This window comes from Lycium barbarum, chromosome 4 (genome assembly GCF_019175385.1).
Source record: "Lycium barbarum isolate Lr01 chromosome 4, ASM1917538v2, whole genome shotgun sequence".
Taxonomy (NCBI): domain Eukaryota; kingdom Viridiplantae; phylum Streptophyta; class Magnoliopsida; order Solanales; family Solanaceae; genus Lycium; species Lycium barbarum.
This window is the reverse complement of record NC_083340.1, coordinates 73856104-74000282: the sequence shown is the minus strand read 5'-3', so window position 1 is coordinate 74000282 and position 144179 is coordinate 73856104. Positions and strand designations below refer to the sequence as shown.

The window sequence follows — 144179 nt, the reverse complement described above, 5'->3', positions numbered from 1 at the left end:
AAGCCACTTACATTAAGAGGTTTACCGGAAAGCTTTACAGTAGCTTTAAGAGATGGTAGGAACCGAGATTGGAAAAAATCCCTCATAAGGACAGCTCAAACCAGTTTGGCTTATGGCCCTGTATATTTTAATGCTTATCCTAATTTGCAGGTATCTTTGCAGGATGATAATTCTTTAGATGCTTTAACATTAAGTGTTAAATTACATAGTTATGATTATATGCCCAGTACTGAAGTAATATGTATTTGTTATAGAATATATTTTAAACCATTATATACTATGAATCCTATGTGTAAAATTATGGATTTCAAAAATGAAACTACAGTCAGACCTCTCTATAACGGCACCCGCATATAACAGTAACTCTCTATAACAGCCAAGTTTTTTCGGAATCGATTTTTTATGTTATATTTTACTTCTCTATAATAGCATTTCACCTATAACAGCAATAGCCAACTTTATAACAGTACGCTCTTTATAAAATTACCCCCCATATAACAGCTATCTTCTTTTTTTGGTAATATAATAATTGACCATCTTTATAAAAATAGAATATCCATGATTACTAATAATAAGTGTATAGATTTTGATCAAATATTTGATCGTTTAATACACTATCTATGACAAAAAAATATCATATGAATATATATATTTTCATTATGAAACGATTTTCCTTCGTTGTACAAAGTGTGATTAAGCTTGGAATTTGATAATTAAAAATGAAAATTAGATTTTATGCCTCTTTTTTGCCAATAACAGTGAAGTATTATTTAAATGTCAATGTTGTTATAGGTGTATAACAGCAATTCTCTATAACAGCTGAAAAATGTCGGACCCAACGACGCTGTTATAGAAAGGTTTGACTGTATTTTGATAGAAACTAATTTTGGCAAATCCAAAATTGTTACTCGAAGACCTATCAAATGGGATGAAATTGATTTTCCCAAAGAGTGGGTCATAGAGGGAGCAGCTCCTCTCAGAATAATATTAATACTGATATTTCGGAAATTGAGCAAACCCATGAGAGGAATATTAAATTAAGATTTTATGAACCTCCATCTATTTTAGATAAAGCAAAAAGTCATAGTATTAGCACCAGATCTAGACTAAGTAAATAAAATTCTTCATGTCATTCTTATATTTCACCAGTCGATTATATTGTCAAAACTCCATCTGAAGCTACTACTTCTCAAGTTAGAGAAACTGATGATAATAGAATCAGTAGTCTTAAAATTGAACAAGATAATATTGTTACGGTATTCAGGATACGGAATTAACCGCGTCTGATATGAATTTTGATGGTATTTAATGGATCAAGTCCAAAAAGTTGATTTTAGTCGGGGATCACCCGCAAGAGAAAAAATTAGTAATGACTTTTATATGCCTAGATGGGAACCATTTAGAAAATGGTTTTTTCAAAGTTTTAATAATGATGAAAAAATATTTTTCCAAGAAGACTTTTATAAGGATCTTCCAAAGTCAATAAAGTTATATCTTTTGTCCTTTGGTTTATGTCCAAATATGTAGGAGATTCTATATCTGTTTTAGAACGTGAATATAAATTGACTAATGGAGAGATTATTAATACTATATTTCCTCCACAACAATCTTTTCAAATTGGAAAGGATGACAAAATTCTTCATTTTGCAGCTTTTTCAAAATTATTTGAAAACGATACTTTATAATTTACTGCTATGCATATTAATAATATGCTGAACCAACAAAATTATACTAATATTTACATGAATATCTTGGGTGAACAAATTCTTTTACTACATGATAGAATTGACAAACTATTTTCTCATATAGAAAAATTACATGATTCTACCGTTAATAATGGAAAAAGCAGGAAGTTGTTGCTACTCCAAGTATACAGCCTCCACCTGAAATCAAAGATTTTAAATTAAAACCTTTTTCAGAATTAGAGCAAATGCTTGATGAGAAATTCAAAACTTTAAATATTAGTCCTTTAATAGCAGAGGATGATGATAATTTTCCTAATATGGATTACAAGGTCAAGGTTGCATCAGATATTAATAAAATAGATGAATATATACTGATAAACCTGCTCAAATGATGTACTACTATCCTAGGCCAACTCCTCAAGATGTTTTATTAGAAGAGCATGAGCATATTATTACCAACAGTTATAGTGGTAAAGAGATATATAAATGGAACATAGATGGTTATACTGAAAGACATATTTATTGTACCATACATAGAATGCTGATGTCTAATACGATAAGTAAGGTTAATAAAAATAATGAGTGAACTATCGCAGATATGATTATTGCTGGTTTTACTGGCCAATTAAAAGGTTTGTGGGATAATTATTTAACCCAGGAACAGCGTAATAATATCTTGAATGTTGTAAAACGGGAGAAAGTGGCTGACCGAGAATCAGTTATAGTTCCTAATGCTATATATTCATTGATTATTAATATTATAGAGCATTTTTCAGGAAGATGGTCGGATAATAATGAGACCATTAGGACCATGCTTCAGAATTTAAGATATATAACCCTTACCTCATTTAAGTGGTATAAGGATGTATTCCTTTGTCGGGTTATGGAATTACCTGAGTCCAATGACACTCATTGGAAATCCAAATTTATAGATGGATTACCCGCCCTTTTTGAGGAAAGAGTTAGAAAACCTCTTAGGAAAGGGGAAGCTAGTATCAATTATGATAATTATACTTATGTAAAGTTAATAGGAACATGTGTGCAGGAAGGTTTAGCCTTATGCAATGAAATCATTGAATCAGCAAATTAAGAGACATGGTCTAAATGAGAGACAACAATTAGGATAATTTTGTGGAAAATTTGGTATGGATATTCCACAAACCAAAGACCTCATAGGCGCAAGAAAAAGAAGAAAGATTTCCAAGTATGGAAAGAAAAACGCTTGCAAACGAAAGCAAGGCGGAAAAAAGAATTCAAGAAGAAAAAGGATTTTGTTAAATCTAAAAGCCTGTTATAAGTGTGGTAGAGTTGGTCATTTTTACAAGAATTGTAAAGTCAAGGAGAAAATTAAGAACCTTGATATTGACAATGACCTAAAAGAATCTTTATACAAGATTTTATTAAATTCAGAACCAGAAGATTCTGGTTTTGAGTCTGATAATTTGGAGGACTCTTCATCAAATGAAGATCCTAGAGTTCTTGAAAATGAGAGTTATACTTCCACCAGTTCAGATGAAGAATGTGCACCATGTCAAATGGGACAGCCATGTACTAGCAAGGCTAATAAGGAAGAGGATGAATTTTATAATCTCTTCTCCCAATTCCAAGATACCAATATCAATGTTTTAGACGGTAATAACCTTGTCGATTTATTAAAGATCATTAAAGATCCAGAGCTTATATCTCAAATCATTGATAAGGTGAATGAAGCACCCAAGAAGCTAGAAATTCAGACTGGTATTCAGATACAAGAATCACCAGGTCCATATACCATGTCAGAGTTAAAAAAACTTCTTTAACAACGGAGAAATATTATAACTGCTCTAGCCACAACCCAAGATTTGGAAAAAGAGATTGATAATCTCAAACAGGAGATTTCCACCCTTAAACAACATAATATGATTTTAGATGAGAGAATTTCTAGAATCAAGGATAAGGGGAAACAAGTTATGCAAATTCCAACAGATAAAATTATAGAAGATACATCTGTGGAAGGAAGTACCAGTAAAGAAGGAGAATTTCTGAAAACTCTGGAATTTATTACTTCCCAAAAGTTTTTTATAAATGTTACTCTTTTGATTAATTATAATTTCAAAAAAGAATTTACTGCTCTAGTTCATAGCGGAGCTGATTTAAATTGTATTCAAGAAGGATTAATTCCTTCAAAATATTTTCATAAAACTACCCATAGTCTTAGATCTTCTAATGGGCAGAAAATGAGAATTACTTTTAAATTACCCAAAGCTTATATCTACCAAGAAAAAGTTTGTATACCAGAAAGTTTTGTGCTGGTAAAAGATATTTCCAATCAAATAATTTTGGGAACCCCAGTTTTTCAAAAAATATTTCCTATCCAAAAATGGGATACTAAAGGTATTATAGGAACCTTTGAAGGAAAAGTTGTTGTAATTCAGTTTATAACTGAGCCATTTTCAAGGATTATAAATGAAATCAAAGATAGGTTGATGAATAAACATCAATAAGTCAATTTCTTAAAACAAGAAATTTATACTCTTAATATTGAAGAGATTTTGCAAAATCCTAAATTACAGCAAAAAATATATTTTCTAAAAAATTGATTTTCATTACAAATTTGAACTGATCATCCTAATGCTTTTTGGGATAGAAAAAAAACATATTGTTTCTCTTCCATATGAAGAATCTTTTTCTAAAAATAATATTCCTACAAAAACAAGACCATGTCAAATGAATTCTGATTATTTAGAATTATGTAAAAATGAGATTTCCTCTCTTTTACAAAGGGGTCTTATAAGATCTTCAAAATCTCCATGGTCATGCACAGCTTTTTATGTTAATAAACATGTTGAACAGGAACGTGGAATTCCTAGATTGGTTATTAATTACAAACCTCTTAATAAAGTTTTAAAATGGATTCAATATCCTATTCCTAATAAAAAGGATTTATTGGATCGTCTCCATAATGCTATTATATTTTCTAAATTTGATTTAAAATCGGGATATTGGAAAATTCAAATTGCCGAAGCAGATAAATATAAAACTGCTTTTAATGTCCCTATTGGGCAATTTGAATGGAATGTTATGCCATTTGGATTAAAAAATGCCCCTTCCGAAATTCAAAAAATTATGAATGATATTTTTATGCCTTATAGCAATTTTATTATTGTTTATATAGATGATATTTTAGTATTTTCAAATACTATAGAAATGCATTTTAAACATCTTGATATATTCAAGAAAATTATTATTCAAAATGGTCTGGTTATATCTAAACCAAAATTGTCTCTTTTTCAAACAAAAGTAAGATTTTTGGGTCATAACATTGAAAAAGGAAGAATTATTCCCATTAATAGAAGTATTGAATTTGCTTCTAAATTTCCTGATATTATTACTGATAAAACCCAGCTTCAAAGATTTCTTGGAAGCTTAAATTATAATTCACCATTTTATAAAGATTTGGCGAAAGATACATCTATTTTATATGATAGATTAAAAAATATTCCTAAACCATGGACTGATAGTCATACCAAAGCAGTTCGCAAAATTAAGGAAAAGGTTAATAACCTTCCTTGTCTCACTTTAGCCAATCCTAATTGGCAAAAGATCATTGAAACGGATGCCTCTAATATTGGGAATGGAGGGATTTTAAAATAATATTCTCCAGATGATAAACAGGAGTATTTGGTCCAATTTTATTCTGGTAAATGGAATAACAACCAGAAAAATTATGCTACTGTGGCTAGAGAAATTCTTGCCATAGTAAAATTTGTTCTTAAGTTTCAAGGAGATTTATATAATCAAAACTAATTGTCAAGCAGCTAAATTTATGTTTAATAAAGATTGTAAGCATGATGTTCTAAACAAATGTTTGCAAGATGGCAGGCATTATTAGCCCCATTTGATTTCGAAATTCATTATAAAAAAGGGTCAGATAATAGTCTCCCTGATTTTCTTACCAGAGAATATTTGAGTTCATAACTCTTATTCATCTTATTTGCAGGATGAGGCCGCAATTTAGCCCTAACTCTAATAGAGGAAGGGGAGGTAGAGGAACATCATCCAAAGGAACAGTCAGAGGCACTGTTCTAGCCCAAATGGGAAACAAAAAGCTAATAGCTGATAATATTGCAGGATCTTCCAGTAATAGCAGGAAGAAAATTACATATGAAGAATATTTGGCTTTTATAGAAGCCCAGCAGAAGAAGGATAATATGCCACCTTCATATTCTAGTGCCCTTACTGATGATGATCATGAGGACACCAATTCATATGAACAAAATGACAATAGAGAGTTAATAATTCTCATAGAAAATGAAGATCTCCAATGGTTTCAACTAATTTACTGTTGTTAGTAAGAGTTATAGAGATTTGATTAAGAAAAAGTAAGTAAGAAGAAAAGAAATCAAAAATTACAAATAAAATTTAAAAATAATTGTTTTTTAAAAATAATATAAAACGTTACATGAATGTTTCTTTTGGCTTTTTCTAGCTCCTACATGCTATAAAGAGAGTAAAACATTCTTTATATCATTTGACACCGTAGAAAATTTTATACTTGTATAGGAAATGTTAATAATTCTGGAAGGTATCAATAACAATCAATATTTTATAATAGTTTAAGTATTAAACCGATAACACGTGGATAATTTAGATTCTTTGTAGGTATTAACTCTTTCTTTTTTGAACATCAATAGTTGGGTGTGACAGAATAGTATCTAGTATAGTATTCCATTTCCAAAAATCTACCCTGACTATTACTACTTCTCCTTTCCCTCGCTACATAAACACTCGTTCTTTAGGCAGGTCTCTTTTAGACAGCACGAAAGGTGTATCTTATACCAATTTGCGAATTCAAACCCTTCCCATGCTCCTTACATAAATAATCCTTTTAAAAACATCACTCACTTCCTTCACTAACCATTCAGCCTTGTACTACTAACTCAATAATCCTGTGGTAATAAAATATTTGGAGAGAAACGTTCAAGTTCTAGGTGATGTAAGGAATGAATGAAAATAGACCATGGATCAAAATTATATAACGACATAAGTTGCACTGCCTCACTTCGACGGTTCATTCGACGGACCGTCTTTCCACTTGACGGTCCGTCCTGTTGCACCATCGTTGTGCAGCCTAATTCAGAGGCTAAGGTTGCTCGACGGTCCGTTGTTCGATTCGATTCGTTTAACTTCCAACTCTTATACTCTTTTCCCCATCATGTATAACAATTTACATAACAGTAAGACACTCTCGTAGGTCTCACATACAACCCCTTAGATGATTTTAAACACGAATCTTGCATTCCGTATCCTATCCCCTTTTTAGACATTTAAGCATCATCATCCTTATAACTGATACTCTTTTCCGTTTTTCGTAATTCCTGCTTTACTCCTTTTAACTCATAAATCATCGACATATTCATACTCAAAGGTCATGTTTAAAAACATACATAACCTTTCCACGTCTTACCTCAAGGGAAAGTTACAACTCCCATCTAATTATGTCAATGTCTCATTAATAAAACACTTCTAAGGTTACTGGCCACTCAAAATATAATACAATCTTTTACTATCGTTGTCACGACCGGACTAGGGGGCCATAACGGGTACCCGGAGCTTACTACCGAGCACCGCATATCACTCTAGCCTTCATACTCATCCCAAACAAACTAATCTCTCAAAGTAAACCTACTATGAAATGATCCCCAATATCTCCCAAATTATACATATAAATACGCATAGGCCCACAAGGTTACCAAAATGATATACAAAATATACATTGATAAGATCACATAGCACCTACTACCCACACATATGTATCTACGAGCCTCTACTAGAATATTGAGATCATAAGGACGGAACAGGACCCCGCCATGCCCCAAATGTGTACACAAAAGAATATACCAATGAGAGGCGACTCCGAAGTAGTGGAGTGCTCCTGTACAGCTACCGGTAAGGCTCCTAGGTGTCCGAGCCGTCTCCTTGTCTACCTGTGGGCATGAACACAGCGTCCGTAAAAGAAAGGACGTCAGTACGACAATATACTGAGTATGTAAGGCATATATGATAGCATAATAAGGAAGTACAAAAATCATGAGAAGAAAAGATAACTGTAACTGCATAAGAATAAAGGATAACTGTAACTGCATAAGAATAAAGGATAACTGTAACTGCATAAGAATAAAGGATAACTGTAACTGCTTGCCTCTTGAGGCGGAATCATGCATGCTCACTTTTACCTTTAAAACAAATCACACATACATACATAACAGTCTGAATCAATAACATCATTAGCCCGCGTCCGGGGTAACCATCTCACGCCGCCCACTAGTGGTGCTGTCATCATCCATATGCTGCCCACCTTAGCGGTGCTGTCCGACCATATAGGCACGGTGTAATCATCATCATATACTTAACCTGAAGCATGCATAAGAGCTCAAGTAAAAGCTGTAACTCTATCGGAGTGACGTAAGGTCGGTAACCTCAGATCATTTTATGGAATAATCATAATCGTCATGTTTCACCTTGAAGGAACTAGCATTATAAGGAGACACTACCAACAATGAATAATATCAAGGAATCATGTAAAAATCATGAACATTATAATAGCATCATATCATGAGCTTTAAAATCTCTAGACATAGATTCATCATTATCATTATCATATTCATAACACATCTGTTAGCTCTATCTCATGAGAAGCTCTTAGTAATCATGGACTTGTAATTTTTTTTTGGAATGTAAGGAAGTCATGGAAAGACAGAGGAAATCTTGTTATAGGAATCATGCCTTAGAAAAGAAGGGACTAGCCTTACATACCTTCACGTCTCCTCAACAACTAGTGTTCTCCTTCCAAGCTGACGATTCTACATTCAAAAGAATTCGTACGAAGATTAGATAACCGGAAACATACTTAGGCCTCAACTAAAACAACTAAGGGCTAACGAAAATTGGGCAGTGTTTCTTTCGTTCCAACAATCTTCTCTATATAATAAACAACTCCCAAACGTCAATAATAACACCCACGATATTAAAATCAATAAACTTCATCAAGTTAAACATTATTCAATTCCCAACATTCCCTTTCAAAGTCACCCATAATCATAATTGCAACACAACTTCATAATCATTCTCATATAACACTCCATTAACATCATTTGCATTATTCACAGCAAGATTACACTCATGGTATGTCAAGAACTATGACTCAAGTCAAGTTGCCATTCAAGAATTCCACTATTTCTATATTTGCACTTCATACGCTATTTTCTTCCATAATCCAAGTCTTTCAACTACTCAATATTCTTAGTAACATGAATTTAAATGTGAAACTCACCTTTGATCACATAGGAATGGTCTTTGGATGAAAATACTCCACTTGAGAAAAGCCCAACTTCACCACCCAAGAGGTATTTGGCTTCTATCAACCCTAGTGAACATTCTTTCACTTCATTTCCCTTGATTATTGGTGTTTAATCCTTGATTTCACTTGGATATGTACTAATATGATATGGGGAATGTTCTAGAGGTTTCAAGAGTTGAAAAGGAAGTGAAATATGAAAATTATGAACAAGGGTCGTCTATTTATAGCTGGGGCTGGAATATTCCAGAGAGGTGGTTCGACCAGCGGGTCGACGATCTGTCGACGTGTCGACGGTTCGACGAGCGGGTCGACGATCCGTCGATGTGTCGACGGTCCGTCGACATGCGCCTGCAGATTTCAGTTGCAAAAACATGTTGACGGTGCACAGTGACGGTCCGTTGACATATCGACGGCCCGTCGAAACTAACTGGTGTCTGTAGAATTGTCACGACCCAAACCGATGAGTCGTGACGAGTGTCTGACCTCTAGCGACAAAACACCCCTAAACACGTATCTGAAACATACTGAGCATCAAGGAACCATAAATGGCATAAACTGATCTCATAAAAGGGAAACATCAAGACTCTGTACAATCTGTATATACACATACATACTGAAGAACAGTGCAGGCCAGCTGGGCCGCTACTTATACTGTACACAAAAGAATGGGAGCCGACAAGGCTACATCATCTGACTAATACATACAACTATCTATAGACCTCTACTGGAATAAAAGCTATAGAAAGGACGGGTCAGGGCCCCGTCATACCCATGTGCATACACATCTTAAAAGGGTGGCATACCAAAACTGACAGCAGCCCCGGATCAAATGGAGCGCACTGACCACTGCTAGATCTAGAGGTCCTACTGAGCTGGACCACCTGCCCGTCTACCTGTACCTTCGGGTATGAACGCAGGCCCGCGAGGAACGGGGAGTCAGTACGGATAATGTACTGAGTATGTAAGGCATAAAAACAACATATATATATATACAAGAATCATGAATAAAATCTGAACTCATAAGCTGAAATGACTATCTGCATGTACTTGTATGAACTAGTATCTACTTGTATCTGCATAAATCTATGTAACTGACAATGCCACTGTGGGCGCATAATATGCATGCTCATGCCTATCAATGAAGGTCATACATCTATATATGTGTGCGTATATAACGCCTAATATATGTGCGAATATAACGCCTGTCTCTTTTCTCATATCATATCGTCCTCTCTGCGGCCATCATTATATACATTGCTGCGGTACTTGCAGCTTGATTCTCATATCATCATCATAGTGGTAATGCGTATATAACGCATGTATATTCTCTCATACTTCTCATATATCTAATATTCGCGTATATAACGCCTTCTGGTCAAGGGGTCAATGTACACAAATATATGTAATGAATGTAATGCATGAATAACTATATACTTAAAGCAAGACCCATGAACAGAAGGAACACTCATAAACTATGTACATGAGCATCAAAGACTGAAGGACTTCTAATGCTTCTAAGAATAAAGTAATATGGAAGCTCGCTTACTCGCTTGTTGACTCATATCATAGGATCATGCCAAAAGAAAGAAAGGATAGCCTTAACATACCTTGACGTATATCAAATCACCCAACCTCTACCTCTTGAACTTGTAAATCTACAATTAAGATAACATAGACCTTCATTAGACTATTTGCTTCACTTACTAACCTCCTTTAGGTGCATATAGAGCTTAACGATTTGTAGACAATATTTTCCTTGTAAGCTCGACAACTCTTCAACTTCACCATTGATCCAACATCAACAACAATAGCAAATATACCACTTATATATAAATATATACTCAAATTTATCCCCAATCATCTCTTAAAATAACCTCAAATCACTACCTTTCCCTTCATCAACTTACCACTCCCACAAATACCCTCTCTTTACTAAAAGTCACTAAAACACTTGATAATCAACTTAAATATAAGGGTAGAAATCATTTACATACCTTGAGGGATCTAACATCCCAAGAATCACTTCAACTCCAACTCCCTAAGCTTCACAACCTTGAAGAAACCCTATAAGCAACTTTCTTCTTCACAAGCTCTGGTTTTATGGAGCTCGGATCTTACCAAATCTCCACTATTATGATAGTAAATATTAGAACTGAAAACATTAGGGTTTCTCTGATTTGGAATGGAGGAAAATGGGAAATAAGGTCGTGAACCACATATTTATACTCGAAATTAAAAAGGCTACAGCGGTCCGGTTCGACGAGCGGGTCGACGACCCGGCGACTTGCTCTGTCGACCTGCGCCTGCAGAGGCAAGGCTGCGGAACCCTGTCGACGTCGCACAATGACGGTCCGTCGACGATGACTAGTGTCTGCAGATTTTCTCTGATTCAGTTCAGATCGCGCTGATTCGATTCGTTCAACTTCTAACTCTGTAAATTGCTAGGAATACTTACTGGTACCCTTGTACACGGGGTAAGACACTTTCTATCTCCAAAACTCAGACACGAATCTCAATTCTAAGGGCATATCCGACTAGGAAACCGCAGGTTCTACTACTACGAAAGCGAGGGGTGTAACATTATTCCCCCCTTAGGAACATTCGTCCTCGAATGTTCAAACAATCCTGATTTATAAAAAATTTGGCAGAGTTTCCCATATACTTATACCAAACCGTCCTGCACACAGCAACCCAAAATAATGCCACACAGGGGCACATATTACAACATACAATACCATAGCCTCACACGACCAATCACGATAACTGAAATGAGATAATACCTGGGGGAGATGGTGCCTCCGACTGCATCACCTGTACTGCTGGGAACAAATGCAGGCACTTAATCTTCATTGCCTCTTCCTATTCCCAAGTCACCTCCTCAACATTCTTATTCCTCCACAAGACTTTAACGGAGGATACATCCTTGGTCCGCAACCGACGGACCTGTCTGTCTAATATAGCCACTAGAACTTCTTCGTAGGATAACTGCTCGGTAACCTGGATATCATCCACTAGTACAACTCTTGAAGGATCTCCGATACATTTACGAAGCATAGATATATGAAATACTGGATGTACCGACTTTAACCCAGTAGGCAATTCTAGCTCATATGACACCGTGCCCACAGTACGAATGATCTTATATGGCCCAATATATCGAGGGCTCAACTTACCCTTCTTGCCAAACCTCATCACTCCTTTCATAAGCGAAACCTTCAGGAAAACCCAATCGCCTATCTCAAACTCCAATTTGCGTCATAGATTATCCGCATATGATTTTTGTCGACTCTGAGTTGTTAGTAATCTCTCTTTAATCACTTTCACCTTATCAACTGCTTGCTGAATTAAGTCTGGGCCTACTAAGTGATTCTCCCCGACATCAACCCATCCTATGGGCGACCTACATCTCCGCCCATATAAGACCTCATGCGGAGCCATCTGAATACTGGAATGATAACTGTTGTTATAGGCAAACTCAATAAGAGGAAAATGATCATCCCAGCTACCTTGGAAGTCAAGCACAAAAGCTCTAAGCATATCCTCAAGGGTCTGTATGGTACGCTCCGCCTGTCCATCTATCTGCGGGTGAAATGCAGTACTAAAACTCACCTGAGTCCCCAATCCCTACTGAAAAAAGACTTCCAGAATTTAGCTGTGAACTGTGCTCCCCTATCTAAAATAATGGTTGTAGGAACACCATGAAGTCGTACAATCTCCTTAAGATAAAGCTTCACGTAATCCTCAGCTGCATAAGTAGTTCTGACAGGCAGAAAATGAGCTGACATGGTAAGCCTATCAACTATGACCCATATCAAATCACACTTCCGTTGAGTATGGGGAAACCCTATAATAAAGTCCATATTAATCACCTCCCACTTCCATGTCGGAATCTCCATAGCCTGCAACAGACCTCCGGGCTTCTGGTGCTCTATTTTGACCTGCTGACAATTTGGACACTGAGCAACAAATTCTGCTATATCTCTCTTCATACCATCCCACCAATAAACATCTTTGAGATCATGGTACATCTTTGTTGAGCTTGGATGAATAGAATAGAGAGAGTAATGTGCCTCCCCCATAACCTACTGACGGAGCCCTGCAACATTAGGGACGCACAATCTACCTCGATATCGGAGTACTCCGTCTCCTGTAATCACAAAAGGTGTCTTTTCTTTCTGAGGTGTTGTATCTCGGTAATGAACTAAAACAGAATCCTCATACTGACGCTCCTTTATCTCTACTACCAAAGATGACACCGCTATGTCTTGAACAGTAAACCCTGCATCACCCGAATCGATCAATCGAACTTCGAGGCTATCTAATTGATGAACTTCACGGACTATTTCTCTTTTCTCTGGCGGCACATATGACAAGTTGCCCATGGATTTACGACTAAGGGCGTCGGCTACTACATTAGCTTTCCCAGGATGGTACAAAATATCCATATCATAATCCTTTAGCAACTCTAGCCATCGCCTTTGGCGTAAATTCAAATCATTCTGCTTAAAGATGTACTGGAGACTCTTATGATCAGTATAGATATCAACATGGACACCGTATAAGTAGTGCCTCCATATTTTCAAAGCATGAATCACTGCCGCTAACTAAAGATCATGGGTTGGATAATTCTTCTCGTGCTTCCTCAACTGCCTAGAAGCATAAGCGACAACCTTACCGTGTTGCATCAACACACAGACCAATCCAACACCTGAAGCATCACAATATACTACATAGCCATATGTTCTTTTGGAAGAGTCAAAACTGGTGCTGAAGTCAACTTATACTTCAGCGTCTGAAAACTCTGCTCACAAGTATCTGTCCATTGGAACTTAGCCGATTTCTGAGTGAATTTAGTCAATGGGGCTGAAAGAGAGAAAAATCCTTCTACGAACCTTCTATAATAACCTGCCAACCCCAAGAAACTGCGTATCTCCATTGGTGTCGTGGGCCTTGGCCAATTCTTCACAGCCTCAATCTTTAGGGCATCCACTCTAATGCCTTCTTCAGAAATAACGTGACCCAGAAAAGCCATAGAGTTCAACCAGAAATCACACTTAAAAAACTTGGCATACCACTCTCTACCTCGAAGAATTCCAAGCACCGTTCGTAGATGTTCCGTATGATCAGCCTTCGACGGCGAATAAACTAGAATATCATTTATAAACACAATCATGAACAAATCTAGGAAAGGTCTGAATACACGATTCATCGAGTCCATGAATACGGCTGGGGCATTAGTTAACCCGAATTACATAACACGAAACTCATAGTGGCCATATCTAGTCCAGAATGTCGTATTCGGAATGTCTTCCTCCTTCACCCTAACCTGGTGGTACCCCGATCTCAAGTCTATCTTCGAGAAGTATTTGGCGTCTTGCAACTGATTAACTAAATCATCGATCCTCGGGAGTGGATACTTATTCTTTGCAGTTACTTTATTCAATTTCCTATAATCAATACACACTCGCAAAGAGCCATCCTTCTTTCTTATGAATAACACCGACGCTCCCCACAGCGATGTACTAGGCCTAATAAAGCCCTTCTCTAGTACATCCTTCAACTGCTGCTTCAATTCTTTCAACTCCGCAGGTGCCATCCTATAAGGAAAGATAGATATTAGCTGAGTGTCTGGCAATAGGTCAATAGTGAAATCAATCTCCCCCTCTGGAGGAATGCTTGGAAGCTCATCTGGAAACACTTCTGGGAACTCATTAACCACAAGATCATACTGAAGAGTCGGCGACTCTGCTTGCACATCTTGAACTCGAACTAGGTGAAAAATATACCCTTTTCTGATCATCTTCTCAGCCTTAAGGTAGGAAACAAACCTACCCCTAGGCGAAGCAGCATTGCCCTTCCACTCTAGGACTGGCTCGCCTGAAAACTTGAATCGAATCATCTTTGCTTTACAATCAACATTAGCATAACAAAAGGCTAACCAGTCTATGCCCATAATAACATCAAAATCAATAATATCTAACTCAATCAGATCTGCTACGGTATGGCGGTCACAAACTATAACAATACAGCACCGGTACACTCGCCTAGCTATAACCGGATCACCAACTGGCGTAGACACCTCAAAAGGTTTAATCAACTCAGGCTCTATCCCAAACTTGCCGGCAACAAAGGGCGTAACATCTGATAAAGTGGAACCTGGATCACTCAGTGCATAAACATCATGGCAGGAAACTGATAATATACCTGTAACAACATCAGGAGACGTCACGCGGTGCTGAGGACCGCTCGAGCTGGATGCTCCACCCCTCCCTCTACCTCGCCCTGTTGGCGTCTGAAAAACTTGCCTTGAAGGGCGCACTACAGACGAAGAGCCAGCCACAGACCCTGTAAGCTGAACCATACCTGTACCAACCCCCATCGGGCACTCCCTCATCCTGTGGCTTAACTGCCCACAAGCATAGCAACCATCTGAGCCTAGCCGACACTGACCTGCATGTAACTTGCCACACTGGGTACACCGCGGAAAAAGGGGCCTCATCTGGCCAAAATCCGGTCTGTACTGAGAGCCTGATGCTCTAGAACTCTGGCCCACTCCGGAATAAGAAGGCCGATCAAACCTCGGACCTGAAAACCGTGGAGGTGCACTCCCTGCTGAATGGAATGGATACCAGAGATACTGCGGTCTCTATCCCCCCCTAGACTCACCCCCGATCTCCAAAGTCCTAGCCCTCTTACCATGGCCCCGGTCACGGTCACGATCTATCCTCCTGTGACACTTGCGCTCTTCCAAATTCTGTGCATATGCCTGTATAAATGAGATATCCATGCCTGGCTGTAATGCAGCAGTCGTACAAACATCTATCAAATGCGGCCCTAGACCAGCCACAAAACAATGAACCCTGTCCTCCGTCTCAGCTACTATGGCTGGAGCATATCTAGCCATAGAATCAAAATACACGCAAAACTCCTGGACACTCATACTGCCTACTCAATACGTAAGAACCTGTCTGCTCGGGCTCGCTTGACCTCAGGAGGTAAATAATGACGAATAAAAGCATCTGAGAACTTTCGCCAAACAGCTGGAGGGGCATTCTCTCCCCTAGATAACTCCCAAGTCTGATACCACTGTATCACAATATCCCGGAGTCTATATGACGCCAACTCCACCGACTCAACGTCATCCGCGTGCATAACCCTCAAGGTCCTCTGCATACCATCAATGAAATCCTGGGGGTCCATATTTTGCTTTACCACAGAAAACTCTGGAGGACCTAACCCAAGGAAGGTCTTAACCCTCGAAATACCAATCCTATCTGCCTGGTCAACACCGACTCCCTGTCACTGAGCTTGGGCGGCTACTAATCTAGTCAGTAACTAAATAGCATCCCTCACATCCTGGCCCCGTGCATCCGGCTGAGGAACTGGGGCAGGTGCTGGAGGCGGGGTATGCGATGTCTCAGATGGCCCCTCACTCTGAATCTCATCCTGGGCCCTCGTGTCCTGCCGAGTACAGCTAGTGGCCTCACCGGCCACTCTCTTACTCTTCTAGGCAGCTGTAGCTTTCTTGCGAGGCATCGCTGAAATCAGAACAATTCATCAGAAGCGAACGCTTAACACATAGCTCTATCGCAGAATCTAAGAGAGAAAGAATGACATTATCCTAAATGTCCTGTAGCCTCCAGTTTATAAGTGTGGTGCACAACACGCCCATAAACAAGACTCTACTAGACACGGTCTGTAGACAACCCTAGGAAGGAGCTGCTCTGATAACACTTCTGTCATGATCCAAACCTTTGAGTCTGACGAGTGTCTGACCTCTAGCGACCAAACACCCCTAAACACATATCTGAAACATACTGAACATCAAGGGCTCATAAATAGCATGAACTGATCTCATAAAAGGGAAACATCAAGACTCTACACAATCTGTATATACACATACATACTGAAGAACAGTGCAGGCCAGCTAGGCCTACATATACTGTACACAAAAAAATGGGAGCCGACAAGGCTACATCATCTGACTAATACATATAACTGTCTACAGACTTCTACTGGAATGAAAGCTGTAGAAAGGACGGGACAGGGCCCCGTCATACCCACGTGCATATGCATCTCAAAAGGGTGGCATACCAAAACTGACTGCAGCCCCGGATCAAATGGAGCGTACTGACCACTGCTAGATCTAGAGGTCCTACTGAGCTGGACCACATGTCCGTCTACCTGTACCTGCGGGCATGAACGTAGCCCCCCCCCCCCCCCCCCCGAGCAAAGGGGAGTCAGTACGGATAATGTACTGAGTATGTAAGGCATAAGAACAACATATATATATACAAGAATCATGAATAAGATCTGAACTCATAAGCTGAAATGACTATCTGCATGTACTTGTATGAATTAGTATCTGCCTGTATCTGCATAAATCTGTGTAACTGACAATGCCACTATGGGCGCATAATATGCATGCTCATGCATATCAATGAAGGTCATACATCTATATATGTGTGCATATATAACTCCTGATATATTTGCGTATATAACACCTGTCTCTTTTCTCATATCATATCGTCCTCTCTGCGGCCATCATTATATACATTGCTGCAGTACTTGCAGCCTGATTCTCATATCATCATCATAGTGGTAATGCGTATATATAACGCCTGTATCTTCTCTCATACTTCTCATATATCTAATATTCGCGTATATAACGCCTTCTAGTCAAGGGGTCAATGTACATAAATATATGTAATGAATGTAATGCATGAATAACTATATACTTAAAGCAAGACCCATGAACAGAAGGAACACTCATAAACTATGTACATGAACATCAAAGACTGAAGGACTTCTAATGCTTCTAATAATAGAGTAATATGGAAGCTCGCTTACTCGCTTGTTGACTCATATCATAGGATCATGCCAAAAGAAAGAAAGGATAGCCTTAACATACCTTGACGTATATCAAATCGCCCAAACTCTACCTCTTGAACTTGTAAATCTACAATTAAGATAACATAGACCTTCATTAGACTATTTGCTTCACTTACTAACCTCCTTTAGGTGCATATAGAGCTTAACGATTTGTAGACAATATTTTCCTTGTAAGCTCGACAACTCTTCAACTTCACAATTGATCCAACATCAACAACAATAGCAATGATACCACTTATATATAAATATATACTCAAATGTATCCCCAATCACCTCTTAAAATAACCTCAAATCACTACCTTGCCCTTCATCAACTTACCACTCCCACAAATACCCTCTCTTTACTAAAAGTCACTAAAACACTTGATAATCAACTTAAATATAAGGGTAGAAATCATTTACATACCTTGAGGGATCTAACATCCCAAGAATCACTTCAAATCCAACTCCCTAAGCTTCACAACCTTGAAGAAACCCTATAAGCAACTTTCTTCTTCACAAGCTTGGGTTTTACGGAGCTCGGATCTTACCAAATCTCCACTATTATGATAGTAAATATTAGAACTGAAAACATTAGGGTTTCTCTGATTTGGAATGGAGGAAAATGGGAAATAAGGTCGTGAACCACATATTTATACTCGAAATTAAAAATGCTTCAGCGGTCCGGTTCGACAAGCGGGTCGACGACCCGGCGACTTGCTCCGTCGACCTGCGCCTGCAGATGCAAGGCTGCGGAACCCTGTCGATGCCGCACAACGACGGTCCATCGACGATGACTGGTGTCTGCAGATTTTTTCTGATTCAGTTCAAATCGCGCCGATTTGATTCGTTCAACTTCTAACTCTGTAAATTGCCAGGAATACCTGCTAGTACCCTTGGACACTGGGTAAGACACTTCTATCTCCAAAACTCAGACACGAGTCTCAATTCCAAGGGTATACCCGACTAGAAAACCGTAGGTTCTACTACTACGAAAGTGAGGGGTGTTAACAAGAATTTCCTGAATCAGTTCAGATTACGCCAATTCGATTTGTTCAACTTCTAACCCCGTAAATTACCGAGAATACCTGCTGGTACATTTGTACACGGGGTAAGGCACTTTCTACCTTAACTTCTCCAACGAGCTTTCTTCTCTCACCTCAAATGTCATTGGAATCTTAATTAGAATCATTAAGTATCCCTTCTCACTTGTGGGGGCATCATATACACCTTAACTCGCATTAGTCTATTCACCGCACAACACCCGAAATTCTGAGGTGTAACAATGGTCCTGCTGAGAATCCTTTCAACTCCTCTTCTTTTTAAGTCCCATCGGTAATACTTCAAACGTTATCTTAACAAAATTGTATGTAATATATCGATACCACCCTCAAGAGTGTATAAACATTAATACAACACTAATTATACCTGGCGTCATCACTCATCCCCTCATACTGTACTATCTCCCCTTACTTGCAAGACATTTATATCTTACGGATTCCTCTCGACATCCTTCATTCATAATTCTGTAAACATAATCTCTTTATCGAACTATGTTTCCCCACACATACCTTTCTTGCTTTATTATACCATTGCCTTATTACCACAACATATCTTTTTCCACTATTCTATCAATATATTCAACAATTTAACCCTTCATCTGACCAAAGATTCCACTTAAGGCTCCTCTTTAACATTACTCCTTTACCTTTCCTAATATAATCGTCTGAGGCATCATGACTTACCGTTGTTACATAACATAAAATATTTCAATTCATACTTGCTTAATTTTAGCACTTTATCAAAGCGACAAATATACTTTCCATCATTAGTTGCTCTGGTCCTAGAATTCCGACGGATGTGAGCCTCTTCATTGCCCTACTCTAGAACCCTGATCTGGCACAAATTGCTCTAATATGGGCTGGGAAAATTCTTCTTCCATCTTCCTCTCTATCGGGCGTTCTCCGCCACCTGGAACTTTAACAACTGTACCAGCTATACTAACCTGTCGGGTCTGACCACCACCTTCATTTGAACCTTGCTCCGAAGATGCCGTCAAGTCTTGGGTACTAGGGTCCGCAGGCTGCAAACTCCTCGATTTCTCAAAAGGCCCTACACTCTCTGCTTGTCTACCATAATCTGAAGCTTCAGGTTCAACTCCCAGCATTGGCATTTCCCTTCCTTGTCCAACTATGGGTGAGGGTGAAACCGGCAACATCAGAGCTTTTTCTAGCTCCTCTGCTCTTATCAAAGTCGATGGTACCTGTAGCGCTGATTCATCTTGAATCTCCGAGGGGTCTGTTTCCATAGAAGATATGATCTCAGATGGGTCCGTCTTAATGGAAGGTACATCCTTACTTGGGTCCTCCTCTAAAGAGTAACTTAATCCTCTCCCTGTCATCATTACAATCCTCAAATCGCCCATAATCCTTTCTGAATAATTTGTCGTCAAACTGTAAAACAACAAAAGTCAGGGTTGAAGATTTACACCCTATGACTCCGCTCTACGACACGATATAGAATACAAAGAAAGGTAACCATCCAAAATACCCTGCAGCCTCCTGTTTATAAGTGTGGCGCGCTTCACACCCATAAACAAGACTCTTCTAGGACAGACCTGCTCTAATACCAAGTTTGTCACGCCCTAAATCCGGAGAGGCGTGACCGGCACTCGATGCCATACTAGGCCCGAGCGAACCTCTCTGGTTCTGTAGCTCTGAAGGGGTAAGCCTCAACTTAGGCCGACAGGGACTACCTACAAATAGACAATACCAACCTACCGGCAAGGCCACACTCTATATATATATAAAGACTGGCTATCTCGTATGAACGGGGCACACACACCCAAAACATATATATAACTGAACAAGCCGACGAGGCTGCTATGAACGTACACGACCAACAGTGTCAAAGTAAACATATACAAGGTCGGCAAGGCTACAATACTGACATACTATACACAGGACTCGTCTGCAAGCCTCTAAAGAGTAAACAACTGTATTATGGATGGGACAGAGTCCCGACCTACCCATCAAGTCTAAATATACAATAGGAAGACTCCAAATAAACCTACCAAATCCGGATAAAGGGAGCTTACCAATTAGTTGATATCTGGTCCCTCCTACTGGAGGTCTGTCAGTCTGTAAATCTGTACCTATATGCATCAATGCAGCGCCCCCGACAAAAAGGACGGCAGTACGAAATAATGTACCGAGTATGTAAGGCAATGGAATAACTTAAACCGAAACTGAACTGAAACATAATAATCTAGAGGACAAAGAATACCCTGAATATCTCTCTGATATGTCTTTTCTCATATGAAATTCAATACAATAATATCATACATCTCACTGACCAAGTGGCCAGGCAACTGTAAAATCTCACTGACCCGTCGGCCAAGCAAAATAAAAATGTCTCACTGACCAAGTGGCCAGGCTAAATAAAATGTCTCACTGACCCGTAGGCCAGGCATATCCGTCTCACTGACAAATTGGCCAGGCTAAAGAAAAATGTCTCACTGACCAAGTGGCCAGACTAAATAAAAATATATGTATATCATGCATGTGCTTAAAAATACTGATACTGTAACATGTCTCTTCTTCTCTATGAACTCAAAGACATAGGGAAGGGATATGGCCCCTTAGAAAGAATAACATAACACTCGGAAGCTATGCAATAATATGACAAGCTCTACTTTGACAAATCTCTAGTCACAAGGTTCATTACGCTCTTACCATAAATGGAATCATGCCAAGAAAAGAAGGAACAGCCTTAACATACCTCGTTGCTTACTTAACCAATCAATGTCTATCCTCCCGAGCTTGCAAATATACATTCAAGATGATTCACACTAAGGTTAAGTCGTTGAAACGCTTATAAGATCAAACTAAACTATTAGGTAAGCTAACGAAATTTGGGCATCACTTCCCCTATATCATCTACTTCCTCAAAATTCTAAAACAACTCCGAAACATCATTGACAACATTAACAATACCATAATCAGGAGATTACATTCAAACTAGACTCAAATCCATTCAAGACTTCCTTTCAAGTTCCATTCATAATCAACAACTACAACCCAGTACTTTTGATCTGTTCTCCACGACTCTTTTCACTTATAAGACTTGTTTAACCTTCAAATTATCTCAACATAAGTATTAGAGTGAAGAACATACCTTATTCTTGAAACACTCTAGGCACACACACAACTTACTCCAAATCTTATTCACCACCACTCCAACTAGAAGCAAGAACACACACTTCTATGAACTAGTTGCGGCTTTAGAGCTTGATCTTCTCTTAAAATAGTTTCGAAGGGTTTGGGGTGTTTGAGAGAGCTCACAGGGTTACTAGGGATCTGATTTTTTGAACATATGAGCCCCAAGTCGTGAACCTCTTATTTATAACCAAGAAACAAGTCTCCACCGCCTCAATTCGACGGCAGCATCAACGCCCGTCAACATGTCGACGGTTCGTCAATGTGCAACCGTCGTATTACAAGAGAAATCGTACAATTTTTTACAGGCTATATCTTTCACTGTACATCTCGAATTTGCGATCTGTCAGTTGCATTGGAAAGAAAACTCTCTGAACGTCAATTTCATAGGTTATGGATTCCATAACTCCTCATATTCTAGGAGATATTCCTCTCTCAAGTTGGACCCAAATTTCTATCCAAAATTCTTCCAAGTTTTTCCAAAATTTTAACAAACTTAATTTCTTCGATTCGCTTGATCTCGGAACTTTTATATATAACTAGTTATGTGCGGCCCGTGCTAAGCCCAGGCCCAAACTAAAGATATAAAGTAGATATTTTAATTAAAGAAATATAATTTATGTTAGTAATAATTAAAATTCATATAAGTATATTTTTTCAATATATAAAAGAAAAACTTTCATTTTACTCCTTTAATATTTTGACTTTCATTTTGATGAAATTATTTACTACAAATTAAATGCGGAGCCAGAATTTGACGTTTATGAGTTTTAATTGGATCCTAATTTTTAAAAGTTATTTAGTTCTTAAATTAATAATCTATACATATGAACTTTTAAGATAAATACAGAATTTGTGCAGAGGATGGGGCTGCTCCCCCTTAATCAGGAGACACGGGTTCGAGACTGGATATGAAAAATCTTTTAGAGGGAGTGCTTCCCCCGAATGGGCGCTACATAATACGAATTATCTGGATTAATCGTGCTCAAATGCAGATATCGGAAATCCCATAGAAAACCAAAAACATGAAAAATGAGGTAGGAGGTTCGACAACTTTTGCAAAGTAACCTTAAGAACAAAAAGTAAATTTGACTTTAAAAAATAAGATTAGGGCCCAGAAGTAATTAATTGAAAAGTTTGACATCTTATTGGAAAGTTTTGTGAGGACTACAAAAGTCCGTAGTGTCCCTTATATATAGTAGTAACTAGTCTCACGAAGCCTGTGTCATGTCCGGGCTCAACTCCAAATATAAAAAGTAATATTTTAATTAAAGAAACATAATTTATGTTGGTAATAATTAAACTTCAAATTAGTATATGTTCAATATATAAAAGCAAAACTTTCATTTCACTCCTTTAATATATTAACTTTCATTTTGATGAAATTATTTACTTCAAATTAAGTGCGGAGTCATAATTTGAAATATATGAGCTTTGAATCCTAATTTTTTAAGTTATTTAGTTCTAAATTAATAATTTATACATATGTAATGAACTTTTAAGACAAATACAAAATTTGAAGCAAAGTGCTACCGGATCCTATCAAATCGGTAGCTGACACTCTAATTCCGCCCTACTTCAAACTCATTTTGTGTTTAAAAGATTAACTTTAGTTAACCAAACAAGAGATTTTAAAGATAACCCGATCTTGACTGATAATATTGTCTTCATTTTCAACATTATATGGCATCATTTAATAATTTTTAAAACTATTTGAAAATCATTTTTGTACTAATCTTGGTAAACACATATGAGCTCATTAAAGTATAAATATAAAGTAAAAGAAATGCCTACATATGAGTAAAAGAATTTTCAGAAATTCTCAAATTTCATAATACAAATATAAAGTAAAAGAAATGCTTGCATGTAAAAATCTATAATAAGCAACAAATGAAAAAGAAGAAAACAAAGAGCAACAAGAAGCAAGAATATCTAGCGAAGAAATGACTATTTTTTAGGTTAATAAAAAAGATCAATAGAAGAAAGCAACAGGGAAAATAAAGTGCAGCAGATGGGATGTTCCTCCCTTAATCAGGGGTCTCGGGTTCAAGCCTGGGTATGAGAAAATCCTTGGTAGGTAGCGCTTCCCCCGATTGGGCCCTATGCGACGCGAATCTGGATTAGGCGAGCTCCAATGCGGGTACCGGATACCGGATAGAAAGTAGGCAAATAAGGCAGAATGTACGACAGCTTTTAAAAAGTAAACCATCAGAACAAAAAATAAATTTGACTTTAAAAAAGAAGATCAGGACCTAGAAGTAATTAATTGAAAAGTTTGATATTTTTTGGGAAAGTTTTGTGAGAACTACAAAAGCCCTTTTGTAGTCCATTATATATAATAGTAATATTAAGCCAGTATTGCTACTTCATTTTTTATAGTATATAGATGTAAAATAATTTAAAATATAACATATTTCCTACATAAAAAGATAAAAATACGCATTTCAATCAATTAACAACTTAATGTGCTTAGTTAGATATCACAAGTATTAAAATCGAGATTCACCAATAACTGGAGGACCAAAATTAATATTAACCCTTGAAGAAATATTAAGGAAATCCTTTTCACAATTCCTTATATTGCGAAAGCAGATTAACGAAATTTCATGTTGATTCCGCATAGTTCATACTTCTCCGTTTTAATTTAAGTGTGTTAGTTTGATTAGGCACGAAGTTTAAGAAATAAAGAGAAACTTATGAATCTTGTGGTTCTAAACAAAAAATGTGTATAATATACTAAAGTGTCATTTGAATCTTGTGGTTGCAAACTTACCATATAGAATGTTTGAATTGTCAATATAGAATACGCTAGGCCCGCGCGCTCTTTCATCTAGTTAGTATTAATTAATTAATAATAAGTATTAGGTACTACTAATTTATGAGTATTTAATTAATATTAATAGTTGTCACACTCCCAGCGAGGAGTATGACGGGCACCGACTCATAGGTCGGGAACCACCTGACTTAACGGTGACTTTGAACATTATATACTACAACTCTAAGAACACCTGCACGCAGAAAAGGCCCAACATAGAAATATCCGATAATCCAACACATATATACATATGCGAACCGACAATGTCGCTACAACATCCCGAGTATCATAAAGCCAGCAAGGCTAACGGGAAAGTATCACAGCCCAATAACAAGGCCAACATGACCATACACAATATTTACATACCCCATTATGTCTATCAGCCTCTAAGAGTGAATGTATGAACATATATTACACTAGTAAAAAAGTACCAAAGATAGCAAGTCCGGAGTAGTGGCACGTGCTGACACCGCTGAAGCTGGAAGTCCTACTGCGGTTGCTCTCCAATAACTCTGTCAGAGCCTGCAGCACGAAATGCAGCGTCCCATGCAATGGGACGTCAGTACGGGTAAAAGTACTAAGTATGTAAGGCTGGAGTCAATAACATAAGTGGGACGGAGATATAAAGAGAATAGAGGTAACCTATCATCTGAGAACGTACAATATATAATGCATGAGCTCAAAAATCATATGCAAGTAAGCATATATATATATATAAGTGTTAGTGCTGCGGAACGTGCAGCCCGATCCATATATGTTAATGCCGAGGAACGTACGGCCCGATCCATAACTATCATATGTTAGTGCCGAGGAACGTACGGCCCGATCCATAAATATAATATGTTAGTGCCGAGGAACGTACGACCCGATCCATAAATATAATATGTTAGTGCCGAGGAACATACGGCCCAATCCATAAATATAATATACATATACATGATGTAAATAGTATGCATGAAAGCTCATGTGAAAGCTACAACTTTATCGGAGTGACGTAAGGTCGGTAACCTCCGATTTATATTATGGAATTCATGTCGAGTCCAAGAAATAACATGACGATGATAAACATGATAATATATCAAGAATCAATCAGATAACTAAGACACTAAGATTTGAGCTACATGATATAGGAATGGAGTGATTTTATTATGGAACGTTCATATTCATGCTCTAGTTGGATTTGTGCCAACGAAAAAGAGAGAACGAATGCCTTACCTACCTTATTCGTCAAGCTACCTCTTAAGGGATCCTTTACTTCGGTTCCTGCCGTTCACCCGAACCTATATATAACGAGAAATACATATTTAATCATATTTTTTCATCAACTTATTCGTACTAGTTATCAAAGACTAATTTGGGTTACGAAAATTTGGGCAGCATCTCCCCTATATTATCTACTTCCTCCAAATACCAAAACAACTCCCAAACAATACCAACAATATAAACAACAATATCATCAAGATTCTACAAGATAAATATGTGCAATTCCATCCAAAACTTTCTTCAAACCTTAATCCACAAGCCAACAATACCAACACCACAATTTATAACTCTTATTCTCGTAATTATCCGTAAATCAATATTAATAAAGAGAGATTCATACCTTACCTTTACTAAAATAGGAAAATCTTCAATATTCACTTTGAAACCAAGCCAACTCCAGCGCAAGACAAAGCTGTAATCACGGCTATACGTTACCCGGACCTCGATTAATACTCTGCCACTCGAAATTATTCAAAAACCTCACTATTGTGTTGTATATGAGCTCTCATATGTTGCTGAGCTTTCTAGATTATTTTAGGCGATTATGATGGAGAAAAATGGGGTTTCTAACCCTTTTATAGTGGATTAGAGTCGGTTGGCACCGACTTTAAAATCCTTCTGCGCGTTCACGCTGCCCTTAGGCGCGTTCGCGTAGAGTTGTCCAGTGTTACTCTACGCGTTTGCGCCACCTTTTGGCGCGTTCGCGCAGGGTTAGGCCCTGCACTGGCAGTCCGTCTTAAAATGCTTATAATTCTCTATTCCGATGTCGGATCGACACACGGTCTGTTGCGTTGGAAACTAGACTTCCCGAACTTCAATTTAGGCTTTCACTACTAAAAACAATGGGAAAAACCGACGACGAAAACCGACGGACTGCGTCAGTTTTTTCAATGAAACCGACCCTTTACGATCCGTCGGTTTACATAGCCTCGCTTTTTGAAAACCGACGGACCACGTCGGTTACGTGGTCCGTCGGGTTTTATACAATAATTTTAAAAAAAAAAACCTGACGGACTGAGTCGGTTTTTTTAATTTCTGATTTATTTTGTTATATAAAAACAATATATATTTTATGGAAAAACCGACACAGTGCGTCGGTTTTTTCATAAAATTTCAGAATTATTTTCCAGAAAACCGACGGACTGAGTCGGTTTTCTGGAAAATTTCCTGCATTCAATTCCTGCATTTTCTGCAGCCACACCTGCACAAAAACCAGTACCAAAAGCAGCTCAAAACTAGCATTAAAATGCTCCAAATCAATTCTAAAAGAGCTACAACACATAAAATCACCCTAAGTAATAATAAAACACATCAAACACTATCTAAACACATCAAATACGATCTAAATAGACCTTCAAAGTTCAGAAATATTTAAATGTCCAACCAAAAGTACCATTAACTAGTTTTAACACAATCTCTTTGCTTCATAGTAACTCTTAGGTATGTCGAATTCCGGACTAACTAGTTCCCCTACAAGCTTAATCATTGAGTCCATAGCAGCTTCAGCAACAGTCCAATCTGATTTGATATTAATCATTCTAACTGCAACAGACAACTTAGAATGCTGACTCCCTACCTAAAGTGGACGACTAGCCTCTTCTAATTCTTGATAGAAACGCATTGCTTCTTCATTATGAGGTTCCTCAAAATTTTGCCCAGGTTCAAACCCAGACTGTACGCCAAAAGCATCATTAACAATATCATTAACTCTATCATATTGGACATGACTATATTCCTGCGACACACTACTTTCACCGACAACCATATTGTAAAATATACCATTGACCCCATCAGTCTCTCCATGATCAGTCCAAACATAATATTTCTGCTTAAACCCACGACTACATAAATGAACTCTAACCGCTTCCGGTTTCAAATACTTCATACACCGGCAATGAGAACAAGGACACCTAATTACTCCTTCATTTTGAAAAGGGTGAAGTGTCATTGAATGTGTGATAAACCCATCAACACCTTCAACAAATTCATCATGTACACCCACACGATTACTATTATTCATATTATACATCCACATACGATCCATCTACAAAAATATACACACAAATTATTGAGGTTATAGAAATATATTATAACTTAAGAATTCTAACTTAAAATATAACTTAAGAAAACACAATCCCAACCACTTCTAACTTTGAATTCTCAATAACAATTCTAACTTTAATAATTTATAAATTCTAACTTTAATATAATTTTGAAAAGCACAATCCCAACCAATTCTAACTTTGAATTCTCAATAACAATTCTAACTTTAATAACTTATGGATTCTAACTTTAATTCTAAAAATTGAAAAGTAAATCTAGTCAAATAAAGTCTACATTTTAGTTTTGAGGTTATAGAAATATTATAACTTAATAATTCTAACATAACTTAATAATTCTAACTTTGAAAAGCACAATTCAAACCAATTCTAAAAATTGAAAAGTAAATCTAGAGAAATAAAATCTACATTTAAGTATTGAGGTTATAGAAATACTATAACTTAACAATTCTAACTTTGAAAAGCACAATCTCAACCAATTCTAATTTGGAACGATCAATAACAATTCTAATAACTTATGGAATTCTAACAAAAAGCACAATCCAAAAAAAAAAACTAGTCAAATAATTAAAGAATACATTTTTGCACATATTTAACATCAATAATATTACAAAGAATGATAACTAAGCTAACACAAATACATTGACAAAGAACATGAAATATAGCACAATCTCAAGCCAAAAAAAAAAATGACAACTAAACTAGTCAAATAAAGTTTACATTTTTTTCACAAATTCAACATTCATAACATTGCAAATGATGTTTAACAAAGCTAAATAGATTAGCATTAGGCCTAAAATCTACAAATAAAACTAAAATGGAAAGAATTTTAAAAGCCCTAATTTAAGAGAAACTAATCTCAATTAATTAACTTCAAAACGGGTCTGGGGTCGGTGGGGACGGGCTGCGCAGGCGGCGGCGCTGGGCGGCGGGGAAATGGGCGGCGGGGCTGGGCGGAGGGGAGGGGGCGGCAGGTAGCTAGGGTTTGAGGGGAATGGGAGTTTAATTAGGAAGAGGAGAAGAAATGGGTATGAAAATCCGTCTGGAATGTTTTTAAAGAAAAACCGACCCTGTCCGTCGATTTTTCCCAGCCGTTTGACCAGAATTGACCCAAAAAAAATTTTAGCACAAATCGGAAACCGATCCTGTCCGTCAGTTTCCTAAAAAAAATTGTTTATTATTTTTTTGAATTGCATATTATTTAAAATATTTGTAAAATAAAACCGACGTCGTCCGTCGGTTTTATATTAATTATTTTTTTTTTTAACAAAATCGACGTGGGAAGTTGGTGTTTTTGGGCGGATATATATTTTCAAAATTCTGCCAAAAAAACCGACGTCATCCGTCGATTTTCTAATTAAAATAATTTAAAAAAATTAGAAATGTAAAAAATCAAGGCAGGGAGTCGGTTTTTTAAACCGACGCAGTGCGTCGGTTTTTTGTCCGTCGATTTTTGGTAGTTTTTTAGTAGTGTTTTGTTTCACTCCAAAACTCCTCATATACTAGAAGATATCCTTTTCTCAAGTAGGGCCAAAATTTCCTCTCAAACTTTCTCTAAGGTCCAATAAACTTAAATTCCTTGATTCACTTGCTCTCTAATCCTTCCGTAGCTTCTTATATGAACTTAAACCCTCATAAACATAAGATAAACGAATCTAATCTCATGTATCCTTGGAGATGGCAAGAATGTCCATACTTAAAACAGCCAACACCTACGAACTTCAATGTACAAAACTATAGGGTGTAACAATAGTATTATATTGACTAATATTGACATCATTTTTGAAAGGACAAACCGGTACCTTTCTCAAATAATAAAAATGGCATATAGGATTTATGGACCCCTAAAAAATGTCTAAAACCGTAACTTTCACGTCCCAAAACTCACCCTAGACGTGACCGGCATCCGACGTCATGAACAACATCGGAAGAAGCTAAAAGATGCAACAACAATATTTGAACCCGCTAGGTTCAATATTCGCCTCCAACAGTTTATAAAAAAATGTAACAAATCATGAATATATGAGTTAAATCAGCAGAAGTCTTTATAATTTAAATAATTCAACCGGTGATAGTGTGCCCGAAAGAGTTAAACAACAACTCTTCTTCTACCCATATTCGAATGTATACTAAGGAGCTTCTAAGAACAAGGAATAAATGTCTAACTCATCGGGACGTAGCCCGGAAACGAATATAAATGAATGGAATTGAATAAATAGGGTGTCCCACTAATGAATGTGTGGGCTCACCAAATCAGCAGCAACCGCAAGTCCTTCTTAAACGCCCGGAGTATCAAGAACCTGCTCTTCACCGTTACCTAACATACCATCAAAAACAACAATGGTACGCCTGAGTACATCGTACTCAGTGAGTGCCTCGGGGACAATAAGTAATATGAAAATAAGGTTCAATAATACATAAAGAAGTCAGTTCTGAAAACCGTATGAAGTCAGTGTAAAAATAGTTATTCAACTGGTGTATCTCAATAAGCATTATCAAAACCGATTAGGAAGTCTCTTGTCAATTACAACTTTCAACTATGTCTGTTAAAATTGATCAAGATTGTCAACAACAGTGCCATGAAAGAATAAGAATATCACACATGCCAATACAGGTCCAAGAATCATGCACATCGAAGGGGTGACCGTAGAGGTTCCCTTGTCACAGTGCACCACACCGAAATATGGAATTCTCGGTGGATATCCTTCCTCCCGAATAGCTAGGCATTAACGGCACTCCTGGTAGCGAACCCGGTAGTGGCCACTCTTCCTCCCGAATGAATAGGCAATTACCACACTATGATCCATAGTGACTGCCCTTCCTCCCGAGTAGCTAGGCATAAATATACCGGAATATGAAATCCTCGGTGACCACTCATCCTCCCGAATGGCTAGGAAAAATCACATCAACAGAGTTCATAGCATAAAAGCCGAATTACAATTCATCTCAAGGTAGTCACATCACCATTTACCATTAAGGTTCATTATGCCATATCATAAAGATAAATCATTTCAAAGAATGTCTTGAAAACATTTACACTTCTTTAACCAAGATTTCAATGTCATAATTTATCATGAAAACATTAATACCAATCCTTAGCCATCATTATTGATTATCTCTTATAGAGGAAAAACGTTTATAACTTATATATGTACGTAGAGCATGATACAAACTAGGTTTAATGTGGGCTTGTCCCCTCACGCACATTAACCATAATTAAAGCAAGAAATAGAGTTTTAATTCGTGAAAATTTCACCTTTTTACTCAATGAAGAGCCTCAAAAGAGACATACAAATCACAACCAAAGAGTTCATAAAAACCAATCGAAAGAGTATGTTCAAAAGAGACATACCTTAATTCCCGCTTAAGCGTACTTCCCACAATCCAACAACTATTCTACAATATTTTTAGATAGGAGAGGTTATAACTCTAACCTATTTCCACCATAAACCCTTCTTACCAATGAAAGCTAGGGTTTTCATGACTAGAACGTGTTCTTGAAAATTTCATGAATCAATCATGGATTCTAATCCCATAGGCTAACCTATACTAGTCTAAACCCTTTCAATAACATCATAAAAGTCAAGGATCATACCTCATTGAAGGAATACTAAAGTCTCCAAACGTCTCTGTCTTCTTCTCTTTCTTGGGTTTCAAGAATCTAGGGTTTTTGGAAGATGAACTAGTGTTAATTTGATGTCAGATTGATGTTGAAATGATGGAAATTGATCAAGAACATACCTTATATGTTTTGGGGATGTTTTAGGGTTGTTTCCTCTCAGGAAGTCGGCCAAACGAAGTGGGAATGAATATAACGAAGTTAGGCTTTTATAAAATTCGGGAAAAATCACTTCAGGCATAAAATGGCCTGGTGCGTCGCCTGGGGCGTCGCCCAGGGTGGTGCACACAGTGTATCCATTTCGACCGCGTCAAAATTTTGAGTTTCCTGGAAATTTGGCCTGGGGCACCGCCTAATTTTCGCACTGCACAAATGATGCTCAGTAAAATGGATATAACTCCTAGCATAGAGCTCTGTTAGAGCTGGGAAACCTACCTTTGGAAAGGTATTTCGAAGACCTACAACTTTTATTGAGGAAGTTTTCCCAAATTTCCAACATATTTTCACCAAACTGGCTTAGAAGTCAGACCTACTAAAATTTAAACGAGTTTGAGAACTCATACGAAATTCACTGTTTGGGTTGACTTCAAAACGACTTCTTATCACCCAAATTCATCCCGAAAGGATTAATATAGCTAAAATATCAACTTAATACTGGTTTTCATACATTCACACCTAGCTCGAATTTACGGGATGCTACAATAACCAAACCAAATAAAATAATAACCACCGGTTTGGTTATTGTCGGTTTGGTTCGATTTTTCGATTTATGATCAGCAGCCATGAGACTTATCAGTAAAACATTAAAAAGTTGAAAAAGGCATGTCTTTTTTTGGGTTCAAACGATAACATTTATTTATAGTTTAAGGTGAAACATACATCATAGAAACATTTTCACTATTAGTGATAGTGTAGCATTCAAGTTACCCAAAGTTGCAAAACTATTACAAATAGAGCTAAAAACTAACTTAGTAGTGGCTGCACCATTTTTTTCATTTTAATGCATATACCTGGAAATAAAGTAGAGCATAGGAGCTTTTAGTTGTTGTTACAAACATACATATTAATTAAACATAAAGACTACCTAAAATTAAAATGAAAATATATGAAATAAAAAAACTTCGTGTAATGATCCCAAACTTTGGGGTAGTACTTGAATTTTGCCCTCAATTCTCCCATTTTATTAAAAAAACTTTGTGAAATGATCTCAAACTTCAGATGTTTTGCTATCATTATCCCCAAGGCTAGGGTCTCGACTACAAGGAGTTGTTCTTTTCTGCATTTTAGGAGGATTGCCCACGAAAGAAGTATTAAGGCATTACCATGGGCTTGAGTTGCAACAAATGCTAATGTTACTGAATTATCTTCTATAGGAACCTCCAAATCTACAACATCTGTCCTTTTCATATGAAAAATATTAGAAGTTTAGGACCCATTCAGACAAGAAAAAAAAAAGGTATAAATTTGAAAAAGAAGAAGAAGAAACAACTTAAAATCAAATGGCTGACAAAGAAAGGCTAAAAATTTAAGTTAAAGACATTAGACTCTAACGTGAGCTTTTGTTAGTAGGTTTACACTTAACACTTGAAAGAGTTAAAAGACTTAAAGACATGGGCTTGAACATATTCTTAAAAATATGGGCCTTAAACAATCATGTCAAATAAGTAAACCAAAAATCAAATTAATGATTAAAAGGTATAAAATATTTATAATTATTTATAAAAAACTAATATTATACATATAACTAAATATAAAATTTAAGTATATAATTTATCGGTTTGGTTCGGTTATTTATTCGGTTATATTTTAATAGAAACATAACCAAACCAAATATTATCGGTTTTTAAAATTTAAAACCAAATCAAACTAAACCAAACCAAATATCAATTTTTTTATTCGGTTTGGTTAAATTCTCGGTTTAGTTTTGGTTTTAACCAAAATCGTGAACAGCCCTACTTACCATGTAGAATGTTTGAATTAATAATAGACAACTCGCTAGGCCTGCACGCTCTTTCATCTAGTTAGTATTAATTAATTAATAATAAGTATTAGGTACTACTCATTTTATGAGTATTTAATTAATATTAATAGTGTTATAAAATAAAGACTATAAAGTAAATACACCAGAGACAAGTATATAGAGAAAGACTGAATGTGTATTCCTTTCTATGTTTTCCAATACAAACAAGCTCCTCTATATATAGAAAAGGAAAAAAGCTTCTAAGACAAGCCATAGTTGAAAAAGGTTTCTAAGACAAGTCATAATGCTTCTAGGACAAGCCATAGTTGAAAAAGGCTTCTAAAACAAGCCATAAAAACTTAATGACCAAACTAACTTTGTGGCCAAGTAAAATGGACATACAATATAATATTTACAACACTCCCCCTTGGATGTCCATTAATAGACGATCTGCCTCATTAAAACGTTATTAGGAAAAAACCCTGTGGGAAAAAGTCCTAATGAAGGAAAAAGAGTACACATATCTAGTAATACGTTTTGAGAGTTGCCTCATTAAAAACCTTACCAAGAAAACCCAATGGGACAAAACTTGGTTAAGGAAAAAAGAGTACAACGCGTATTTCACTCCCCCTGACGAAGACCGAGATTCAGATGTCGGAGTCTTCGCATTCCAATCTTGAATATCATCTTCTCAAGAGTTGAAGTTGGCAAAGATTTGGTGAACAAATCTGCAGGATTGTCACTTGAACGAATTTGTTGCACATTAATATCACCATTCTTCTGGAGATCATGTGTGAAAAATAACTTTGGTGAAATGTGCTTCGTTCTATCTCCTTTTATGAAACCTCCTTTTAATTGAGCTATGCATGCAGGATTATCTTCATATAATACTGTGGGTATTTTGGTATCACACTTCAAGCCACATCTTTCTCTGATGAAACGTATCACTGATCTTAATCACACACATTCTCTACTTGCTTCATGAATAGCTCTTATCTCAGCATGATTCGAAGAAGTAGCAACAATGGACTGCTTTGTAGATCGCCATGACATAGCAGTACCTCCGCATGTAAACAAATAGCCTGTCTCAGATCGAGCTTTATGTAGATCAGATAAATAACATGCATCTGCATGATGAACAAGATCTGTACTGCTATTGTTAGCATAAAACAGACCCATATCAATAGTACCCTTTAGATATCGCAGTATATGCTTAATTTCGTTCCAATGTCTCCGTGTAGGAGAAGAGTTATATCTTGCTAGCAAATTAACAAAGAATGCTATATCACGTCTTGTAGCATTAGCAAGATACATAAGTGCTCCAATGACACTAAAATATGGTACTTCAGGACCAAGAAGCTCTTCATTTTTTCTTCGTGAAGTCGGAACGGATCTTTACTCACTTCAAGTGAGTGAACTATCATTGGGGTACTTAAAAGATGCGTATTGTCCATGTAAAACCGTTTTAAAACTTTTTCGGTATAGATAGATTGATGGATAAAGATCCTGTTTACTCAATGTTCAATATGCAGACCAAGACAAAGCTTTGTCTTTTCAAGATCTTCATTTCAAATTCTTTCTTTATATATTCGATTGCCTTTTGGAGCTCTTCTGGAGTTCCAATGAGATTTATGTCATCAGCATAAACAAAAAGTATAACAAACTCTGATTTTGTTTTCTTAATAAACACACATGGACAAATGGCATAATTTATATAACCTTCATTTACCAAGTACTCACTGAGGCGATTGTACCACATGTGCCCTGGTTCTTTTAGAGCATCTAATGATCTTTGTATTCTGATTGAATACATTTTCCGAGACTTTGAACTAATTGCTTCAGGCATTTTAAGTTCTCCAGGAATTTTCATATAAATTTCATCAAGTAAGCCACATAGGCTGTGATAGCATCCATCAGTATAAATAATGTGACATTTTCTGATGTTTGGACTGCTGGCCCAATAAACATTTTCTGATGTTTGGACTGCTGGCCCAATAAACATTATTTCTACATCAACATGCTTTAAGAGACGTAGAAATCAAATCCTCACAACCTTATACAATATTGTGCGCTATATTGTATCAAAATATTGTCGACAAGATATCATGTTGTATCGGTTCGCAATTCGACATAACTTATTAAGATCTCATCACTTCATTATTTTCAGGTACTTGAACCTCGCATAAGGTTTCATAAAGTGTTATCTCGTCGGCTCTTCAAGAGCACTTTGCCTCTTTATTATGATCATTTGCTCCTCCCTTTTTCAAGGATTATTATATTTGGAACCGATTGGTCTACCATGCTCCATGCATGTTGTAGACTCTGTCCTTCGGGGACATTAGGAGCATTGAGATGAAAGATGAAATAGTTGGATCAGCAAATGCTTCCAGCATTTTACTTGAATTATTTGAGGATCATACTGATGATAATTCACAACATATTTCTTATTTGCATATTCTCTCCCCGTATGTTAGAAAAACTAACACATATTCCCATTTTCTGTGGGAATTCCATCTATGTGCATTTATAATATATCCATTAATCATATAACGCACATCAAAAGCTACAAGATGGAAATATTTTGTTCCTAACCCAGAACCAATTATGAGGGGAGAATTTCACATAAACTATTGGTCTAAAGAATACAAGTGTCACTGTATGCAATATATTATATCTCAGACCAACATCCGAATCTTTGTTCTTATAAGCAATGGTTTAGCTATATAATGGAGGCATCCAACGCCAAACCAACTTAGATATAAACCAACTTATCAAGATGAATTGTCTTGATTACATATCTTGAAAATTGTGCTTCCAACTCAATTATTTTGAGCAATCAACTTTGTAAATGTCAAACTGTCAGTTGACAATAAACATACATGTGATCGTCTCGTAGATACATCTATTTAAGACATCACATGGTAGGTGAAGGGGCCCACATTCACCTTTTATATTTTTCAAAATTTAGGGGATTCAATCCTAACATTAGCTGGTGTAATCAACTTATCATGAGAACAAGCAACACAAACAAATTCTTGAAGAATCTTCTAGTTCTTCAATATATTTCGAATACTCAATTAGCACATCAGATTTAAATCAGGACAATCAAAATGGTCTTGTCAACTGATAAAATAATCTGTACCCGTAAACTTCAAGTTTACCACGACAAATGCTATTTATTTTAGTAAACTTCGGATTTACAATTGCATGAGATTTTATGTCAAAACTTCTGGTTTATTGTGACATGTGATCTCATCATGCTCGGGTAACGCTTTACACACGTGTTCCTACCCGTAATAAGTTGGAGATATTCAATCTTCAATCATTTGTAGTCTCAATATGATGACCATTTTTCTCGCTAGTAAACTTCAGGTTTACTATAATTTATTTTCCGATCGTAATAATTATGATCTAGGACTAATGGTACTATCATATATAAGCTCTTCGAGAGACATCAATTTGTTCACCAAAATCATATATTATTTGGACGCTGCTGGTGTCATGATACTTGTAGATATACAATTAGCTCTTCTGGAACCCCATCATCATTAGTTTCTAGTACCAAATATTTTCTAGATACTTCTGGTATCACAAAAGAAAATTTGGTTAAACACTACTGGTGTCATGAAAGAAAACAATAATCAAATGGAAATTTAAAGATAATTTTAAACTATAAATTATGAAAAGTAAACATTAAACTATAAACTTCAGTATTTCAAATATCTCCTTCAAGGAGATTAACCGTTATTATCAGAGTATTTTGTATCAAGTGGCAACCACGTAGTAATCACATCCTTCAGGACGGGATACATTAATGTTTATTTCCTTCAAAGAAATCAACAACAACTAACCATAATGTATCAATGTGGTTATAGTAGAAAGCATTTTACTCTGCTTCCTTTTGCCTTAGGATGATACTTTAATACGTTTCGACGTACGACAGGTACCTATTGCAATGCCTTAATTTCATACCACAAAAATAACATGTATATCCATTGTTATTTTATCTCTCCAAGAGAGGGGTCGTGGTATTTTTCATTTACTTGAAACTGATTATTCAAATGTGCTTGCAATACGACGTTACTCAATAACTCGTTATTTTGCTCAAGCACAAGAAGACATTGCTCTAGAATATTTCTCAGATATTTTACCAGTTCTATCTGCTTCAGGAGTAAAGTTTCAGAGTTTTACTACTTCAGCAGTAAAGTTAAAGTTTTACTACTTCAAGAATAAATTTCAACGTGCTACTACTTTGGGAGTAGAGTTCAATGTTCTACTACTTCAGGAGTACGGTCCAAAGTTTTGCTACTTCGGGAGCAAATTTCTAAATTCACAACTTCGGGAGTAAAGCATAAAATATTCAGAATATTGATATTTTAACAATCATTTGCACGTTCATATTTATAGGCTTTACTACATACTGTCACATTCACTTCTGGGAATGGATCTGTATTTGAAGCATTTATTAAAAGTTTTCATTATTCAGGAATAAAACATAATTATCTGAACGTGCCTTAAGCATATCAAATCGTGATAGCTTATAACCTCTTTTAAGATATTGCAACTTTAGGAACAAATTGAGGCATACATATTTAGTCTCAACAATAAGCCCATAAAAATAATCCCACTTCTGGTGGTTATAGACATAAATAAATTTAATCATAACGAGATTTAATAAATATTATCACGTCGAGTGTCTTGTAAACTCTCATTCTTAGTCATTTAAGGGATATAAAATTAACACCATAATCCCTTGTAACAATATTGTTCTTCAGGAACACTTTGAGGCATAAATGGTCTAGAACGAATTAGGTTCTCTCAGATCCGATGAATCCAACAAAGTGATATCATTAGTATAACAAGATTAAAAACAAGTGGAGTAATAATTTACTCACCTGGCTTTCGGAGCAATTGCTGCTAATATGAAGCACTGCAAGATCTACACTTCTTTGAAATATGAATTAGCACCAAAAGCTCATATGTCTAATGTTAAATATGATTTGATATATTCATCTAAATTAATAGCGAGTACGTTTTTTGAAGGATCACAAGTTCTTAGAAATAAAGAACATGGAGTGTACCCATATGTTAAATATTTGACCAAAATATGCATGCTTGCAAAATAAGCTAGCAACTGCAGCAACGAACTTACAGCAAAGGCAATATTATCAAGCACATATTTGAGGGTGCTAGGTATCCATACCTCACATGGGTAGTGTCGACTAGGGCCGCGACGAGCACCCGGCGCTACCCCACCTGGGCACCCCTTTAACATACTTTCACATAACGTCTAGGTGAGCCATAAATCAAATCATGCATTCTAGTCATCAATCATACTAGTCCCATTTGGGTGACAACATTTCCTATATAACATCATAGGCATCTATGCCACATCAAATGTACATGGGCCGACGTGGCCGACAAAATAATATACAAAACACGGGCCAACAAAGCCAGACACATCTAACCATATACACGTGACTACGAGCCTCTAAGAAGAGTATAACATATCACATGAGCGGGACAGGACCCCGCTATGCCCCATAATTATATACACAAAATAATAAGTACCCAAAAGCTATGGCTCCGAAGGAAATGGAGCTCTGCTATGTAATCTCTGAATAAGCAGCTATGGATCAAGTCTGTCTCCCTGTGCACCTGCGAGCATGACGCAGCATCCACAAACAAAAGAACGTCAGTACGAAGAATGTACTGAGTATGTAAAGCATGATCAACATCAATAAATAAGCATCATGAACAACATATGAAATAACATAGGTCATACTATCGTTAGAATTGACAACTAGCATAAATGGCTAAAGCTAGGGAAAGTCGGACAGCATCTCCTTTATTTATACAACATTCCTCCATATCGTAATTCAACTCCCAAACGTCAACAATACATTTACAATATCATAACAATAGCCTTTAGTCATTTACATTATCCATATTCTCAATTCACTTCCAATTTTCCATATTCAAGACCATAACACACGATTTCGTCCATTCACATACAATGCCTATTTCATGATCTTAACGTCATTTATAACCCATTCATGTCACAACACAACAACAATCATGATTCAATTCAAACTATTTCTCAAAATGTCACTATTTATCTTTCATGACCCATTTTGCTATACTCTTCTAAAATCCAAGCATTTCAACTTCCAAATACCTTAAACAACATATAAATACCATAAATCTTACCTTAGATGTTGTAGGAACAAGCCTAGTCGAAACACTCCACTTGAGCAAAAACCCTAGTTTTTCTCCATTTGGATTTCTTGACTTGAATGATCTTTAATGGGTTTGCTTACACTTGATTCACTTATTTTGTGTTGTTGATCACTGAAAACCCTTGAAAACTTGTGGAATATATGTAGAGAGATGTTTTAGAGAGAAGGGGTGTGATGTAGAAGTGAAATGAAATAAGTCTTGGTCCCCTTATTTAATGACTTAAAAATCTGAATTGAAGTGCACAGTGGTCGTAAACTTGGTTTACGGCCCGTATTCCAGTTTACGGACCGTCCTTCGTGGTCGTGTTTAACCATAACAGAATCAGAAACTCAGGCTGCAACATGGTGATTTACGACCATGGTTTACGGGCCGTAAATCACTTTACGGTCCGTATTCCAGGTCGTATTTAACCATTGATCATCTGGCAGAAAGTTGAAGTCTCAAATGCCAAAATACGACAGGCCAGTTTACGGACCGTATACCATTTTACGGTCCGTATTTCACTTTACGACCGACTGGACAGATTGCAAACCTGCAACTTTTCACATTTCTTGACTCTTCATTCTAATCATCCACATCCATTTGCCTACCTTGCTCATCTCATACCTTGCCTTATCTTAGCCAACTTTCTCGTCTTGCATCGGATGCCTTTTAAATCTCGCCTAAGGTCGTCGAACGTCATTTCTTACTCATGGAACGTCATACACTCGTACTCATCACTAGTTCATTCACTTTCGTACCAACGGAAGATTTTCCGAGGTGTAACAGGTAGTGATTTCTTTAAAAATGCACATACCTTATACCTCTGAGCCTTACAGTTAACAAAGACCAGAGCTTCTTCGCTAATATCATAACATCTTGTTGATAATCTTTCACTCGTGTAATTAATTGCACAACGAGCTAGATAGAAAATTAAACTCAAAATGGCAGAGTCTCGTGCTGATAACGTGTTATAAAATAAAGACTATAAAGAAAATACACCAGAGACAAGTATATAGAGAAAGACTGAATGTGTATTCCTTTCTATGTTTTCCAATACAAACAAGCTCCTCCATATATAGAAAAGGAAAAAGGCTTCTAAGACAAGCCATAAAAACTTAATGACCAAACTAACTTTGTGGCCATGTAAAATGGACACACAATATAATATTTACAACAAATAGTATTATATTGACTAATATTGACATCATTTTCGAAAGGCCAAACCGGTACCTTTCTCAAATTACTACTATTAAGAAGCACCGGTTGGTGCTCCTTTTTCGTCGTCCGTTGTGGACCCCCCCCCCCCCCCCCCCCAAAAAAAAAAAATTGGCCCCATATTAAACAGGCCCATAAAAAAATTGTAAAAAAAAATTATGGGCCCCATATATATTAAACAACAACTAATATTAAAAAGAATTGTGGGCCCATATTAAACATCATCCAGTATTAAAAAAAAAAGGAAAAAAGTGAAACCCACTACATCCAAACTCACGGGAAAAAGAAAGTGGACCCCATATTAACAAAATCAAGCAATATTAAAAAAAAGTGAATCCCATATTTAAAAAACAAACAATGTTAAAAAAAATGTGGGCCCCATAATAAACACCATGCGTATTCGTAGCAAACACTGATATAATAAAGTTTTAAATACGGAGCACAAACTACAATGTTATATTAATCGTGTTTTGAACATAGTATCCCATATTGACAAAATCAAGCAATATATATATATATAAAATGAATCCCATATTAAAAAAATAAACAATGTCAAAAAAAAAAAAGGGCAGACTTTGTATTCTTAGCAAACACTAATATAATAAAGTGTTAGATACGAAGCACAAATTACAATGTTATATCAATCGTGTTTTGAACATAGTATATATATATATAAAAAAATTGGCCCCATATTAAACAGGGCCAATAAAAAAAATTATGGGCCCCATATATATTAAACAACAACTAATATTAAAAACAAATTGTGGGCCCCATATTAAACACCATCCAGTATTATAAAAAAAAAGTGGAACCCACCACATCCAAACTCACCGGAAAAAAAAAGTGAACCCCATATTAACAAAATCAAGCAATATTAAAAACAAAAGTGAATCCCATATTAAAAAACAAACAAAGTTAAAATAAAAATTGTGGGCCCCATATTAAACACCGTGCGTATTCGTAGCAAACACTAATATAATAAAGTTTTAAATACGAAGCACAAACTACAATGTTATATTAATCGTGTTTTGAACATAGTATCCCATATTGACAAAATCAAGCAATATATAAAAACAAAAAAAAAAAGAATCCCATATTAAAAAAACAAACAATGTCAAAAAAAAAAGTGCAGACTTTGTATTCTTAGCAAACACTAATATAATAAAGTTTTAGATACGGAGCACAAATTACAATGTTATATCAATCGTGTTTTGAACATAGTATATATAAAAAAAAAAAATGGGCCCCATAATAAACAGGGCCATAAAAAAAATTGTAAAAAAAAAAATTGTGGGCCCTATATATATTAAACAACAACTAATATTAAAAAAAGAATTGTGGGCCCCATATTAAACACTATCCAGTATTAAAAAAAAAAAGTGGAACCCACCACATCTAAACTCACGGGAAAAAAAAAGTGAACCCCATATTAACAAAATCAAGCAATATTAAAAAAAAAAGTGAATCTCATATTAAAAAAACAAACAAAGTTAAAAAAAAATTGTGGGCCCCATATTAAACACCGTGCGTATTCGTAGCAAACACTAATATAATAAATTTTTAAATACGGAGCACAAACTACAATGTTAGATTAATCGTGTTTTGAACATAGTATCTCATATTGACAAAATCAAGCAATATATATAAAAAAACAATCCCATATTAAAAAAATAAACAATGTAAAAAAAAAGTGCAGACTTTGTATTCTTAGCAAACACTAATATAATAAAGTTTTAGATACGAAGCACAAATTACAATGTTATATCAATCGTGTTTTGAACATAGTATATATATATATATATATATTATATGCATAAAAATAGTACAAACTAATAATGTACAAAAGGATGGGCCCCATACTAAACAACACCAAGCAATATAAAAAATAAAAAATAAAAAAAGAAGTAACTATATAAAGCATGGGTTTAGACCCATGCTTCATCGTCCGTTGTCCCTTAAAAAAAAAGGGGGTGGGCCCCATACTAAATAACACCAAGCAATAAAAAAAAGAGGAAGAAAAAAAAGTGGAACTCGCCGCATCCAAACTCACGGGGAAAAAAAGTGCTTAGAAAATCAAACAATTAAATCAATAATGATGGATTCATTGCCAAATGCGTATCAACCTATTAGTGGGAGCAAATGAAATTATTGTACAGCATCATACTTAAAATACTTATATATTAAAATAAGATAGAATCTAATTACTTTTTTATTTTTTCCTTACTCTAATAAATGTGAAAAGAGATTAATAAAGTTTTAGATACAGACTACAAACTACAATGTTATATTAATCGTGTTTTAACATAGTATGTATATATATATATATAGCATAAAAATAGTGCAAATTAATAATGTAAAAAAAAAAGTGCACCCCATATTAAAAAATCAAACAATATTCATGCAATTTCTAAAGTATCTCATTAAGTTAATAATGATGGATTCATTGCCGCGTGCGTATCAATCCATTAGTGGGAGCAAATGAAATTACTTTTCTTCAAAAGGTTAAGTAGTCAAACCATACAATTTTCTTTCTTTTTTTATATTAGCCTGAGATCTAATGTAGATATTAAACTGTTGTATTTGTTATTCCGCCATGTCATTTATTTGTTATGTTTACTAAAATAAATATACTTAAAATATTTATATTTTAAAATAAGATAAAATTTAATTACTTTTTTATTTTTATTCTTACTCTAATAAATGTGAAAAGAAATTAATGTCGTAAAAAAAATATATCAAATGGAGATCAAATAATGAATAAGGTAAATTAGTCGAATTATAATTCTAATCGACGTTTTCTTAAAAAAACCATCCAAAAGACAACATGACAAGTAAAATGAGCTAAACCGAGAATATTTACCAAAAATTAAAAAATAGTATTTCTTCGTTTAAATAGAAAATCAATTTCTACTTTGTTTCGTTTTAAACATGTAAAATTAATTTAATAATTTGAATTAGAATTATCTAAATCAAAATTTGATAAAAAATAATAAGTATTTTACACTTTTAAATTAATCGAATTAAAATTGAAAGTATCAACTGATGCTTAAATATTGCTATTGTTTTATCTCAAAGAGAGGAAAATAGTTTCCTTTTAAATAAGTCTTCTCTTTTAAAAAGTATTAATAAATTTTCGTAACAAACACGAATAAAATAAAGTTCTAGATACGGAGCACAAACTACAATGTTATATTAATCGTATTTTGAACATAGTATATATATATATATATATATATTATCATTATCTAAACACAACTACATATACATAGATACACTATAATCCGAAGTGTTGGGCCCGTGAGCAGCACGGGCATAGGCCATCTAGTAATAATAAAAACGACATATAGGATTTATGGACCCCTAAATCTAATACATTTTTTTGCGCGGATTTCCCTTCTTTTGGGGTGGTCTTTAAATTTTGCCCTTCAAATTTGTGGTCTTTAAATTTTGCCCCTCATATTTGTGATCTTTAAATTTTGCCCTTTGCTTGGAAAGGTGGGCGAATACATGAAGTTCTAGGTTCGAATCCCCGCTCAGGCATAAAATAAAAAAATAATTTCGCAAGGCAGGACTGGGGGAGTATATGCCGGATCCAGCATACAATCTTTAAGGAAAAGCTAAAGTTATGCCGGATTCGGCATAACTAAAAGTCTGCCCCATAAGGTAGAATTTTTCCTAAAACATAGTTTAGTTATGCCTTATGGGGCAGAATTTTAGTTAAGGCATAACAAAATTATGCCCCATAAGGCAAGAACTTTTCTTAAGGCATAGACTTTGCCTTATAAGGCAAAGTTTAAGTTATGCCTTAAGGAAAAGTTCCGCCTTATGGGCATACTTTTAGTTATTTCTTTGGGGCACACTTTTTAGTTAAGGCATAACTAAAAGTTTACCTTGAAAAGTAAAAAAAAAAAAAATATATATATATATGCTTCAAGGCAAAGTCTGCCGGAGGGGGCAAACTTTTAGTTAAACACAACTAAAAGTCTGCCCCCTCCGGCAGACTTTTAGTTACAACAACAACAACCCAGTGAAATCCCACATCGTGGGGTCTGGAGAGGGTAGAGTGTACGCAGACCTTACTCCTACCAAGGTAGGACGGCTGTTTCCGAAAGACCCTCAGCTCAATAAAAGCATAAAAAGAAGTCAGATAAGGTTAAGAGAATCAAAGCGATATGAAATGAAATAATGCAAGCGACACAGATAACACATGATAATCAAAGCACAGGAAATAACAGATAATAGCAGAAATCTGAGCAGAAGAAATTATATTGCGCCTACTAATAAGAACGGAAAATGAGACTATCTACTAGCCTTCTACCCTAATTTGGGTCCTCCAAACCCTCCTATCTAAGATCATGTTCTCGGTAAGCTGTAGTTGCGTCATGTCGTGTCTAATTACCTCTCCCCAATACTTCTTCGGTCTACCCCTACCTCGTCTGAAACCATCCATGGCCAACCTATCACACCTCCGCACTGGGGCATCTGTGTCTCTCCTCTTCACATGCCAAAACCATCTCAATCTCGCTTCTCGCATCTTATCTTCCACCGAGGCCACCCCCACCTTATCCCGAATATGCTCATTCCTAATCTTGTCACTCCTAGTGTGGCCACACATCCATTTTAACATTCTCATCTCGGAAACTTTCATCTTTTGAACGTGAGAGATCTTAACCGGCCAACACTCCGCCCCATACAACATAGTCGGTCTAACCACCACTTTGTAGAACTTGCCCTTAAGTTTTGGTGGCACCTTCTTGTCACATAGCACTCCGGAAGCAAGCCTCCATTTCATCCACCCTGCCCCAATATGATGTGTGACATCATCGTCAATCTCCCCGCAGCTTTGCAGAATAGACCCAAGGTACTTGAAACTACTTTTCTTCTGGATGGCCTGGGTACCAAGTCTCACTTCTAAGCCAGCCTCCTGAGGTGCTTCACTGAAATTACACTCCAAGTACTCTGTCTTGGTCCTACTCAGCTTAAACCCTTTAGAATCCAGAGTATGTCTCCAACTCTCCAGCTTAGCATTAACTCCACTACGAGTCTCGTCGATCAGGACTATGTCGTCCGCGAACAACATACACTATGGCACCTCACCTTGAATTTTCCGTGTCAATTCATCCATCACCAAGGCAAATAAAAACGGACTAAGAGTTGATCCTTGATGCAACCCCATCACAACTGGAAAGTGCTCTGAGTCTCCTCCTACTGTCCTTACCCTGGTTTTGGCTCCCTCATACATGTCCTTGATCACCCTAATGTACGCCACAGGTACACTTTTAGCCTCCAAGCATTTCCATAGGATCTGTCTTGGAACTTTGTCATAAGCCTTTTCTAGGTCGATGAATACCATGTGTAAGTCCTTCTTCCTCTCCCTATACTGCTCCACCAACCTTCTCACAAGATGGATGACTTCTGTAGTTGAGCGTCCCGGCATGAATCCGAACTGGTTCTCTGAAATAGACACACCTCTCCTCACCCTCATCTCCACCACTCTTTCCCACACTTTCATAGTATGACTTAGCAGCATGATACCTCTATAGTTGTTGCAACTCTGGATATCTCCCTTATTCTTGTATAGAGGGATCATTACACTCACCCTCCATTCTTCGGGCATCAATGTCGTCTTAAAGATGACATTAAACAACCTAGTCATCCACTCCAAACCTGCCGGGCCCACGCTCTTCCAGAATTCCCCAGGAATCTCGTCAGGTCCGGTCGCTCTTCCCCTGCGCATCCTACGAACAACACCCTTAACCTCGTCAACCTTAATACTCCTGCAATACCCAAAATCGTGACGCCTTCCTGTATGTTCTAATTTTCCCAACACAATGTCTCTGTCCCCTTCTTCGTTCAAGAGTTTGCAGAAGTATGACTGCCATCTCCGTCTAATGAGAGTCTCCTCTACCAATACTTTGCCATGCTCGTCCTTGATGCACTTTACTTGATCCATATCACGTGCCTTCCTCTCCCTCGCCTTGGCTAGCCTGAACAATTTCTGGTCCCCTCCTTTCTCTTCTAGTTTAGCATACATGCGTTCAAAAGCTGCCGTTTTTACCGTCGAAACCGCCAACTTCGCCTCCTTCCTCGCCATCTTATAAAGTTCTGTATTCGTCCACTTCTCCACCTCATCCTTGCTTTCTATCAACTTCGCATACGCCACCTTCTTTGCTTCCAACTTCCCTTGAACTTCTCCATTCCACCACCAGTCCCCTCGATGCTGACCACGACTACCTGTCGAGACCCCCAACACTTCCCTTGCTACCACCCTAATGCAACTAGCCGTCTTATCCCACATATTGGTCGCATCCCCACTACTATCCCAGGCCCCCATATCCTTCAATTTCTCTCCCATCTCTAGGGCACTAATCGTGGTCACAACTAAAAGTCTGCCCCCTCCGGCACACTTCTAGTTAAGCACAACTAAAAGTCTACCCCCTCCGGCAGACTTCTAGTTAAACACAACTAAAAGTCTGCCGGAGGGGGCATAGCAAAATTTAAACTTTGCCTTATAAGGCAAACTTTTAGTTATGCCTTAAGGAAAACTTACGCCTTATGGGGGCATACTTTCAATTTTTTGCGCGGAGTGCCCTTCTTTTGGGCTGGTCTTTATATTTTGCCCCTCATTTATGTCTTCTTTAAATTTTGCCCTTGCCGCCTGTTTAATGAAAGTTTTTTGACAAAATTACCCTTACCCCATTAAAATCCTTTTTATTTCGTCATTTGCCCTTTTCTTTTCTTTTTTTGCTTCTTCTTTCCTCCTCTGTTTTGTGTTTGTCTCATCTGTTCTAAAACTTAGGTACGAATTTGAATCTTTTGCTTGTTTCAATATTTGTTTTTATGTTAAATTGTTATTTGTTGAATTAATATCCTTGTCTTCATCGTTTTTTTATATTTAATTGATCCTTTTTTATTTAAAATTATAGTGTTTTGTTATAGTGTCTGTATGATTTTTTGAAATTTAGTTTCATTCCCCATGTATATATTTTGGTTTTTTGAATGTCGTAATATGTTTTAGTTGATTTTGATATGCGTTTTGGTTTTCTCTTTGTTGAATCGTTGAAGTTTTGCCTGTGAACAGCTGTTTTATGTTGTTGCTGCTGTTTTTATTTAATAATCTGGTTTTTGTGAAGAATGTATTTGTTTGAGGCAACATATGTCGGGTCCGGCAGAGTTCTTGGTTTTGAAACTGAAGTTATGCCGGTTCTGGCATAAAGTTATGCTTGTTCCGGCATAATTTCATGAATTAAGTTAATTTATGTGTGCTTGGTTTTTTGGTGTTGTCTTGTTAATAATTTTGGTTTTTATGCAATCTTATGTGTTTTTGGTGTTTTGTTAATAATGTTTTGTTTTGGTTATGAAAAATGAAAGTTTGCCTCTCACGGCATACTTTGTAATTTTGTAAACTGAAGTTATGCCGGTTCCGGCATAAAGTTATGTTTGTTCCGGCATAACTTCATGAATTAAGTTAATTTATGTGTGCTTGGTTTTTTGGTGTTGTCTTGTTAATAATTTTGGTTTTTATGCAATCTTATGTGTTTTTGGTGTTGTTTTGTTAATAATGTTTTTGTTTTGCTTATGAAAATGAAAGTTGCCTCTAACAGCATACTTTATTCTTTTGTAAAGTGAACTTCTTCCTCCTCCGGCATACTTTTCTAGTTCTTAACACTTGCGTAATTTTTTGTTTTGCCATGAAAATAAAAGTTTGCCACTAACAGCATACTTTGTTCTTTTGTAACGTGAACTTCTGCCCCCTCCGGCAGACTTGTCTAATTCTTAACACTTGTGTACTTTTTTATTTTGCTTATGAAAATGAAAGTTGCCTCTAACAGCATACTTTGTTCTTTTGTAAAGTAAACTTCTGCCTCATCCGGCATACTTTTTTAGTTCTTAACACTTGTATACTTGATGTTTTGCTTATGAAAATGAAAGTTTGCCTCTAACAGCATAATTTGTTTTTTTGTAAAGTGAACTTCTGCATCATGTGAAGATATTGCGGTAGAAGTGTGTAGTTATTTTCTGGGCTTCCTCTTATGACATTATAAGCGTGTTGGAGGGAACGCCATGCTTTGTGGTAACCAATGTGCAAGCCATATCTGCTTCTCATTTCTTCAATGACAAATTTGGGTGTTATCTCTTGTAGTGTATGACGTACTAGGTCTGTAATGTATTCCGCTATGACTTTTGAAGTTGTATTCCTCATGTCAGAGGTGATGAAATTTATTGAACAACTATGTCTCTTTTCAAAGTTAACTACTTTGAAAAGTTCTGATCCTCTGAACCTTGAACTGTGGAAACGCCAAATGCAGGTTGGATCAACACATCTGATGTAATACCGTTGCGTGCATGACTTTTCTACCTTGTACTGTTGATGACGAGTAATTGCAATGTTATTCATGCACTTTTTCACGGTATCTTTCTCTTTGAATAAAATGCCAATTTCTATTTGATCAATCGATGCACTAGGTGTCAAAATTTGTGTATCATTTTGTATCCTCTTCCTTTTTAGTGTCTTTGTTTTGTTGCATGACTGTGTTTGTGTCTCTTCAACTGTCATGCTCGAAGTAAGTGATACAACATTCATTGAAGTTGGATGCTGAGAAAGGTCATTGTTTACAACTTGCTCAATGTTTGGTGGTTGCCATTGTAGCTGCTGAGGTGTCTGGTTAGGAGTTACTATCTCGCTCTGCTCAAGTGGAATCCCAAGGTTATGTCCAATAGGGCTGTGTTGTTTGTCATCCAATCCAACTTCAGACATGTCTTCTTCATAAGCAATGCAGAGTTGTCTGTCAATTTCCTCTATGGTTTGTCCTTCTGTCATTAGGATAGATTCATTATGATGTTCTTGTAATGGGTTGTCCTCCGCATCAGCTGAATCGAACTCTAATATGAAACGGGAATTCCTAAAGTTGTCATTGTTGTTGAGCAGGTACAAGCAAGAGTGAAGATCAATGTCGTTTGTTACACGCATCCCTTTGGATGTTTTCTCACTGGTGTCAAACCATATGTTGGCCTCTTTTTGCTGAGTATGTTGTGTATGCCCCGCAAATATCTGTTGAGTGAATTGTTGAAAATTTACACCATCATTGACAAGTATTAGCTTGGTTTCATGATTAACATAATTGTAGGCGGCGTCCCATTTGCCGTTGAAGGCTACGTAGATGCATCTTAGTGTCATTTTTTTTTTTGTTAAACTTCCTGCATAAAGAGAGATTCACTTGAGAAAAAACCAAAATGAAATGTATTTAAGTTGTTAGTTTTGAAAATTTAAGTTCTGCCCTTCCCAGCAGGCTTTGTATGTAAAGTCATGAAGTATGCCTGAAACGGCATACTCTACGATTTTGTAAACAGAAGTTCTGCCGCTACCAGCATTCTTTAAAAACGGAGTAACTGTTTCTGCAACAGTTATTCCAATGAAATTGCAACAGTTATTTTCATGAAACTGAAAAACCTCCTCTGTCTTTATCCAATTTAAATCAAATCCATGCAACAGATATTCCAATTGAAAATGGACTAATTTATACTTCTATATAAACCAACACAACTTTGAAGAAGGAAAAGAAAACACTTTACTTCTGAAAACCAGATATAATCACATACAAAATGAACCAAAATCAACATTATTGTACATGTTAATGGTGGCCACGGGCAAGCACATGAACATGCCCATCCTCATAACCAAATCCATCCTAATATTGCAAATTACTCATGAAATTGCTGATATCAAAAGAGATATAGATTTTCTGAGGGCTCTTTACGGTGCTCTAAGTAGAGAAAATGATGATCTGCGAAGAGAATTACGATTTGTAAGGCAGAGGTTATTCCAGCACACTGGCCAAGTTGACGATGGGGCAATTTGGAATGGGTACACGTGAAATTAGAACTGATGATGGTAGTTTGGTACTTATGAAGTTAGGATTTTATGTTTTGTATGTTTAAATGTATGTTAATGAAGTGTATGTTTCTTTAGGTTTGTAGAATTTTACTTTAATGGTTTCTAAAGAGAAGTATTGCCTTCTACGTCATACTTGTTCAGAAGTTTGTTCAGAACTTTGCCAGTAACGGCATACTCTACTACTTTGTAAATTGTACTTTTGCCTTCTCCGGCATACTTGTTATTAAATTGGTTCAGAACATTGCCGTTAACGGCATACTCTACTCCTGTAAATTGAACTTTTGCCTCCTCCGACATAAGCACTTTTTGTTTTGCTGATGATAATGCAGTAATTGTTTTTGGTTAAAAAAAATAAAAAAAATGAAAACCTCCTCTACCTTCATCCAATTTAAATCAAATGCCTGCAACAGTTATTCCAATTTAGAGGATTGACGCAACTAGACTAATTTATACTTCTACATAAACCATAACTTTTGCCTTCTCCGGCATACTTGTTATGAAATTGGTTCAAAACATTGCCGTTAACGGCATACTTTACTCTTTTGTAAATTGAACTTTTGCCTCCTCCGGCATAATCAATTTTTGTTTTGCTGATGATAATGCAGTAACTGTTTTTGGTTTAAAAATAAATAAATGAAAACCTCCTCTACCTTCATCCAATTTAAATCAAATGCCTGCAACAGTTATTCCAATTAGAGGATTGACGCAACTGGACTAATTTATACTTCTACATAAATCAGAACTTTTGCCTTCTCCGGCATACTTGTTATGAAATTGGTTCAAAACATTGCCGTTAACGGCATACTCTACTCTTTTGTAAATTGAACTTTTGCCTCCTCCGGCATACTTGTTCTAAATTTGCACACAGTTTACCTTAATTCAAGTTTAAATCGATAAGCATTGCCTGATTTAAATTGAATTTACTATAATTACAATTTCAAGTAAATAAGCATTGTATACTAATTTAATTAAGGTATAAAGTAATTAAAATCAGAACAAAGCATTAAATCCAATCGATTCTATTTTGCTGAATAATTTTATCATGCGTAATGTTCAATCTGAGCTGTATGTCATCTGTTTCTTAATAATCAGGTCGTAGAAGATGATCTTTTTCAAATATTAACAATCTAAACTCAATAAAATCGTTAAATTGAGTTGAATTAAGATTTTGTACCTTTTACTGACGTTGTAGCAGCAAAATCAATGGAGAAATCTGGCTTGAAACAACGATTTGAATAATTGAGAAAATCTGGTTTGGGAACGAAGTTGGGCTGAATTTGAGAATAACGATTTTTGTCGTGTTTTATATGTAACGGTTAGGGGTAGTAATGTCTTTTTACTATATTAGTTTTGCTCGGAAGGGCAATAATTAAAGACCACCATTTTGAGGGGCAAAATCTAAAGACCAGCCCAAAAGAGGGGGCATTCGCGCCAATTGCCCGCATACTTTTAGTTATGTTTTATGGAGCACACTTTTAGTCAAGACATTACTAAAAGTTTATCTTGAAAAGTTAAATATATATATATATATATATATATATATATATATATGCTTCAAGGCAAAGTCTGCCCCCTCCGGCATACTTTTAGTTAAACATGACTAAAAGTCTGCCGGAGGGGGCATAGCGAAATTTAAACTCTGCTTTGCAATTTTTTTTTAAATTTTTGACTGAACGGGGATTCGAATCCGGAACCTATGGGATTTAGCCGAAGGGCAAAAGTTAAAGACCACAAATATGAGGGGCAAAATTTAAATACCACCAAAAAAAAAAAAAAAAAAAAGGCCGAATTGCCTAATCTAATAATCCATGGTTGACTTGTAAAAAGCCCTAAAAACAAAAACGAGATAGAAGTAGAACTAATCCAAATACACTCATTCCCTAGTCTAGTGTTGATAAAAAGGAAAACCCTACTGGGTTTTGGTTGATCTCCTATTCTCTTCAATTCAGTTGCAATGGGAGCGAGTAGAAAGTTACAGGGCGAAATAGATCGAGTTTTGAAGAAAGTTCAAGAAGGCGTTGATGTCTTCGATAGCATTTGGAACAAGGCGAGTCCCTCTTCTTCTTTTCTTTGATACTTCCCACATTTGATTTGAAGATTACTCTTTAACTTTTCATTGATTGTTTATTCAGGTTTATGACACGGATAATGCCAACCAGAAGGAGAAATTTGAAGCCGATTTGAAAAAGGAAATAAAAAAGCTTCAGCGGTATAGAGACCAAATCAAAACATGGATTCAATCCAGCGAAATCAAAGATAAAAAGGTACAAACATTCACTTTCGTTCTGTTTTTCCTACTCGAAAGTAGTTAATTCAATTCTTTCTTGCTTGCTATTTAATTGTCCTTCACTATACTACCAATGCTGCGTATTCACCGGGTTATAAAGACCTACTTTATTACTCTCTCCGTCTTATATGAGGGTGTTTGTCTGGGACAATGTTTAAGAAATAAAGGAAGATTCTGGAAATTTGTGGTCCAAAATAAGCCATAGATATTGGTGTGGCTAGAAAGCATTTCATTAAGGGTAAAATGGGAAGTTTAAAATAAGTTTTACTAATTATAGAAATGTGTTATTCTGTTTGGGATGGACTAAAAAGTAAAGAGTGTTACATAAAATGGGACGGAGGGAGTTAATAGAATCGCGAGTCAGGGATTCATGTTTTCTCAATTTTCACATAGCATGACATTCGTAGTATTTTGGCTGGAAATGTTTGAATCACTGTCATGCATTAAAGACCAAATTTCTCCATGTGTAGTGTCAAGCATTTAACCCATCATCGATAAGAGTACTTTAGTAACAACGCACACAAGGATGTGGCCTAGAGGTCAATGAAATAGGCTGAGAACCTTGAGGTTTCATCTTCAAATCCAACGGAGACAAAAATATTAGGTGATTTTTTCCCATTTGTCCAAGCTTTGGTGGAAAGAGTTACCCAGTACTTGTGCTGGTAGAGTTAGCAGGTACCTTGTGAGATTAGTTGAGGTGCGCACAAGCTGACCCGTACACCACAGATATAGAAAAAAGATTACTTAGTAACAACCAGTTGGGGTTTGCAAGTATTTTGTCTAAAAGAACTCTGAATATCACAAATTCCTCAGTTTAAGTTGATTGACATCAGAATATTAGAATGATCCGGACTTAATTATTGTTCTAAGGAAAAAGAAAATACATGAACTACAAATGAAATTAAAAAATGTATAAAAATCTCCAGATAAGATTACAAAAGTCTAGGAGAACCAAGTTAAAGCTATTTGTTCAGCAAGTATAAACTACTTCAGAAACATAGATTGTTTCTCTTTTGATAATCATGGTGTTTGGGCCAGCTTGCGCGCACCTCGACTAACTCCAGCGGATACCTGCCACCTCCCACCAACAACAGGTACCAGATAATCCTGCCCACCAAGGCTATGACAGATGGGAAGAAAGCACCTAGTGTTTTTGTCTCTCCTGGGATTTGAACCTAAGACGTCATGGTTCTAAACCCACTTCATTGACCACTGGGCCACACCCTTGGGTGCAAAAACCACGACTTTTGTGATCATTCAATTTTGTTGGTCTTGATCTTAACTTAAAGAATAAGGTCTGACCTTTTGTGATAAGGTACTTGTCACGACCCAGCTAGGGGCCGCGACGGGTACCCGAGGCTAACCACCGAGCACCGCTCGTTCTATTTCTTATCATGCTCATTTAGCTCTTTTATCACATTTATACTCAAATTGTAGGAAATCATATTTCATATGGAAACATAAATACTTTTATATACATATGCCTCTCGGCCATCAAAATAATATATATACATAATACCCTCTCGTGAGACCATCTAACCCACACTGCGTATCTACGAGCCTCTACTGGAGTGCTGAACATGAAGACGGGACAAGACCCCGTCATGCCCGAAATACATATACATGAATATACACAAAAGAATAATCAAGCACCTCCAGAACAAAGGAGTGCTTTCAATCAGCTAGCAGCTACTACGGATCTGGGTCAAGCTCTCCTCCCTGTCTACCTGTGGGCATGAACACAACGTCCAAAGAAAACGGACGTCAGTACGAACATTGTACCGAGTATGAGAGGCATAAATAATGAAATAAGACAATGATACAAAGGCAATATCAATATGAAACATCTGTGTCTGACTGTCAAATATAAAAGAAATAATGCATGCTGTCTTACTCATACTCATCATCATGTCATGTATGCATAAATGTATAAGCTGCCCGTCCATATAGGTACGGTGTGATAATCATAACATTAGCCTGCGTCCAGGCCTCCCGCGTCCGGGGTACCATCTCATGCCGCCCATTAGTAGTGTCTGCCCATGGTGTATACGCTGCCCGCCTTAGCGGTGACTGCCCGGCCATATAGGCGCGGTGTTATATCATCATCATACATGCTCATCATAGTATGCTTATCATAATATACTTATCATAATATGTTTGTCATAGTACATGCATAGGGCTCTAGAACAATTACACTTTATCGGGGTGACGTAAGGTCGTGATCCCCCGATGTCATTATGGAACATTCTTTGACATTCTGCCTCACCTTGAAGGAACTAACGTATAAGGTGAGTGAGCAATAAATAACATCATCATCATTATAGGATCATCATATCATACATTTTAGAATCTTTATGCTTTAACTCGTCCCCATCATTATAGGGCTCATAACATGTCTCTTATCTTATATAGCTATTCATAGACATAGGCTTTTAGCTTCCTGGAATATAGGAACTCATGAAGGGGAAAGAGAGTCATGCTATAGGATTCATGCCATTAGAAAGAAAGGACTAGCCTCACATACCTTTCTCGTTTAATTAGTCTATCGTTCGCTTGTTCTCCTTCAATGCGTACGTTCTACCTTCAAAAGAGAATTCGCATTAACGTTAGTTAATCGACTATAAGAACGCGCTACTATTTCTAGGAAAAATTGAGCAGCATTTATACTACTTTCCCCACATTCTATATCAACTCTCAAACGTTCATAACAACATTCTCAATATGATAGACAACACTCATCATTCGTTTACAATATCCGTATTTCACAATTTGTCTTCAATTTCTCCATAATCATGGTCATGGTTCATTATTGCATTTTTCTCACATAGGATACTTTTTCCATGTTCTAAATGTCATTCATAACATTTTTATAATCACAAATTATCAATGACCATGGCTCAATTCAAACCTTTACTCAACATTGCTACTATTCACACTTTCATGACCCATTTCTTACATCCTTCTATAATCCAAGTGTTTCAACTCTTCCATACCCTAAATAACATGTAAATGCCATAAAACTTACCTTAGATGTTGTAGGAACAAGCCTTGAGTGGTATTACTCTTCTTGCACCAAAACCCTAGTTTGCTTCTCTTGAAATTTCTTAACTTGGATGAACTTTGATGAGTTTCATACACTTGATTCACTTGGATTCTTGATATTGATCTTTGATTTCCTTTGTTTTCTTGTAGATGAAGAGTGGAGAATATTCTAGAGGTTTCTAGAGAGAGGTATCGTGGAAATGAAATGAATTAATGAGCTTGGGTCTCCTTTTTAATGACTTAAAATCTGATCCGAAATGAACAGTAGTTGAAGTGTACAGTTGTCGTAAACCCAGTTTACGGTCCGTATTCCAGTTTACTGTCGTATTCTGTGGACGTATTAAAGCATAACAGAACCAGAAAGTCAGGCTGAGGACATGGTGGTTTACGACTCAGTTTACGCCCGTATTTCAGTTTACGGTCCGTATTTCAAGTCGTATTTAACCATTCAAGCATTTGACAGAAAATTGAAGTTTTGTAAGTTGAAATACGGCATGGTAGTTTACGGGCCGTATACCACTTTACGGTCCGTATTTCATTTTACGATCGACTGGACCAAAGTGCAAATCTGCAACTTTCACGTCTTCAAAATCTATAATTAGTCATTGTGAAGCATAACCTATCTCTTGTTCCCATTGCCTTTGAAATCTTACTTAGGGTCGTCAAACGTCATTCCCTTCTGATTAAAACATCGTATACTTGTATTCTTCGTTAGTCTATTCATTGTACGTTCACGGGGATATTTCCGAGGTGTAACAGTACTGTCCATGGGACATCGTGTGTGGGGAAAAGTTTGGACCATAGCCACTTCTTTATATTGTATCAACTATGCTAGAAATAATGACGATTCCGATCCACCATTCCACCTGTCAACCTTTAGTTTCTACCTTGGTCCTGTTAGACTTGAGGTGTTCATTTCTGTTTTATTATCATACTTGAGCGAGACGTGAGTTCCCTATGTTGGTGATAGAGATGGTTTTAGAGAGAGAGAGTGTCCTATGTGGTTGTTGATTATTTTGCAGACATTTGTTTAATCAAATTTCATTAGAGGCGGATCCAGGATTTAAATTTAATGGGTTCAGCTTTTAAGATTTTTAGCGTGGAGTTCATTACAATGTTAAATTTTTTGGTTCAGGTTTAATATTTGTTGAGATTTTAGTAGGTTCTTACATTTATATTTGTACCTGAATTTCATATTATTTTAAGACATTGCATGGACAATAAATCTACCTATTATGCTGCTTTTTAAGAAGGAGAGGGGAAGTGGTGCAGTTGTCTGGGTGGGAAGCAAGTGGCGAGAGGTGTCTGGTAGGGAGAATTGATGGAGAAAGGGAAAAGATAAGAAGAGAAAATGGTACCATCGAGAAAATGTTACCACCAAAGGGAATTAGGGATTTGTCTTGGGAGAAAGCAAGAAAGTGAAAATGTTCAGTCCTTGTCGCAACTAAAGCTTGGTATTTAAGTGGAGAAAGGTAGAGTGTTAGACGAGTTTCAAACCGTGCGGCACAGGCCCCCGTAGATTTTTCGGTTTTTAAAAAAAGTGAAAATGTTCTTTATAGGCAATTGAAATAGAACTATTACTAATTTGCTAAGACATATTGGTGTAGTTATTTTGTGAATGACTCTTAGTGAAGTTTTAGCTGGTGTTTATTTTTCAATTTGTACTTCGTCTTCTCCATATTAAGTGCCTTAGGTGATGAGCATGGTTCTTAAGATTCGAGTTAAAATATTGTATATGTATATGATGAAGATGTTTTTGTAATTGTGAACAAAGTTTTTTATGATATGAATTTTTACTGATACACTCTTTTACAGTATATAGTTATGCTTTTTTCTTTCTTTTTGTTGGTTAGTAATGTCTTATCAGCATTAGTTTGAAAAATGTAATGGCTTTCTGCCTGACAATAGAAGGTGGTTGACCACACTGGGTATGTTGTTGTTGTTTAAATAGGAGGTGGTTGAATTTTCTTAGTTCTGACTTTGAGGTTGTGGCTGCCTTTTTCGCATCAATGCAGTCATTTACCTTCTATGTGATCATATATACTACTTTTTGTTTTGTCATCAACAAAACCATGCAATTACATTTTACCTCTTCTGGTTTTGCTTATTGACATAGGTAAGTGCGTCATATGAGCAAGCGTTGATGGATGCTCGTAAGCTTATTGAGCGTGAAATGGAACGATTCAAAGTCTGTGAGAAAGAAACTAAGACCAAAGCATTTTCAAAAGAAGGCTTGGGCCAACAACCTAAGACGGTAGGCATTGATCTGCAACTTTGAGGTCCCACCAGTTTCTGGCTCTGGATGTTTTATTTTGGTTCGTGTTTTTTTCATTTCCACTTTCCATGCTAGAAGTTAATACGTACCATTTGAAAGAAATTCATAGAAAGTGACTAACTGTTTCAAGTATTTTCCACATTCCAAGTGTGCACATTTAAAAGCCCAATACTAATTTTTTCTTAGGGAAAGATCTTTAAAATGGTATTTCTTAGACAAAAGAATTAAGCATTAGAGAGGAAATTTAAGGACTAAAACTTCCACCTAACAAAGTTGCTTTTCAGAACTAGGATTGTACTACAACAGTTAATCAAATTTTGTATTATTCCAGTGTTATCAAAAGCAAAAAGCGCAAAAAAAACTCTAAGGTCAGCTGGGGCTTTAAGCGCGAAGCGCATATAAAGTGTGGGCTTTAATGAGGCTTTAATGAAAAAAAGCGCAATGGTGCAAAAATACAAATATATATATGTTTAGTCCAAGATTAATAATAATAAGCATGGATAACAAGTATATGGACAAAGAAATTGTAAAAATATTAAGATAAAGTGAAATATCAATCATCTAGTGTCACCTCCTCAAGAGAGGCTCATTGGCAAGGAAAAGTATGTCTTAGAGCCTTGATGGCGACACTGAAGCGCACATAAAGCGAGGCGAAGCGCTCAACATGTTTTGAGCCTCGCTTCAGGGCTTAAAGCGCGCCTTTGATAACACTGTATTATTCTTGACAACAGTTAATAAATTTTTCCATCAACCATCCGTAGATGCTTCGTTGAGTGCTGGCTATACATTAAAGAAATAGTGATGTCTTTTATCAGCCATTAATGAAGGCTTAGTGGATGGGAGGTCAAACTGATGCTTCTTTTGTTAATTTTAGTTCTAGCTTTTGCTTTATTCCATTATAATTTAGTCCCTGTATAGGTTCAGTGTCAACTTTGCATTTGATGATGTACCATTTTCGTTCTAAATGTATTAGTTCTGACTTTGTGTTTCATTTTGTTCTTCCAAATTTGTCAGGACCCAAAGGAGAAGGCTAAGTCAGAGACAAGAGATTGGTTGAATAATGTGGTATGAACTTGAGAATATACTTCCTTTACATCTTCAAATGAATTACTTTTTTCAAAGGTTTTATTGGTTCAAAAATTTCGGTTACATTTATCGTTGTGAGATATCTACACCTAGTTGGGTCTCTTTCCATCTGTTTATCTTCCAAAGGTAGAACAACTTCTCTTTCCATCTTCTTGTCTTCCAAGGGTAAAGACTCATAATTTAATTTTCAAGGAAGCAGTTTCTATTTAAGGATAGCACTCGGAGGGTACAATGGATGAGTAGTACAACCCCAACTATATGCATCTTTGCATAGTAGCTACATGTGAAAAGAATTGAGGAAATTAACCATTCTATCTACTTCCTGTATATTTTCATTTTATACTAAAAGGCTAACTGGCTAGAGAGTTAAATCATCTATGCTGTAAGCTACAAATAATTTTCCTTTTTGCCTTCTAAGTATCTCTGAGTTCTTCCACTCAGTCAACGATATAGCCGCTAGTATATAGTACCTCATCCACTATCTGTCTTCGTTTGATGAATGCCATCTGGTTCATATCCACTAGCTTGTCGATAACTTGTTTCAGCCTTTCTGCCAACATCTTTGCTATGATAATTTTGTAAATGCTCCCAATTAGATTAATTGGCCTTAAATCTTTCAACTCCTTTGCTACGTACTTATTGGCAACCAATGCAATATAAGTGGCAGTCATACATTTAGCAAAATATTCATTCTCGTGAAAGTGATTTAACACTTTCATTACATAGCCCTTGGTTATTGTCGTACAGGATGTAGATGCTTTTGTTAGACATGATTAGGGAATTGCACAATTTGTAACTTTACTTTTGCACTTGCTTAGTGCTGATCCTTATTCTAATAAAATCCTTATCACTCATAAAAGAGGTATCCCTTGATTATTGTCCAGCATTTTTGATAAAAAACCATTATCTGGACCTAGTGCCTCATCCCCCTGCATATCCCCTGTTTTTTTTTTTTTTTTTTGTCAAACTGGAAAATTTTATTCAACCAAACTGAGCTTTGTACACCAATTAGCTATTTGGACTTTAAGCTAATTCCTATCTACATTAGAACTATCTGCAGTGAACTAAAAAGAACGCTACGAACTATACAATTTAACTAGGAAAACTGTCGAACTGTTTTTTTTTTTTGAACAGTTAACATTTCTATTTTCTATTATGAACTAGAAATACACCAATAGTGTACTTCAGTAGTAATTACAAGTAGTAGTCACAAAAGCAAAACCTACCACCTATTCCTTCATAAGCTATCTAAAATCTTAGCTATGTCCTCTGCCTCCGGAGGGAGTTCATGAATACACCAAAAATAGAAAAACACTAGACAGTTCATTTTTTAACTTCTGGAAAGTGATACTTTTATTTTCAAAACATCTTTGATTCCTCCCCTTCCATATTGTCCACCAGATGTAGGCCGGGACAATCTTCCATCTCTCCCTGTGTCCTGACAGATTCCCATCTCTGTTCCAGCAAGCTAGAACTTCAACTGTACTCCTTGGCATTGTCCATTTTAGACCCTTCAAATTAAGAAAAATCTGCCAAAGTTGTTCTGCCACTTTACAGTGTAAGAAAAGATGATTAATCTTCTCTGCTTCAGTTTCACAAAAAAAACATCTGGAACATAGTTGACGACCCCTCTTCATCACATTATCTTGAGTTAAAACAGCCTGTCTAGCCACTAACCAAGTGAAACATGCCACCTTGTAAGGAATCTTAACTTTCCAAATCAACTTCCAAGGCCAGAATCCCAGTTGAGTATATCTGTTATGAATGCATTTGTAGGCTGATTTGACAGAGAATATCCCCTTCTTTTCCTTCAACCATAGACTGTCCACATGAGTGGAAAAATCTTTGAACTGCTCAATAGTGTTGTAAAATTCTGTCAACCTTTCCACCTCCCAGTCATTGAGCAATCTCCTATAACTGAGATTCCAAAAAAAATTATCCCTAACTTCCAAAATAGTTGCCATCTTCTGTTGGTTCAAATTGTAAATCTCAGGGAACAAATGCTTCAAAGAGTATTGACCAACCCAAACATCGTGCAAGAAATGTGTTTTCCCTCCATTTCCTACTCTAATCTTGGAGTTCTGCCATATTTTGGGCCACAAAGTCCTGATGGATCTCCACAAGCCAACACCATAAGGAATCTTCACTTCCTTGGTAATCCATTGATCTTCCATCCCATATCTAGATAGAATAGTTTCTTTCCACAAAGACTGTTCCTCTGATGCAAATCTCCAGAGCCATTTCAGTAAAAGGCTCTGGTTGTGAATTTTCAGGTTCTTAACTCCCATTCCACCTCTTTGCTTGCTGGAGATGAATTGGTGCAAGTCTATCCACTGTAGCAAGTCTTCTTTGTATTGCCAACCAAAGTATGAATTGGTGCTTTGGGATTACCCCCTGGCTCATGCTCAAGCTCTTCCATGCTACCTTCTGGTACTGGGGTGTAAAGAAAAGATAAGCACCCTTGATGCTAAATTTCCCTCGTGACCATTTTTCACAAGTCAGTGATGCAGTTATTATGAGGAAACCAGGATCTAGCATCAAATAACTTCCTGACACACCAACAAGCTTGTGCAGGAGTCTTCATCGTTGTGATATCTTGTCTCTTTATGTAGAAGCTATGGAGCTATTGAATCCAAAGAGTGTCTTTCTTGAGTGCCACTGTCCATAGCATTTTGCAGATTGCAGCCTTATTCCACACATAGAGATCAATTAAGTTCAAACCACCTGCACTCTTTGGTTTGCACATAGTTTCCAATGCTACAAGTGTCTTTCTTGAGCTGTCAGTACTGCTGTCCATAGAAACGTTCTGCAGACAGTAGTAGCCATTTTAATCACCTTCTTAGGAAGTAGGAAGATCTGTCCCCAGCGAGTTTGCATCTCAAAGAGAACACTTTTAATCAATTGTACTCTACCACTATAGGACAGAAATTTGTTTGACCAACACCTGATTCTGGCCACCATTCTTTCCACCAGAGGCATGCATTGTTGTATTGTAATTTTCCTGGAGGACAGTGGAACTCCCAGATATTTGAAAGGCATCTCACCAGAAGCAAACTTCGTATCTGCATATCCCCTGGTTGCTTCCACTAGTTCTTTCTTTTATGTGGAGCCATTCACTTTCATCTCCGTCTAGACTGACAGTTCCTCGTCTCCTCAATCTGATCCCTAATTCTTGGATTTTGAGTATAAGGTCTTGTAACCAAAGGCACCTGATTTTCTGTGTACAAAAAACTTACTCATAGTTTGCTATCTTTTCGATTTCCATTATCAGGTCTGCTTTCTGCACCAACTCTGAGTTTGAGATTGGTCTAGTTTCTGCCTGTCCGTCCATTTCAAATAATTTCTTTAGCACTTTTTATTTCCTCCTCTTCTTGTTGCAAAATACATCTAGTCCTCTCAGTCAACTCTTTTAATATATTCATTTTGTTGGCGAGTTTGAGTTCAGGTCTTCCGGCACTTCAAAACCATCCTACCAACTTCTTTTCATGTCCATAAAGCTCGTCTTCCAACCACATTTAAAGTATGCCCTCCTCTCGTGTGCACAATATAACATTAGAGGGCTATGGTCTGACACTACTTTTGGAAGCAACAATTGTTTTATGTATTTGAAATTTTATATTGACTTAGTCAAGAATAAAAAGCTATTTATTCTTCATGCTATGTGTGATTTGCCTCTGGACCACGTAAGTTCTCCCCCATCTCGATGAGGATTAACCAGCTCCAATTCTTGAAAGAAGTCTGAAAAGTCTGCCATACTGCTTGAGAATTTCTTATTGTTGCTTCTTTCATTTGTATATCTTGCCATGTTGAAGTTGCCATATATAACCCAAGGTGTCCTTCCCAGATTCCCCTTATTGCCACTAGTTCATTCCGTACCTCCTTTCCTTTCATGTAATGTGGTGCATAAATTCATGTTAGTTGCCAATTTTATATAGTAATATTTTTGAACATGGATGAAACAGAATATTGTCCCTTAAGACAATCCAGCCTGTTCCAATTCCTTTTGTCCCATACTATTATCCCACCTTACTACCACATACTATTATACCCATCTACTTGCCCAGATTTGTCTCGCCAGTCACCTCTCTATTTGACCATCCGGCCTTCATAGTTTCTTGTATACAATAGAAATCAGCCTTCTATTTTAACATCGGCAACTTAACAGTCCTATGTTTAGAAAAGTCATTTAAACCTCTTGTGTTCCAGCTTGATATTTTTGTCTTCATTGCAAAATTCTACAACTCTTTTTCCTGCTCTCTTTGCTGCCTGTCCTACTTCCAAAGTTGACGTGGGACTCCAATTTCTCTAATTTCTTCCTCCCTTGTTGAGCTTTTTGTTTATTCGGTAGTGGAATTGAATTTCTCCTGGTTTCAACCTTTTTGATCCATTCTCAATAAGAGGTCTAGGATGGATTTCTTTCTCGAAATTCATCATATAAGCAGTTACTTGTTTCTAAAACAGTTTTGTGATGCAGGTCATAGTATAGCAATCTGAATGCACTTCCTGGTGGTCTCTATCTATTTTTGGCATTTGATATGCTCTTATATATATGAGCCCCATGTCCTTAAAATAGATGTCGCTCGTTCTTTGTTTTTATCCTTGTATTTGCGCTTTCACTAAGAGGAATATCTCTCCATATCATTAGCGGCGACCTTACATTTTCTGAGAACACTGATTTTTCCTACTTCAATCCTAAGAAACCAGAAAGTAACCGGTGCCCACAAATAACAGATGATCATATTCCAATTCATACCTTTATACTCGTCAATCTCGAAAAGGGGATTTCTATCTGTGACAAAAGGTGTATGCGTTTCTGATAGTTCTATCTTGGTGCTCTAATAACTTTCGAAATTGTTTTGGGGCAGGTTGGGGAGCTCGAAAATCAAATTGACAATTTCGAGGCTGAATTAGAAGGACTCTCAGTTAAAAAAGGGAAGCAAAGGCCCCCAAGATTGGTAAGAGGATGTAATTAAGTATGTGTATCTTGCATTTGGCTTACCGCAATTGATTAAAAGCGACTCCTTTTATGTTTTCTATAGGTACATTTGGAAACATCCATTGTTCGGCACAAGGCTCATATAATGAAGTTAGAGTTAATTTTAAGATTACTGGATAATGATGAATTGAGTCCTGAGCAAGTAAATGATGTCAAGGATTTCCTCGATGATTATGTGGAACGTAATCAGGTTTACTACTTCGTACAATTTATTCCTCGTGTGTGGTGTAGGTTATTATGAAGAAATCAAATATAATTATCACTCTAACCTGTTAATTAAAATGGAATTCTGATGTGTTCTTAGGGTTTCTTTTGAAGTATTGACCTCTTTTTGGCATATGACATTACTATTGGTTTGGACTGTATTTTACAGGAGGATTTTGATGAATTCAGTGATGTTGATGAGCTTTATAGCACTTTACCGCTGGATAAGGTGGAGTCTCTTGAAGATCTGGTTACCGTCGGTCCACCTGGTCTTGTCAAGGTAATATACATCCAGATTGTCATTTCTACTTTTAATTTCTTTCTCTACCTAAGTTATTTATTTGTTATCTTTTATGTTTTGACTGATATATTTGTCTCTTTCTCTATACCAAAATAATACGAAAGTCTCTCTCTTTCGTTTTTATTAGATTTCAGAGGAATTGAGGATCATTTTCTTAATTTTAATGTATAGGGGTAGGATCGTTTTGATCCTTATTATATGCCATCCCTGAACACAGCTTGTTCTTAATGTTAGGCCAAAACCCTAAAACTAAAGGAAAACGCAAAAGTCTTGTTACCTGTTACAGTGAAAAAACAAAACAAATGTAAGAAGCGCTCGAATTAGCCTGATATAGAGAAGTGAGAAACAGAGAACCCTGTATCATTTCTAGTCTTTTAGCCCCAAAATGAGTCCAAAGTCAGACGATTTGTTATTATTGTACTGCTCTGGTGAGTTTTCTTGATCTGCTGGAGTTTGGTTCCAAAGCTCGGGTGTTTACTTCTAGGGTGAGCATGAGATTTTTAATCTGCTAAATTCTGGGTAGCACGGAATTTTAATTGATAGTATAAGAAGCGGATATGATGTGATCCGTTACTCATGAGTTGCTTTGATTATGTTAACCTGAAGTTTTTTGCTGGCTTATCATGAGTTCCCACTTGAATTAGGCATTGATGGGTGAATGTGGCTTGTCGCCCCTTCTGTGTATATTTATTATTTGCTTCTATCATCTTCGACACTAGACAGTGGGTTTTAGATGCATATTGGGAATTTCAACGGGCTCAAGTGAAGATTTTGCAGGTTACGGGTTTTACGTCGTGATTTGTAGATCTCGATGGGCTGTGGGTTTTGTGGTTGATAGCAAGCAACAGTTGGATAATGTTTTTTGTTTCGGACGTGATCAATATTGGTCAAGCTTAACAAGACTTCAATATTTTCTGTCTTATTTATAGACTTGGACTAAAATTGTCCACTTCTAATAAATATTACAGACCGTTTGTGTTCATGGTATGCATCAAGGACCAAAATACTCCTACCCTTATATGTCAGGGACCATTTGGAATTTTTCTTTATAGCCTATAAATTTCCTTATGAAAAGAGACTAAACCTATAAATCCTCACCTTTTATTCTGGGAAAGACTTTTGTCATTCTGGATCAGAAAAACACATTCAGGTCAATAATGTATGTTGTACTTTGGAATGCTCGTCATGCAATAACATTCCACTTTATCCACGGAATCTGGGGGTTGACATTATCTGTTTGTTATGGATAGTGGCAAAGGATGATATGGGAAATATACTTGACAGGGGTGTGTAGAATTGGGGGTGGAGGTCCAAGAACTTCATGCTAGAATAGTGTTCAAATGAGATATGATGCATGTTGTGGCTGGCCTATAAAAAAAAAACGATGCTCATTTTGGTGGCTGAATTGATGTCTATGCAACAATATATGTAGCTTCTGGTTGTGATTGAGTGTTGTGTTCATTCTAGCAAATGGAAAAAGTTAGAATAAAGAATGATTACAAAGAATATAAGAAGTTAGATGGGTCTAACAGTAAGGGATGGTATGAAACATAATACTTACAACATTAACTTTGAAACATGAACTCCACATTACATTTAGTATATACCTATGTAGTACAACATCTGGGCTTGGGGATTAAACTTGGCATTACTAAAGCAACATTTGGTTGCTGGTATTACACTGTGCATTACGATTGCTGTCATAATTATTGTGGGGATTTATGTGTTTTTTATGGGGATTTTCTTTTTAACCGAAAATTTATCGAGGACTAATGATGCACGGTTCGAAACTCGGTGGATAATGGCGCTACCCCTCTAGCCTTCTCAACTTATATACCAGGATTTTGTCGAACTCGTGCTGCACACCTAACTCACACATCGCGAGGTCCGCTCTTACCACTAGACCAAAGCCCTGAGGGCTATTTTATGCAGATGTGACGTGGAATAAGAATACATAGATTAACAATACGCGGATAAGAGTATCTAAAGCTAAAAATGACTTTGAAGTAGGTAATCCCTGCATAACAATCTATTGCTATTCATAGTTAACAATTCTTATAATTTTTTTTGATTGGTCGTTAACAATTCTTGTATTATTGTTTTCCCATGATTTTGCGGGATTAAAGCCCTATGTATAATCCATTTCGTTCCAATCTTTTCAAACTAAGCTTGAGTGTCACCATGGCTTGTGCTCCCAGTTCTATGCAACTTTGCTCAATCTCACTACATTTCTCATCATCCATCTTGAAACGTCTTCCTTTATTTTTGCTTCTTGTAGTGCATATTAAACATTGTCTGTGTGTCACAGTAACCTCATAATATCCACAACGTATACTAGTATGCCTATGTTCCTAATGTTCGAGTGGGTCCTCATTGCTATTGAATCTCCTATCATTGTTCTATGCTATTTCCATCTCTTGATTCATTGGTAGGTCGTGAACACAATTTATCCGCATATAGTTATCATCTTTGAACACTATCAGATCGAACTGGTCGGGGGCGAGCTCCTGTGGAGTGAGTCTAGTGCTTCCATCATCATCTTGGTCTCGACCTTGTTGAGCTCTCCCTCATCGAAAGTTCCTATTTTGCTGCCTCTTCAATCGTCTCCGACTCCTCCTACTCTTTCTAGTTGCTAGATTTCTTGATTTATAACACTAAAAAGCTATCGGCTTGGTCAGGCATAGAATTAATAGAATTAATTTTACGGTCTATGATGGTTTGCAACATTTGCTCTGTTTGTGCTGGGTCCCCTATTTCTTTTTTTGTCTTTGGGTTCTGATTTATGGGCCATGTTTAAGAATACTCCATGGTCGGATGGCCCTTTATTATCTCTTAAATTCTTAGTAGATTTGAATTTTGAATTAAGACCGTTCGATCTCTGTCGTGTGTCTGTTAATCTCGGAAGTGAAGAAGAGCGAAGGTGCCCTTCTATCACCTTTAACATCTTTTTTCTCCATCCCCTCAACGACATTAAGATTTCAATGAGTATCCCAATTCCAATCATGTTGTATTGCCAATAGCCTAGGTGGGTAGTCTGTATTTCAGTTGGCCTACTTCCATCACTATTTTAGTTCATGGGTTTTTCAGCCTTGTGCTCTCTTCCTTGCGAGGAATCGGCCAAATGTATCGTCCTGTTCACAAAATAGTGAGTCTGACCATCTGGATCTTGGTTCAACCTACCATCAGGATCTTGTATTTAGCAGCTTAATCAGTACAAAGAGCATCAAAACCTATGTTGCTTGGATATGAGTACAGGTATCTGATACAGGTGTGGATCAAAAGGTCGAATTCATCATAGTGTGAATTTTGAGACTTGGGGGTATGGATCTGAGTGCGGATAAGGGTGAGAGGATACTACTACCCAATATTTAAGAATAATATGTATGACCAATTAGTTATTTACTATTGTTGAAAAATTAACTTATTATTCGATTGAAAGGTTATTTAAATCCATTACTACTAATTAAGTTAAATGAAAAATTTCTACGTAATTACAAATTGCTAATAGAGTATTTTATAAATATAGCAATATAATATATACATAATAGTTTAAACGGAGAATGGCATTGGTTATCGTTATCTATTTATGCTTCTTGATTTTTGTTATACCTAGAAAGCAAAAAGTATTTGTGGTAAAATTTAAATTCGTTATGAACACTTAATATTTTATTTATAAGTTATCTTGTATAAAAGTAAATTGTTCTAGTATTTTATGTGAACATATATGAGATAAATCAAAATCAAACCAAATACACAATTAATCTATATTTCTTGGCAATAGTAGTCAAAAGCACCCAAGATAGGTTGATTAAATCTAGTGTGGAATCGTGTTGGATGACACAAGGTCGGCAAAGATTTTAAAGGATCTGCCGACATAGATCAAAACTCTTTGACTAAGTTGGAGCTGTAAAGCACTAAAGCTTACCTTATCTATCACTATAAGGGAAGAGACAAGGTACGCCTTAATTACATGGATGGAAGTTTTCTCCTATAATCTCTTGAAATCAATAGGAACTTAACTAAGAGCACTGCACACTATAAGCAAAGGTTCTATAGAAGCTATACAGACTACTTGGGATTAAGACTTTCTTGTTGTTATTAGGTCTGAGTATAGATAAGTGTAAGATTTAGATAGCCTTCAGTTTTAGAGAAACTTTAAGTTCCTTAAAAGACGAATGTTTTACCCCTATTGGAACGAGTTGAGTCCAAATAGAGTGAATTGATAGATATAGGTGATTCGCCTTGGCAGCCACGACTTATTTGGGTAGAGATAGTTGTAGTTTATGCAAGTAACAGTTTCTTTCTCTAGTATCTTTTGGTTTTCACGTGCAATACTATGTGCGCCTTGACTAATTCAATTTGTATTTCAAAAAAGTAGAGGAAAGAAACTCTTGGCCCATCTATGTAGGGATGGGCCATACAGCCTCTACAGAAGCTGTAACTTTTTTTTGGTTTTCCAGGGTGTCACTGTTGCCAGTGTGGTTTTGAGTGTGAAAAGTTCTCTGGCCTCTTCACCTGCTCAAACATCGGTATGGTTTACTTTTCTTTCCTTTTCTCTATCCTCTTTTTCACGTGGGCTTTTGGATGGGAAGATTTGACCGTAGTCTGTTACACATCTTTCTTCCGATGCTAATAAGGCAGGCAGTGTTTATTTGGAAGGCTAGAAATATGGTTCTGACTTGTAACTATTTCCTCAAAGCTTGATACAATAATTTTGGTCATATAGAGTAGTTCACTTGGTACTCTTTGTTTTGTTTTTGTATGCATTTTCGAATTGATTTTCCTCTTATGTATTTGTTCCGATTTTGTGTCTCGCTACTTAGAAGTTTTATTGCGTTTTTAAGGCAATGGATATCCTTAGGAAATTTTTCCAGCAGAGTTGGGATTATAAGCAACTCTTCTATTAATCGCTGAATCTAAGTGGAAAATATATTTACAGAAATAATTCGTATTATATCTGTCTTTGTCCATTTAATTAAAAATATGATAAATAATTTGATTTGCCATAAGATTGGGTTGGAAACTGTTTAGCATTGTAAAAAAAAAAATAAAAAAAAAAAAAGGAAAAAAAATGGGTTGCAAGAAAAATGATGCATCTGTTAAAGAACTTATTTCAAAGTTCGATTTATTTTACAGTTACCAGTTTCAAAAAAAAAAAAAAAAAGAAAGTTTGATCTATTTCATCTAAAGGAGGATCTTTCTTAGGAAGTAATAATTTTATTGATTAGAATTCCATATACAAGTAGTGTAAAATTAACTAAAAATAGACAGCTATTCCCCAAATGTATGGAATATGTTCCACCCCTTCAAAAGCTTTTCTATTCCTCACCAGAGAAATAGGTCCTGTTCCTCTCCTTCCAAAGGACCCACATGAGAGCTAATGTATCTACATTCCATGTCCTGCGTATCTTCTCCTACTTCCAGAGGCACAGCTGTTTAGCATGTTCTTCCTGACATCCGCATTGTCCACACTGTATGCTAAATCGGCTCAAACCGTTACACAACTGGGTGGCAACTTGACAATGTAGTATGAAATGGTCGACGTCTTCTCTCAAATGTTTCAACATGATCTTCATCTCCTTCTGCTGGGTTGTTCTTTAGTTTCGATTTCTTTTCAAGTTCATCATAGAAACCCATGATCTCTAAATTATGTGATATAAATATTATTACTTTTGTACCCTGAGAAGGTCGCAAACATTTTCAAAGAAGTGACTCCTTTGTCGTCCTTCTAATATTGTGAAGATATCATTCCAATTTTTCAAAGTTGAAGACGAACTGAAGCCTAAAGACAGATTCTGACGTAGGTGGCAACGAATGTCTTCTGTCATTCTTAGTGGACTATATCATTTTACTATTCGTGGTTGACAACAATCTCAAGTCTAAAAACAAATATTTTCCCTTTTGTGCCCCAAGAACAACACAAACATTTCAAGGGAAGATGTCTGCTCTCTTATCTTGTTTTACACTATTGCAGTTAGTGATATGCATCCTACTGCCTTAAAAGAGAATAATATGCATCCTACATCTTACTATTAATGGTTGAGACAGTCTCAAGTCTAACAGCAAATATCTTTCCCTTTTGTACTTTTGAGAACAGACAAACATTTCAGGGAAATAGAGCGCCTTTGTCATCTTTTTATATTGTGAAGATGTGTTTCCTACAATTCATGGCTGAAGACACTGAAACCTAAAGTAAAAGATGCTTTTTGAGAAATGGATATGTTTTAAGTATGGGAATGTATTAAGAGGCACAATTTCCCCCGAAGCAAGCAGAATTGGAAGGAGCAGGGAGCAGCGTCTACTTCTCAAAGTCTTGCGAGGAGGTGTAGCATGTGTGTATTAGTTCTTATGATGCCAGTTCCTCAAAGTGACCATCCAAAACCCCAATACACAAAATATTTTAGCTCTAGGATCTCTCGCCTTCTTTCTCTTTCTCACCATAGCTCTTTGACGCAACTGTTGAATTGTCTTTGAAGGCACTATTATTCACCTTATCCAACATTTCTGATGTAAGCGCAATACACTTTATTTTCTTGTTTCATTGGCAGACAGTAAAGTTCGAGACCCATTCTTTCCAAGTTTATAGGTTTCCTTTGCTTTCTTGCATTACCGATATAGAGAACTAATTGATGGTTTGCTTTCCAGGTGTCTGTAACATCTTCAACACAGCAAGCTGCTAGTGTTCAGGATCAGGCTGATGAAGCAGCATCACAGGACAGTAGCTCTGAAACAGTTGTAAGGACGCCACCTCCTAAAAGTAGTGCAGTTGCTGCTTCTGCTCCCACAACGCCTGTTGGGAGTCATGCAACTCAGGGTAATAACCATGCTTCAACTTGAAAGCTCTCTGATACAAAAACTTGTTTGTTTATTTTTCTGCTGAACGTCTGGATGTGGTTTCTTGGAACATGCAGCTGCTGCTGCTTTATCTCCAACTAGCATGTCAAATGCAATAAAAGAAGATGATTTGACGAGCATCCCAGGTCGAAAGCCTTCCCCTGTCCTTAGCGAAACTCCTTTAAGGGGTGTAAGTAGAGGTGCTCTATCTAACCAACCCGTGGCTAGTATGGCACTTGGTTCTGCTGGTTCAGTTACTGGCAATGGAGGTGTAGGAGCTATTCCTTCTGCTTCTGAAGTCACAAAGAGAAATATCTTAGTTTCGGAGGAGAGGCTTGGAAGTAGCGGCATGGGACAGCCTTTGGTATCCCCTCTCGCTAACAGAATGATGATGTCACAAGCAGCTAAGGCTACAGATGGAACTGGTGTTGCTGATGGGGCAAATCTCGGCGATGCTACTGTCATGACTGGTAGAGTTTTCTCTCCTGTTGGTCCTGGTATGCAGTGGAGGCCTGGTAGTTCCTTTCAGAATCAAAATGAAGCGGTATATTTTCCTTTTTATTTTTTATGCGAGCTCTGTGATCACCACTTAAATTTAGACCTGCTTATTCATTTATCTGCTGCAAGGTTTAAAAATAATAATTAGGCTCTCCAAAAAAATATCCTTAGGCTCTCAAAAAAAAAACTGTTACATTCTTTTAAAAAAAAAAAAAAAAACTAGGCTCTCAAATATGTCATTAAATGTGACATATCCTTAAAAGCTATTCTTGACCTTGGAATCTGTTTTACTAGTTGAAAAATGCTTTAATTCCGTGTATCTTTTGTTTCTTCTGTAACTGGAGAGTTATATTTTAAAACTACGAGCACCTCATCCATGTTGAACTAGAATTGTTTTTGCCTAAATTGATGAGGGATGCTGTCATGAAGAAAATTTGTCTTTCAATATTTATGGACTGCTTTAAGAATTTCTAAGGCTATGTCATGGCATGGTCTCAAGTATGTTTAAAGTTATTGTTTCTTTTTTATTCTGATAACATACTTTGGGGTGTGTGCTGCTACTGTGATTTAATCTTTTCCATAGGTTCTACCTTTTTTTCCTAGACTATTATGTATTCAACTGCTTCAATAGGTATCGTTCGATTTCAATATGTTTCTTGGGCTTTCAGGGCCAATTCCGTGGAAGAACTGAAATTGCCCCTGACCAGAGGGAGAAGTTTTTGCAACGATTTCAGCAAGTACAGCAGCAAGGTCAGAATAATCTTCTTGGCGTACCTCCATTTAGTGGAGGAAACCTTAAGCAGTTCTCGTCCCAGCAACAGAATTCACTTTTGCCACAGGTGTTGTCTAATGTTTGTTCATGATAATATTTTCTTTTGAGTTGGTTGAATTACTTGTTTCCCTTCATTACACGATTTTTTGTTACTTCAATGCCATATTTTCCTTTATCTTTTTAACACACCCTTTTTCACTATGCACCTCCTTTGTTGTCGACTCCCTTGTCTTTCTTGTGAACATTTCCTTTGATAAGGGCCGTTTGTTTTTATTAAGATTAAGACGTCTGAATCTAAATGCATATTAGCAAGATTGAATATGGAATGATTAAGATTGTTTGTTTTTTAATGTCTAAATGCTTATAATTATTTTTATTTAGCGATAAGAAATATAGAATTTAAATAAAATAATTTATATATTATATTTAGAATCATTAATTTATTATGTAGTAAGGTAATGGTTGTATGGTCGAGTGGTGGTGATGGTTGACAGTGGTATTAGTGGTGGTGGTTGACAATGGTATTGGTGGTGGTGGTTGGCAAAGGTGGCGGTGGTTGGCAGTGGAGGTGGTGGGTGGTGATGGTTGGTGGTAGTGGTGTTGGCAATGTTTGTAGGTGATAATTGTAATGGTGGGGGTGGGTGGTGTGGTAGTGATCAGTATGGTTGGCGGCGGCGGTTGGAAATGATGGTGGAAGTGTTTGCTACTGGTGGCTGGCGGGTGGTGGTTGGCAGTGGATAGAGTGGTGGTGAAAACTCATCAAATCTTTAAATAACCTCTTAATAATGTTAAGATTGTTCAAAATTTGAATTATTCAGATCTATTCAAACCCACAAAGTGGTTAAATCTTAATAAAAACAAATGCACTTAATGGTTTGAGGTCTGAACCAGTTAGAGTCGGACCACAATTGAGTGCAAACAAATGAGGCGTAAGTATTAGCCTTTGTAGTAGTTGGAAGCCATCTTGTTTCCAATCTACTCACTCTTGTAAAGTAATCTTGTGTAATAGAAATGTCTTCTTCTAGCTGAGTCTTCTATAGTTTCTTCCTTCAAATATGGGAACATGGCTGGTCGTTTTAGATCCAGTTGACTTGTTAATATATGACGAAAAATATTTAATGTTGAAAACAGAAGTACTGTTACTATCAAGCCCTTGTATACATCAATAAGGAATCATCTTGAGTTCATTCCATAGTTCTACATCCGTTGAGAATATCAACTTTATGACTTTGTTAATACCATAAGAATTTGCTAATCTGATACCTTAAGAGGAGGAGAATAGTGAGTTCATTTTGAGAATGAAAGGAAATATAGTGGAACCAAGGCTCCCAGGCACATTCCCCAAGAAATTTTCTCTTTCCTACTCCCTAGGAAGGAGGAACACCCCTTTCCCGGCAGCTTTTCAGCCGGAAATAGCCTTTTCTTTCCTTTGCCTTCCCTGAGCTAACACCTTCTGTGATAGTTTTATTCCTTTTCTTTCTTATCCTACAGTCAGATCAGCTTTCTTTGTCCAATGGAGGAAAATAGGATTTATTTCAATGCAGGCTTCAAATCTTTTGACATTACCAGATGGTCAGTTGGCAGAGACACCTGGTTTGAGTGGGTTGAGAGAAGTCGTAACATGATGAGAAGATCAACTATGAGTATGACGGGTATGAGATGAGTATGCTATATTCTAAAAGAAGGCTCAAAGGATGGCAAAAATGTGATCAGAAGGTGGAAATCCAAGGAGAATTTATCTGAAATCTTTTGTACGAGGAAAGCAAATGAGCATGGAAGATATATGAGCATTCTCTTGCTGTATCGAATGGAGAGATCAATCATTATAATCCCAGAACTGGCTTTAAATGCAGGTTGGACAGAGATAGCATTGAAGATAGAAAGGTTCATTCAATGCCCCAACCAACTGAAGATTGCAGAACCACCAAGATTCACCAACAAAGAATACCCTTATATCAGAGCAGTAAGGGAGAGTAAATGGCATTCTAATACTCTTAGAGAATCAACAGTCACTTCCAACAAAGGAGAAATATGTATCTCACAGTCTCCTGGGGTTAGGGACACCGGAATCTTTAAGAGATGCATTGTCGGATCTTTTTCTGAAGGAGAAACAGAGGTTCCCATTCTATCGGACATCAGGAGGTGGGTTGTGGTTACATGGAAAGCGGTTTTTGGGATAAATATCCACGAGATGGCCAACAATATGTTCCTATTTGAGTTCCCCAACAGGAACATGGCTGAACAAGTCATTCAGAAAGAATGGAGGTGGAAGAAGACTAAATTGAAGCTCCAGTGGTGGAACCCAACAGTTGGATGCGCACCATCGAATCGAGTCCCAAAAACCACATGGATCAGAGCACTTGGGGTACCTCTCCAACTGTGGTCCCAAAGGGTTTTCACTGAAATTGGGAATAACTGCGGTGGATGGGTCTCTATTGAAGAAGAGACTAATCTGAAAAATCATATGAAGTGGGCGAGAATTCAAATCTCAGGTGACGGTCGGAATTGCCCTAGTGAAGTTACTATAGAAAGAGATGGCATCAAATTCTATATTCCGATATGGGTGGAGCAGAGTGTTCGATTTGAAATTGCTTCGCCGGCGAATGGAAAGAGGAGGTTGGAATCTGACAAGCGCATCGAAGAAACCAGTGGTCTGAAGAAGGACTCGAACCAACAGTTAAAAGCAAAGTCCAATTCAGAAAAGGGACAAAAGAGCAGGCCTACCACTGCTGATACACAGTGGGATCACATGGGGTATGCAGATACAACTGGAATATTTTAATATTTTTAAATAAAGGTCTGGGGCACGTGACAGGGAGATGGCCTTTCTTTTACACTCTCCTTATTATTATTTGGGCCACCACAGAACTAGGCCCAAAAATAATAAATGGTCTGGGCTTGATGGTGCAGCACATGTTATTTTTAATGACATTAATGGGCTGCAGACTGAAAACAAGTTTGATCCTTTATCTATAGAAACTACAATTTCCCAGTTGATTTCTTCAGAACCAGTAGCACCGACACTTGAAGCTATTTCAATTCATGAAGAAACAGTAAGCTATGGGGGAAAAGACTCAGACATAGGCGTAGAAGACTTGCAGATGAAGGAAACTATTGAGAACATAGTGGCGAACTTTAATGCAGATAATTCTGAGATAGAGAAGCAAGCACCAAAAGATCAACTTGCCACAGTGATCAGGCAAGGTAATTCAGAAATTGAAGAATGGGTATTAGAAGATGTAGAACCTATTCAACAAGATAAGGAGGAGATGAATACTACATGGGTGAAGCAAAACATGATTAAACTGGGGAAAATTTTGGGGTGGATTTCAAGGGGCATGAGGAGGAAGCAGTGGAACTACTGATGCAAATAGACAGCAGTAGACAGGCCAGAAAATTGGAGGCAATGTCTGTGTCAAAGAGGACTAGATTCAAGGGGACTCAGGAGCTCAAGGGACTTATTTCTTTTGATGTAAAGTACAAGAGTGATGGGAAGAGAGATAAGGGGGAAGGAGGAAGCCGATCTAAATGAAGTTAAAACTGGTGTCATGGAATGTAAGGGGGCTGAACAATGGGGACAAGAGAAGATTTGTGAAGAGCCTTATACAAGATTGGTATGCTGATATCATATGTTTACAAGAATCTAAACTGGAAGGGGGGGTTAAAGAGATTATCAAAGATCTTTGGGGAGGTAGATGGGTAAAATTTGCTTGTCTAGAGGCTAGTGGCACTAGAGGGGGAATTTTGATGTTATGGGACAGTAGAGTGTGGAAAGGGGAGACTTTGGAGATTGGTGCATATACTTTATCTTGCAAGTTTGTGGCACTCCTTCAAGATTTTGAGTGTTATATAACTGGAGTATACGCCCCAAACAGCAGAGCAGAGAGGGAACATGTGTGGGATGAAATTGGGGCAGTTCGGGGTCTAATGGAGGGGCCTTGGGCTGTTTGTGGTGATTTTAATGTTACAAGATTTCCTTATGAAAAAATGAATTGCAGAAGAAGAACCCCTGCCATGGAAGAATTCTCAGATTTTATAGAAGAGATGGAATTGTTAGATCCCCAGCTGGAAGGAGGGTGTTACACATGGTACAAGGGTGACAATTGTAGAATAGCATCCAGAATTGATAGGGTGTTAATTTCTAAAGAATGGGATGACAAGTTCAGAAATATCAAGCAGTCACTGTTGCAAAGACTGGAATTTGATCACTTTCCAGTCTCACTTCAGTGTGGAGTGTGGGAATACAACAAGTCTTACTTCAAATTTGAAAACTGGTGGTTGAACACTGAAGGGTTTGTGGAAAGAATTAGGGATTGGTGGAATTCTTTTGTCTTCGAAGGCAAACCTGATTACATTATGGCTTGCAAGTTCAAAGCTTTAAAAGCCAAGCTGAAAGAATGGAGTAGAACAAGCCAGGGAAACTTGGGATCACAGAAAACACATATTTTGAGTCAACTAGCAACTCTAGATGTTGTCCCGGAGAATAGAGTGTTGACAGAAGATGAATCAATACTGAAAGCATCGCTGTTGATGGATTATGAGGAGTATTTAAAAAATGAGGAAATAGCTTGGAGGCAAAGATCAAGGGCTCTCTGGCTCAAAGAAGGGGATAGGAACACCGGCTTCTTTCATAAGGTGGCCAATGCTCATAAGAGAAGTAACAACATTGATCAATTGATGATTCAAGAAGAAACTGTGGAGGATCCAGCAAGAATTAAAGGGGAAATTATTGATTTCTATGAGAGATTGTACACTGAATCAATTGGTTAGAGACCTTCATACAATCCTTTCAACTGTCCAGTGATCAATGAGGAAGAAAAAGTTGCTTTACAGGGAGAATTTGATGAACAAGAGGTGTTTTCATGTCTGAAAATGTGTGCCATGGACAAAGCTCCTGGCCCTGATGGGTACACAATGGTTTTTTTGATCAAATGTTGGGAAATTCTGAAGCTAGATATCATGACCACTTTTAACAACTTTCACTCTCAGGGAGTTTTTGAGAAAAGCTACAATGCAACTTACATAGCCCTAATTCCAAAGAAAACAGGTGCCAAGGAACTGAGAGATTTCAGACCCATCAGTCTTATAGGTAGTAAACTAATTTCTAAGGTGTTAACAGAAAGATTGAAAAGAGTTATAGGCAAGCTGGTGGATGTTCAACAGATGGCATTCATTAAAGATAGACAAATAATGGATGCAATTCTAATTGCCAATGAAGCAGTGGACTCCAGAATCAAACAAGGCAAGCCAGGAATTTTATGCAAATTAGACATTGAAAAGGCATATGATCATGTCAACTGGGAATTTTTGCTGAAGGTGCTCTCATGTATGGGTTTTGGAGAAAAATGGATCAAGTGGATTAGATTCTGCATTTCAACTGTCAGATTCTCAGTTCTTATCAATGGCTCTCCTGAAGGTTTTTCCCCGCACATAGAGGGTTGAGACAGGGGATCCTTTGTCTTTTTTTTTTGTTTATACTGGTCATGGAGGGCTTGAATAACATGATCAAAGTGGCAAGAACAAATGACTGGATCAAAGGTTTTGAGGTTGCCACAAGTGCAAATGTAAATGCCAACATGGAAATCACTCATCTACAGTATGCAGATGACATCCTAATCTTTTGTGATGCTGATGAAGAGCAACTGAAGATTTTGAGAGTAATTCTGGTACTGTTTGAAGGGATTTCTGGGTTACACATTAATTGGAGAAAGAGTCACATATATCCAATTAATGGTGTGAATAATATGGAGGAATTGACCAGGATTTTAGGTGGAGAAGTAGGGGAACTGCCAACTACTTACTTGGGTATGCCTTTAGGAGCCAAATCACAGTCCTTGAATAGCTGGAACCCTGTGATTGAAAAATGTGAGAAGAAGCTATCCAGGTGGAAGTCACAATATATATCTCTAGGGGGCAGAGTCACACTTATAAATTCAGTTATGGATGCACTCCTTACCTATATGATGTCTGTTTTTCCCATCCCTGTTGGAGTGATTGAAAGACTAGACAAGATCAGGAGGGACTTTCTCTGGAAGGGTGATCAAGATAAAAAGGTTTTCCATTTAGTCAAGTGGGCTAATGTTCTACTGGGGAAAAAGCAGGGAGGACTAGGTATCAGAAATTTAAAGCTGCAAAGAAAAGCTTTAAGACTTAAATGCTTATGGAGGTACTCACATACACCTCAACCATACTGGAGAAGAATGATCAAAGCAAAATATGGGGAAGAAAACAAGTGGATGACCAAGGAGGTGCACACTCCTTATGGTGTCGGTCTGTGGAGATCCATCAGAGCTCTTTGGCCTTTCCTGTGGAACCATTCCACCATTAAGGTGAGTAATGGCCACAAAAATTCTTTTTGGGAGGACAAATGGTTGGGAAACACTAGTCTAAAGGAATTATTTCCTGTCATTCATGGGCTGGCAGTAAACCAACACAAGAAAGTAGCTGAGATATGGGACAATCATGGATGGAACCTTCAGTTCAGGAGAAACTTCAATGACTGGGAAATCAACACATTGACAGAGTTTTTTAGGCTACTAGAAGAGTTTAAAGGCACACAAGAAGGTGCAGATAAATTGTGGTGGAAAGAAGACAGCAAAGGCATTTACAAAGTGAGCACAACATACAAATTTTTGAACCAGAGTAACCAGCAGGTGCAACTTTGGCCTTGGAAGCACATTTGGAAAGTGAAGGTACCATTCAAAGTTGCATGTTTCACATGGTTGTTGGCAAGGGAAGCAGTACTGACTCAAGAAAACCTAAAAAAGAGAAAATTCTCTCTTTGTTCCGGATGTTACTTGTGTGGTGAAGAGGGTGAGACAGTCAGCCATCTATTTTTACATTGTCGGATCACAATACAGCTTTGGAGGATCTTTGTGAATCTCAGGGGCATTGTCTGGGTAATGCCAAATAGGATTACTAATCTACTCCATATTTGGGAGGAGGCAGGAATAGGAGCCTCAGACAGAGATAGATGGAGGATTGTCCCAGCTTGCATTTGGTGGACAATATGGAAAGAGAGAAATTCATGGTGCTTTGAAGACAGTAGTAGTGATGTACAAAAGATCAAGCTAAATTGCGTCAAACTTTTTTGTTTTTGGTGCAAACAGATTTACCTTGAGGAGACTGAATCCATAATTGAAATCCTAGGCTCTTGTTAGATTTTCAGAGTTTTGGATCAGCCTTTTCACTTTTGCTGTAAATATGGTTCCAGTGCAAACTATGCACTGATCAAGTCAATACATACCAATGTTACATTTTCAAAAAAAAAATGAAAGGAAATATAGTGAGAGTTAGGATAAGAACTCAAGAATCTGCTGCCGTCTTTCCTTATCAAAAAAAATAAAATAAAATAAAATAAAAAAATCTGCTGCCGTCTTTGGGCTTGTCGCACTTTATTTCATGTTGCATTGGTTTCCTCCATACATGTATGCTGAACACTTGGTCTTATTATGTGCTCTTATCTGATTCTATTATTTCAGTTCAATTCTCAAAGCTCCTCTGTCTCTCCTCAACTTGGATTGGGAGTTGGTGCCCAAGGAGTTGGTAGTAACAACATTGCCTCATCTACATCTTTGCAGCAGCAGCCAGGTGTGTATGCACAACTTTTGGTGTCAATTTCTGTCATATGATTGCTTCTGTATTGAGCCTGTTTGGGGCTGGGCTGGGTTGAAATAGAATTTAGTTTGCGAGGCTTGATCCGATTTATTTTCTTTTGTTTCCTGTTTCTTTTAAAAAACCAAGTGGATTTCCTTTTTTTGCTTATAAATTTGGATCAATCTTTTTATTATACTTTAGATAAGTAATCTTTGTAAATATTTTTTTGGTTTATCTCATAGTTGATGCAAAATCATGGAGAAGGTCCATCTTTGTACTTGCTGTTTCTTTTCTCAGCCTTTACCATTTTGAAATTCTTTATTTTGTTTTTTCCCTTCCAGTTTGATATTTGCTGTTATCTGTTCCTTTCTTCTTGATAATAAGAAACACACTAGTATTAGTTAATCAAGTAACCATATTTCTTTTGTTTAAGCCACTTAATTATGTTCCTCGGAAAAAGGGAAGTAAGCTGATGAAAATAATGTGGAAAATACGTGTGAAGACTGCTTCTACTTCGATTTTCTCTGAAGGTTCTTATTTATAGGAATTTGTCAAGTGGTGTTTGGATTTTCATTATATTGGAAATGGCCAAGAGCGGATATATTAGTATTAGTAGTTGTGTCATTACTCATTATCAATACTAGAAATTCTATCGAAGTCGATGCATGGGCATATTCTTATGTTAAATGTTCACATTGAATAAATTGCTGAAATTTATTTTAAAGTGAATGACGGTTTAACGAACTAAGATCGTAATTTTTTTCGTATGCTCTTGTCTTGTATATCTTTTGTCTTAAACTATTAGATTTGTCACCCTTGTTCAATTTTTTTGCTTATCCTATTAGCAGAATAGAATCATTGTTAATTCTGGATGAAGTAGGAGAGGCTGCCTGTATCTTCTTCACCATCGACTGATTCACAGTTGCGAAGTCCTAGGAATGGGACTGCACGGAGGGAGGAGATGATCGAAGTGGTCTATTGTCTAGAAAATTATAGTTGGGAAATAGCTCGACTTGTAATAGTGGTCTTCTGCACCTAATGGACAACTGAATGAATTTAAAAAAAAAAACTACGGTTGTATCTTCTGTAGCATATAGAAGCAAAAGATTGTTGGTAATACTCTTTAATTACATGAATGCTTAAAATGCTTTTATGAATACAAATGGTTGCAGATGCGGGTCACTCAAAAGCTGATGAGTTGCAGCAACAACAGATTTTGCCTGAAGATTCTTCTGCAAATGCTGGGCTCGGGAAAAATCTTTTGAATGAGGATGATATGAAAGCTTCATACGGATTAGATACCCCAGTGAGTTGAATGTCCTTAACTGATCTTGCTCCCAATATTAAATTGATTAACTTTATCTCACATGATTGTTGATAAAATGGAAGATTGATCTTCAATTTTTGTTGATGACATGTTGATTCCTAACTTTACCGTATTTTTAGTGTCTCTTCAAATTATTTGTTATTAGTGATGTTAAGAGTCCCACATCGGATATGGGATGGTCAATTGTTCTCCTTATATGGACTTGGACAATTCTTCCCTCATGAGCTAGCTTTTGAGGTTGAGTTAGGCTCACGATCCATTTCTTTACATGGTATCAGAGCCAGACCCATCCAATTCTCTGTTCACTAATGTTGGGCCCCCATATTATATGGTCCACGCTCCAGTTAGCGATGTCTGGGCGTGCAGGGGGGGTGTTTAGAGTCCCACATAGGATATGGGATGGGTAATTGGTCTCCTTTTATGGATTTGGGCAATCCTCCCCTCACGAGCTAGCTTTTGGGGTTGAGTTAGGCCCATGATCCATTTCTTTACCGGTGATTTACAATAACATATCTTATAGGCATATTATCCACTTTACATGAGAGCATGTGGTTGTGTAATAAATTAATTGGCTACTACTCAAGTTTGATTGAGTAGCTTGAATAAACTTTGAAGTTCTGGAGGAGGTATGCTTGGAGTCAATAGGCAAAAATAGTTGGGTGCTGAATGATCTAGTAGAACTGGTTTGGCTCCATAGGTCCGTCATCTTTTAAATGGATGGTTGTGAAGGGATATTTCAAGGTGCAAAGGTCATTGTTGAGATTGATAAGCAATTAGGACTGCTAAGATGAAGTATGTCTCGAATTCGATGCTAATGAAGTTTTAAGGAGCACCGACTCAACTGATCTCTGTTTAAATTAGTTTGTGTGAGAAAAGGAGAACTACTCATATACAAGAAGGGTGTGTTTGGAATGACGGAAAATGTTTTCCTATTTTCTCTTGTTTGGCTGCGCTTAATATCTTGGAAAATGCTTTCCTATGGAAAAAGTTTTCCATCAAAATTTGAGGGAAAACATTTTCCGGATTAATAAAAACACACCAAAGCATTCCCCAACCCACCCACGTACGTCCCTCCTCCACCCCCACCACCACCCCCAACTCACCCCCCACACCCACAAACCCAACCCCACCTCCACCCACCCTGCCTTGCCCCTCCGAATTTTCTTTTTCGTATATTTTATTTAACTTTTAATTTTTTTTATAAAAAATGGAAAAAAATTCTTATCTCCCACACCCGCGGCCCCACCACCCTCCAATTTTTTTTATTTTTAAATAGTTGTTACAATTTTTTTTTTTTTTTTTTTGGGTTCTTTTACACACGCACAACCGTGCCCCGCCCCCGGAGCCCTCCCTGGCGAGCCCTGCCTCCCAACCCGTACTCCCCACCACCAAAAGTCCGAATTCTAAAACTTCATAGTGGTTTTGCTTTGAGTATATGCAAATGCTCTTAAAATGACATTTTCCAAACACAAGAAAATGAGTAGAAAATGTTACCTTCTCAAAAAAAGAAGATGAGTAGGAAAACCACTTATTTTCTTAGAAAATATATTCTTGGAAAACATTTTTCGTCATACCAAACACACCTGAAGCATCCAAGTTTGTTCTTCACAATGATTGGCTAATGTTCAATACAAGTTCAAAGGGCGAAAAAATTATGTAGGAGTAGAATTTTTCTATCTGCTCAACCAAATCCTTATCTTAGTTAGAGGCCCATGCCTGAATGGTCAATCTGATGCATCCATTTCCGCCTGCTAAGACCTGATGCTTGCATTAGGGTAGGCCGTCTACATTACACCCCTCGGAGTGCGGCCCTTCCCCGGACGCTGCGTGAATGCGGGATGCTTTGTACACCGGGCTGCCCTTTTTACCTTTTTCCTGCTTTCTGTAGGTCAAATTAGTAGTGTTTTAGTCACTTGTAAAACATTCGTAGATGCAGGGAGTCGTCACTGGCTCTGTTGCTGAAGCATCCCCTAGGCCAAGGGATACAGATCTATCTCCTGGGCAACCCTTGCAATCCAGTCAGCCATCTGGAAGCCTTGGGGTTATTGGTCGAAGGAGTGTTGCTGACCTTGGAGCAATTGGTGATAACCTGAGTGCATCGACTGCAAATTCTGGAGGAATGCATGACCAATTATACAGCTTGCAGATGCTTGAGTCTGCCTTTTACAAACTTCCTCAACCCAAAGATTCTGAACGTGCAAAGAGCTATACACCGGTAAGCTTAAATACTTCATCCACTGTGCTACTTGGAAAATAAATTAGTATGAACTTATCTTTTGCTGTTGCTACAGAGGCACCCTGCAGTTAGCCCTCCAAGCTATCCCCAAGTACAAGCTCCCATTGTCAATAATCCTGCCTTCTGGGAAAGACTTGGAGCTGATAACTATGGCACTGACACTCTGTTCTTTGCATTTTATTACCAACAGGTGCACTGTAATTGCTGTTGGTTCAGATGGCCTTTTTCAATCTTAGATATCATATTTATCTTGTTCTTTTATACCTTCTGCAGAACACTTACCAGCAGTATCTGGCTGCTAAGGAGTTAAAGAAACAGTCTTGGAGGTACCACAGAAAATATAACACATGGTTTCAGCGGCATGAGGAGCCTACTGTTGCCACTGATGACTTTGAACAGGGCACATATGTGTACTTTGATTTCCACATCGCCAATGATGAACAACATGGATGGTAAGCTACCAGATCAGAATTTCTTCGATTTGATTACTGTATTCCAAGATGCTTCTGTTTTGATATTCAAATGACTCGACTTTCATGGGAATTGAAAATAACAAGCCCATGCTACTGTCTACATTTGGTTTGGTGGTTTTGACGGATGTAAGGTGTTAAATTATCTGTTTGATTTACATAAGGAAAAGAAATGGAGGGAAGGACACTTTATTTAAAAGAACCAGATGAGCTTTTGCTCACTTGATTCTTGAAAGGGAATAGATGGAAATAAAATGAACCCTGGAGTCTTTCAAGTATGGATACAATGTGCCATCTTAGGCTTAAGAGTGTGCTTTTTAAGCACCCAAGGGTGTGACCCAGTGGTTAATGAAGTGGGTTGAGCACCATGAGGTCTTAGGTTCAAATTCCAGCAGAGGCAAAACACTAGGTGATTTCTTCCCATCTATTCTAGCCTTGGTGGACAGAGTTACCTGTTGCTGGTGGGAGGTGACAGGTATCCGGTGGAATTAGTCGAGGTGCAGGCAAGCTGCCTCAGACACCACGGCTATCAAAAAAGAAAAGTGTTTTTTATTCCATTTATTTCTCAAGCCTGATGCTTATTCCTGCCTAATGGTTGATCTTCTTTTTCTTCATCCACACGCTTTTTTCCATATATTTGGGGCTCCCTCTTCTTAGTGGCAAACAATCCACAGATGATCTTTTAACCAGGATTTTATTAGTTTCTGGTGTCTGGTTTTGTTATATCTTTGATGCATTCTTTTCTTTTACCTTGGGACGACCATTAAAAGACAAGGCTGTATGATCTGTCTAATAAGAGCATGTTTTGGACTCCCATTGTAAAGACATTCCTGATTCATGGAGCTTTGTTAAGGCTTACTGTTTTTCTCCTTTGTGGTTTAACCATCATTCCTTTTTGCTCCTAGTCACTCGCATCCATCAACTCTTCTAGAAAAGTGTGCTTATTTTATCCTTTTCATTTTTCTCAAAATATATCTCCTGTTTCTTCATCGTACCTCGTGTAGTTGTTTTACCTGTTGTCTGTTACCAAGCTACTTTAAAATCTTTTGGATTGAAGGGCAGAAAAAAGGACGCGTGAATCTAATATTTTGCTTTTGGATTAATCTTTTGAGGAGTAAAGCAAGGACAAGGAGAGATGGAGGTTTTTTTTTTCAGTTTGATAAAATTGTCATCATCAGGGCATAAAGCCTTGATGTTAGGGTCTGGCATGACCATAAGAAAATGTCCGACAGAGGGATATTGTCTTTGTAATATGTTTATCCCAAAAGAAAATGTCCATATATTCCAGAGATCAATGCTATGCATCTCTCAGCTCAAGTATATTTGGCTTGCCCTGCAAATGTCCTTTATCTTCGAATGCTGCTGTGGTTTGAAGATTAAATCCCTTCCCCAACCCCGGCCTACTTCCGCCCTGATGAAGGAAAAAAAATAAACGAAAGAGATTAGCAGTATTTATCGGACCGGGCGATTTGGTTTACTTGATATTCCTCTATTTATTGAACTTAGCATACGTGAATGTGTTTTCAACTGATTTCATGAATTTGAATCTTTGTACTATTGCTCAGGTGTCAGAGGATCAAGCAGGAGTTCACATTTGAATACAATTATCTTGAAGATGAGCTCATTGTATAGAATATGTTTATACCTAAAACATTTAGTGTCTATGTGCCCTATTTTCTTCCTTTCCTTCTTTAGTCGGTCTAAATATCATGGCTTTATACTGTAGTTTATGTCTTTTCAAGGTGTGTTTAGTTTGACGTTTTAGATGCCTTCTTTTAAGAAACCTGCAGAGATGTCAGGATCCAAGTTTCAATTAGTATCAGATTCACATACCTCCCTCTTCATGATGTTGGTATAAATCCATTCGAGAATAAAAAGCATTCCATCAGGTGACATTCTTTTGTTAGCATATTTTGGTTTATGTGGAGGTGTTTGATTAAGGATAACTTTTGAAACTTGTGGTTTTGGACATGCCATGAGATTCTTGTGGCTATAAAAGCATCTTTAAGGATTAAAATGAAAAGTTTAAAGTTAAGTTATTGCAAATACAGGAAGGCACATAACATAGTGCCACATAAAATGGAGCATAGTGCCACTATCAAGTCTCAATACAGAGTCTTTGCATGAGCAAATGATTGTTCAAATTATACATTGTGTTGTCCACGACAGAAGTTTTGATTTACGTTTGGTCTTTGAAGTACGAATTGCCCTTCTTTTGGGGTGGTATTTAAATTTTGTCCTTCGGCTAAAATTCATGGGTTCCAGGTTCAAATTCTCATTCAGTCAAAAGTTTTTAAAAAAATTCGCAAAGCAGAGTTTAAATTTCGCTATGCCCTCACAGGCATACACTTGTTAGGGAATTACTAAAGTTATGCCGGACTCGGCATATTTATGCCTTATGGGCAGACTTGGCATAAGTATGTCGGGTCCGGCATAACTTTGGTAATTCCTTCATAAGTTTATGCTAAGTCCAGCATAAACTTTTCCTTAAGACATAGACTTTGTCTTATAAGGCAAATTTTTAGTTATGTCTTAAAGAAAAGTTTCGCCTTATGGGGCATACTTTTAGTTATGCTTTATGGGGCGTATTTTCAGTTGTGCCTTAACTAAAAGTCTGTCTCATAAGGCATAATTAGGAAAAGATTTTTAGTTAAGGTTTAACTAAAAGTTTGCCCATAAGTATGTCGGATCCGGCATAAACTTGTTAAGGAATTATCAAAGTTATGCTGGACCTGACATACTTATGCTAAGTTTGCCCATAAGGCAGGAGTATGCCGGGTCCGGCATAACTTTGGTAATTCCTTAACAAGTGTATGCCGGGTCTGGCATACATGCGATCCAAATCTTGCTTTGTAATTTTTTATTTTTAATTTATGCTTGAGCGGGGGTTCGAACCCAGAACCTCATGATTTCTGCGTGAACGTTCAGGGTTACAACGCGAAGGGCAAAAATTAAAGACCAGCAATATGAGGGGCATAATTTAAAGACCACAAATATGAGAGACAAAATTTAAAGACCACCCCAAAAGAAGGGCAATCTGCGCCAAAAAAATGGAAGTTTTCTAGCAACTCTGAGGATATATTAATAATGTGGGATTTAATTACAATGAAGATACTGCCACTTGGGCGGGCCACGTTTGAACACCAGTGTTTGAATGGAAGTTTGGACGAGAATTTTGTCAACATGTAGATAATGACTAATAGGAGAAGACGAGGGTAAAAAGGCAGAACGCATGGACTTCTCGTTACCTAAACCTTTAGCAATAGAAAAGGAACGATCGAGTTTGATTGTTACTTACACTTTTGGAGTTGTCGAGGTTTAAAACAACAGCAGCAACAACAAACCACCCAGTGTAATCCCATGAGTGAGGGTAGTGTGTACGTGGACTTCTTCACCCCTACCTTGTGGGAGTAAAAAGGATATTTTCAATAAACACTCGTCTCAATTTTTTTTAAAAAAAGAAAATAAAGAAAAGGAAACTATTTCAAAGTTTTGGACATATAAAATACGAAAAGTGAAGTAGTCATGACAAATAATAAGGAAAGCATTACATAACATTTTGATTGGAACAATAACCATAACTAAATAATATGATACTGAAGTACACGAAACAACAAATAGTAACAAATATCGAATAACAAAAGATTGTGAATAATACTAATACTACTGGTACGAAAGGAGAAGCAAATATGGTGCTTCAAATTATTACCAAGCTTATCCCATCAAAAAGCGAGACATCGCTTCAACTATTAACTGACAATCTACCTTAATCGCGACATTCATATCCCCCTATCTAAGGTCATGTCCTTGGTAAGCTAAAAATGCGCAATGTCCTGTCTAATCACATCTCCCCAATACTTTTTCGGCTTCCCTCTACCCTTCCACCCACTATTGCCAGCCTCTCACACCTCCTCATTGGGGCATCTGTACATCTCTTCACATGCCCCAATCCCAATGACCTTAGTCTCGCTTTCCTCATCTTATCCCCACGGATCCACTCCCACCTCTTCCCCCACAACTTCATTCCTAATCCTCTCTCTCCTAGTACGTCTACACATCCATCTCAGTATTGTCATTTCCGCAACTTTCATCTTCTGAATATAAGAGTTCTTGATTGGTCAACACTTTGCCTGTACAACATTGTCGGTCTAACCATCACTTTGTTGAAGTTACCTTTAAGTTTTGATGACGCATTCTTATCCACAATACTCTAAATGCGAGTCTCTATTTCATCAATCCTGCACTAGCAGTTTAGCAAATGCATGTTAGGAGCCAATACATTGGGTTTTCTCGGTCCAATTGTAGTGCTGTTTGAGAATAATACTACTAACTAAAAGCACATATGTTATATTATTTTTTCCTTTTGAAGATTTAGAAAAAGAAATGGTGGAAAAGACTGTTAAAACTATCTGTTATGCTTCTCCCCTCCGCCAGCCCCACCCGTTTTGCTAAATGAGTTATTGGACCGACCCTTGGTGTCACAGAAGCACGGTTTTGGTCAAAAAGCAATGGAGAAACGAGACACGGTCATGGTTAAGAGCAAGGGGGCCTGCATGAACACTACTAAAAAAAACTCTTTTTCCCGACGTCATGAGGTCGGTCGGTTTGGCCAAAACCCGATACGGATCAATAAATATCTTCTAATTTGTGTTAATAATTGTTATTATTTGTTCTAACATAACTATAACAACTATAACTATAACTATATCTATCTATCTATCTATATTATAGAAGCACGAATAATTTAGGCTAAATGTTGAATGACCAAAATTTTAATAACTAAAATTTATTAAAAGCATGAACTTCCTAACTTAAAAGTTAAATTACTAAAATACTCTTCTAAATAGCCTACATATCCTACTTATTCTCTAAAATAGTTATAATACTGTTTAAATAAAAAAATTATTCTGAAGGGTTGTGTATCTTAAATGCTTCGGATCGATAATGAATATAACCATGTCTCAACCGCTGCCTTTTGGAAAAAGTTCAACTGTTGGCTTTGCAAATCCTATTTATTTTAATCTTATCTTATCCTTATGATTGTTTGTCTATTTGCTCTGTTTCGTCTTCAGCAAAGCCACTGGAAAAGCATCGACACTGATTGAAAGCAAACAAAGTGATACCGGCAAAGGATCGAACAGTAGAGAGAGTGGGAGGGAGGGATGCTGAAATGTAGGGAAATTATGTCTGGTTGTGCCCAAATATTTTCTTGGTGAAATGTAAGGAATTTTGTCCGATTATCCCCATATATTTTTCATGGTATTATTGTGATTTAATTACAATCTTTTACTTACTGTTTATGATATGTATTTTAAATAATATTTTATATGGATACTTCTATCATGAGAACATGAAAATGCCATATCAAATACCACTAAAGGATGTGGTGCAGTGGATGTGGTTGTTGTTGCTCCTCTCGGGTTCGAGCCTTGAGTATGGAAAAATCCTTAGTAGGGAGGACTTTCCTCGAATGGGCCCTATGCGACGCGAATCTAGATATAATCGGGCTCCAACGCGGATACTAAACACCGAGTGAGAAACAAAAAAAAGGCCATATCAAATTATATTAGCACCACTTTTGCTTCAGGTGACATATTCAGGTTTTCAACATATCAAATACCAAATGAAATTGTGTTTAAATTATAAAATTTGGAGACTGCAACAATACTGTTAACATGAACATGCAGTAAGTAATAAAGAGCCTGTAAAAATAATCTCAAATAAGACATTTTGAATTAAAAATAAGAAATTTTGAATTAAAAATAAGATATTTGAATTAAAAATAATTACTTTTTTTATTCATGAGCTTACAAAATTTCTCAGCATGTGCATCGCACGTGTGTGGAGTCATATAGTATACGATTTTACTAATATTAATATTATTAAAACTACATTTTGAATAAATTTCTGCGAATTATCAATGTGAATAGTCATATGATTGACTTATTTGTTGTGGTTAAGATGATTGGATGTTAATTAAATGTACGAAAAGGAATAAAAATTACAGTTTAAGTAGATACACATGATTTTTTTATTTTAATTTTATGAGGTACAAACATGTAATGAAACTTATCTCCCTAGTACTATCTTATAAATGATACTCCTAGTGTATGTTCCTTTAGTCCCTATCGAGTGCTCTATCGTCACCGAAACTCTTGTTCTCGACATTGATATCCCTCTTGAAACGAAATGTAAAATTATCAGTGTGAAAAAATATATTATGATAGATACAATCCTGATCCCTCTTGAAATGAAATGTAAAATTTGCCATGTGAAAAAACATATTATGATAGATGCAATCCAACATTGATCAGGATTTATGCTTTATTAGCGTCACTACAAACAATAGACGTATAAGGATATTCTTTTATTTTTAAGGTGAGACGTGAAATTCCTGGTATAACACATATTAATAAATCAGGTAAAATTTCTGCATATATGACGCATTATTAAATGAAGATAAGATTTATACAATTAGTGAATTCTAATATTTGAAGTAATGATGGTAATATTTTGCATCAACCCTGTGCTCTCCATATAATCACAAAGAGGAGACCATAGGTATATACCATACCTTCAGCATAAATTAAACACTAAATCGTCCTATAAAATAGAACTTGAAAGATAAGAAGTAATAAATATTTAAAGTATTTATATTTTGAGTGAATAATAATAGCTCAAATATTCCTCCTTTGTTCCTCTTCATAAATAGAAAGAGGCATTTCTCAATTTTAAGGATGACCATCTTTTGGCCAAATTCACTCTGATACTCATTTAGGGACCCAGGATTTAAATTGAGTAGGACCAAGACAGAATACTTGGAGTGCAGGTTCAGTGGCGTACCGCATGAGGCTGACGAAGAAGTGAGGCTTGGTACCCCGGCCATTCAAAAGAAAGGAAGTTTCAAGTATGTTGGGTCTATTATACAGGGAGATGGGGATATCGACGATGATGTTTCACATCGTATTGGTGCAGGGTGGATGAAATGGAGGCTCGCTTCCGGAGTGCTGTGTGACAAGAAAGTGCCATCGAAACTTAAAGGCAAGTTCTACAAAGTGGTGGTTAGATCGACTTTATTGTACAGGGCGGAGTGTTGGCCAGTCAAGAACTCTCACGTTCAGAAGATGAAAGTCGTGGAAATGTGAATGCTGCGATGGATGTGTGTGGGCACACTAGGAGGGATAGAAGTAGGAATGAAGATATCCAGGACGAGGTGGGAGTGGCATCGGTGGAGAACAAGATGCGGGAAGCGAGGCTGAGATGGTTTGGGCATGTGAAGAGGAGAGACACAGATGCTTTAGTGCGGAGGTTTGAGAGGTTGGCTATGGACGGTTTCAGGAGAGGTAAAGGGAGGCCGAAGAAGTATTGGGGAGAGGTGATTAGACAGGACATGGCACAATTTCAGCTTACCGAGGACATGACCTTAGATAGGAGGTTGTGGATGACTCAGATTAGGATAGAAGGCTAGGTTGCTTATCCTTTCATCCTAGTAGTTGTAGTTTTGCTCATTCGTTTATTGCCATTTGATTTCTGCTTATATTTGTTGGGCCTTGTACTTTGATTATCTTATTTATCTATGGTAGCTAATGCTCCTTTCTTTTCAGACCGTTCTATCATGACTTTCTCGCTTTTGTTATTCCTCGTTTTCATATTGTTTTTGATATGCTTGTCCCTATCTGACTTTTTGTCTTGTTTTCTCTCTTGAACCGAGGGTCTTTCGGAAACAACCGCCCTACCTTTCAAGGCGGGGGTTAGGTCTGCGTACACTCTACCCTCCCCAGACCCCACATTGTGGGATTCTACTGGGCATGTTGTTGTTGTACTCATTTAGGGACCCAATTGGTCATAGATTTTGAATCAAATATTTAAAATAATATTAAGTATTTTCTTATCAACAAAATAAGATACTTTGAATAATTATTAAATTGCCGGCCTAATACTTTTTATCTGATACATTTATATAATATAAGCACTGATGTTGAGCTTATGATTCGCCTATTTAGCCGCTACATCACATTCATAAATTATATTGTTTTGGCTTTAAGTTAATCTATGATTGCATATTCTGGTGTTTTTAGTGAATATATATATATGCAATGTAAATTTGTTTGTACACTTCTAAGAGTTTATTTGGATTACTCTGTCACACAATTTGTAATTCTTTTACTTTTGACTAATTGAAGTTATTGTAATCTACTAATTAAAATACAACCAATAACTATTGTCAGCGCAAAATGTTCATTTTTTTAAAAAAATAATCTTAAATTATTCTCTATTTCTAACAAAAATGTTATTCATAGTAGAGAGTACCTAACATATCTTATTTTATTACTTGATACAGTACTGATTTTGTTATTCACATACATTAATCATTTACAGAAACTTGTACTATATTCTTTCATGTTAAATTATTTATTCAAAACTTTATTTTATAAAATCATGTATTATATGAATCGATATACATGTGCAACGCACGTGGCGAGAAACTAATATATATATATATATATATATTCTTTGTACTAGCATAATTCTTTGATTTTCGCTAACATAATTATTTATTGCCTCCCTTTTTACGTTTTACTTTGTTTTCAAGTGGTGGTAATTCTTTATATCCCATAATATATTTTCACACCCTTTATCTATTTATCATTTAATTACACATACTTTTGTATACATATACCGATATCTATACTTTGTTACTATATAAATATTCATTTTAAGTCTTTTTATTTATTTATTTATTATTATTAATTTTTTTTTTTGTAAATAAGTTACACTATTTGTTTTAGGCACAAAATGTCTAAACCGGTGGTAACCGCTTTTGCGGATTTCTTGGGGTGCCTTACACCTTCCAGGGAAATCATCAGAACCCTTACCCTTTCTCTAATTGACAAAATAAGGTTTCACAATACCTTTTCAAAATGATTTCCTAATTCCATAAAGTTAGATGGTGACTCTGTTTTCAAAATAGCTAAGTTATGTGACTTCTTACCGCAAGGTCAAAAACGGATCGTAACAGTGGTAAGCACCAATTCTATCTGGAGCCAAGTAGAGTCTAGTACTCTTATTGATATATACAGATTACGGGTAGGTCGGTGTCACGGCCCAAATCGGAGGGCCATTACGGGCACCCGGGCCCTACATTCCGAGCACCGCTAAAACATGCTTTCGTATCGTAATCGTACATAACGGCGGACCACGAGGGTCATCAGTTGGCAACCTGCTAGATCATAAGAGCATTATACTGAAAAGAGACGAGCCCGAAAGGACATGCGTATATAACCATGCTGGACATAACTGTACGAGCCGACAAGGCCATCATAGACACCTATACAATGTCTAACTATACCACAACTGTCTACAAGCCTCTACTAGAGTACATGACGTAATAAGGTCGGGACAAGGCCTCGCTATACACATATGTTCAACAAAAATATATCGTACCAAGACGCGACAACAACTCCGAGATAAGTGGAGTGCTTCAATATCAGCTGAACAACAACCTACTGAGGCAGATCGTCACTCTGTCTACTAGAACCTGCGGCCATGAAACGTAGTGTCCCCCAAGCGAAAGGGGCGTCAGTACGAACAAAATACTAAGTATGTAAGATATGAAAATAACATAAAGGAGACATAAAAGTACGTAGGATAAAAGGAATGCAACCTGTATATCTGAACTGCCTCTGAGGGTCAATGATATGCATAAGTACTGTATATATATGCGTATATAACGCCTGCTCATACATGTATAGATATATGCGTATATAATGCCTGTCAAGCCTTTGTGGGCATCCTATCGTATCTCATCGGCCTCTGTGGACATAATCATCATATGACCAGTTGATCAGGTGGTAGTGCGTATATAATGTCGTAACCTTCCCCATAACCTATATAGATATCATATAAGTACACGCGTATATAACAGCTGTGTGATCATGGTATATATATATATATATATATATATATATATATATATATATATATATATATATATATATATATATATGTAATGCATGAGTATGATAAGAGTACATCCTGAATCCGTCGGAGTGACGTAAGGTCGTTACACCTCTAAACATCGTTATGAGATAGTATTTTCATGAAGAAATGACTCTATGAAGAGTACAAAATCTGGAGAAGGACTTGCTAAAAACAATACTAATAGCACATGAATCAACATAGAACATCTCTAGCTGCTAAGAATAGAATCATTATGGAGTAGCGTTACGTTTACGTTTCGTTCATATAGATCATGCCAAAAGAAGGAAAGTTAGCCTTAACATACCTTAAGTTTTCAACACAATCCCACGACGAATCTGTCGAACTAGTACTCCAATCCTATAACAAAGGAAGGCATTTACAAGCTTAGATGGTACTAGTATATCACGTATATCAAATGATAAATCGATTCTAAAACAAAACGGGCAACATTTCCCCTATTTCTTAATCACCACACACATCCAACAACCAACAATCAACACAACAATCTCATATGATCCTCTTTTAAACTCATATCAACCACATTTAGAGATGTACAATAAAATAGCTCGATATACGCTTCGCATAGGACAACTACACACCTCCTTCTTCCAAATACACCAAGTAACAACCTCAACACAATCTCAACATAAACTACTATCCATATAACAAAATTTTAGCTCAAAAACACATTAACAATCATGACTCCAAATAGATTACAACTCAACATAAACTCAACTTCATATTTGAACCTTCTCTCTAACTTCCTTCCCTCCAAACCTAGTATAACCATCACATAACCTCATAAACATGGAAATAAGATGAATTCTTACCTCAAGGACTCAAGAACACAACAATTCCAATACTACTTGACCTTGAAGAATCCTCCAAAGCTACTACAAGAAGGAGAAACAAGCTTCAATCAACACTTGGGAACCTTTGACACTTGATTCTCACTTTAATTCCTTAACTTCACTTGGGGGTCATGTAGGACGGTGTCGTCAGGGTGTATACTATACTTGTGGTGATCCGGGGCACTATGCTAGAGATTGCCCACAAAGAGTGGGTAGTATTGTTCCTGAGAATTCGGTAGCAGCGTCGTCACCCTCAGTGAGAGCCCCAGAGATAGGACTCCAGACTTTTTCCGGCCGAGGTAGGGGCGGAGGTAGAGCATCTAGTTCCAGTACTAGGCCGCATCGTATCTACGCTCTAGGTGGGAGACCGGGTTTAGAGGCACCGCAGGATGCACCATCAGGTATACCCTTCTTCAGATAATTTATTGATGGATTTAAACTATATATGAACTGTCCCTTATCACATGATGTATTACAACATAAGTTAGAATACAAGCATAGCGGTTAACAGGGTAAATCGAGACAAAATACTTCGTGAAACCCTTAGTTGAAACTTTAAGGGGGGGAAGTGCCCATAGCGTAGCAAGACCATAGCTATAAATCCGAACTAGAGTAAACGAATAGAAGACTACCTTTGATAGAACCTTACGGGACAAGTTCAACATTCGAGGACGAATGTTATAAAGGGGGGAAGGATGTCATACCCCGTATTTTTATACGACAAGTTATTCGCAAGAGAATCGACTCAAGTTAAAAGACGGGATCATTCTCGGACACGGAATAGAAACCCTTAACTTTTAATTTCTAAATTAGAACCAATTGTTTATAGATTGTATTTAGTGTAAAAAAATATTACTATTGGAGATTAGGAATTAATTAATTGTGATTAGATTATTAAGTGGGAATTAGTAATTAATTAAAAGTAATGAAAGTTAATTAATGGAGTGGGCCCCACCCATATACCATCATCTGAAATAATATGGCCTAGAAATGTCACAGAATTTAGCCAAAACTCGCACTTTGGGAACTTTGCATATAACTCCCGAGCTCGGAGGATTCCCAGCACAGTTCGCAAGTGATCTGCATGTTCTGCTTCTGTGCGAGAATATACCAGGATATCATCAATAAATACTATCACGAAAAGATCCAGGAATGGCCTGAATACATTATTCATTAAATTAATGAAAACCGCCGGGGCATTAGTCAACCCAAACGACATTACTCGGAATTCATAATGGCCGTATCTGGTCCTGAAAGCAGTTTTGGGAACATCCGCTTCTCTAACTCTAACTTGGTGATAACCTGATCGCAAATCTATTTTAGAAAACCATTTAGCGCCCTGCAGCTGATCAAACAAGTCATCAATCCTGGGAAGTGGATATTTATTCTTTATCGTCACTTTATTTAATTGCCTATAATCAATGCACATTCGTAGGGAACCGTCTTTCTTTCTCACGACCAAGACCGGCGCTCCCCACGGCGACGAACTGGGCCTTATAAACCCTTTTTCAAGCAAATCCTGCAACTGCACCTTCAGCTCTTTCAACTCTGCCGGAGCCATTCGATAAGAGGGAATAGAAATAGGCTCGGTGTCCGGCAATACATCAATAGCGAACTCAATTTCCCTTTCTGGAGGAAGACCTGGAAGTTCATCTGGGAATTCATTCACTACCGGAACAGGTTGAAGAGTCGGTGACTTCGCCTCAGTGTCGTGAACCCGAACTAGATGATAAATATAGCCCTTGGCTATCATCTTCCTTGCCTTGAGGTAGGAAATAAACCTACCATTTGGGGATGCTGTATTACCCTTCCATTCAAGTACGGGCTCTCCCGGAAATCGAAATCGAACCATTTTCGTTCGGCAATCAACATTAATATAGCACGAGGCCAACCAATCCATGCCCATAATTACGTCGAAATCTATCATTTCTAACTCAATTAAATTGGCTCTGGTTCGACGATCACATATCACAACCACACAATCCTTATACACTTTCCTCGCTATTACGGGATCACCAACCGGAGTGAACACTTCGAAAGGTTTAATTGGCTCGGGTTTCACCCCAATGCAATCAGCAACATACGGAGTAACATAAGAGAAGGTAGAACCCGGATCGATCAAAGAATACACGTCACGGGAAAATATAGTCAATGTACCTGTGACAACATCTGGGGAGGACTTGAGATCCTGTCGTCCCGCTAGAGCATATACTCGGAGTTGAGTGGCACCTAGAGTAGATGCTGCCCCTCTGCCTCGGCCGATTTCCATCGGGGGAGTCTGTGCTGTCGGGCGTGCTGATTAAGATCCAGCTACTGAGCCTGTGGGCTGAGCCTCACCTCTACCATACCGCGAGGGACAATCTCGCATCAAATGCCCAGTCTGTCCACAAACGTAACAAGCATCTGTGCCTTGTCGACACGGCCCTGAGTGTAATTTATGACACTGGCTGCATCATGGAACTGGCGGTCTTCCTCGGCTATAATCACCATCAAACTGGGAACCTGGGGCCCTCGAACTCTGGCCCTGTCCTGACAGGGAAAAACGATCAAACCTCCTGTCTGAAACCCTGGGAGGCGCACTAGTCACTGACTGGCCGAAATATCGGGAATGGGTCTGTCTCGGTCCTCATCTGTACTCACTGCTCGCTCCCAAGGATCTAGCCATTTTTCCTTGTCTTCTGTCAATATCGCGATCACTTCCTTGCGACCGTTGTCGTTCCTCAAGATTCTGGGCATGGGCCTGTATATGGGAGATGTCCAGCCCATCTTGTAATGAAGCTGTCAAACAGTCTTTGAACAAGTGTGGCCCCAAACCACTCACAAATCTGTGCACATGATCCCCCATATCAGCCACTATAGCCGGGGCATATCTGGCCAAAGAATTAAACTGCAGGCTATACTCTCAAGCACTCATGCTTCCCTGCTTCAAATTCAAGAACCTGTCCGCTCTGGCTCGGCGGACCTCAGGCGGCAAATAATGACGGACGAAAGCGTCAACAAAATCTTGCCAAACAGGAGGAGGTGCATTCTTTGGTCTTGACGCTATCCAATTGTTGTACCATAATACCGCCACATCGCGGAGCCTATAAGAGGCCAACTCCACGGATTCAGTCTCAGAAGCATGAATAAGTTTCAGCGTTCTCAGCATCTCATCAATAAAGCCTTGGGGATCTTCCTCCGATTTTGACCCGAAAAATTCCGGAGGATTTAGTGTCATAAAATCACGGGCTCTCGTACTGGCTGAACGATCACCCGAACCCGCACCTTGCCTCTGTGCCTGCACGGCTACCAACTGTGTCAATAGATGTATGGCTTCGGTCATTTGTTGACCCGAAGCAGCTGGTGGGGGAATTGGGGCTGAAACTCCTCCCTGCTCTTCTATACTGGTCGAGGCCTCATTTTGCGATTCACACTCTTCTACATTCATCGGGGGTCCCCTTTCTGCCCGTCTCTTTGTGGTAGTCTTGCCCTTCTGGGCGGCTGTAGCTTTCCCCTTTGGCGGCATTTCTGAAATCACAACACACTATTAGAGAGGACAAAAGCTTATACATGGCTCTATCGCACGATCTTATAAGAAGAAAGACGGTCATTTTTCCTAAATGCCCGGTAGCCTCTTGTTTATTGGCGTGGCGCGCTACACACCATAAATAAGACTCTACTAGACACGGCTCGTAGACACTTCCTAGGACGAACTGCTCTGATACCACTTTTGTCACGACCCGACTAGGGGCCGCGACGGGTACCCGAGGCTGACCACCGAGCACCCCTTACTTCCTCACTTGTCATAATCATTTTACATTTCTTTGTCATTCAGTAGAGCATAATCATAAAATGACCATTTTCCATATATAAAAAAATGATTGATTTATATATACACAGGCCTCTGTAGGCTAATAAAATAATATGTACAAATATGCCGTAGTCATTTAGTGAGACCATCTAACCCACACTGCGTATCTACGAGCCTCTACTGAAACACCGTACATATAGACGGAACAAGACTCCGTCGTGCCCAAAATGCATATATGTACCAAAAGAATAGGCATAAGCACCTCCGGACGATGGAGTGCTCTCAATCAGCTGGCAGCTACTAGGAATCTGGGTCAAGCTCGCCTCCCTGTCTACCTGTGGGCATGAACACAGCGTCCAAAGAAAACGGACGTCAGTACGAACGTTGTACTGAGTATGTAAGGCAGGAATGAAATGAGCAAGCGTACTAGAAGGATCATAAGTCATGATAGAAGGACATAACCTGCATGAGTGTCATAAGCAACATACTTTTTACATATACCATATCTTACATTATCATAGTATATGTGTTATCATATCCAATATATCTTCTCATACATCATCACATACAACATCACATCGTAATCCACATCGTTACCCGCGTCCGGGTAACCCTTAAATGCCGCCCACTAGTGGTGATCATGTCCGACCCTCTAGGCTCGGTGTAAACATAGCAGCTCGCATTAGCGGTGACATGTCCGGCCAACTAGGCGCGGTGGAATCATATGCAGCCCGCCTTAGCGGTGACTTGCCCGGCCAACCAGGCGCGGTGAAATCATATCATCACACAACTCACATTTCACATTATTAATACACCTCTCATAACATAGCATCATCCTATCAGTTCTTAGCATTATATACGTAACATAGTTACATTATCAGCTAGCATCATTAATCATCTTATTTACATGTCATACATTAGCATTGACAGTATACTCTAGATTTTAAGAATGATCACACTATATCGGGGTGACATAAGGTCGTAAACCCCCGATCGTATTATGAACATCCGTGAATATCGTGCCTCGCCTTGAAGGGAATAGAACGTAAGGCGAGTGTTAACAAGAACAACGTCATCACCTTCGCTTCCGTACCCTTATATGATACGTTATATCGGAAGACTCATAAGCTTCCTTTTATAAAAGGTTTAGGGAAGGTCTAAGGATTCATGCCTTTTGAAATAAGAGATGAGCCTCACATACCTTGTCGTTTAGCTTTGTTATCGGTCACTTGCCTTCCTTCGATGTCACGTCGTTACCTTCACGAGAGGATCGTATTAACATTAGTTAATCGGCTATAAGAATACATCGTTAATTCTAGAGAGAATTGGGCAGCATTTCCTTTGTTTCTACGACTCATCCCACATTCTATTTCAGCTCCCAAACATTCAGAACAACACGCACAATATCATATCAGTAATCGTCATTTGTACACATTGAGCAAAATCCACCATTTCTCCCACATTTATGATTATGGCTCGTTATCGCATTTTTTTTGCATATCTAGTACTAGTCCCATGGTCTAAATGCCTTTTATAACATATCCATAACCACAACCTATTCATACTCATGATTCCCTCTAGTTACCATTCAATTACAATACTACTCATTCATTTATAATTCACTTCCTATATTTTCTTACAATCCAAGAACCTTAGTCCTTCAATACTCTAAACAACCTAATATAGCCATGAAACTTACCTTGGATGATGATGGAACAAGTCTAGAGTGGAATTCCTTCTTCTTCACCAAAACCTTGTTTCTTCCTTTTTGGGATTTCTTAGTTTGGATGACTTTTAGTTGAGGTTCATGGACTTGGATTCATGAATTTGATGTTTTTGATCTTGGTCCCCTTTGATTTCTCTTGTGGATGGATGTGGGAGAATATTCTAGGGTGTTCTTGGATGGAAGAGAGGGGAAATGAAGTGGAGGAAATGAAAAAAAAATGATCCCTTATGTAATTTAAAAAGCTGGCCGTGGGACTTTATACAGACCAACATACGGTCCGTATAATTTATACTGACCGTATGTTGGACCGTACATTTGGTCCAGAATGCAATCTTCATCTTGGCCAATTATACGGTCCAACATACGGCCAGTATAATTTATACGGACCGTATGTTTGGCCGTATAATGCCAACTGAAGCGACTTCTGTTCTCGTCGACTCTTTGATCTCCGATCCTTATGGAACCTTCTTAACACTTGTTTAGCACTTCAATACCAATCTAAGGGACGTTATTACGTGTCTCTAAGACATCATTATGCCCTTGTTGACTCGTTGCTCGTAATACTTATCCGATATGCAACATACGACTCACTTTCCTTAATAACTTCCTTTCCTCATCTCGGATGGTTTTGAATTCTCGTTTAGGGTCATCAATTACTATTTCGTACTTCTCAAAACATCGCGTTCACTGTGACCTTCGCTCTCCTATTCGCTGTACATGTACGGGGAATTTTCCAAGGTGTAACAAAAACATACATACATCACATAATCATACCTGAGTGGGCCATCATGCTAAATCATAAATATCATAAACTGTATGGGACACAAGCCCAAAAGATAATTTACATACGTCATCAAGCTAATCTCAAGTACATATGCCGGCAAGGCTATCTGTGGTAATGATACAACATAATATAGATCGAGGTGACCATAGTACATCTAACTGTGCATATCTAGCTACGAGCCTCTACTGGAGTACATGACATAATGTGGCCGGGACAGGGCCCCCCCATACCCATGCAAATGCATATACAACCATACTGACTCACAGAGCAACTACAAAGCAAGTGGAGTGCCACGACACTGCATGCTGAGCTGATATCCTACTGAGAGATCCGTCAACCTGTATCTCAAGACCTACGGGTATGAAACGCAGCGCCCCCAGCAAAGGGACATCAGTACGAATGATGTAACGATGTACCGAGTATGTAAGGTAGAAATATAACATAATAAACATATACTGTAAAGAAGAAGGATAAGAATCAACCTGGCACTTCTGAGCTACCGATGTAAATCTAGCATACATATATATACCTCTTCATATTCTTGCAATCTCCACTATGTCTATATACCCTATCATGACCCTGGATAGCTTATTATCATAATGTTATCCGAACATATGTTGCGGCGTGAAACCCGATCCATGTATAATGCATGTCTCTCTATACTCTCATATGCTTAACTACATATATGTACAATATTGTGGCTCTGACCTACTTATTATCCTGGTACTATTTGCCCAACTGATCAGTGGTAACTGCCCGACCGGCTGTAGCACGGTAGTAACTGCCCATCCGATTATCGACCGATGTTACAGCGCAACTGCCCGACTGGTCAATGGTAACTGTCCAACTGGCCGTTAGTCGGTGGTAATAACTGCCTAACCAGCCATAGTGTGGTGGTAAATACATAACTTCCCAACTGGCCGTAGACCAGTGGTAAATATAAATGCATTTGTTGCGGAACGTGCAACTCGATCCAAATATGAATACATGTGCTGTGGAACGTGCAACTCGATCCAAATATGAATGCATGTGTTGAGGAATGTGCAGCCCGATCCAAATATGAATGCATGTGCTGCGGAATGTGCAGCCCGTCCCCTATAGGTACTCATTATATACTTCTAGTGTTCGTTCTTTATCTATTAGCTTCTATGCACTTCTCATGGTCATTACTTATCCATTAATGCCTACATGATTACATAAGATCCATAAGCACATTTCTAGGCCATTAAGACTTCTTCCTAATTAGATAAACCTTAGTCAATTCCTGTCTGCATCATAAGCCTATCTTCTAGCATTAAGTAACTCGTTAGGGATCTTAACTATCACACTATTCATGTTTTACAAAACATTCATTAAGAACACATTTCTAAATTTATCGGAGTGACATAATGTCACGACCCAACCGGAGGGCCGCGATGGGCACCCAGTGCTAACCCACCCGGGCACCTCTTATCATACTTTCACATTTACATCTAGGTGAGCCATATAGCTAAATCATACTTTTATTCCTCATTCATACTATTTCCATTGGGCAACAATACATTTATATCATCATCAACAACTATGCCCACATCAATGTACATAAGCCAACGAGGCTAACAAAATGATATCCAAAATATAGGCCGACAGGGCCAAATACATCTAACCATATACACATTTCTACGAGCCTCTAAGGAGAGTATGTCATATCATATAGGCAGGACAGGACCCCGCCATGCCCAAAAATATGTACACAAAAGAATAAATACCAAAAGATGTAGCTCTGAATGAAATGGAGCTCCGCTATGTAGTCCTTGAGTAATAAAGCTATGGATCAAGCCTGTCTCCCTGGCCACCCGCGGGCATGACGCAACGTCCATAAACAAAAGGACGTCAGTACGAAGAATGTACTGAGTATGTAAAGCATGATCAACATCATTATGAAAGCATAATAGACAACATAAGAAATAGCATAGGATGGAGATAGTAGTATCATCGTTATAAACACTTACTTGCTTTTCATAGGGACTTCCCATTTCTAATGCGTGATTGTTTACATGTACATACATTCGTATCCGTATCCGTACTAGTTTTCATACTCGTTTACATTTCGTATCCATTTTCATATTCATAGCATATTCGTATTTATATTTATATTTATATCGTATACATATCCACATCATGTACATAGCATACCCGACCATGAAGGTTCGGTGTTTCGCATACCCGGCCAAGGCAAGGCTCGGTGAGTATCCAAACCTGGCCCTACCAAGGCTCAGGGTTATCCGTACCCAACTGCAGTGGTGCGCATAATATATATATATATATATATATATATATATATATATATTCTACCCGACCATATAAGCTCGGAGTTTCATAATAGCCATACATAGACGCATATACATAAAAGCTCATAAGCATCTTTAGCATCATTACTATCGTCGTTCATTACATCTATCCCTAGAGGATTACTCATCATAGGAGGAATTTTAGTGCAATCGTAACATATCGAGAATCATGAGCTTAGTAGCTTTTAAAGATAGAATCATTTGGAGGACATCATAGGCTCATGGAAGAATATATATTTGGGCAAGGAATCATGCCTTATGAAAGAAGGGTTAGCCTTACATACCGTTCCGTTCAACTATTCTATCACTTGCACGTTCTCCTTCAATGCTCACGTTTCTACCTTTATTAGAGTTATACTATCATTAGAAAATCGATAGCTTAGCATACACGACTAAAGCTAGAGAAAATTGGACAGCAGCTCCTTTATTTATACGACTTCCTCCGTATCATATATCAACTCCCAAACATCAATAATAACATTCACAACATCATAACAATAGTCTTTATTCACCTACATTATCCTTACTTCTCAATTCACTTCCAATCATCCATATCCATGGTCATAGCACACGATTACATTCATTCATATACAATGTCTTTCCCATGTTATTAACATCATTTATAACATAACCATAATCGCAACATATTAAGAATCATGACTCAATCCAAGCTATTACTCAAAAATGACACTATTCCCACATTCATGACCCATTTTCTATATCCTTCTACAATCCAAGTGTTTCAACTTCTCAATACCTTAAACAACATGGAAATACTATAAAACTTACCTTAGATGGTGTAGGAATGAACCTTGGGTGGAAACACTTCACTTGAGCAAAAACCTAGTTTCACCTTCACTTGGATTCCTTGTCTTGGATGAACTTTAATGGGTTTCTTACACTTGATTCTCTTGGTTTGATGAAGTTGATCACTAATATCCCTTGAAATTTTGTGGGAGAAGTGTAGAGAAATGTTCTAGAGAGTTCTAGAGAGAAGGGGTGTGAAGGGGAAATGAAATGAAATAACTTGGACCCCTTATTAATAATACTCAAATCTGTCCGACCATTTTCTACGTACCAACATACAGTCCATATAAATTTCACTGACCGTATGTCTGGCCGTAGATTTGGTCTAGTGAGGCTGGCCATCTGGGCTGATTATACGGCCAGTATGTTGGGCCGTATAATGCCCAGTTCTTCCGAACTCATTCTCGTCGACACGTTTGATCTCCAATCGTTATAGAACCTTCTTGAAACTTGTTTATCACCTTATTAACAATCTAAGGGACGTTATAACTCTTCTCCAAAGCATCATTAAATCATCATTAACTTGTTACTCGTAAATCCTTTTCGATACATATCGTATGCCTTGCCTTCTCTTGGCAAACTTTCTCCTCTTACCTCGAATATCATTGAAATATTAATTAGGGTTATCAAATGTCATTCCTTACTTATTGAAATACCACATACTTCGTGCTCTTCATTAGTCTATTCATTGTGCATCAACGGAAAAATTTCCGAGGTGTAAGATCCTTCCCCCCTTAAGAACATTCGTCCTCGAATGTTAAGTCCTCGGGGATTCTATAAAAATTTCGCCAGAGTTTCCCCTGTAATATGACACTACCATCCTGTCACAAAATCCCATAATAACAATGCCTCACAGGGCCACAACATAATAGCAATAGAGTTTGGCTACACACGACCCAAATGCATAAAAGGGAAAACATACATACCTCTTGATTTTGATGTCTCATCTTGGATCTCTTCCGGGGGCTGAAATAAGTGCGGGTACTTGAATTTCATAATTTCTTCCACTTCCCATGTCATTTCTTCTCGGTTATTGTTTCTCCACAAAACCTTAACTGAGGCCACTTCTTTGTTTCTAAGCCTCCGTACATGCCTATCTAATATGGCAATGGGTACCTCTTCATAAGTCAACTTTTTTTGTCACTTGAACATCATTTACTGGCACGATCCTAGTAGGATCTCCAACATTTTTATAATTTGTAAGCCACTTTGCCTACCTTGCGCACAATCTCATAAGGCCCAATGTACCGGGGACTAAGCTTCCCTTTCTTGCCAAATCTCATAACGCCCTTCATTGGCGACACCTTTAGGAATACCCAATATTTAACTTGGAACTCTAAGTACCTTCGACGATTATTCGCATAGGACTTTTGACGACTTTGGGCTCCTAATAGCCGACCTTGTATAAGCTTAACTTTTTCTATGGCCTGCTGGACCAAGTCTGGCCCTATCACTTTAGTCTCTCCTACTTCAAACCACCCAATTGGGGATCTACACTTTCACCCATATAAAGCTTCATACGGTGCCATTTGGATACTAGAATGATAAATATTATTATAAGAAAATTCAATAAGGGGTAATTGATCATCTGAATTTCCTCCGAAATCCAACATACATGCTCGTAACATATACTCAAGAGTCTGAATGGTACGTTCAGCTTGTCCATCAGTATGCGGATGAAATGCCGTGCTAAGGCTCATATGAGTCCCCAAACCCTCTTGGAAGGAATTCCAAAAATTAGCTGTAAACTGAGTTCCTCTATCAGAGATAATAGATACTGGAACACCGTAAAGTCGCACTACCTCTTTAACATAAAGCTTTGCATAATCTTCTGCCACATATGTAGTTCTGACGGGTAAGAAATGAGCTGACTTCGTGAGTCTATCCACAATCACCCATATAGAGTCATACTTACGTCGAGAACGGGGCAAGCCTGTAATGAAGTCTATGTTAATTACTTCCCACTTCCAAGTTGGAATTTCTATAGCTTGCAACAATCCGCCCGGCTTTTGGTGCTCGATTTTCACTTGTTGACAGTTGGGACATTGAGCTACGAATTCCGCTATATCTTTCTTTATCCCATTCCACCAATATATAAATTTAAGATCATGGTACATTTTCGTTGCTCCGGGGTGGACAGAATAGCGGGAGCAATGGACTTCCCTCAATATTTGGTGGCGTAACCCTGCCATATCAGGAGCACATAATCTGCCTCGGCATCGGAGAACTCCGTCTCCTGCAATCTCAAATGATGACTTCTACTTCTGAGGGAGTGTATCTCTGTAATTCATTAGCATGGGGATCTTCGTATTGTCACTCTTTCACTTCGACTACTAGCGACAAGACTGCTGAATTCTGAATGGTAGTTCCCTTGCTACCTGAGTCCACTACTCGAACTCCTAGGCTAGCTAACTGCTGGAGGTCATGAGCTATTTCTCTTTTCTCTGGTCGTACATCACACAAACTTACCATGGATCGACGGCTAAGAGAATCAACCACAACATTTGCCTTTCCGGGGCGATATAGGATATCAACGTCATAATCTTTTAGCAATTCCAACCATCGTTGTTGCCGCAAATTCAACTCTTTTTGCTTGAAGATATACTGAAGGCTCTTATGATCTGTATAAATATCCACATGGACACTATATAAATAATGTCTCCACATCTTTAATGCATGAATCACTGCAGCCAATTCAAGGTCATGGGTTGGATAATTTTTCTCATGTTTCCGTAATTGCCTTAAAGCATACGCAATCACCTTACCATGTTGCATCAACACACAACCTAGCCCAATGCCTGAAGCATCGCAATAAACAACATAACTTTCCAATCCCTCTGGAAGTGTCAGGACTGGGGCAAAAGTTAATCTATCTTTTAGCTCTTGGAAACTACGTTCACAGGCATCTGCTTATTGAAACTTTGCTGATTTCTGGGTCAACTTTGTGAGTGGTGCAGAAATAGAAGAAAATCCTTCAACAAATCTCCTGTAATAACCTGCTAAGCCCAGAAAGCTACGAACCTCCGTAGGAGTTGTGGGCCTTGGCCAAGTCTTCACGGCCTCAATCTTTTGGCTATCTACCCGAATACCATTGGCTGAAACAATGTGCCCCAGAAATGTCATTGAGTTCAACCAAAACTCACACTTAGAAATTTTTTCAAACAACTCTCGAGTTTGAGAAACTCTAAGGACAGTACGCAAATGATCCGTATGTTCTACCTCGGATCTAGAATACACCAAGATATCGTCGATGAATACAATCGCAAATAAATCTAGGAAGGGCCTGAATACATCGTTCATCAAATCCATAAATACTGCCGGTGCATTAGTTAGCCCAAATGACATTACGCGGAACTCAAAATGGCCATATCTTGTTCTGAAGGCTGTCTTGGGGATATCTTTCTCCCTAACTCTCACTTGATGATACACGGATCTCAAATCTATCTTTGAAAACCATTTGGCGCCTTGTAATTGGTCAAATAAGTCATCAATCCTCGGAAGAGGATATTTATTCTTAATCGTCACCTTATTCAATTGTTGATAGTCAATGCACATTCGCAAGGAGCCATCTTTCTTTCGGACAAACAATACGGGTGCTCCCCACGGGGATGAACTAGGCCTAATAAAGCCTTTCTCAAGCAAGTCTTTCAAGTCTTTCACTTCTGCGGGAGCCATTCTATAAGGAGGAATAGATATAGGCTTGGTGTCTGGAAATACATTAATAGCAAAATCAATCTCCCACTCGGGAGGGAGGCCTGGAAGCTCTTCCAGGAATACATCCGGAAATTCATTCACCACGGGTACTGACTGAAGAGTTGGCAGTTCAGCTTCTACATCTTGAACCCGAACTAGGTGATAAATGTAACATTTTGTGATCAATTTCCTTGCCTTAAGATAGGAAATAAAACTACCTTTTGGTGCGCAGTATTTCCTTTCCATACCAAAACTTGTTCTCCCGGAAATTGGAAACGAACCATTTTCATTCTACAATCAACATTGGCATAGCAAGAAGCCAACCAATCCATGCCCATAATAACATCAAAATCCACCATTTTTAACTCATGTAAGTCAACCATAGTATGATGGTCACAAATCACAACTACACAATTTCTATACACTAGGCTGGCTATTACCGATTCACCAATAGGTGTAGATACCTCAAAAGGTTTGATCGACTCCGGTTTGACTCTAAACCGACCCGCTATATACGGAGTAAAATATGACAATGTGAAGCCCAGATCTATCAAAGCATATACATCATGTGAAAATACCGTTAATATACCTGTGACAACATCAGGAGAAGACTCAAGATCTTGGCGTCCAGCCAAAGCATAAATACGGTGCTGAGGACCGCTAGAACTGGGGACTCTCCCTCTGCCTCTACCATGGCCGACTGACGCATGTGAACCTGGACCCATAGGGCGTATAGATGATGAAGATACAGCTATCGACCTTGAAGGCTGAGCCCTACCTTTACCGCCAACTGAGGGGTAATCGCGCATAATATGGCCTAGCCGACCACATGAATAGCAAACCTCTGAACCTAATCGGCACTGACCCTAATGTAACTTCTCACACTGGGAACATCGTGGCACGAGTGGCCTCGCCTGACCCGAATCACCCCTGAACTGAGATCCCGAAAAGCTCTGACTCGGCCCGAAATGAGTAGACCTATCAAATCTCTGGCCTGAAAACTGTGGAGGCGCACTAGTCATAGAATGGCCTGAATGCCTCGAAAACTGCTGTCTGTGCCCGCCTCTAAACTCACTCATCGGACCCGAAGATCTATCCCTCTTGTTATACCCTCTATCATGCTCACGCTCACTCCTTTGTTGTTGTTGGCTTTCTTCTAAATTCTGGGCATGGGCTTGAATGCGTGAAATATCCATGTTGTCCTGAAGGGACGCAGTCAAGCACCTATCCATCAAATGTGGCCCTAGGCCTTTCACAAATCGATGCACTCGGTCACCCATATCCCCTACCATGGCCGAAGCATACCTAGCAAAAGAATTGAAGCGGAGACTATACTCTAAAGCACTCATGCTTCCTTGCCTCAAATTCAAGAACTTATCTGCTCTAGCTCGTTAAACATCTGGAGGCAGGTAATGTCGGAGGAAGGCATCTACAAATTCTTGCCATATCGGGGGAGGCACATTGGCTCCCCGTGAAGCCATCCACACCATGTACCAATGAACCGAAACATCCCTTAATCTATAGGATGCTAACTCCACTGATTCGGTGTCCGAAGCATGTATCAACTGAAGTGTCCTTAACATACCATCAAAAAAGTTCTGAGGGTCCTCATCCGACTTTGATCCAAAGAATTTCGGAGGGTTCAAGCTAATAAAATCACGGGCCCTTGCACTAACAGTCCTATCACCTTGCCCTGTACCCTGTCGCTGGGTCTGGGCAGCAACCAATTGAGTAAGCAAATGAATGGCCTCTTTCACATCTTGGCCTGAAGCATCCGGTAGAGGAGCCGGAGGTGCTGGAGCTAGGGCTGAGGCTCCCTCACGCTCCTTAGAAATAGGCACTGAATGGGAGGACTGAGATTGAGCCGCATTCTGGGACTCACTTTCCTTTATAACCGTTGGCAGTGCTCTTTCAGCCTGCTTTTCTACCACTGTCTTGCCCTTTTGGGCTGCCGTAGCCTTTCTCTTTACAGGCATCTCTGAAATACATAACACACGGTTAAGGAAAAAGAAGTTCTTATGTCATAGCTCTATCGCACGATCTCATGAAGAAAGAAGGTCATTCATTCCTAAAATGCCCGCAGCCTCTTGTTTATAAGTGTGGCGTGAAACACACCCATAACCAAGACTCTACTGGACACGGCTCGTAGACACACCCTAGGACAGAACTGCTCTGATACCACTTTTGTCACGACCCAACCGGAGGGCCGCGATGGGCACCCAGTGCTAACCCACCCGGGCACCTCTTATCATACTTTCACATTTACATCTAGGTGAGCCATATAGCTAAATCATACGTTTATTCCTCATTCATACTATTTCCATTAGGCAACAACACATTTCTATCATCATCAACAACTATGCCCACAACAATGTACATAAGCCGACGAGGCTAACAAAATGATATCCAAAATATAGGCCGACAGGGCCAAATACATATAACCATATACACATGTCTACGAGCCTCTAAGGAGAGTATGTTATATCATATAGGCAGGACAGGACCCCGCCATGCCCATAAATATGTACACAAAAGAATAAATACCAAAACCTGTAGCTCCGAATGAAATTGAGCTTCGCTATGTAGTCCTTGAGTAATAAAGCTACGGATCAAGCCTGTCTCCCTGGCCACCTGCGGGCATGACGCAACGTACACAAATAAAAGGACGTCAGTACGAAGAATGTACTGAGTATGTAAAGCATGATCAATATCATTATGAAAGCATAATAGACAACATAAGAAATAGCATAGGATGGGAGATAGTAGTATCATTGTCATAAACACTTACTTGCTTTTCATAGGGACTTCCCATTTCTAATGCGTGATTGTGGACATACATCCATATCCGTACTAGTTTCCGTACTCGTTTACATTTCGTATCCATTATTGTATTCATAGCATATTCGTATTTATATTCATATTTATATCGTATACATATCCACATCATGTACATAGCATACCCGACCATGAAGGTTCGGTGTTTCGCATACCCGGCCAAGGCAAGGCTCGGTGAGTATCCAAACCTGGCCCTACCAAGGCTCAGGGTTATCCGTACCCAACTGCAGTGGTGCGCATAATATATATATATATATATATATATATATATATATTCTACCCGACCATATAAGCTCGGAGTTTCATAATAGCCATACATAGACGCATATACATAAAAGCTCATAAGCATCTTTAGCATCATTACTATCGTCGTTCATTACATCTATCCCTAGAGGATTACTCATCATAGGAGGAATTTTAGTGCAATCGTAACATATCGAGAATCATGAGCTTAGTAGCTTTTAAAGATAGAATCATTTGGAGGACATCATAGGCTCATGGAAGAATATATATTTGGGCAAGGAATCATGCCTTATGAAAGAAGGGTTAGCCTTACATACCGTTCCGTTCAACTATTCTATCACTTGCACGTTCTCCTTCAATGCTCACGTTTCTACCTTTATTAGAGTTATACTATCATTAGAAAATCGATAGCTTAGCATACACGACTAAAGCTAGAGAAAATTGGACAGCAGCTCCTTTATTTATACGACTTCCTCCGTATCATATATCAACTCCCAAACATCAATAATAACATTCACAACATCATAACAATAGTCTTTATTCACCTACATTATCCTTACTTCTCAATTCACTTCCAATCATCCATATCCATTGTCATAGCACACGATTACATTCATTCATATACAATGTCTATCCCATGTTCTTAACATCATTTATAACATAACCATAATCGCAACATATCAAGAATCATGACTCAATCCAAGCTATTACTAAAAAATGACACTATTCCCACATTCATGACCCATTTTCTATATCCTTCTACAATCCAAGTGTTTCAACTTCTCAATACCTTAAAAAACATGGCAATACCATAAAACTTACCTTAGATGGTGTAGGAATGAACCTTGGGTGGAAACACTTCACTTGAGCAAAGCCCTAGTTTCACCACTCGGATTCCTTGTCTAGGATGAACTTTAATGGGTTTCTTACACTTGATTCTCTTGGTTTGATGAAGTTGATCACTAATATCCATTGAATTTTTGTGGGAGAAGTGTAGAGAATGTTCTAGAGAGTTCTAGAGAGAAGAGGTGTGAAGGGGAAATGAAATGAAATAACTTGGACCCCTTATTAATAATACTCAAATCTGTCCTGACCATTTTCTACCGACCAACATACGGTCCGTATAAATTTCACTGACCGTATGTCTGGCCATAGATTTGGTCCAGTGAGGCTGGCCATCTGGGCTGATTATACGGCCAGTATGTTGGGCCGTATAATGCCCAGTTCTTCCGAACACATTCTCGTCGACTCGTTTGATCTCCAATCCTTATGGAACCTTCTTGACACTTGTTTATCAACTCATTAACAATCTAAGGGACGTTATAACTCTTCTCCAAAGCATCATTAAATCATCATTAACTTGTTACTCATAAATCCTTTCCAATACATATCATATGCCTTGCCTTCTCTTGGCAAACTTTCTCCTCTTACCTCTAACATATTTGAAATCTTAATTAGAGTCATCAATGTTATTCCTTACTTATTGAAATACCATATACTTCGTGCTCTTCGCTAGTCTATTCACTGTGCATCAACGGAAAATTTTCTAGGGTGTAACACGTAAGGTCGTTATACCTCCGATTTCCATTATGGAGCTAACATCATTGGCATATCTCACCTTGACGGAACAATAATTATAAGGTGAGACTAACATCAATAATATCGTAAGAACATCAAAAATGTAAGCTTCTAGCATTTCTATGAGCGGAATCATTGTGGACATCATTTGTGAAAGTTCATAATAATAGGATCATGCCTTAAGAAAGAAAGGGACAACCTTAACATACCTTTGCTCTTACTTAGCCATTCAAAGTATACCTTCTGAGCCTGCAAATATACATCTAAGATGATTCATACAACAATCAGGCCATAGGAACACTTACACACTCAAACTTAGCTAGTTAGTAAGTTAACGGAATCCGGACAGTATTTCCACCATATTATCCACTCCAACCAATTCCAAAACAGCTCCCAAACATCAATAACAACATCAAAAATAATATAATTAAGATACTACATGACAAACATATACAAATCCGTCCGAAACTTCCTTCGAAAATCTGCCCATAAGCCAACAACATCAACATATATACTATATTTTCCTTCACTTTAAACCATTAAAATCCTCCAAAAACAACTCAATATCAAAGTCAAGATGAAGAACATACCTTATACTTGGAAGAAATTTAGCCACACCAACTTTCTTCAAGACCAAACTCACCACAACATCAAGTAGAAGCAAGAACAATAACTTTTCATGAATTAGTTTAGTGTAATCTTGTTGAATTCTTGATCTAAAGGGCTATAAGTGGTTAACAAATGTTTATGGAGGTTTCTACAGCTCAAGGGAGTGTAGAATGATGATAAAATGAGGGGAATGGGGGTATTTATACCCCTTGAAGGTCGGTTCCACCGACTTTCCAAATGGGTCCCGCGAAGAAGCCATCTGGCAGCTATCTTGAAACGCCCATACCTTTCTACTCCGATGTCATATCAACGAACGGTTTGTTGTATTGAAAACCAGACTCAATGAACTTTAATTTACATAGGTTATGCATTACATAAATCCTCATATTCTAGGAGATACACCTCCCTCAAGTTAGACCAGAATTTCCTGTCTAAAATTCTGCCAAGTTTTTCAAAATTTCGACAAACTTAATTTCTTCGATTCGCTTGATCCCGAAACCTTTAGAAACTTGCTTAGCACTTGTTAAAAGTATTCCTTAACCTTATAAGGGTTTCATGACTTCTCCAAGCTATGTTAGTTTACTTGCGATGCAAATGACGTGAACTTTTTTGAGGTGTAACAGAATAAACCTTGCGGTAGGAACGAGGTAAGCTGGTAATGAAATCCATATTAATTGCCTCCCATTTACAAGGTGGAATCTCTATATCCTGCAACAATCCACCAGGCTTCTGATGATCAACCTTTACCTGCTGACAATAATGGCATTGGGCCACAAACTCTGCTATATCCTTTTTCATACCAATCCACCAATAAATCTCTCTGATATCATATTACATCTTCGTCGATCCTGGGTGAATAGAGTAGCGGGAATAATGAGCTTCTGCCATAATCTGCTGACGTAACCCTGCAACATCCAGAACACACAGTTTTCGGATATCTCAAAGGGCGACTTCTTTTTCTGTGGGGCTGTCTCCCTATACTGAATCAAAGAAAGATCCTCATACTGGTGTTCTTTAACCTCAGGCACTAAGGATGATGTTGCTGTATCCTGAACTGTAACTGCTGCATCACCTGAGTCCAATAGGCGTACTCCTAGGCTAGCTAACTGTTGAAGCTCGTGAGCTAACTCCTTTTTCTCTACTCGTAAGTAAGATAAACTACCCATAGATCTGCGGCTAAGAGCATCGACTACTACATTCACGTTCCCTGGATGGTATAGAATATCGACATCGTAATTCTTCAACAGCTCCAACCATCGCCTCTGACGTAAATTGAACTCTTTCTGCTTAAAGATATACTGAAGGCTCTTATGATCTGTGTAAACATCAACGTGGACACCATATAAATAATGTCTTCAAATCTTAAGTGCATGAATTACTGCAGCTAACTCCAAATCATTGGTCGGATAGTTCTTTTCATGCTTCCTTAGCTGCCTCGTAGCATAAGCAATAACCTTACCGTGCTGCATCAACACACATCCCAATCTGACGCCTGAGGCATCACAATAGATAGCATAACCCTCTGATCCCTCTGGAAGTGCCAGAGCTAGAGCTGAAGTTAGTCTATTTTCAACTCCTAAAAACTCTGCTCACAACCGTCTGTTCACTGGAACTTGGCCGCCTTCTGAGTCAGCTTTGTTAGTGGTACTGAAAGAGAGGAGAAGACTTCTACAAATCTCTTGTAATATCCTGCCAACCCCAGATAACTACGAACCTCCATCGATGTCGTGGGTCTAGGTATCGTGTTCATGGCCTCTATCTTCTGAGTGTCAATCCTGATGCCTTCATCTGATACAATATGTCCGAGGAAAGCCACGAAGTTCAACCAGAACTCACATTTAGAGAACTTTGTGTACAACTTCTGGTCCCGAAGAACTCTGAGTACAACAAGCAAATTGTTATATTCCGTATTTTTATACGTCGAGTTATTCGCAAGCTAATCGACTTAAGTAAAGACGGGATTATTTTCGGATATGAAATAGGAACTTTTAATTCTCAATTTTAATTAGTACACAAATTGTTTATAAATTTTATTTAGTGTAGAAATATTATTGGAGATCAAGAACTAATTAATTATGATTAAATTATTAAGTAAGGATTAGTAATTAATTAAAACTAATTAATTAATTTAATTAAGTTGTGGGCCCCACCCGTAATTATTTTTAAAAATTATAATCAAGAAATTAAATTGGTGAGTCATAAGGGGGGGGGGGGGGGGGCACGTGTCCATTAGAGGACAACCATATATATGGAATAGATGGTGAAAAATTGCTAGTTCATTTTCATTTCACCAAAAATTAAAGTTAGAAAAAAAAAAGAAGAAAGAAAACTTCCATGGCTGCCAAGCTCTCGGCCAGCCATGGTGATTGAGCAAAATATTTTTTGTTGCATATTTTGATCAAGTTCCAAGTGAATTACAAGTTCAAGGAGGTGATAGCAACATTGGATATTGAATTGAGGAAGAAGAAATTGTGAAATTGGAGCAATTAAGTGTAGAAATTCCTTCGAGAAAATTAAGGTAAGATTTTCTTATTTTGTGGTATAATTGTATTAATGGTGTTGTAAAGGAAGGATTAAAATTGGATTGGGTGAAATTGGAAGTAAGAAATTGCATGAAATTGTTGTTATATGAAATTGTGGGCTGAAAGGATTAAAAGTATGACTTATGTTCATATGTTGTTATTCGTGTTGTGGTCGTGTTGTTGTTGATGTGGATTCTAAATTTGGAAGAAATAAAGGTATAACGTATCGTATACAAAGCGTGTGTTGGGTTGTTCGGTGTATAATCTTGAAACGTTAACGATTTGGATTGGAAAAGGGTTAAGAAGGGTTGTTGGATTGTTAGAGTTGTTTATGGGCTGAATTGTAAGGGTTTTATATGCATATCTCTATTATTGTCATTGTTGGTATTTCTGTGATAACAGGAGGTTAATTGGAAGTTCGGGTTAGGCGAGTATATAGGGGAAATGCTGCCCGATTTCCATTAAGTTCTTAACTAATGAAAATCCTAATCAAGAAAGTAAAAATTTAAGAATGAGTCCTATAAGCGATTGGTTACAGATTTATGAGCTAGGAAGTATAGTTTACTAACGATAGTGTTACTTTCATATCAAATAGGCTAAAGGAGCGACGAAGCGAACGTGATTACGATTAACCTTTAACAGGTACGTAAAGTTATCGTTTCTTTCTTTTTGGCATGATCCTTATCATATGAACGAACACAGTGAGCAAGCAAGTTCCAAAGACTCTGTTCTTAGAGAGTGTAGAGATATTTGTATCGTTGGCCTCCTATGTTTTATGTCCATAACTCCCAGTGACTTTTCATATTAGCTTCTTATGTCACCAGAGGGGTTCAGAGTATCCTTTTCCGAGTTTTACATGCATTTGTATATATTATATTATATATGGATCAGGCCGTACGTTCCTCGGCACTAACATATTATATTATATATGGATCGGGCCATAAGTTCCTCGGCACTAACATATCATATATATGGATCGGGCCGTACGTTCCTCGGCACTATTATATTATATATGGATCGGGCTGTACGTTCCACAACACTATCAGTTATATTATAATCTATGCCTATCATACGCCGTAGAGTCAGTTTCTGTCATATAGAGTTACACAGATATTCTCAGATGTTAGCCACAGATGCATTCTATTATTGAGGCTGGTTTTCATGATTCATCTGTACCTGATGTTCTTATGGTTTATATACTCAGTACATACTCCGTACTGACCCCCTTTCTTTGGGGGGCTGCGTTTCATGCCCGCAGGTACAGACGCTCGGTTCGGTGATCCCCCAGCTTAGGATTTCCAGTCAGTTGTCTTGGAGAGCTCTGTTGTTCCGGAGCCTAGACTTTTGGTACAGATCTTCTGATGTATTTATATATGGTTGCCCAGGGGTACGATGGGGCCCTGTCCCGTCATATTTCACTATTAGTACTCTTAGAGGTCTGTAGACATGTGTATGGGTTGTATATAGATTATGATCAACTGTGTCTATATAGTTGTTGTGGATGTTTTTGTTGGTTGTGGCAGCCTTGCCGGCTTGCATATGTTATCGATACGTAGTGGCAGCCTTGTCGGCTTGCGTAGTATATTGACATATGGTGGCAGCCTTGTCGGCTTGCGTATTATAATGATATATAGTGGCAGCCTTGTCGGCTTGCGTATTTGATTTCGTTGTGATTGGTTGAGACTCCGCAGGGGACAAATTATCTTGATATATGACGTTGAGGACTTTTGGGTCTATGTCGATTCCTATGTTGTCTATAGTGTCAGTCTGATTAGGTCTAACAGGTATACATATGGGTGTCCAGCTCGAGCACTAGTCATGGCCCACGGGGCTGGGTCGTGACACAAATGATCCGCATGCTCAGTCCCTGATCGAAAGTAGACTAGAATATCATCGATAAACACTATCACGAACAGATCTAAGAAGGGTCTAAATACGCTAACAATACCACAGCTATCTACAAGCCTTTACTAGAGTACATGATATAATAAAGTCGGGACAGGGCCTCGCCATACTCATATGTACAACAAAAATATACCGTACTAAGACACAACAGCAACTTCGAGACAAGTAGAGTGCTCCAAGATCAGCTGAATAGCAACCTACAGAGGCGGATAGTCACTCTGTCTACTTGAACCTGCGGGCATGAAACACAGCGTCCCCCAGGATAAATGGGCATCAGTACGAACAAAGTACTGAGTATGTAAGGCACGAAAGTAACATAAAGAAGACATAAAAGTGCGTAAGATAAAAGGAATACAACTTGTATATCTGAACTGCCTCTGAGGGTCAATGATATGCATAAGTATTGTATATATATGCGTATATAACGCCTGCTCATATATATATATATATATATATATATATATATATATATATATGTATGTATGATAAGAGTACATCCTGAATTTGTCGGAGTGACGTAAGGTCGTTACACCTCCGAACATCGTTATGTGATAGTATTTTCATCACAAAATGACTCTCTGAAGCGTACGAAATCTGGAGAAGGACTTGCTAAGAACAATATTACTAGAACATGAATCAACATAGAACATCTCTACATGCTAAGAATGGAATCATTATGCAGTTGCATTACGTTTACGTTTTGTTCATATGGATCATGCCAAAAGAAGGAAAGTTGGCCTTAACATACCTCAAGTTGTCAACACAATCCCACGACGAATCTATCGAAGTAGTAGTCCAATCCTATAACAAAGAAAGGCATTTACAAGCTTAGATGATACTAGCATATCATGTATATCAAATGATAAATCGATTCTAAAATGAAACAGGCAGCATTTCCCCTATTTCTTAATCACCACACACATCCAACAACCAACAATCAACACAAAAATCTCATATGATCCTCTTTTAAACTCATATCAACCGCATTTAGAGATGTATAATAAAACAACTTGATATATGCTTCGCATACGACAACTACACACCTCCGTCTTCCACATACACCAAGTAACAACCTCAACACAATCTCAACATCAACTACTATCCATTCAACAAGATGTTAGCTCAAAACACATTAACAATCATGGCTCCAAATAGATTACAACTCAACATAAACTCAACTTCATATTTGAGCCTTCTCTCTAACTTCCTTCTCCAAACCTAGTATAACTATCACATAATCTCATAAATATGGAAATAAGATGAATTCTTACCTCAAGGACTCAAGAACACAACAATTACACGACTACTTCACCTTGAAGCATCCTCGAAATCTACTACAAGAAAGAGAAGCAAGCTTCAATCAACACTTGGGAACCTTTGGCACTTGGTTCTCACTTTAATTCCTTAACTTCTCTTGGGGGTTGATTACATATTTTGGAGAGGGTTTCTAGAAGTGTTAGGGGTCTGAGGAAATGAGGAAATAAGGAAAATGAGATAAAAAAGAGGAGAGTGCGAATTATATATAAATAAAGCTGCCACCGACTTAAATTTTACGATCCACTTATACGGTCCGCAAAAATGATACGGTCCTTATAATTGAACCGTAAAATGCCAACAGTGGCTCACCCCTGCTGTTATCAAAATACGGTGGGGGTCAACCCGATATGTGGTCCGTATTATTTATACAGTTCTTAAATCCAACCATAAAACCCAACTTTTGCCGAAACGCATTCTCATCGATTCGTTCAATCTCTAATCCTTCCTAACACATACTGTCACGACCCAACCCCGTGGGCCATGACTAGTGCCCGAACTGGACACCCGTATACGAACCTGTTAAATATAATCAAACTGAATCTATGAAAAATATGGAAACTTGCAAAAGAACTCCAACAGTTCATAACGTCATCATATATGTATATTCAGATAAACTGTCTCCTGAGGAGTCACAACTGATCAAATCATAAAATGATACGCAAGCCGAAAAGGCTGCCACTACACATCAATATCATGTCATATGCAAGCCGACAAGGCTGCCACTACAGACGGACATCATATCATAGCACATCGTATAGACACAGCTGAACAGAAATTATACACAACCCACACATATGTCTACAGACCTCTAAGAGTATCAATAGTGAAATATGACGGGACAGGGCCCCGTCGTACCCCTGGATAAACATATATATATATATATACATCATAAGATCTGTACCAAAAGTCTAGACTCCGGAACAACGGAGCCCTCCAAGACAGCTGAGTAGAAGTCCTATGCTGAAGGGTCACCAAACCGACTATCTGTACCTGCGGGCATGAATCGCAGCCCCCTGAAGAAAGGGGGTCAGTACGGGATATGTACTGAGTATATAAAGCATGCAATACAGTAAAAAAAGGATCATAACTGAAATAGGGAGTACAGGAGACAAGTATAATGTCCAGAATACCAAAACACTTGCCCTTTCTGAAACATAAATCATGCATGTCAATATCATATATCATACCCAGCCCATTATGGGACTCGGTGAAGATGATCACCACATACCATCCTTGGCGCCATAACACAGCATAACACCATAAACACATCATAACGCTATAAACACATCATAACGCCATAACACAGCATAACACCATCACATCATCACACCATCACACCATCACATCATAACACCATCATATATATATATATATATATATATATATATCGTACCCGGCCCTCTAGTGAGGGACTCGGTGAACAATGCAGTGAAACTGTGCACGAGAACGTATCCTGGCCCGGGACTCAGTGAAAGATGTATTGAGGCATGCACGAGTAGAGTAGTGAGCAACCATATGCAATTTAAATCATATCTGAGACTCAATAAAATAATCAAATGAACCATCATTTGAAAATCAAGACAATAGCCATTTCAAGTGCCCTTTGAATGTCACTATGGATTATATCGAAATAGAACTTCTGGAATCATATACACGTATCAAGACATAACAAAATAGCTTCTGGAAATCAAGAACATTAGCCATCCTAGTGGCTCTAAGAATAGGAACTTCTTTGGAATCATATATACGTCGTCTGTTTGCTTTATAAAGATCATGCCAAAAAGGGTTAGCTTTACATACCTGTTACAGGTTAACCGTAACCTCGTTCGCTTCGTCGCCCCTTTAGCCTATTTAATATAAAAGTAACGCTATTGTTAGGAAACTATACTTCCTAGCTCACAAATCTGCAGCCAATCGCCTATAGGACTCATTCTTTAACTTATACTTTCTTGATTAGGGTTTTTCATTAGTTAAGAACCTGACGAAACTCGGGCAGCATTTCCTCTATATATCTTGCCTAGCCCGGACTTCCAATTCAATTCAACAATGCAACATATAGCAGCAACAACAACAACTTAATATAAATATCTTTGAACTCAAATCATCAACTTTCAAAGATATTGTCACGACCCAGCTAGGGGCCGCGACGGGTACCCGGAGCAATTACCGAGCACCGCTTACTCTACTGCTTGTCTTGCTCATTGAATACTCTTTTATCAATTTTACATACCAATTGTAGGAAAATCATATTTAGTCAAAACATAAATACTTTATATACATTTGCCTCTTGGCCATCAAAATAATATACATACATGTGAAAACATCTTGTGAGACCATCTAACCCACACTGCGTACCTACGAGCCTCTACTAACATAATGAATACATAGACGGAACAAGACTCCATCATGCCCAAAATATGCATATATGAATGTACATCAAAAGAATAGCCATAAGCACCTCCGAACAATGGAGTGCTATCTATCAGCTGACAGCTACTGAGGACCTGGACCAAGCTCTCCTCCTTGTCTACCTGTGGGCATGAACACAGCGTCCGAAGAAAGGACGTCAGTACGAATATTGTACCGAGTATGAGAGGCATACATAATGAAAAGAGACATCAATAATATGGGGATAACATCAACATGAGACATCTGAATCTGACTGATAATCATAAATGAAGTAATGCATGCTATCTTACTCATACTCATCATCATAACATGTATGCATCATATGCAAGCTGCCCGTCCATGTCGGAACGGTGTGATAATCAATAATATTAGCCCGCGTCCAGGCCTCCCGCGTCCGGGGTACCATCTCATGCCGCCCACTAGTGGTGTCTGCACATGCCCGTAGGTCGTGGTGTATCCGTATCGCCGCCCGCCGAAGCGGTGTCTGCCCGGCCAACTAGGCCCGGTGTGAATGCAATCATGACATGCTTAACGTAAATACTCATAGTAATATGCTTATCATAAAATACTTATCTTATCATAATGCGTGTATAAGATTCATGATCAACTTTACTCTATCGGGGTGACGTAAGGTCGTGATCCCCCGATTACATTATGGAACCATTATGGACATTCTGCCTCACCTTGAAAGGACTAGTACATAAGGTGAGTGTAGGCAAGGAATAACATCATCATCATTCTAGTGTCATCATATCGTATAACTTATCTCATATAGACATTCATAGGTATAAGCTTTTAACTTCTTGGAATATAAGAACTCATGAAAGGAATAAGGATTCAAGCTAAAAGATTCATGCCATTAGAAAGAAGGACTAGCCTCACATACCTTGGTCGTTTAGCTAAGATATTGCTCACTTGTTCTCCGTCGATATCACGTCGTTACCTTCATAAGAGAATTCGTATCAACATCAGTAAACTAACTATAAGAACGCGCCGCTAATTCTAGGAGAAGTCGGACAACGCTTCCTTCGCTCATACTACTTTTCTCATGTTTTATATTAACTCCCAACATTCATAATATTACTTACAATACCACAATTGACAATCGTTGTTTACGTACATTTGGCAAAATCCACCATTTTCCTCTAATTTTCCCTTATTTCTACTTCTAGCTCATCCTTGCGTTTTCATGCATTTAATGCTTGTTTCATGATATAAACATCATTTATAACGTATTTGTACTCACAACACTTCAATATTCATAGTTCAATTCCACTATCATTCATTTATGTCACTATTCACTCAATAATGACCCATTTCTATGTTCTTCTACATTTCAAGTGTCCAAGCTTTCCAATACTTCAAACAACATGGAAAAATCATGAAACTTACCTTGGATGATGGTTGAACAATCCTTAAGTTGTAATACTTTAATTGGCCAAAACCCTAGTTCCACCTTCTTTGAAATTTCTTCACTTAGATGATCCTTTATTGCGTTCTTACACTTGATTTCATGAATTTGGTGTTGTTGGTCTTGATGTTCTTTTGATTCTTTGGGATTTCTATAGATGAAGTATGTGGAGAGGTCTAGAAGTTTCTTGAGTTGTGTGGAAGAAAATGACGTGAATTGAGGCTTAAGTTCCCTTTTAATAATTCAAAATCTGGTCTTTAATGAAAAAATTGTAGGGATGAACAATGGTCGTAAATTGCAGTTTACAGACCGTATTGTGGTTTACGGTCCGTCCTCCATGGTCGTTTTTAATCATCCCAGAAACAGAAAGTTTGGCCGAGGATTATGGCAATTTACGATTGAGGTTTACGGTCCGTAAACCAGTTTACGGGCCGTCCTCCAAGTCGTATTTAACCATTTTCACAATTTACAGAAAGTTGAGATTTTTGACAAGCTGGAGGACGATTGCACTATACGGTCCGTAAATCACTTTACGGGCCGTATAGTGCCATATACGACCACTGGACTGAAAATTTTTCGCGACTTTCTTATTTCCAAAAATTCTTAATTAGCCATTCCCGACTTAATAAAACATCATACACTCAAACTTTTCATCATTCCATCCATCATACAAGTACGGAGAAATTTCCGAGGCGTAACAGATATACATAAAAATAGCCCAATATACGCCTCGTATACGATACTTTATACACTTCCTTCTTCAAAACATCCCAAGTATATCAAAATCAACACAACAATAACATCAAATCTTATCCATAAATAAATAAATCAGCTCAATAACACAACAACAACATGGCCAAAACAGTCCATATGCCTACAAAACCAACAAATACGATTTCCGGCATATTTTCCATATTCTCTTATCTAACAACTTAGCTATATTTTGGATCAACTCAAATACATCTTAGGAGGGAAGAGTCATTACCTCATCCAACAAGATAACACCTCCCTTAAGCCAACTTTAACTTGGACGAACTTCCATTCCAAGAACAAGATGAAAGGGATGATGAACACAATCTTTATGAACTTCCGGAACTTCATCTTTCCAACGAAGAAACCTTCGACCCGCTTATTTAGCAACAAATGACTTTCTAATCTCCTTGGTATTAATCTAAGCAAGCAAAAACCTTTTTTTTTTTTAAAATAACAAGCTGGCCGCGAGCTTGCTACCATGGCTGTTCTTGATTCCTCCTTCAAATCAAGGTAAAGATAAACAATTTAATGGTGTGGAAATGAAGGCTGGCTGTGAGCTTCTTGATTTTCCATAGCCATGGCCGTGACCTTCAAGAATTGCTACCATAGCCATAGCCGTGAGTTGCCATGGCTAGAAGCTCCTTCCTTCTTCAATAAGATAATGAATTTGATAAATGAATTAGGAGTCATCAACTTAGTATTTATATGTTGCTTATAAAGTGGACATGTGTCCACTCTTGTGACACGTATCCACTTTTATGACATGTGTCCACTTTTCATTCAATCACCAATCAAATTCCGCCATGTGTCGTGGGGCCCACTTAGTGATCTAATTAGCTTAATTAATCATTAATCCCCACTTAATAATATAATCATGGCTAATTAATCCTTAATCTCCAATAATATTTCTATACCAATTGAAATTTATAAACAATCGTGCATTCATAAAAAAATCGGGGATTAAAAGCCCTTGTCTCATATCCCAAAAATTAATCTCGTCCTTAGACTTTCGTCGATTAGCTTATGAATAGTTCGACGTACAATAATACGGGGTTTAACATCCTTCCCCCCTTTGGAACATTCGTCCTCGAATGTTAAACTAATCCTGCACTCCCAATACTTCCTTGAACGTTCTTTCACTGAATTATACTCTTCACATGACTTTTTCGTTGGTCGATTTCCTTCAATCTATTAAATGCATTTCAGATCTCTACGTAAGCATTCCGTAATATTTCCTCCTTCTGTTGCTTCTCGAGGTAATTATTCCACGTCGTTGTCTTTACTCTCCTCTTTATTTCGCAGTCGGTTATCAGTTGTATTGCGAGCTCTTCTGCTGAAGTGTTACTGTCTCTCTTGTCTGCATACTGATCAGTCATACTGTCACTGATTTATTCGAACTTGTACTCATGGTGCATGTAGTCATGACTCAACTCTTTCTTTTTCTATAGTTACTCCTTCAGATGATGTATCGTTCATTTCACTTTACCTTCTGAACTTTAAACAAGATCTTGTAACGCGCAGACATCTCTCATCGGTTTATTAGACTTTAGAATTCTTGGAGTATTTCATACCTCCGGTAACTTATAGACCCTTCACGGACTTTACGGATAAAACGACATTTCCCAAGGTGTAACATTATTTTACTCCAATAGCGTTGCATTGCTCTGCTGTTACAGTCCATGTTCTGGAATCTTCCGCATCATGTGTCACTTTTCAACTTTATTTTAAAGGTTCTTAACTGTCACTTTGCTTTCAGCTCTTGATCTCGATCTTTGGGGTTGGCTATCAAATAGCGCTAGAGTTCCCTCATATTATAACTTCACATAGCTGCTCTGTGATCTGTCTATTATTAACCGGTATAATTCTGAAAGAATTTCTCTTGATTTGACATATAAATTTACTGTCACCCAGTAACCAGTAACCCGTTTGTTCTGACCGTTTCAGTTAAACCATTTCTCAACTTCCCTTAATCCAACTTGTAACACTTTAGGCATATTATCTCGTGTCGTTTCTTTATCTTTACTTCAAACTCTTCCATTGCCCCTTTACTTAAATTTGCTCTTGGTTCTCCTATCACGCATCATATTGCAATCTTTACAAGAGTATGTGTAGGTGCTCACATCAGCCCGGGAAATACCTTAGCGTCGTCTCACTAGTCTTCATGCTTTACCTTGCACTTTCCTCATATATATTTCAATTGATATAACTAGTCCTTAACTATGGCTTTTGCCCTCAGTACTAATTTCATCTCGGTACTTGGGTTCAAACCATCTTACACCTTTCCCTAATGTATTCAAAATATCGTAACCACATTGTTATTACTAAATCCTTACTCTTCTTATCAAGTACTCACTTGGTCTCATTTTTAGCATAGAAATATTCGTAGATTGCATAACTATTCTTGTACAACTTGTATAGAGTATATCCAATCTTAATCATAGTCTTTCCTTCTTCTGGTTCATTCTAATTTACGTATCTCCTCCATACTAAAATTCGCTCGTAGCCTATCTTGTCACACTCCTTTCCCTTCCTTTATTCACCCTTTGACTTTCTCGCTCCCTACTATAGGGGATTTTCTATCCCTTCTCCTTGCTACTTATAAGTCGTAATATCATCAGCGAACAACTCTGTTGCCAACATCTTAGCCTCTAATCTAGTATATCATCGCTATCTTTCACAATATCTCTTAAGTTACTCGTTACTATTCTCTTGTCGCATTCTTCCTTTTATAAGCATCTACTTTTTAATGTCATATTATCCAAGATCTTTACCAATAATTCTCAGCACTGTCTCCAATACCATCTTGGCTACTATTCGTTTATCACTGGCTTTCAGATCTTACCAACTTGTTTCAGCACGGGATCTCACTTGAAGTTTGAGTATCCATATTGGATATATTATAGCGTCAATTGTTTCCATTTGTACTTACTTTACTTTCACCCGCTTCCCCTATTTGAGGTTGTACTTATACCATGTCCAGGTCTTTTCCTTATCATCTATAACTTTGATTCCCAACGTGCGAAACCTTAACCAAATCACGAGGCGAGGAGAACTCTCAATATATAGTACAAAATCTTATATGATGGTTGGTACTCGAGTAATACAATTAATGTAGCAATTTATCCAAAGCCACATTCCATTTATTCTGATCAGTAATTAGCTAGTGCTTATAGCCGTTTCAAATTTTCAATTAGGTAGCACTTATATTCTGATGATAAGTGTCCCAAGCTTTCTTATAACACTATCTTTATCCCAACGGATATCATCTGTTTCTTTTAATAAATTCACTATACATCAGTTGTTTCGCGAATTCGCAATCCTTGTCCTTTAAGGATTTCACTATTTCTGAGGTGAAGTCACATACACGTAGTACTCCTTTATGCCTCATGCTCTTTCACCCTTGTTGTATACCCAGCGCTAACTTCTTAACTTATTCAAAATCATATCAAATTCGTCTTAATAGTGGTCTTGTCTTATCACTTCTCGTCGTACTACACCTTAAGTTCGTAGCTATACATTTCCCTTTTATCCCATACTCATACTCAATTAATTACGTCAATCTTGAGTGCTTCCTTTAGTATTCCTTTCATTTCTCCAGTCTATGTCCATCTTTTATTTTGTGTACGAGGAATCTCATGCTATTCCTGTATCCTTCGGAAAACACTACTTCTACGCAACCCCTTTCTCATTTTCAAAACATATTCTGTTCATCCCTATTTGTTCTTATCATACCAGTCATTTCTGGCATTCATTCTGTCCCGTTGCTTATCTTCCTTTAGTTCAGTCTTTCACAATTCTGTCGCTTATTTTACTCGTTTTCTTTGCTATACACGTCATAACATATCACTACACTGTAATCCCACTCGCTTTCTTCTTATTTTCTTCCTTCTATTAACTCCTTCTCTTCCTGTTCTCGCTTGCACTTTCGTTACCACTTGACTTCTATTCTGAACTTTCCCTATAGAACTTTTGTAAGTCTTTCTTATTCGTTCTACATTTGCTTTCCCGTTTCACACTGATCACATCATATCCTTTAGTTACTTCCTTGCTAGGCTTTACTCATTTCTATAACAATCCTTATGATATTCACATTACATCCTGTTCGTAATCCATCCTATAACGTAGCACTCCCTAACCTTATTCACGATTCTTACTATGTTTTAATTGCACTCTGTGGAGTAGGCACATTTAACCCTTCACCCTTTCTGATCAATCTTATCCTTAATATCTCACAAGCTGTCTTATTAATACCTTCATAATTTGTCATAATTCTTCCTCCTCCGTACTTTTATCTTAATCATACTATTGCTTCTTTTAACTGTAAACTCGTCGTACTTTATCCCTACTTATCGGTTCACTCGATACCTCAATAAAATGTTTTGTTAAGATTTGCCACCTTTTTCTAAATCATCCTTTAGTATCACCAGCCCTTCCGAATTATTCTAGCATTTCATCTACAACATATGAAATACATGATCCTAGACAGCCCACAAGTTTGAGTTTTCTTTCCACAAATTCCATCTTCAATTAGTTGATTAAGAACTAATAAAATGTCACCATGAACCATTCTCCAACCACCACCAGAAGAAAAACTAGAATCCGATAAGCACCACAGGACTTCTAGTGCTTGATTCACATGGTTTACCTCCAGATTTATTCTTGAGTCGTGAACGAATAATTTAGTTCATAAACTACTTGTTGTATGCTCTATATTCTCCCAATGAAGTGAAACTTAATTGCTGGACGTTTTTGCCCTTCAACATGAGCTTTTTCTAAGGTAAAAATGTGGCTGGAAAGTATTCTGGTCCATTCAAATGGATTCCAAACCGTGCTGCTCATACATGCTTCTTTGAAATAAAATTTCCCAAATAAGAATAATGCCTCTTACGGATGACATGGAGGGTATCTCTTAAAACTTTAATCCAACATAATAAATTTACTCTATCCGTATCGACTTTCAAGACATATTATGAACTTATATCTCATTCTCTTTTTCTCTATTTCTGGGAAAATTTGGGCAGAGTTTCCTCTGTACTTCTTACTATCCCAAAACCTGCACGCAAGAAATACCAACAATGCCCCACAGGGCCAACATATATACGCATATATCATATCATATCATATCATAGCCACACAGGACTCCCAATTTCAAGTAAAAAGTATAAAGGTGTCGGAACGTACCTCACATATCGCACCTCGAGACGTACCTGATCCTTTAACGATCTGTCCTGTTATACCTTCCTATCTACCTTCCCTTCCATTCTTCAACTTTACATTTCAATCGTACGTCAATATTCTTACCTTATCCGACATGCATCTTTCGCACCGTTGCTTACCTGTGTACTTTGTGACTTCCAATATCATCAGTCACTTTCTTCTGTCGATGCCGTTCTTCAGCTGAAATCATGGGTTAGTATAAGGAATTTCATTTCCTATGGCTGGGCTCTATCGCACGATCTAGAATAAGAAGGAAAGGTAACATCCTAAATGTCCTGTAGCTTCCTGTTTATAGATGTGGTGCACAACACACCGATAAACAAGACTCTACTAGACACGGTCTGTAGACACTCCGAGGATGAACTGCTCTGATAAAACATTTGTCACGACCCAACCCCGTGGGCTATGACTAGTGCCCGAACTGGACACCCGTATACGAACCTGTTAAATATAATCAAACTGAATCTATGAACAATATGGAAACTTGCAAAAGAACTCCAACGATTCATAACGTCATCATATATGTATATTCAGATAAACTGTCTCCTGAGGAGTCACAACCGATCAAATCATAAAATGATACGCAAGCCGAAAAGGCTGCCACTACACATCAATATCATGTCATATGCAAGCCGACAAGGCTGCCACTACAGACGGACATCATATCATAGCACATCGTATAGACACAGCTGAACAGAAATTATACACAACCCACACATATGTCTACAGACCTCTAAGAGTATCAATAGTGAAATATGACGGGACAGGGCCCCGTCGTACCCCTGGATAAACATATATATATATATATATATATATATATATATATATATATATATATATATATATATATATATATATATATATATATATTCATCATAAGATCTGTACCAAAAGTCTAGACTCTGGAACAACGGAGCCCTCCAAGACAGCTGAGTAGAAGTCCTATGTTGAAGGGTCACCAAACCGACTATCTGTACCTGCGGGCATGAAACGCAGCCCCCCGAAGAAAGGGGGTCAGTACGGGATATGTACTGAGTATATAAAGCATAAAATACAGTCAAAAAAGGATCATAACTGAAATAGGGAGTACAGGAGACAAGTATAATGTACAGAATACCAAAACACTTTCCCTTTTTGAAACATAAATCATGCATGTCAATATCATATATCATACCCGGCCTATTATGGGACTCGGTGAAGATGGTCGCCACATACCATCCTTGGCGCCATAACACAAAATAACACCATAAACACATCATAAAGCCATAAACACATCATAACGCCATAACACAGCATAACAACATCACACCATCACGCCATCACATCATAACACCATCATATATATATATATATATATATATATATATACCGTACCCGGCCCTCTAGTGAGGGACTCGGTGAACAATGCAGTGAAACTGTGCAAGAGAACGTATCCTGGCCCGGGACTCAGTGAAAGATGTATTGAGGCATGCACGAGTAGAGTAGTGAGCAGCCATATGCAATTTAAATCATATCTGAGACTCCATAGAATAATCAAAATGAACCATCATTTGAAAATCAAGACAATAGCCATTTCAAGTGCCCTTTGAATGTCACTATGGATTATATCGAAATAGAACTTCTGGAATCATATACACGTATCAAGACATAATGAAATAGCTTCTGGAAATCAAGAACATTAGCCATCCTAGTGGCTCTAAGAATAGGAACTTCTTTGGAATCATATATACGTCGTCTGTTTGTTTTATAAAGATCATGCCAAAAAGAAAGAATGGTTAGCTTTACATACCTATTACAGGTTAACCGTAACCTCGTTCGCTTCGTCGCCCCTTTAGCCTATTTAATATAAAATTAACGCTATTGTTAGTAAACTATACTTCCTAGCTCACAAATCTGCAACCAATCGCCTATAGGACTCATTCTTTAACTTATACTTTCTTGATTAGGGTTTTTCATTAGTTAAGAACCTGACGGAACTCGGGCAGCATTTCCTCTATATATCTTGCCTAGCCCGGACTTCCAATTCAATTCAACAATACAACATATAGCAGCGACAACAACAACTTAATTTAAATCTCTTTGAACTCAAATCATCAACTTTCAAAGATATACATAAAAATAGCCCAATATACGCCTCGTATACGATACTTTATATACTTCCTTCTTCAAAACATCCCAAGTATATCAACATCAACACAACCATAACATCAACTCCTATCCATAAATAAATAAATCAGCTCAATAACACAACAACAACATGGCCAAAACAGTCCATATGCCTACAACAACAACAAATACGATTTCCGACATATTTTCCATATTCTCTTATCTAACAACTTAGCTATATTTTGTATCAACTCAAATACATCTTAGGAGGGAAGAGTCATTACCTCATCCAGCAAGATAACACCTCCCTTAAGCCAACTTTAACTTGGACGAACTTCCATTCTAAGAACAAGATGAAAGAGATGATGAACACAATCTTTACGAACTTCCAGAACTTCATCTTTCCAGCGAAGCAACCTTCAACCCGCTTATTTAGCAACAAATGACTTGCTAATATCCTTGGTATTAATATAAGCAAGCAAAAACGTTTTTTTTAAAAAAAATAACAAGCTGGCCGTGAGCTTGCTACCATGGCTGTTCGTGATTCCTCCTTCAAATCAAGGTATAGATCAACAATTTAATGGTGTGGAAATGAAGGCTGGCCGCGAGCTTCTTGATTTGCCATAGCCATGGCCGTGACCTTCAAGAATTTCTACCATAGCCATGGCCGTGAGTTGCCATGGCTAGGAGCTCCTTCCTTCTTCAATAAGATAATGAATTTGATAAATGAATTAGGAGTCATCAACTTAGTATTTATATGTTGCTTATAAAGTGGACATGTGTCCACTCTTGTGACACGTGTCCACTTTTATGACATGTGTCCACTTTTCATTCAATCACCAATCAAATTCCGCCATGTGTCATGGGGCCCACTTAGTGATCTAATTAGCTTAATTAATCATTAATCCCCACTTAATAATATAATCATGGATAATTAATCCTTAATCTCCAATAATATTTCTATACCAATTGAAATTTATAAACAATCGTGCACTTATAAAAAAATCGGGTATTAAAAGCCCTTGTCTCCTATCCCAAAAATTAATCTCGTCCTTAGACTTACGTCGATTAGCTTACGAATAGTTCGACGTACAAAAATACGGGGTGTAACACATACTAAGCATGAACTTAAACCCTCGTATACTCAAGATGAACACCTCTAATCTCATAAAATCTCGAAGATAATTTCACTCTGCACATCTATAACAACCAAATCACGAAGATACTTAACGTACAAAAGTATGGGGTATAACAGTCGGGGCCTTTTCCTGGCAGTATGATACTTGTACAATTCCAATAATCATAGAGGCTTCATAGAAATACATTGTGGGTTATATATGTACATTCGTAGAGCAGTCATATTGTTATATCCCGTGTTTTAACACGTTGGAAAAATTTGGAAATATTCTTGACTTGTAAGAAATAAGGTCATAACTAAATTTTATTTGACATAGGAGTTGTGTATGAAAGAATATTAATGTGGAAGTGTTGACTAAGGCTAAGGGCAAAACGTGAAATTTTGGAAATTAGTTTCGGGAATTACAAAAGGTGAGCCATACGTCATTGGGCCCAAAATGAATGAAGGAAATTTGGGCCCAACACAAAAGGGGTGGCCGGCCAACATACTTGGCCCAAACCCAAGTCACATGGTAAGCATGTGACAATTTAATTAAGGGGCTATTATATACATATGAAGGTTCAAGAAAAGTTAGAAGAGAAAGAACAAAAACAAAGAGAGAGCAAGAGAAAGGGGTTCGGGTTTGGCCCTTGGAAATTCACCCTCAAAAATCTCCCTGTAAAAATTAATTTCTTGTTGAATTCCTACTAATTCAAGGTCCCTTTTCAACTTGGTGTAGTTGGTTTGGAAGAAAGAGGCCTTGGTTCATCAATTTGATAATTTGTCCAAGTGAAGAAGACTAGAGGAAAAGGTAAGAATTTATCCCTTATTCTTGTGTTATGAAGTTTTGTTTGTGTTGTAGTATGTGGGAATGAGTTGATTGTACGGAAAAATGGAAGTTTACCAAGTGGGTATGTATATAGGCATGTGGCCGTGTATATATGTATGTGTATAATTATAATGTGTTGAATTTATATCATATTCTAGTTGTGGTTGGGGTGAAATGCATATTGGAAATGAAAGTTGAATGAATTTGATAGAAGTTGAAAAATAGTGATGTAGCCGTGGGGTGTCTTTGGTATAATGAGAATGAATCAATTTTGTTTAGCAAGTTAGTAGTGTTGTTGTGATGTTTGCAAGGTACATGAAAGTAAAACGATATAAGTTTGTTATGAAATGGAATGTAGAAGTTTATGTCGTTTTAGAATGATTTTACGACATTATGAAAATGAAGTTTTTAAGTTGCAAATTATGATGAGTATTGATGAATTTGGAAGATGAAAGCATGTCATGAATATGTATGCCAAAGATTAGATGTTTTGAATGAGTTATGACTTCGGCGGAAAGTTCGTATATTATGTATATCGTGTGTATAATTTAAGGAAACGATATGAAACGCTTCTAAACTATGTTGTGATGATCTAGTTTGATAATGAATGTGAAATCATTGAGATTGGTTTGGAAATTGAAGTTGAAATGAAGATAATGGCATTATGTCGGCAAGTAGAACTAGTGTTGCCATATTGTGTTTCTAATGTTTGTTGTTGATGTTGATGTTGTTGTTTGGGTTGTTGTTGATGATTGTGAGCCGAGTTAAGTTCTCGGGGGTGCTATATGTATAGGGGAAGTGCTGCCGAAATTTCGGTAGACAAATATGAGTTGAATTGAATTCGTAGCATCTATAGCTTACAATTGGTAAATGTGACCATTTGCAGATTTTCGACGAAACGGAGAGTGAGCTTGGATAGGCTTAAAAAGCTCCAAAGGGTATGTAAAGCTGCCCCGATCCTTCTTTTGGCATGTCTAAGTGTTTTAGGATCGGATTCGGGCCTCAAAAGACCTTCTTGGCCATCGGAATCCGCAAGAGAAAATCTCAGTTTTTCCTTCAGTAGAATTGAACCATTTTGATATGCTTTTCCTGAAATTATGCAAACTTTCTCTAAACTCCTTGAAAAGCTATAGAATGTCCGTAGAACCTTTATAGGTGACCCCATAAGCTTAAAGGGCGTAATTTGAGCCCACCGCCTTGCTTGTTCCGAGGTGGGCCCGCTATTCCCGGTTTTGCCCTTAATGTACTAAAGTCTCCTTTTCGAACGATTTTTGAAAGAAACGTTTCGACTACCCTTTTAATTACCTAACGAAAATGGTTTTAAATATTCTATTAAGTCTGATAAATTATTTTGACACTCGGAACGACTTCAGGAAAGTTATACTTCTGTAATTTATTATGATGTCCGAATGCTTTTATTATGATCCCGTCCGACTTCATTGGATTTGTTTGCCCTTGATATGCCTCATTGAGTCCTTGAAAACATTTATGATATTTTAATTGCATTAGTCTCTCACTACTCCATTCGTGGATGCCCCAATGATTCCCACACTGAGCTCGGGCCAGGATATGTTGTCAAGCGTAATCCCCTGCATTGTTCGCCGTGCCTCGATGTGAGGGGGCAGGTATACGCGTACATGGGTTTGTGGAGTATGCTGTGCCATGTACGTTTGTTCTGATATAATTTACTATGGCCATCTGATATGACATATTATGTTACGGGGTTATGCCCCTATTCTGATTCTTCTGTGTTGTGGCACCAGCGTCGGGAGGGTGGCCACGTTCTGTCTGCCGAGTCCCTTGGCAGGGGCCGGATTTGATATGACATATGTTTCTGTACACACTCTGCATGTTTTGAAAATATGTGTTTGATACTTTGGATTTTCTGCTTACTTTCTGTACGTTCTGTACCGATTATGATCTTGTTTCTGTAATTCAGGCTTTGCATATTCAGTACATATTTCATACTGACCCCCTTTCCTCGGGGGCTGCGTTTTCATGCCGCGCAGGTACCGACGACAGGTTTGCTGATCCGTCCGCTTAGGATCTCCTTCTGCTATTTTTGGAGCGCTCTTTTATTCAGAGCCATCTTTTGGTACAGTCTGTCACTTCTATATGTGTATATTCTCGTTCATGGGTACGGCGGGGCCCTGTCCCGCCATATGGTTCCGTTGGTCCATTTAGAGGTCTGTAGACATGTTTGTGGGTTGGGATCTTTCTGTACAGATATGTGTATGTGTTGTGTTTGGGCGATCCCATTCGCCGCGGCGGTCGGTCCGCATATATTTAGATGTTAATCTGTTGGCCCTGTGTGGCCTTTGTTGGTATTTTTTGCGTGCAGGGTATATGGGATAGTCCGTAAAACAAAGGAAACTCTGCCGAAATTTTTCTGGAAATTATCTAAATTGGAAATAAAGCCTTGTCGGCTTCTGCTTTATACTAGAATGCGTTTGATACAATTTGAGATAGCATTTGGTAGATGCGTTCGGGTGCCCAGATCGGGCACTAGTCCCGGCCTACGGGGTTGGGTTGTGACAAAAGTGGTATCTGAGCGGTTCGTCCTCAGAATGTCTACAGACCGTGTCTAGTAGGGTCTTGTTTATCGGTGTGTTGTGCACCACACCTATAAACAGGAGGCTACAGGGCATTTAGGATACTACCCTTCTTTCTGTCTTAGATCGTGCGATAGAGCTGTGTTATCAGGATGATTCCTCCCTAACGAATTGTTACATTTGCAGTTATGCCTCCAAAAAAGGCGACAACGGCCCAAAAGGCCAAGGCAGCAGCTGTGGGAGAGACTAGTCGGGCCCAGAGGGTTACCAGGGCCCATGCTCATATTGCTCCTGATATTTTGCCCCCGGCAGAGGGCTCTTCCACACCGCCACACGTAGAGGATATTGGAGCAGCAGCAGCTGCAGGTCGAGGGGCGGCTCCACCGCCAGCTCCCGAGATTCCAGTACCTGAGCCCCCAGCTCCACGGCCAGGGACTGAGGATCAGACTATGAGAGAGGCAGTCCAGCTATTGACTAGACTTGTGGCAGGACAGGTTCAGGGGCACGGACTGGGAGGTGACCGGGCTTACAGGCGTGACAGTTCGAGAGCCCGTAAGTTCTTGACTTGTGGCCCTCCAGAGTTCTTCGGGACAAAGCCCGAGGAGGATCCTGAGGAGTTTATCAGGAAGATGCGGCGCACCTTACATTTTATTAATGCTTCAGCGACGGAGTCAGTCACATTGGCTTCGTACCAGTTGTATGATGTAGCGGCAAATTGGTACGAGTTATGGGAGTTATCCAGAGGAGACGGCGCTCCCCCAGCACTTCGGGATGATTTTTCTCAGGCTTTTCTTAGTCATTTTCTGCCTCCGGAGTTACGGCGGGCCAAGGCTGACAGATTCTTATTGCTGAGACAGAGGGGTCGCAGTGTTCGAGAGTACAGTATGGAGTTCGACTGTTATATCCCGTGTTCTCGTACGATTGGAAATCGAGAAATAATTATGACTCGGGTGTTAGAAGGACCTAATTTAATTTTTGTGAATATGACTATGTTGGTTGTGAAATCTTTAATGATAAGCCCTCGGGAAAGGCCAAGGGTAAATTTGGAACTTCGTAAATTAGTTTCGGGAATTACAAAACGGGACTTTTATGAATTGGGCCAAGAAAGTAAAAAAATGAAAAATGAAGCCCAAGAGTTGAAGGGTGGCCGGCCCCTTTGCCAAGCCCAAACCCACTTTTAAAGGGTCATGTGCTATGCACATGACCCCTAAATGGATATATATGTAAGACCCTTAGTAGTATTCAAGAGCAAAAATCACAATCAAGAACATCAACAAAGAAAAGGGGCATTCGGCCGTAGCTAGAGGAGAAAGAAAAAAAAAAATCTCCAAGCTTGGTAGTTGATCAAAATTCTTGTTCTTCCCATAATTGTGAAGTACTCAAGGCCCTCTTCAACGGGGTATAATTAGTTTGGCACGAGATCGACGTTTGCGACAAGTCGGGGTTTCAAGGAAAGGTAAGAATTTTGCCCCTTTTATGTTATAGAATTGATGTGAATGTGTTAAGCATTGGAAGTAGATGGAGATCCCGTAATTTTAACATAAATAGAAAGTCGTGGGTGTGTGTGTGTAGTGTGTTTGGCCGTGAGTATGGAAGGAAAGAAATGGCTTGAATTGATCTTGTTTAAGTTGGCATAATGTGTTGTTGTGATCCTTATATCGTAAATGATTGATTGTTGAATTAGATTGGCGGTGGAAAACGAATTCGGATGTTATCGGAAAGTGTATATCCTTGGTATCTTTATGTATATCAATGTATATTTTGGGTACTAGAGACTTTAGATATGACTTTTTAATGATATGGATGAATTCGGAATGAAACGACGTTAGTTAGAATGTTCGTCGTGAAATTTTGATATTTTGAAGAACTATGGAAATTTATTGATTTTGGTGCAATTTCGTGTATGGCTTAGATTGAATTTGGAATGTGTTTGACTAGTGTTGGATGGGTAAATGAATACAATTATGTGAATATAGAATTGGGATTTTGAAAGTTTGAATGGAAGTTGCCAACTTAAGAAATCATGTAGAATTTTGAAGCTAGGGTGACTTGATTGTTGTTTATATTGTTTGGTTGATGCGTGGGCTGTTGTGGTTGGTTAATTTGAGCCGAGTTACGCCTCGGGGATGTTAGATTTATAGGGGAAATGCTGCCGAAATTTCGGTAGGCAAATATGGAGTTAAAGGCATTTTTGAGCCTAAGAATCTCATTTGGTAACTTTGACCATTTGCAGATTTTTGACGAAACGGGACGGGACTTTTGGAGGAGCTTACGACATCTGTGAGGTATGTAAAGCTTCCCAATTCTTTATTTGGCATATCTTAGTGTGTTGGTTGAATATGAGACCTTCCGGAGCATTTCTGCTCCTCGAAACCCGATCCACAGGAAAGTTACTATTCATTCAATTCGATTGAAGCCTAAAGGCTCCCTTTTGGCTAGAATGCCATTATTCGTCCGAAACCTATCGAAATGTGGTCGGGTAACCTAGAAATGATTATGTATGACCTTTGGCATATTACTGCTCGAAAAAGAATATGTTCGCCACCTCACTTCGACTCGAGGTGGGTCCGCTACCCCAAAATGCCCGATTTGCCCTTCGGGCCATCTTTGAGAATAGAGTTGAACGTACCACTTCTGATCTTTGGAACATCCTTCCACGGGGTATGTTTGGACTATTCGATGCACTAATCCAGGTTTTGAACTATATGGACCATTTTGGAATTGTTTTGCAAAATGAAACCTTATGTCGACTAAGTATTCGACTATTTTGTAATAGGATATGATTTATGAGTTTACTTTGTTTTGAAACACTATTTTGAAATACGATTTGCATTTGTTTGCTCACGACTCCGCTCGTGCCTTATTATGACTTCGTTCACCGGTTCCCGGGCCGGTTTTGATTCGTGCGTTGTATGATAAATTCGGCCGTATGCTGTGTTACGGTTCCCGAGGCTTCGCCATAGGGCCGGGTTCCGTTTGGAGTTATGCTGTGATATGGCTCGTGATGCGATACGCTCACCGATGATTATGATTATGTTCGGGGATGTACGGAGATTTGAAACCTTCTGGTGTTATGCTGTGTGTGGCGCCAGCGTCGGAGTGGCGACCACGTTCTTAAGCGTTTGCATGATTTTGTTTGCATAAAATACATGTATATTATTTCGATACAGATTTTGACATACCAGTTTGTACCCCACTTTGACATTTGATTTGCTTTCGGTTTTGATCTATAATTCTGTACTCCGTGCTTTACATACTCAGTACATATTTCGTACTGACCCCCTTTCTTCGGGGGCTGCGTTTTATGCCCGCAGGTGCAGATATCGGTGATCCTCCGCAGTAGGCTTCACTTCTTGCTTTTCGGAGTACTCTTACTGGGTCCGGAGTCCACTCTTGGTACAGACTCCTCTACTCTGTATATCCTTTGTATATTTGACAGTTTGGGTACGGCGGGGCCCTGTCTCGCCATATGTTATGTTTTGAATTCGTAGAGGCCTGTAGTCATATTTGTGGGGCGAGGGTCCTATGTGTATGTTGTCTGATTTTGCTTTCGGGTCTTAAAGCGGTCTGTTTGATATGATGGCCCCAAATGGCCCTTCTGTATATATTTGTAATTTGACCGGCGATGCCTATTCCGCCGCTTTGTTTGAGTTTGATTTGATATGACCGCTTAAGACATATTTTCGATATAAATTATGTGTGATATAACTTCTTGAAAATTCTGAAATAAGTTTGGATTCGGAAATGAATATGCGATTTGGTCTGGGTACCCAGGTAGGGTGCCAGTCGCGGCCCACGGGGCTGGGTCGTGACAAAAGTGGTATCAGAGCGGTTTGTCCTCGGAATGTCTACAGGCCGTGTCTCGTAGAGCCTTATTTATCGATGTGTTGTGCACCACATCTATAAACGGGAAGCTACAGGGCATTTAGGATGTCACTTTCTTTGGAATCTTAGATCGTGCGATAGAGCTGTGCTATTAGGGTGATTTTGACCTGACTCGCCTTTGTGTTTGCAGTGATGCCTCCGAAGAAGGCAACGGCGGCCCAGAAGGGCAAGGCGAGGATTGGAGAGACTAGCCAGGCACAGCGAGCTACCCGGGCTCGTGTATATGATTTGCCTGAGGATGTGCCTCAGTCTGAGGGGTCTGCTACACCCCCACTAGTACAGCCTGGAGCAGGACCTTCAGCAGCTCCAGAGGTCCGTGTACCCGCACCTGAGACTCCAGCTCCACAGCCAGGGGCGGAGGATAGGACCCTGAGGGAGGCTGTACAGCTGTTGACTACACTGGTAGCAGGACAGGCTCGCAGGCGCGTGCGGAGGGACGACGATGATGATGACAGGCGGGACAGCCTGAGAGTTCGGGAGTTTTTGTTATGTGGCCCTCCTGAGTTCTTCGGGTCTAAGCCCGACGAGGACCCCCACGACTTTATTCGGGGGATGCGACGCTCACTGGACTTGGTCAGGGCTTCAGAGACCGAGTCAGTTGAGCTGGCTTCGCACCGGCTTCGAGATGTGGCTACCCACTGGTACGAGACTTGGGAGTTGTCTAGAGGAGAGGGTGCCTCTCCAGCCACTTGGGATCAGTTTGTGACAGCATTCACCCGCCACCTTTTGCCCCCAGAGTTACGGCGGGCACGGGCTGATCGATTCTTACGTCTGCAGCAGAGGGGTCGGAGTGTTCGCGAGTATAACCTTGAGTTTGATTCTCTGGCCCGATATGCACCGGCCGTGGTAGCAGATATGTCCGATCGGATGCACAGATATGTTATGGGATTGGACCGGTATTTGGTTGATAGTTGTATGGCAGTGTCATTGCAGGCAGACATGGACATTTCCCGACTTCAGGCCTATGCGATGGGTATGGAGGACCGTCGCAGGTCTGATCCGGCTGGCAGAGATCGAGATAGGAGGCCGCCCAAGAGGGCTAGGTCCGCAGGTTATTCTGGAGATTCTCGAGGCGGACAGCCTCAGCAGCAGCAGTCAGATAGGCATTTTCCTTCGTCCGGCCGGAGTACGCAGTCAGGCAGCCGGAGATTCGATAGTACAGGACCGTCTGGGGCCGGTCAGAGCTCCAGAGTAGCAGGTTCACAGGTACCCAGGGGTCCCAGCCAGGCCAGACCACTGTTATGTCCCGTATTTTCGTATAACGGGAAATCAAGAAATAAATAAGACTTGTGTGTATTGAGGAAATAATTTGATTCAAGTTGCTATGCTCATGTTGATTATGAAATCATTGATGGCAAGACCTCGGGGAAGGCCGAGGGTAAATTTGGAATTTCGGAAATTAGTTCCGGGAATTTCTAAGCGGGATTTTTAAAGAATTGGACCAAGAAGGTTGGCCCAAGAATTTAGGCCCAAAGAGACCATGGTGGCCGGCCCAAAACATGGCCTAAGATCCATCTTAAGTGGTCATGTGCTTAGCACATGACCCTTTATCCATATATATCCACTTGCCTTTGGAATTATCAAGAAAATAGATCAAAAATCAAAGAACACAAAGAAAAGGGGTTTCGGCCACTAGAGAGAAAAAGAAAGAAAAATATCCAAGCCTTGTTGTTGTTTCAAAAATCTTGAGTTTTACATAGTGGTGAAGTGCTCAAGACGCTCTCCGACGTGATACAAGTAGTTCGGAGAAAGAGCGACGTTTGCGGCAAGTCGGAAACTCAAGAAAAAGGTAAGATTTTTATGTTTTAATGTTATGAAATGGATATGTATGTGTTGGTGATTGAATTAGTGTGAAGATTGTGGGTTGGGGTTGTGTTTGTGCATGACGTGTGTGTGAAAAAAAAAAGGGGTATGTTGGCCGTGAGTTCCATGTAGTATAAGACGTGGGAGTTTTATCTTGTTTAGTTTGAATAATGCGTTGTTATGACATTTGTATCGTAAATGAAGGTTTGGAGCATTGAATTGGTGTTAGAAAATGATTTCGGACGTTATCGGAAAAATGTATACCTTTGGGATATTGGTGTATATCATAGTATATTTATGACACTAAAGACCTTAAATAAGGTTTATGGTTGATGATAATGAATTTGGAATGAAACGACGCAAGTTAGAACGTTCGTCGTAACTTTTGGTGTTTTTGAATGAAAATTGGAAAGTAGTAAACTTTGGGGATGTTCGTATGTGATTTGGAACTTGTATGTAGTGTGTTTGAATAATTGGGAATGAATGAATGAATGGACCAATGTGGAAATAGATTTGGCATGTTGAAGTTGAATCAATAATTTTGCCAACTTATGTATTAAAGTGCAATTTTGAAGTTTATGTAATATGATTGTGGTTTGTATGGTTAATGATGTTTGGGTTGTTGTTGTTGTTGTATTTTGAGCCGAGCTAAGTCTCGGGGGTGTTAGATTTATAGGGGGAGTGCTGCCGAAATTTCGGTAGCCAAATATAGCCCAAAGACTAAAGTGTTGATTCTCATGAATAGTAACTGGTAAAAGTGACCATTTGCAGTTTCTAGACGAAACGGGAATTGCGATTTGAGGAGTGTAAGGCGCCAACCAGGTATGTAAAGCCTACCTCTCATTCTTTTGGCATGTCCTAGACCCACTAGGTAAATTTCGGAATCACGGGAATAACTCTGCTCTCGGAAATCGAGGTTCAAGTTCGAGCACTATTCATTCAGCGCGATTGAAACCTTTTGGTCCCATTTGGGTAAAAGAACGCTCGTACCTCCATAACTTGTGCTGTTGAGTCCGAAACTCTTCGAAACTTTTGTAAATGACTCTATGGAGCCAAAAATCTGCGATTTGTGTCCGCCGCCTCAATTTGACCCGAGGTGGGCCCGCGAGCCCCGAGGCTCCCCTTATTCGGTTTGTTTGATTCGTTTGTGTCCGTTATGATCCGCAACCGTCTGTTTATGACCCAAAGATGTGTTTGAAACTTCCTATGCCATCAATGTACGTTCTGTACTTTGAATGATGTGAGATTTTCGGAAAATGACTTATAAACAGTTCTTCTTACGAATTTGACAGTTTGGAACTTCGTAACCTTTATATGCCTACTTTTATCAATTCGATTCCTACTCCGAGCCTTCTGGCGTCAGTATCTATCTATATGTAAACGATATGTTGAGTCCGACAAATTATTTTGATATGCATATGGTTTCTGCACTACTCTGTTCGTGCTGTCTGTTGTGACTTCGTTCGTCGGTACCCGGGCCGACTTTGTGATCGTGCGCACTATAATATATTCGGGAGTTATGATGTGTCACGGTTTCCGAGGCCTCGCCATAGGGCCGGTTACCGTTTATGGAGTTATGATGTGATATGGCATTTGATATGTTCTGATGATATGATGTGTGTGTGATATGATGTGTCTGGAGACTGTACGGAGATTTGAAAACTTCTGGAGTTATGATGTGTTGTGGCACCAGCGTCAGGGGGTGACCACGTTCCTATACCCTATGCATGATTTGATTTGCATTTGTACGTTCGCCTCCCGCGCAGGTTTGCTTTGTTTACAATGTTGGTGTGTTTGTTCTTTCTGACTCTAGCTGTGTTTGTAATTTCTGTACCTTCTGCTTTACATACTCAGTACGTCTCCCGTACTGACCCCCGTTTCTTCGGGGGCTGTGTTTCATGCCCGCAGGTACAGAAGCTCGTTTGGGTGGTCCTCCAGTTTAGGCTACTCATTCTGCTGTGTTGAAGAGCTCCCCTTGATCCGGAGCCTACTTTCGGTACATATCTTTTGGTTGTGTCTGTATTCTGTATATTTGGATGAG

At 38.1% G+C, this 144179-nt stretch overlaps 1 protein-coding gene across 3 annotated transcripts; it reads left to right on the top strand.

Annotated features, from left to right (window-relative positions):
- Positions 1-52979: 52979 nt before the first annotated feature.
- LOC132636088 (general negative regulator of transcription subunit 3) lies at positions 52980-86978 on the top strand. Of its 3 annotated transcripts, none has more exons than XM_060352763.1 (17): positions 52980-53208; positions 53294-53425; positions 58607-58744; positions 59780-59830; positions 64717-64806; positions 64891-65037; positions 65221-65331; positions 69813-69881; positions 71998-72166; positions 72264-72730; positions 73353-73523; positions 80938-81046; positions 82219-82358; positions 84310-84594; positions 84671-84805; positions 84889-85067; positions 86651-86978. In XM_060352763.1, exons 1-17 carry the CDS (start codon positions 53116-53118, stop codon positions 86715-86717), a joined length of 2553 nt encoding a protein of 850 aa, XP_060208746.1. In that variant the 5' UTR covers positions 52980-53115; the 3' UTR covers positions 86718-86978. The 3 variants fall into 3 exon arrangements, with proteins under 3 accessions (XP_060208746.1, XP_060208748.1, XP_060208747.1); XM_060352764.1 differs by having other exon boundaries at positions 52981-53208; positions 82225-82358; XM_060352765.1 differs by lacking the exon at positions 69813-69881.
- The last annotated feature ends 57201 nt before the right edge of the window (positions 86979-144179 follow it).

Bases quoted from the DNA above. Each gene is read 5' to 3' on its own strand.
- LOC132636088 (XM_060352763.1), top strand. From the start codon at position 53,116: ATGGGAGCGAGTAGAAAGTTACAGGGCGAAATAGATCGAGTTTTGAAG. The intron at 65,038-65,220 runs GTTTACTACTTC...TGTATTTTACAG, and splicing joins ATTATGTGGAACGTAATCAG to GAGGATTTTGATGAATTCAG. The intron at 72,731-73,352 runs GTATATTTTCCT...TTGGGCTTTCAG, and splicing joins TTCAGAATCAAAATGAAGCG to GGCCAATTCCGTGGAAGAAC.